Source organism: Acipenser ruthenus, chromosome 17 (genome assembly GCF_902713425.1).
Source record: "Acipenser ruthenus chromosome 17, fAciRut3.2 maternal haplotype, whole genome shotgun sequence".
NCBI lineage: Eukaryota > Metazoa > Chordata > Actinopteri > Acipenseriformes > Acipenseridae > Acipenser > Acipenser ruthenus.
Genome location: NC_081205.1, coordinates 17,946,797 through 18,090,975, shown reverse-complemented (window position 1 = coordinate 18,090,975; position 144,179 = coordinate 17,946,797). Strand labels below are relative to the sequence as shown.

The 144,179-nt window shown below is 39.6% G+C and overlaps 2 protein-coding genes across 4 annotated transcripts; one reads left to right on the top strand and one right to left on the bottom strand.

The window, feature by feature from the left end:
* Positions 1 to 59,186: 59,186 nt before the first annotated feature.
* On the top strand, positions 59,187 to 90,730 carry dzip1l (DAZ interacting zinc finger protein 1-like). 2 transcript variants are annotated; one of them, XM_034039886.3, is made up of 16 exons: positions 59,187 to 59,476; positions 68,588 to 69,163; positions 71,829 to 71,913; positions 72,475 to 72,599; positions 72,990 to 73,151; positions 74,203 to 74,325; positions 75,689 to 75,751; positions 76,939 to 77,079; positions 77,812 to 77,842; positions 78,672 to 78,728; positions 78,833 to 78,966; positions 83,293 to 83,467; positions 83,843 to 84,002; positions 85,154 to 85,356; positions 87,447 to 87,586; positions 89,958 to 90,730. In XM_034039886.3, exons 2-16 carry the CDS (start codon positions 68,654 to 68,656, stop codon positions 90,111 to 90,113), a joined length of 2,265 nt encoding a protein of 754 aa, XP_033895777.1. In that variant the 5' UTR covers positions 59,187 to 59,476; positions 68,588 to 68,653; the 3' UTR covers positions 90,114 to 90,730. The 2 variants fall into 2 exon arrangements, with proteins under 2 accessions (XP_033895777.1, XP_033895776.1); XM_034039885.3 differs by having other exon boundaries at positions 59,187 to 59,480.
* A 9,590-nt stretch (positions 90,731 to 100,320) lies between these two features.
* LOC117422980 (claudin-18-like) lies at positions 100,321 to 115,372 on the bottom strand. 2 transcript variants are annotated; one of them, XM_058990041.1, is made up of 5 exons: positions 115,052 to 115,372; positions 104,031 to 104,195; positions 103,282 to 103,384; positions 102,451 to 102,561; positions 100,321 to 101,823 (listed from the first exon to the last, which is right to left on the bottom strand). In XM_058990041.1, exons 1-5 carry the CDS (start codon positions 115,269 to 115,271, stop codon positions 101,667 to 101,669), a joined length of 756 nt encoding a protein of 251 aa, XP_058846024.1. In that variant the 5' UTR covers positions 115,272 to 115,372; the 3' UTR covers positions 100,321 to 101,666. The 2 variants fall into 2 exon arrangements, with proteins under 2 accessions (XP_058846024.1, XP_033894144.1); XM_034038253.2 differs by lacking the exon at positions 115,052 to 115,372 and adding an exon at positions 110,115 to 110,422.
* Positions 115,373 to 144,179: the final 28,807 nt, after the last annotated feature.

Genomic DNA, 144,179 nt, shown 5'->3' with positions numbered 1-144,179 from the left:
AGAATAATGTATTTATTTTGAGCCGGAATATTCATTGAAATGATATTAAAATCTGTTCATAGTACAACAGGCTGCAGAGGTTTTTGCTAGTTAATGCTATAACTTTGAATTCATTGTAAGCAGTTGAAATCCTGTCTGACTGCTTGTGGTGGAGGCAGACCTTTCAAAGTTGAGAAAGTATTTAATATCTCTCTGACCTTGTCATAATTGCTGGGTTTCATTTGGATCGTGGATGTATTATTTTCAACAGGGAATATTGCACCCTAATGCAGCTCTTCAAATCCAGTGCATTTCTTTTGTGGGGGGGAATCAACGCTGAATGTGAATGTGAAAGGGAGGCTTCAGTTTCTAAACCTGCAATGAAAGCAGGTCTCTCAACAGCTTCTCCTCTCAGGGGGAGTCACTGGAGATGAGGAATGAATCAGAAAACCAATTAGCCTTTAATATAAAAAAAGAGAAAGAAGTATATTACCTCTTTTTAAAAGGCCTCTTATTGTTCCGTGAAATAGAAACCTGTTTGAACTGAATATGAAAGAGGACACAGTTAAATTGTCAATGTCCAACATACAGTACCCAGTTATACGCTGTTATCTGCATTACTATCACACACAGCAAATGAAGCAGCCCTTTGTGCAGTACGTTATCCTTTTAAATATTCCAGTGCCTACTTAGTGTTCTGAATTTTAAAAATGGGGGGAAAAAACAACAAAATAAACACATTTAAAGAGCAAGTCAAATTATATCTACATGTTATCTTACCTCCAATGGTATTTGCAGTCACTCTTAGTTGTTCTGAGTGCTGTGATTGAAATATTTATTGATTTGTTTTCTCTATCCCTTATACACAGTACATTTGCACAGTAAATTTGCAGTTTCCCATGGTTTTACTATGCATGTACCATTGTTTCCAATGGTTTGCCATGTTTTTAAAAATGCTTTACCATACTTTCTGAGCATTACAATGCTTAGCTTCCACTAGGCTTTATTACACTAGGCTGTGCTTTTACTATTATTATTATTTGTTTATTTAGCTGACGCCTTTATCCAAGGCGACTTACAGAGACTAGGGTGTGTGAACTATGCATCAGCTGCAGAGTCACTTACAATTACGTCTCACCCAAAAGACGGAGCACAAGGAGGTTAAGTGACTTGCTCAGGGTCACACAATGAGTCAGTGGCTGAGGTGGGATTTGAACCGGGGACCTCCAGGTTACAAGCCCTTTTCTTTAACCACTGGACCACACAGCCTCCTTTCCTATGATCAACAGTTACAACATATATGCTTTGAACAGTTTTTAAAAAGCCAGAAACCTATTTGAAATTGAAAAAAACGTGTTGTTTGTCTAATAAAGCAAAAAACCAAGCTTTCAGAAAAATAAAGCAGTCAAAATGTTTATTTGTGTACTGCAGTTTGAATGCAGTGTTGTTTTAGTAAAGGACACACTGTTATATGAAGCTGCTGTTTGAGTTCACCATTTCCCTATTACAGTAATTGGACTGTGCAGCTTGTATTGTTGTTGTTTTTACTGTTTTAATTGTGTTTACTGTGTTTGTTTATCAATGAGAATGCAATCTCTGGGATGTCTGTTTGATTGATCTCCATTTCAGTGGCTGAAGAGTTTGATTGAGTGGAAATCCAAACTAGATGAAATGTATCATTCTTGAATCCTCCTCTCCTACATCACTACACTATAAAAAAAAGGACAACCCAATATTGCCTGATGGTTTCCAATCATCTGGTGCGCTAGTGAAGGTATCCTGTGGACCTGTATGTTGCTAGTGGAGGAATCCTTTGGACCTGTATTTTGCTAGTGGAGGTATCTTGTGGACCTGTATTTTGCTAGTGGAGGTATCCTGTGGACCTGTTTGTTGCTAGTGGAGGTATCCTGTGGACCTGTATTTTGCTAGTGGAGGTATCTTGTGGACCTGTTTGTTGCTAGTGGAGGTATCCTGTGGACCTGTATTTTGCTAGTGGAGGTATCCTGTGGACCTTTATGTTGCTAGATTGCTCTCCTCTGAGTCTGCAACTACTGTCTCGACCTGTAGCTGTGAATCACTTGATAGATACACTTTGTTTCAGGTGGAAGGTTCACTGCTTCATTCAAGCATTAAAGAAACGTGAACGCTGTTAGTGTAGAGATACCCTTTCTACTGGGGCTGGACAACAAAATAGAAAATGAAATGTGGGCCACAATTTTGCTGCAGTAAATGCCCCAAGTCGATGCGAGATAGACTGCACAAGCTGCCTGAAGGTGCCCTGCAGCTGGGCATTGACGTTGGATAAGGTTTGCAGCCGCGAGGGCAATGTTCAAGCTCATCTCACAGATACTCGCTAGGATAGTGATACAGGCGGACCACAAGAGCATGGTGGAATTTCCATCATGAAGCGCCTGGTCCGTCAGGATAGACGTTCAGCAATGTGGGATGAATCACCAATAACATTGAGGTGCATTCCATGTGTGCCTTTTCACTAGCCTATCATGGCTTTGGTGGACTCGGCCCTTTCTAAGTCTGCTATTGAATTTGCCACAATTATCTGTCTACTGCTATGAAGCTAGCACTCTCATGCTTTATATGTCACCAGGATACCTGGATAGAATTAAGCCTTATTATCAAGAACTGAACTTACATTATTCTTTCTTCTTATTCTTGTTATTTTTTTTTTTTTGTAATTAAGTTTTTATTGAGAAATTATCCCCCACCCCACCCCCTCATTACATGGGTTGACAAGAAATAAATGAGCAGTGCATACTGGTTACAACAATAGTAACTTTGCCGAGTCTCTCCACATCAGCAGTGTGGAAGCTTTGGCTCCATTGACTCTGGCTGAGGACATCTCCAAAAAAATAATGTCTAAAAACACCTGTAGTCAGTGCCGCAAGGAGAGTTGGTGAGGAGGGAGCCAGCGCTGCACAATCATTTTCTTTACAGCAGTCATACTTGCCAGCCACAGTCTACGCTCATCCTCAGAGAGAGGAAATTTAGAAACATCACCCAGGAGAAAAAGGGCAGGGTCCAGTGGGAAGCGCCTCCCAATAATGGCAGAAATAGAATCGACTACCTGCCCCCAAAAAAGTTGAACATCTGGGCAATCCCATAGTATATGCATCAGTGTGCCTGGTACTCCTAGGTTGCACAAAGTACAACGAGGATGAGGGGCTAGCCCCATAAGATGTCTTTTATGAGGGGTCAGATAAGTTCTGTGGCATATTTTAAAGTGGATAAATTGGTGATTTGGATTCTTAGATGCTCCAAAAACACTACCCCACACCGCTTCCCAATCTATAGTCCCTCCCCACTGCGCTATATCCTTCTCCCATAGCTTTGAACAAGAGAGAGGAGCAGGGGAGTGTGCAGTGAGATGCTTATATATATGGGAGACTAAGCCCTTAGGTGCTGCCCCCAGGACCCAATCCACTACTGGGTGACGGATTAAGTTGGAGCCCCAGGGAACCCCATATGTTTTTAAAGCAGATCTCAGTCTAAAATAAAAAAACAAAGAGGTGCTAGGGATACTATAGCGAGAAACTAATATATATATATATATATACATACAGTGCCTATAGGAAGTCTACACCCCCTTGAACTTTTTTCACATTTTGTTGTGTCAGTGCCTCAGAGTTTTATGCATTTAAATGAGGATTTTTTTCCACTTATCTACACACCATACTCCACACTGTTAAGGGGAACAAGTTTTTACTGAGAAAAAATATATATATTAAAATTATAAAACTGAAAGATCATAATTGGATAAGTCTCCACCCCACCTGAGTTAATACGTGGAGGAAGCACCTTTGGCAGCAATTATAGCTGTGAGTCTGTTGGGATAGGTCTCTATCAAATTTGCACACCTAAATTTGGCAAAATTTGACCATTCTTCTTTACAAAACTGTTCAAACTCTGTCAAGTTCCTTGGGGAGCATTGATGGACATCAATCTTCAAATCATGCCACAAATTTTCGATTGGATTTAGGTTGGGGCTTTGACTGGGCCGCTCAAGGACATTTACCTTTTTGTTCCTTAGCCACTCCAGTGTAGCTTTGGCTGTGTGCTTTGGGTCGTTGTCATGCTGAAAGGTAAACTTCCATCCCAGTTTCAGCTTTCTTGCAGAGGGCAGCAGGTTTTCCTCAAGGACTTCTCTGTACTTTGCTCCATTCATTTTCCCTTCTATCCTGACAAGTGCCCCAGTCCCTGCCGATGAGAAACAGTAGGGATGGTGTTCTTTGGGTGATGCGCTGTGTTGGGTTTGCGCCAAACATAACGCTTTGCATTTACGCCAAAAAGTTCAATTTTAGTCAGACCACAAAACTTCAAACAGGATTCAAGGTGGACTTTCTTGAGTAATGGCTTCCTTCTTGCCACCCTACCTTACAGGCCAGATTTGTGGAGTGCTTGGGATATTGTTGTCACATGCACACTTTGACCAGTCTTGGCCATAAAAGCCTGTAGCTCTTTCAAAGTTGCCATTGCCTCTTGGTAGCCCCTCTGATCAGTCTCCTTCTTGCTCGGTCATCCAGTTTGGAGGGACGGCCTGTTCTAGGCAGGGTCTTGGTGGTGCCATACACCTTCCGTTTCTTAATAATCGTCTTGACCGTGCTTCAAGGGATATTCAAGGCCTTTGATATTTTTTTATACCCATCCCCTGATCTGTGCCTTTCAACAACTTTGTCCCGGAGTTCTTTTGAAAACGCCTTGGTGTTCATGGTTGAGTCTTTGCTTTGAAATGCATCTGACTAAAATACAAAATAAAATAACTCCCTCTCTATAATGCACATATAGTGAAGCAAAAATGTAACTTTCCGTGAATTAACCATGCATAAAGCACCATGTAATCAAAGCTATATTTTTTACAAAAAAAAGTAACATTCCCACTCGTGGATCATTTTAATTAGCAGTTTTTAAACTATAAATAGCCTGGATAAACAGTGATCAGGAGTTCGAAGTGACAGACAAGTAGGCGAGAAGGAGAGTGGGTTGGGCGAGGGGAAGAGGGAACGGGCTCACCACAGGTTCGGCTGCCGGAGCGGGGCTGAAGTGAAGCTGAAGCGTCTCATCTCCCGGAGAAAGCTGCAGCTCCTCTAACAGCAAAAAAGTAAATACATTAGGAAAGAACCATGTAATAGGCCTAATATTTATTGAATTATAAAAAATAATGCTGAATAAGATGTCTGTGTTACAAAGTGCCAATGCAGCTTTTCTTCAGTTCAGATACTGTATCAAAAGGGAGAGATCAAATCAACAGTACAAAGGGCACTCTTGAAATCAGGACTTAAAGGATGTGTTGCAGAAAGAATACCTCTGTTAAGAAAGGAGAACAAGACTAAAAGGCTAAAATACGCACAAGAACACATAAATTGGACTATGGAACAATGGTCAAAGGTGCTTTGGACTGTTGATGGATGGACAACAACACCTGTGCCTTCTGCCAGTTCTGTTGTCAATTCATCACTTGTCTTCTTTCTATTCCTTAAGGATATTATCTTCAAGTATTGCTCGTCCTTGTGAGACAGCTTTTTGGGTCTTCCAGTCCTGGGTTTGTCAATTACAGATGTTTCTCTATACTTGTTGATTATGCTTCGGATACCACACCTTTAAAATCAAGTGATGCGAGCTATTTTACTCAATGTTTTTCCTTCTTTATACAAGTCAAGGTTGCTACAATAGTAGAAAACACTAGTGGAGGCTTTGAGTAAATTGTTGATGCTCATAATACATCAAAGTAGAAAAATGCAACATATATATAACATATATATAAAAAATATATAACAAAGGAAGATGCTCCAAAGGAGGTGATAGCACATTTTAATAAAGATACCATGAATGAGTGTCACTAAAAAAGTCTATTAGTTTAAAATAAAAAGTTCCAAGCATTTTTATTTTCTACTGATGTTAAAAACAATGCCTATTGCTATCAAATCAATTGAAATTGAATGAAATACTTATTTACTAATGTAATGTGGGGGGGGGGGGGGGGGGGTCAGACAAATAAGGGGACTAAGCACAGCGACAGTAGGAGAAACAATGCTAAAACACCGCCGCTACGCCGTGCAGTAATCTGACTACACCAGGTCTATAAAAGAGCAACTCAAATATAATGTTTCCCAATATTGCCTTAGTTTAACAGCACAGGTTCTTCTATTGGGAAAGAGCAATACATGAACCACCAGAAAAGTAGAGGACAAGCAAAAATGGAGTTCAATGTTTTTATTTATCAAATAAAATATTCTTTTTGCATTTACAAACAGAGATGAAATCCAATTTCTCATTTTCCAGGGCTTCATAAAAACAGAGGCATATTAGTTAAAACCAGCTACACAAATTACAGACAGCGTTGTTCACAAGTCATTATCACAGGTTGTAAAGCACTGAAGGGCACCTAAAACTTCACATATACAAAGTAGCAGTTTCCAGAACCCTTACTTCCCAGCCCGGCATCCCTGCTCTCACGAGCTGCTCGTTATGTCCTCCCAGCTCTCCCTCTCGTTCTTAATGAAGCTTTATAAAGTATCCTGCTGCACACAATTGGGCTAATTGATTATTATTATTATTATTATTATTTATTTCTTAGCAGACGCCCTTATCCAGGGCGACTTACAATCGTAAGCAAAAACATTTCAAGCGTTACAATACAAGTAATACAATAAGATTAATTACATAAATTCACATGTGCTTTCAAAATATACTAATATAAAATAATCAAAGTGCAATAAAAAACTAAACATCTGAAATCATTTTAAATACAAAATAAAGTGCAAAGAAAGCTTAACCCTGTTACACTAGTAACAGTACAGCTAATTGATTGAGTGTTGACTGTGTGTCAATACTACAGCAGCACTGTAGTGCCAAGCATTTTGCAGAACGTTACAGAAATAACATTTAGGCTTTCAGCAGGTTTTCTTCTTGGATGTTAAATGTAATTTTAAAGCCAAAATACATTTCAGCTATTAGCTAGAAACATCAATATTTGTATGTGTGAACATTTTAGAATCTGTTCAGGAAGAAACAGACTGCCATCTTCTGCTATGTACTGGGATAAGTTTTTTTTTTTATATACTAACAGTATTTAGCTTTTGGCAGTTCACAATGTGTTGGTTGCAAATACAAACAGTTAAGCAACTAAACAGGCGCTATGCTACGTGACAGTTTGGTCAGAAGCACATTGCATATGCAAATAAGTTCAGATGTCGCATAACTCAACTGTTCCATTCTCATTGTGAAACTCCATTGGGTTAGGCCCAATTCAAACCGAAGAAATGCAATGTTTTAATCATTTTTACCCCTGTTGCGTCACTGCTACAACCCACATATCAAGGACTAGAGATAAACCAGTAACCTTCCCTCCGTCTGTCAAGCTGAAGAACAGTATATTAAGAACATAAGACCTCAAACGTTTGTGAACAAGACAAGGCCATTTTGCCCATCAAGGCTTGTCTCTTGTCAGCACATCATTCTCCCCTACTGGGCGGGTGTCTAATTTAAAAGCACAGAATCTTGTCTTTCTTTCAATGCTTCCAGTGTTTTGGGTCCTACTACTTCACCTGGTAGGCTATTCCATGCATGCATAACTTTCTGTGTAAAAAACTGCTTCCTACCTTCTATTCTAAACTTCCTTTTACTCAGTTTGAATGTATGCCTCTTGTTCTACTCTCTGTGCTAAATTTGTAGTAGTGTCTTAGGTTAACTTTATCTAAATCATTTATGATTTTATAGACTTCAGTCAAGTCCCCACTTTCCCTTCTTTCTTCTAGGTTGAAGAGAGTTAATTATTCTAACCTTTCCACATAGCCGTAGTCTAGTTGCCCTTCTCTGTACCTTCTTGAGTGCAATTTTGTATTTTCTTATAGTGAGGTGACCAAAACGGCACACAGTATTCTAGGTGGGGTCTAACTAGAGCATTGTATAATCTTAGCATAACCTCTCTAGACTCATATTCAATGCTTTTTGCAATATAGCCTAAAATTATATTTTCCTTTTTAATTGCCTCACCACATTAGCAATATACTTTTAATGATGAATCCACTATAACCCTGCAATCCTTTTCAAAGTCCTCATTTTCAAGCTTACCTCTTAATATTGTCTCAATCATTTTGCATGTTACGGAAGTTAAACTAATAGGTCTATAATTACCTAGATCTGTCTTATCATGCTTTTTAAATAATGGCACAACATTTGCAAGCTTTAGGGACCTCGTCTGGTTTTATAGAACTATTCATCATAGTAGCCAGTGGTCCACCCATGTTTCCTTACGCACCCCTGGATAAATCTCATCTGAGCCTAGTGATTTTTTTTTTTTTTAAGCTCCTGGTGGCTTTTTTAATACCTCTACTTCACTGATGCTGAAATCGTTAAGACCTGTGTGTGCACAAACTGGGATTCCTGACGGCATATTATTTGTATCCTCTCTGGAGAAAACATAACAAAAAATATTTGTTTAATACATCCAATATTCTGCAGTGCTCATAAACTTCGTTATCATATTAATCTCTTAATATCTTAACCTCCTCTTTCACAGTTCTTTTGCTTTTATAATATTGGAAGATTTTATTTAAGATAATGTTTTGCATCCCTGGCAGTATTTCTTTCTAGATCTGTTTTGGCTTTCCTAACATCCATTTGTACCTCTGTAAGCATACTCCTGTATTCTTCCCAATTGTTTGCTCTGCCTTTGTTTATTTTTTATTGGTCTGTTAAACAGTTTAGTGACTGATTGTTAAACCTATTTTAGGTATAGACTTGTCCTGCATGTCTTGCATTATAACTTTAAATCTGTTCCATTGAACTTCAACTGTCCTATCCTCCAATTTCCCTGCGTAGTCTGTTTCTCAGTTCCTGTCTCATCCCTTCAAATAATTTAACCATGTTCTGATCACTTGACCCTAGTGGTTCTTCAACTTCTATATTACACAGCATATCCTGGTTGTTTGTGAACACCAGATCTAAAATTGCTCTGTCCCTTGTTGTGTTTTTGACACACTGGGTCAGGAAGCAATCATTTGCTGCATCAATCAGTTCAGTTTCTACATTACATCCCACTGGATTTTCAGTTTATATTGGAAACACTGAAATCACCCATGATTACAGTATTATTGCCCCTACATGCATTTATAATTGCTTCTTATAATAATTTTCTATAAGTTCTAACATCTGACATGAAAATAGATTGAGTTCTTTTCCCTGATCATTTTCATGTCAGATGTCAGTAATGTCAAGTAACTTTGACTTCTTTCAGTTTGGTATACTGACTGCAGTGAACTTGACACTTGCTAAAGGAAACTGGGTATACAAATGTTTTAAAACTTTGTAACTGGGGCTCCCGAGTGGCGCATCCAGTAAAGGCACTCCGTGTGGAGTGCAGGATGCCCCTATAGCCTGGAGATCGCAGGCTCGAATCTCATTATCAACCGTGACCGGGAGTTCCCAGGGGGCGGCGCACAATTGGCCGACCACCTCCCAGGTAGGGAGGGCTTAGGTCGGCAGGGCAATCCACGGTTCACCTTGCACCAGCAACCCCTGTGGCAGATAGGGTGCCTGTGGGTGTGCAGTGGAGCCATTCAGATCTGTGTTGTCCTCCGGCACTATAGGTCTGGTGGCTTCACTGTGGATCCGCAGTGCGAAAAAAGACGACTTGGCAGGGACATGTTTCGGAGGACGCGTGTGTCAACCGCCGTTCCCCGAGTCGCCGGGGGGGTGCAGCGGTGAACCGGGATTAATAATAACACAATTGGCAATTCTAAATTGGGGAGACAAATGGGGTAAAATCATTTGCAAAGACTAAATTTTAAAAAAAACAACAAAAAAAAAACAACTTTGTAACATCAGCAGATCAATCCTTCATCTTGACCTAGGGTTAATACACCCAATCAACTAATTAACACTTGAATCGATTCACTAAAAATAACCTCCATTTAATTAGTTATCAAGGTTTCCGCTGCAACATTACAGACAAATTTGCCTTTGTTAGGATTGCTGCAGTGAGGGGCTTAAATATTGAGGCAACTAAACTAAAATAAAAAAAAAGAGTATCAGATAATACAAATTAAAAGTGATTCATACCGAGGAGTATGCATATAATAATCATCCATAACACGCATAATAGGCTTTAAACAGAAAATAAATGAAATAGTAGGAAAATTATACCTCTTTAATAGGGATTATTGACCTGACAGTGTTCCTTGACCACAGTGTAAAATAAGTTAAGTTAATGAGCAAATGTAGATTGAAAGTCTGGGATCAATAGGTATTACATATTGATGTTGTTAATGGTTGCTATTAAATACACACACGACAGAACATATTGAAGTTTCTCTTTCCCTATTGCAGTCCTGCTACTATTCATTCGGTTTTCATTTTGTAGGTAAACTTCGCCTGTCACTTCTGCAAGCGACAAATAACCACACAGGGAATTTAGAGTGTACTGCAGCAGAGTCAGTGTAGCACTAGAACTGCTGTTTCCATGTTAGATAGTACTGCAGCAGATTCAGTGTAACACTAGAACTGCTGTTTCCATGTTAGATAGTACTGCAGCAGATTCAGTGTAACACTAGAACTGCTGTTTCCATGTTAGATAGTACTGCAGCAGATTCAGTGTAGCACTAGAACTGCTGTTTCCATGTTAGATAGTACTGTAGCAGATTCACTATAGCATTAGAACTGCTGTTTTTCCATTTTGCTGTATGACAATTGCAGATTTTTTATGACAATATTATAGTGGTAGGAATTATATGCCCTATGTATGCCTTATATTATCTTGCTTTTTAATATGAAAGATTTCTCAAAGCATATCTTATATATATATATATATATATATATATATATATATATATATATATATATATATATATATATATATATATATATATTGTGAGCCAGCTCACAAGTTTACCACCAGGAGTCGTTCATGGCAGGCTTGGTATGAGCCCACAGAGGTTGCCAGTAATGATCAGATGGACCTGTGGGCAGCATACATGCCTGCCATAACGTCAAGGAGTTAACGGGCCAACAGGCTGCAGGTGTGGTTAGGTAGGCAATTAGGGTTTGACTATTGTTAGACTATCATTGGCCTTAATTGGCCCACACCTGTAGCCTGTAACAGCCAAATACCTGGCTGGTAAAAGGGAGCATGTGCCGGCAGTCTGGTGGGTTGTTTGTTTTGTTTTCCTGCCTGAGAACCTCTGGGGTTTATCTACAATAAGACTGGAATAGAATAACAGGAACCAGTGTCGGATAACGTTGTGGTCCTTTGCATCTGCAATTCCCTGTTCTCTACAGGGGCTACGAGGAACGGCCTGTCCGCTGCTGGGATCCATAAAAGACTGGACTGCAGAGTAAGGGTAGGAGAAGCCAAGCAAGCTGGAAAAAACCCAAACCCCAGGTGGAATTACCTATTCACCAACTGGACGTGGTTATTGGTCCAGTTGGTTTACATCAGCATTTTTGTTTTGGTGGTTTGTTTTTGTTTGAAATCTTGTTAGAACTGTTTACTTTCTTTATGGACATGGCTCAATAACGCAGCTGACATTGCAGAGCAAGCCTTATGGAATACTGGAATAAAAACTTGCTTTGTTTTGGAAACTACTGTCTGTTTTCTCTGTGTGCACCCACCCGCTCACAATATATATATATATATATATATATATATATATATATATAATATATATATTGTGACCTTGAGGCTTTGTTCAGGATGGTGACTGGTGCGAGAGACCATGCAGGAGGCAAGTGCAGTTTTTATTTACAGTGAACAAAAAATAAAACTGTGAAAAAGAAAATAAAAACCTAGCGCACTCATTGGGCCCTAGTCTTGACTTCTTCCAAGCCCTTGTCTTAATAGTTTGGGCTGGGCTAGCCCCAGACCAAACTAGAGTGAAAACACACTCTTGGGTGTGCTTTCGGTTCTTTTACTTCCAGGTTCACCTTGACTGTACTTCCACCACTGACCACTAGGAGGACTCCCAGGTAAATGTCTCTTTCCTAGTCTTAGTGGTTGTAGTCTTCCTGGTGACAGTTTAAACAGTGTACCGTCCTTGTTGCCCTTGTTGCAAACCAGGTCAATAAAGGCTACTCTTTGTCCTGGTCTTTAAAACCACAGTTTCTGGTGCCAGAGTTACTTTTAAAATGGTGCTTGTCCTGAACCAACCACTCCACGTTCAGCCTTCCTTGTGCGCTTTGTTTTAAAAGGTAAACAATGGTCTTGCAAACCCTACAGTGCGTGATTAAGCTGAAATCTTTTAAAGAAAACGTCTCTGTGGCTGAACTCTACACTCCCGTTCAGCCTTCTCGGGTTGTTTTAAAAGTCAACCAAAAAACTCTCGTACTCCACAGTAATATAACGAGCATGAATAAAAACAGTCTTTGGTTGCTGTCTTCACACACACACACACACAGCTCCCCATCCAAACAACTAAACACATTTCCCTTCTAAAATCCCAAACACACTCCCGTTTAGCATTCTTAGAAGGTTTCAATTACCTTTCTGCGTCGTAGTTTTCTTCTTGTTGTTTGCTTCGCTGAGTTTTCCAAAGTAATCCCGTTTGTTTATTCTCCCGTTCTTCCTTGCTGGTAGGCCACACTCACGGTCACGTCGCTTGGGAAAGTTACTGTCCGCATCGAGTACATAGTCTTCTCTCATAAACATAGACACAAGCACTGTTTGCTGCTGCTGGTAACCTACACTGTCATTACCGCACGCTCCATGGTGCACACACTCTCAATCCCCTGGCTCTGTTCATAAACACAGACACAAGCACTGTTTGCTGCTGCTGGTAACCTACACTGTCATTACCGCACGCTCCATGGTGCACACACTCTCAATCCCCTGGCTCTGTTAACACATGCTACTCTTCTCTTTCTCTTTCTCTTTCTCTTGTTCTTGTTCTCAAGCACAATAGAAAGAAAGCAACGTTGAAGTACGGGTAAGTAAGCTGGGTTGAGTTGAGTGGGGGATGGAGGTGGGTGATGCTGGGGTGCCAGAATCACCGTCGAGCCCTCTTGAGGATGGAAGGTGCCCACTCGAAGACCCCAGAGAAGTACCCTACTTAGCTCAATCCAGACGGTTGTCATGCTGATGCGCTGGGGAGACCGCACTGTGGTTGATCCCCCTGGAGCCAGCATTGCAGTAATTGTGTGTGCTGATGTTCTGGAGAGGCAAAATAAGCTGATCCCTGGAGCCAGCATTACACTTCAGCCATCAACACCAGGCAGAAGGATATCTACATCATCAGATGGAAGGAAACGCAAATGGATGGAGATGCAGATGGATCACATTAGTTTGCTATAAAGCTACATCTTAGTTGGTGCTTATCTTGGCGAGAGCCAAGTTCAAATCAGTATGAAGTTTTAACATCTACTCTCATGTAATGGAAATCTTGTTCATGTTCTTGGTCTTTCTCTTGTTCTGGCTGGGCATAGCCTTCACGGACCTCTCAGTGCGCAGAAGCTGCATCTTAAATGCCTGTCCAATTTAGGTTCAAGCAGTCTTCTAAATTCGTCCACCATTTCTTAAAGCTGTATGCTCTATTTACATTTACTGTGCTTCGTGTATTTTTGTTTTAAACCAACTATACATCAATCATCCAATGATTTTCTTAATAAAACCACTATTTTAGGATGTTCAGAAGCAATATATCTCACAAGATAGACAGATAGATAGATAGATAGATAGATAGATAGATAGATAGACGTAATAGGACAATAATTCCATCTAGGGTTTACGTGATGTCATAAACTACGAGACCATTAGGTCGAGTAACAGAAACCCAAGATGGAATTATTTTCCTTTAAGTCACTGAAACCCATCTATTATTTTTTATAATACATGGATATTAGTATCTGTAATAAAAAAAGACAATAAACGGGTGTTAAGATTCAAATTGCAAGTGAATTTAATGAATAATAATAACAAATTAAGTCAATATTAAAGAATCTTAAATATAATTTTATTTTTGATAATTCAGGAACGGTGAATTAAACTGGGTAGATAATGAACTGCAAAAAATAGCATATTTTTAAGGAAAAGGTGTTTCAATGGGGTATATTTGTTATGTTATTTAAGATCATTTGTCTCGTTCGCTTGATTGGTGCTGCCATTGGTGGAGGATTATTGCAAATCTTCACAGAGACAGATTTGTTAAAAGTGCCTAAAAACCACGAATTGTGGGTGTTGTCGAGTGATTTGAAATTAGACATTTTGTTTGAAAGTGGTCGGGGTGCACAGGAGTCAAATATGGGTCAAAGGTCAAGTATCTTCTAGATGAATATGCCATTTTGACGTCACTACTGCAGTATTCTGCCTTTTTTTTCGAATGGCTCAGGATGCAAATATAGCCTTCATATATATATATATATATATATATATATATATATATATATATATATATGCACATGCTTGCTTTCAGTAGTATTTGAAGTCCACACATTTGTTCTGCTTCTTGCTGTTGAAAAATGTTCTCAGTTCATCGATTTGTTGATTTAATTACGTGCCTGATGTTTGCTTATTAAATTGATTGCTGCTTGCACCTCTGCTGTTTTTCATGTGTTCCACTCATATAACAGCCTAGCACTTGCCTCTTCAGGTTGTAATTCCTTGTCTAGGTCATACAGTGTCTTGTTCTTCCCATATGCCTCCCTGTTTAGTCTGCTTTTGAAAGCTTCACCACCAGTGTTTGCCTGTTCCTTAGTTTTGAAAATAGTACCATTTTGGGCAATGACATCAGTGATGTTATTGTCTGATACCTGTATGGTTTTGTGTGCTGGTATCCTCTGGTAGACATAAATGCTTGGATGTGATTGGTTAATTTTGAAACAGTATGATAGTAATTACTGTAAGAGATCAAACATTCTAGGGAAGGAGACCAAGACACGTTTGTTGTTACCTGCTTTGTCTGTTTGTAAGTATTGGATATTTGCTAACATTGCAATCTTCATTAAATCCAATAGGTGTGACAATGTCTTCTGGAAGTTCCTGGGAGCAGAGTAGTCTATAGAGGGTCTGTGGAAAACTACAGTTCAGTATAGATTCTAAGCAAGAGTGTAAGATCATATAGGACAGCAGGATCCAAGGAAGAGCCCCATCACTCTGGGAAGGACTATTTTGTTTTGTAGTTAGTAAAGACATATTTATTTTATTTTAATTCAAAGTCTGTGATCTGATTGCTCATTGAAAATCACTTCCAATCCATACAAATCCATCCACATAGCAACATGTATTAGATTTTTTGGCATCTGAGAAACTTTGTCTCCTCTATAAAGGCCATTTCTGTTAGCTGCTTCATAGAAAGGCTTATTTTTTCAAATGGGAAGGGGGAACAGTTAAGCCATTTAAAAGCCATAACTTGACCTATACTATCTTTTCAGGGACCAAGCATAGACTGACTTTTTTTTTTTAAATGACCTTTAAGATGCCTTGAAATAAGAGTGCCTGAGGGAGATGGTTAATATCAGCCTGTGTCAGGGAGAGAATTGCAACCCACTGGGTGCCAGCATGCATTGTGTAATGGCACAGAGGGGATAGTTTCCATACCCTCTGGTGGGGAGCTCTTACATGATTTTTTCATTGTAGGCCGAGACCATGACAGAGCAGAAATAACCACCTGTTATATTTGGTTAAGTACAGTGTTCAGCCCAGAGCTTTTCACTAGAGTCATTTCTGCCCCCAAAGGTGTGTTGAGTGTGACTGTAGTCTATCAGGCACTATATGTGGCACAGTGATCTAATTCACTAGTCTTTCAGGCCTTTCACCTCTGGAGGCCTGGGTATAAATTTAGCTGCTCAGATCACAAGTTTGGTGGACTTGCATACCTAGCTCTCAGTGGATATTCATTGCAAAACAAACACATTTTGGTACAATTGACAGCTTGAAGCAGACAGGCAGGTGATGTTCAGGTCAGAACCGAGGTGTCGCCATTGTCACTCAACTTGCATGAGCATTAAATGAAAAAACATGGCATAAAAGTGAACTGGAAAAAAAGATTACAGCCACACAGTAAATGTGTCTGTGATGGGGTGCCCCACTCCTGTGCGTATTTTTGTGTTTTATGTTGCGTTTGGTGTGTTAATGTTGGTGTATATGTATTGGTGCACGGGATATAATGTGGGGCTATGTAGCACAAATGTTTTTATTCATTTGTGTAGGTACAATTAGTTCACGTGCAGATGTACCGAGATTCCAATTGAATGATTGATTAGCAATCGAGTCTCGATATGGCTGCATAAAAGATGCAGTGTTTCACTCACTCGGGGTTGTGTGTTCAGTGTGGAGAGAACCGGAGAGAGTGTGAGGAGAAACCAAGAATTAGAGAATAACAATTGCTACTCGTGCTGGAAGCACCAGCACGGTACTTGTTGTTTGTTAGTGTTTTGTTTGTCTATTTGTTTTGGCCAGTGTTTTGTGTTTTGTTCAAACTGTTTATTTTGTTTGTTTATTAAACCATACAAGCAGCACATTCATTACCCCAATCTGCTGTGGATTTCCCTTCATTTCACTCGCAGTGCTGTGTGTTTCTTCCAGGTCACCGCTCAAGCCAGCCTGCCACAGTGTCCCTAAATAAATATTACCATTTAGTAAATGTTGTGAGTTCAGTTTCAACCTTGCTCTTTATCACCTTGTTGTACATTCCTCAGGGTGCATACTCTCACTTCTCTGAAAGTGTTAAGAGCAGCTAAACCCCATCAGACATGTTCTAAACATGTAGCACACCGAGTTGTTAAAAGCCAGCCTGGTCTTTTTGGGGTGCAGTTTTAAAGAGCAAGTACTGTCGCTTTAAATGTCTTCCTATTTGTTTTCACCTTTCCCTTGGCCTTTTATTATGTTTGCAACCATGCTGAGCGCTTCTGGGTTCTGTTGATACAGGGTGCGTTAAGTAAGTGAGCGGCTCAGAGCGGCTCAGTAAAAGAATCAACTTAACGACTTGCTCAGTTTCGCTCCTGCTGAGCCGCTCAGAGCGCTCCTGAGCATTTATCAGAGTGAGCGGACGGAATGGCCACCTGCAGGAAACAAGTGGAGATGACAGGCAGGATTGACAAATACGTATATCAAGAACGATGAACTGGTTTCTACTTATGAAGTTATGTATTAATTGGCTAAATAAGATGGTAAAAATTGTTGTTTTCGAATTTGTATCATTTGATTTCATTTTTCTTTTTAAATGTAGAGCTGTTTTATAATTATTAATGTATTATTATTAGGCTTGTAGTATTAATATTATTCATAATTTTCATTATTAATGTCGGTATTGTCGGTATTAAACACAGCCAGATATGAGGTTCAGTCCAAACAGAGCGCCGAACCCAGCGAGGTACAGCAGGGGACAGTAACTTCACACGGGGCCATTTCATCTACCATCGCCTCAGAAACAAACAAGCAAATAATTATTATTCGCCATTTTTAAAAGTCGCTCAGCGCTCTCGTGGAGAAGAGCGTTAAGTCATTTAAATCTGCTCAGTGTGCTTTCTGAGCGTCCTCACTCTGAGCGGCTCACTTACTTAACGCGCCCACAGTGTTGAGTTATCAGTATTTTATATCTCTCTGTGAGTTTGTCTGGGAAATGCTAACTCCCTAGGATTGAATATACTTCATCCCATTCAAATTGTGTGTCAAAATGGCCCTTTTCGTCTGGTCACACCTACTCGCCCGCTCTGTATTTGTAGAGTAGGTTTGGCCAAAAGAGTTGAAAAGTCACATGGTTTGAATGGAATGAGGGAGTCTGTTCAGTGCTAGGCTTCTAGGATTCTCCAGACAAGCTTAAAGCACATTCAAAGCCAGGTAAAGGCAGATTTAGAGAAAAATAATGATGATCTGATTCTTGCAGCATCAGAACCCAGAACCACTCTAAATGATTTAAAACATCATAAAAAGACAAGGGAAAGGTAGAACAAATAAATAAAATGATATTTGAAGCTATGAGCTCTTTAAGAAAATGACCTTTAGCTATTGCAGCTTCCTTTGTTAATCTCTCTTTGGAAATTGGTATGGAAATAGTGATGTTAAGAAAAATAAATGGGCAACTTAAAAACTAGAGTAAAATACAACATTTTACTAGAGTAAAATAAGACACTTTTATTTATGATTGTGTTTTAAGTTATGGATACATTACAAACTGAACACCCAGTCGACACAAGAAGAGAACAATGTAGTTTCTAAATACCGTATCTCACATGCAGCTTTGCTATCAAACTGCATATTCATAAACAGCACCATCTATACCCAATGAACATGAAGGTGTCAAATGTACTTCCCTTGCAGCCGCACTAGATGGCAGCATTGGATATCGTGGTTCCCTCCCCCTGTATAAATTGCCAGGCCTAACAAGCTACAGTACAGTACGGAGGGTCGTGGGTTCAATCCCAGGTGGTGGACACTGCTGTTGTACCCTTGAGCAAGGTACTTTACCTAGATTGCTCCAGTAAAAACCCAACTGTATAAATGGGTAATTGTATGTAAAAATAATGTGTAAAAAATAATGTAATTGTATGTCAAAATAATGTGATATCTTGTAACAATTGTAAGTCGCCCTGGATAAGGGCGTCTGCTAAGAAATTAATAATAATAATAATAATAATAATACACCCTCGCTATAACGGCCTTCATTATAACAAACCATTGGCTATAACGAACCTGGCCGTTGGACCCCAAATAAAACAAATATAAAAAAGTTAATATAAACACACACTGTCAACATCCCGGTCTGTATACACGGGACGTCACCTCTACAGTGAAGTCAACTCTTTTGTCTTAATAAAAAAGCACGCTGTGTAACTACGCCTCCAAAACGAAATTCATTTTATGTTGCAACAAAGCTGGAATCTATCTCGATCGTTTGAAATAAAGTAGTGACGCAGGCAGATCTCTGTTTCTTTGTTTTTTCTGTTGTGAATGTTCAGCAATCAAGCGGCAAAGCAAAGCTGATTAAAGAAAAAACAACAACAAAAACTTGAGGCTCTGATGAACTTTTTATATCAAACTTTTCATGTCGGGTTGATTTGGAATAAAAGCTTAGTTTGGGATTCTTGCATGTTGGATTAAGATTTGCTGCACTTTGAAACGATTCATGGCAGATTGATTTTGAATAAAAGTTCAGCTTCAATTCAGGATTTTTGCTTTTAATTCTTTAAAGAATAGGATAAAGCAAAGGCAGAATACTGCATACATGAGATGAACAGGTACATGTAATTCTACTTTTACTCACAATCTCATCTCATTAACTTACTCCAACAGTTTATCGTTCATTTTCATTCTCCTTTCGCTATAACAAATCCCTCAATATAACGAACAAAAGGCTTGGACCCCAACAGGTTCGTTATAGCGAGAGTGTATTGTATTATAAATCTAACTGCTTTTATAAAACAGAAATAATTAGACACTGTATTCACACAAGTTACATGTTTCAAAACCCAATATTCAATGATAAAAAATAATGCTAATAAAATACAAATGTAAGGGATACTTAACTTTATGCCGTATATTTTTTTCTGAAAATGTATTTCCTCACTTGTTTAATATTCTGTGATTTTTGGTTTGTATAATTCTCTGTTGCTGTTTCTGCATAGACCATTTGCTTAGACCAAAAGGCACTAACTGCTGGCACTTTCCAACCATGGTGGCTGCTTCTGAAAAGACTCCTAAACGCTGCATTATGTAGCGGTTTTAGAAATAAAAACTGAAGACAATGAGCCAATTCTTGAAAAGCCTTTAGTTTGCGATGCTAACAGCCCTGAGAACCACAGATTCATTGAATTATGCCTAAATCCCTCCCCAAATGCCACAAACTGTATATGAAGGTAGCACTCATCAATGGAAATTAAATATTTAAATATTAAAATGTTGCCCCTGAATTGAAAGCTCCTACACCCCTGTAGTATATTATATTCCTCTTATTGATCCTTTGAAGAGCAATGAAGATTGCAGAGTTGTGAAAAGGGCAAGAGAGCCGCAGGGCGCGCTTCTCTCAGCAGCATGAGTGTGTCATGTCTGCAGAAAGTCTGGTGAGGGAGGCGACACAAAAAGTGCAATTCTATGTCCGAGAGGAGCCTCTGAATCCCCCAGACACCTCATCCTGTCACTGTTGCTCTTTTCAAGATGTGCGATGCAGCAAAACTTACATTTCAGCCCAAATGTAAGGGTATTGATCTGGTCTTCAGGGAAAGGAGGCACCTCAGGATCTCAGCTTAGACCTTTAATGTACTGACCTGAAGGTCACATCTCAGGAAGACAGATTTAGGTCTGGCTGCCAACAAGGTAGCCCCTAAACCAAAGAGGAGGTAAGTTGGCTTTTGTTTTCAGTGCTTTGGGCAATCGGTATTGTGTATTATACAGTATAGAATTTTATGTTTTTCGGGGCCAGGGAAGGGTATTTCAGACCTGCCAAGTCTCCCATGGAGGTGAGGAACACATTCATCACTGATCTCCTCAAGGAGAAAAATCTCCTGCCCAGTTTCACTGTTCCCAGTTTTGAATAAAATACCTACACATCATGCAATAGGGACTGAATAGTCTGCTTCTAAGCCATTGCTATATATATATATATATATATATATATATATATATATATATATATATATAAGAACATAAGAAAGTTTACAAATGAGAGGAGGCCATTCAGCCCATCTTGCTCGTTTGGTTGTTAGTAGCTTATTGATCCCAGAATCTCATCAAGCAGCTTCTTGAAGGATCCCAGGGTGTCAGCTTCAACAACATTACTGGGGAGTTGGTTCCAGACCCTCACAATTCTCTGTGTAAAAAAGTGCCTCCTATTTTCTGTTCTGAATGCCCCTTTATCTAATCTCCATTTGTGACCCCTGGTCCTTGTTTCTTTTTTCAGGTCAAAGAAGTCCCCTGGGTTGACATTGTCTATACCTTTTAGGATTTTGGATGTTTGAATCAGATCGCCGTGTAGTCTTCTTTGTTCAAGACTGAATAGATTCAATTCTTTTAGCCTGTCTGCATACGACATGCCTTTTAAACCCGGGATAATTCTGGTTGCTCTTCTTTGCACTTTTTCTAGCGCAGCAATATCCTTTTTGTAACGAGGTAACCAGAACTGAACACAATATTCTAGGTGAGGTCTTACTAATGCATTGTAAAGTTTTAACATTACTTCCCTTGATTTAAATTCAGCACTTCTCACAATATATCCGAGCATCTTGTTGGCCTTTTTTATAGCTTCCCCACATTGTCTAGATGAAGACATTTCTGAGTCAACATAAACTCCTAGGTCTTTTTCATAGTTCCCTTCTTCAATTTCAGTATCTCCCATATGATATTTATAATGCACATTTTTATTTCCTGCATGCAAAACTTTACACTTTTCTCTATTAAATTTCATTTGCCATGTGCCTGCCCAGTTCTGAATGCTGTCTAGATCATTTTGAATGACCTTTGCTGCTGCAACAGTGTTTGCCACTCCTCCTATTTTTGTGTCGTCTGCAAATTTAACGAGTTTGCTTACTATACCAGAAACTAAATCATTAGTGTAGATTAGGAATAGCAGAGGACCTAATATTGATCCCTGTGGTACACCACTGGTTACCTCGCTCCATTTGAGGTTTCTCCTCTAATCAGTACTTTCTGTTTTCTACCTGTTAACCACTCCCTAATCCATGCGCGTGCATTTCCTTGAATCCCTACTGCGTTCAGTTTGAGAATTAATCTTTTATGCGGGACTTTGTCAAAAGCTTTCTGGAAATCTAAATAAACCATGTCGTATGCTTTGCAATTATCCATTTTCAATGTTGCACCCTCAAAAAAGTCAAGCAGGTTAGTTAGACATGATCTCCCTTTCCTAAAACCATGCTGACTGTCTCCCAGGATATTGTTACCATATAGGTAATTTTCCATTTTGAATCTTATTATAGTTTCCATAAGTTTACATATAATAGAAGTCAGGCTTATTGGTCTGTAGTTACCTGTTTCGGTTTTGTCTCCCTTTTTGTGGATCGGTATTACGTTTGCTATTTTCCAGTCTGTCGGTACAATCCCTGTCTCAAGAGACTGTTGCATTATCTTGGTTAGCGGTTTGTAAATAACTTCTTTCATTTCTTTGAGTACTATTGGGAGGATCTCATCCGGCCCAGGGGATTTGTTTATTTTAAGAGCTCCTAGTCCCTTTAACACTTTTGCCTCTATTATGCTAAAGTTATTTAAAACTGGATAGGAACAGGTCGACATGTGGGGCATGTTGTCTGTGTCCTCCATATATATATATATATATATATATATATATATAGATATATATAGATATATATATAGATATATAGATATACAGTGCCGTGAAAAAGTATTTCCCCATCTGATTTTCTGCATTTTTGCATATTTTTCAACCAAAACCTAATATTAGATAAAAGGGAACCTGAGTGAACAAATAACACAAAAAAGGTTACATATTTCATTTATTTATTAAAGAAAGTTATGCAACACCCAATGCCCCCGTGTGAAAAAGTAATCGCCCCCTTAGACTCAATAACTGGTTACGCCACTTTTAGCAGCAATAACTGCAACCAAACACTTCCTGTAGTTTTTGATTAGTCTCTCACAGCGCCGTGGAGGAATTTTGGCCCACTCCTCCATGCAGAACTGCTTCAACCCAGTGACATTTGTGGGTTTTCGAGCATGAACTGCTCGTTTCAGGTCCTGCCACAACATCTCAATGGGGTTTAGGTCTGGACTTCGACTAGGCCATTCCAAAACTTTAAATTTCTTGTTCTTCAACCATTCTGATGTAGACTTGCTTGTGTGTTTCTTGCTGCATGAGCCAGCTGCGCTTCAGCTTCAGCTCATGGACGGATGGCCTGACATTCTCCTGTAGAATTCTCTGATACAGAGCAGAATTCATGGTTCCTTCAATGATGGCAAGACATCCAGGTCCTGATGCAGCAAAGCATCCCCAAACCATGACACTACCACCACCATGCTTGACAATTGGTATGAGGTTCTTACTGTGGAATGCAGTGTTTGGTTTTCGCTAGACATAACGGGGCCCATGTCGGCCAAAAAGTTCCACTTTTGACTCATCTGTCCATAGAACATTGTTCCAGAACTCTTGAGGATCATCCAGGTGCTTTTTGGCAAACTTGAGACGAGCATTCATGTTCTTCTTAGTGAGCAATGGTTTCCGCCTTGCTACTCTGCCATGAATCCCATTTTTGCCCAGTGTCTTTCTGATGGTGGAGTCACAAACACTGACCTTAGCCGAGGCGAGAGAGGCCTGCAGATCCCTGGATGCTGTTCTAGGGTTCTTTGTGACTTCCTGGATGATTTTACGCCTTGCTCTTGGAGAGATTTTGGCAGGACGGCCACTCCTGGGAAGATGGCTTTGTAACCCTTTCCAGACTGATAGGCATCAACAACTTTTTTCCGGAGGTCTTCAGGAATTTTTTTTGTTTGTGGCATGATGTGCCTCAGAACCTGTGTGCTGACAACTAGGTAAGGGCCAAAGTTAGTCAGATTTATATTGGGCAGGGCTGGCTCAAATCAGGCCTGGTTGTTAACCAAAGTACTCAAACAGCTGACCCTAATTATCCCTTTAATTGGGTTGACTTAACTAGGGGGGGTAATAACTTTTTCACACCTGAAGATTGCATGTTTGATTACCTTGCACACCAAACAAATGAAAGAAACACCAAACTTTGGTGTCATTTTTTCTCTCAGACTCCCTCTAAATACTACTACAACCCACAAAAAAAATCTGACCAAATACAATGTGAAAAATGTGCAAAAATGCAGAAAATCAGACAGGGGGCAAATACTTTTTCACGGCACTGTATATATATATATATATATATATATATATATATATATATATATATATATATATATATATATATATATATATATATATATAATGTGCAAGACCCATGGAAAAATATGTTTGGTATGCCTTTTGTTTTCTAGCATGATTTTGCCATGCATGTAGAAGGAAACATTTACTGTTTATTTATCTTGAAATAATGCATTTACAGTTATGCTCCATATGGGGGCAATAAAATAAAAAAAACAGCAACACATATAAGTAACTGTATGCTGACTAATGCTGCATTTCCATCTGCACCATGGAAACAGATTTTTACATTTTTATTATTTCATACTGAGGTGTTGGCAAGGAATTACATTTAGGCCTGAAATTGCATTATCAAGTGGTGAACTTGCAAACAATTTTTGAGCTCTTCTGAGTTACCGAACTATTTATTGTGCATAGTAATTCCTACATCTAATGGATGTGGTTCCCTTTGTACCAGCTGTTTGCCTGCTGATTACCATTGGAAAAAATGCCTAAGAAATGACTAAAACAAAATAACTGGGAATAGACCAATAAAATAAGAGCCCAAATAAAAGCTCTTCACTGACACTGACACGTTGTTATACAGGGGGCATGCTCTCTGCGATATACAGTATTGTATCCATAACTTCAAACACTCAACTCATAAAATCTGAAATAAAACTGAACATACAGTGTTATGCAGAAGGTTTTCCTTGACATATAAAATCTGCATCTCCCTGATTGAAGCCATTTTCAGGCACCATAGACTGAAAGCTGATATTGGGTGCTCTATTGGCAGTGTCTTCGGTATCCAATTGTAATTGAACTCCAGAGTGGTGGCTGTTAAAGGAATTGTACCTAACACAAGAATCCCATACATTTCCCACTGCATGTACCTCCATTTACTTTAAGGGTGAATTTTTAACATTTAAAAACAGAAGAATTCTCGATTTGCAGGTCTTGCTTTTGATAGTCTTGCACTTTCATGGTCACTTGGAGTGAAATTATCCCCACCCTTTCAGGGCCTTCTTCCTGTCTTTAACCAACTAGCTGCTTCCCCTAATGACTGACATGCTTTGCAGCCAGGAAAAGGCTTGACCCTGAAGACACTGCTGAGGAAATCCAAGGCAAACAAACTTTCTTTAATCTAGTGTGGTACCAGATTCAAAAAGCAAAATTAAATTTATTAACTATCATAATTATAACTGCATATTGGAGGCGTATACTGGCAATGAAAGTGCATACCAGGTAAGATTGATACAATGTGTAATTTTGTGGAACAGATTTTGATGCAGATTTCAACCTCTATCTAATCTATGGAATGAAAGCCAGTAAGCAATGAAGAACGGTGTCCTTACACCCTATTGACAGTGTTATGGCATGTGTTTCTAAAATGCTGTCCTGTCATTTTAATTTATGTGTGTCTTAAAAACTAAAACTTCCTTAAATCGAAAGGTGGTTCTGGACTAGTTAAACAGCAAGACATTTCGAAGAAGGTAACATTATGGAAACCTTAAAAAAAGAAGAAAAAACGGCTACTCACCAGCTAATATATTCATAATCCCTTTAAAGTAGAAAAATACAAGCATTCCTTTGAAGACCTGGCCTGGCGGAGAAAGATTGGAGACTTCTAAGGACATTTTTAAATAATTCTTTAATAGGTTCTAGAAAATGAAAGCGTAAAACCCTTGGGAGAATTAAATAACCCAGTGAGGGGACAGAACACGTGTGTGTGTGTGTGTGTGTGTGTGTGTGTGTGTGTGTTTGTGTATCTATCTATATCTATCTATCTATCTATATATATATATATACAGTACTGTGCAAAAGTTTTAGGCTGGTGTGAAAAAATGCTGTAAAGTAAGAATGCTTTCAAAAATAGACATGTTAATAGATTATATTTATCAATTAACTAAATGCAAAGTGAGTGAACAGAAGAAAAATCTAAATCAAATCCATATTTGGTGTGACCACCCTTTGCCTTCAAAACAGCATCAATTCTTCTAGGTACACTTGCACAAAGTCAGGGATTTGTAGGCATATAGTCAGGTGTATGATTAAACAATTATACCAAACAGGTGCTAATGATCATCAATTCAATATGTAGGTTGAAACACAATCATTAACTGAAACAGAAACAGCTGTGTAGGAGGAATAAAACTGGGTGAGGAACAGCCAAACTCAGCTAACAAGGTGAGGTTGCTGAAGACAGTTTACTGTCAAAAGTCATACACCATGGCAAGACTGAGCACAGCAACAAGACACAAGGTAGTTATACTGCATCAGCAAGGTCTCTCCCAGGCAGAAATTTCAAGGCAGACAGGGGTTTCCAGATGTGCTGTCCAAGCTCTTTTGAAGAAGCACAAAGAAACGGGCAACGTTGAGGACCGTAGACGCAGTGGTCGGACAAGGAAACTTACTGCAGCAGATGAAAGACACATCATGCTTACTTCCCTTCACAATCGGAAGATGTCCAGCAGTGCCATCAGCTCAGAATTGGCAGAAAACAGTGGGACCCTGGTACACCCATCTACTGTCCGGAGAACTGGTCAGAAGTGGCCTTCATGGAAGACTTGCGGCCAAAAAGCCATACCTCCGACGTGGAAACAAGGCCAAGCGACTCAACTATGCACGAAAACACAGGAATTGGGATGCAGAAAAATGGTAGCAGGCGCTCTGGACTGATGAATCAAAATTTGAAATATTTGGCTGTAGCAGAAGGCAGTTTGTTCGCCGAAGGGCTGGAGAGCGGTACACGAATGAGTGTCTGCAGGCAACAGTGAAGCATGGTGGAGGTTCCTTGCAAGTTTGGGGCTGCATTTCTGCAAATGGAGTTGGGGATTTGGTCAGAATTAATGGTCTCCTCAATGCTGAGAAGTACAGGCAGATACTTATCCATCATGCAATACCATCAGGGAGAGAAGCAACTGAGGCTGCCTAAATCCACAGAAGAACTGTGGTTAGTTCCCCAAGATGTTTGGGCCAACCTACCTGCCGAGTTCCTTCAAAAACTGTGTGCAAGTGTACCTAGAAGAATTGATGCTGTTTTGAAGGCAAAGGGTGGTCACACCAAATATTGATTTGATGTAGATTTTTCTTCTGTTCACTCACTTTGCATTTTGTTAATTGATAAATATAAACTATTAACATGTCTATTTTTGAAAGCATTCTTACTTTACAGCATTTTTTCACACCAGCCTAAAACTTTTGCACAGTACTGTATATATAATTACGGTTCCACCATGAACTTCCCAATCAACATTATGTATTGATTGACACTCTAAACTTCAATAACTTCCAAAGGCTTTATTCCTTTTGATTTAGCATTCCAGCTAAAAAGCTCTGAGCCAGGGAATTTAAAAGAAAACAGCCACTGGTGGATTACAACCTACACACAAGATTTTCACACTTCCTTTTGTGTTAAAAAGAAATGAGACTCCAAATGTGGGAGAGCAGTTCCCCTCCCCCTAGCTGTCTATCTCTCACTTTCGAACCTGACCAAAGCTGTGCTCAACCCTCTGAACTTCAAGAAGAGAAATTAAAATGGATTAACGCAGTACACACAGAGAATTACGCAGGAGATGAAACATATCAGCTTTTCATCAAAAGAGTCCTTGTATGACTTCTTAACCTTTCTCAGATCTTTGTGCTAAATCTTGATTTTTTTTTTCAAAGTGATTTTGTATAGCTTAATCTTGTGTCCTTCCTAAGAGAAAGTAGTCTGCTTCTCCACAGAATGGCCATAAAGAACTATTAAGACTCCTGCAGTTTAAACAGGGTGGGTTAAAGTGCCTTGACCAGAGTTCAGGAGCTGCTTTTCAGTTCTAGTTGCCTTTCCTAGGCTGTCTAATCCAGCATTACCAGAAAATGATGCCACAACATACAGTGTGCTGGTTTACAGAGGTACTGTAATACCTAAAAAATAAAGGGACATTGTGACAGAGAGCGAATGAATCCTAGTCGACAATCTCCCTCCCAACCTGTGAGGGCGCTGTATAACAGGAACAGTGTGCCCCGGACTAGATGGTTTGGCAGTTCATTCCAGGATCAGTTGGATGTCGGCCATCCAGAAAGGGGGCGGAGTCACAATACCAGAAGTCATCGCCTTAATCTGGTAGGTGATGCATCAGTCATGGATTGGAGGATACGTCATTGCACTCGCTACCGAAGGGGGCGTGACTGAGGGTATATCGGGATGTGGCAAAGCAATCTGTTCCTTTGTTATAGTTACGGAAAGACCTGTAAAGGATGTACAAACGAAAAAGTACCATGAGTGCTTAGTGTTGTCTTATCTGTCTGTTTAACTGTTGTTTTTTGTTATTCTAGACGGCTAAATATCCGGGAGCTGTCACGTTAAGCCAGCATCAAACATAGACTACACTGCACTACTGTTGTCACCGATTATTGTGTTAAATCACCACTTGCCCTAGGAGCACTCACTATTGGACTTGTGATCGTGTGTGTATAAAGTTTGTGTCGTTATTAGTATTATTATTTCAGGACTGACCACCGTGGTTCACCTGCGCTGTACACATTGTTGTGTAGAGCCAGGTATTGCCAAACAAGCAACCCAGCACAAATAAAGAGCTGTTTTTCACAGTGAACTGTTGTGTTTGTCATTACTGAGCACCGCATCACCTCTACACCTGCGCACTGCAAACCACTTTGCCACAGACATGTACATATTTGATTATCAATTTAGAAAAGAACAATCACATGACTTGGTGGCAGACTGCAGTCAGATTTACATTTATTTTATGCAGGCAAGACTTACAAATCATGCCAGATTCCAGAATCAAACCGTTCATTTCAATAGGGATTAGGGACCCACAAGTTATACCAAATTATACAGAATTTGTAGAAGGGCTGGATTAGACAGGTTTTACTGTACTAGTATACGCCAGGACTCACCAGTGCACAGCTGTGTATTGCTAGCTAAACTAAAAGAAACATCATCCAAAGATCACTAGATGGCGCAGGCTCTTACTTTTGTAAAGACTTTTTGGATGAACTAGCCTGTTGACAGCTCGTCACCCAGAGTGCTTAATCTAGGGGATGGAGAGTAGAGCAAGGTCAGAGGGAAGTGAGTATATGGGGTGATCAGCGTGTTTAGATACACAGGGATGGAGAGTAGAGCAAGGTCAGAGAGAAGTGAGTGTATGGGGTGATTAGTGTGTTTAGATATACAGAGTCAAGGACATGTACTGGCAGACAGTGCAAGGGTGCAAAGACAGGTGTTATGTGTTCAGTTGTTTTATTCCTAGTGGCAGAATTCATTACATTTTGAAGAGGGATATGGCCGGTGCTGAAACACCTGCAAGAAAGATATTAATTGATCTTAGCAAACACAAGCGTATGAACCCTGTATTTCTGTATTACTCCATATGCGTGCCACATTTGGATCTCCAGTCACACAAGATAAATCACCACTGCTAAGCCTTGCATAATCAGTCATAATGATGCCATAATACCAGATGTATGTAGATGTGATGCATGACACCATTCCATATCATTCTGCACTTCAATAAAGCATAGTGATATATCGGCAGTATGTCTGGTTTGGCACTTTACAATTAGTTGGCTGAGAGCAGTATAAAACACAACTGTATAGTTTTTTGCTCTAGAAAGTAAAACATTGTAATATTTAAACTGGTTGCCATTTCCCAGCTTAAATTTTAAAGGAGTGCTAACCAAGGTCATACCTCTTACGCTAGCAACATTATCTCTGGTCCATACCTCTTACTTGCGCTACTTTGAGATATGCAGACATGTCAAATACAATGGCTGTTTAAAGTTGCTGTAGCTTCTACATTCCTAAAGAAAGGCTGGGTTGACTCGGAGAGGCAAGAAGAATGCAGCACAATTTTACTTTCGGTAAAGCAAATAACTGGCCAGTGGCAGCAGTGCTTCAGTTTCAAAGCAGCAGCAGCAGCAGCAGAGTAGCAATTTAAGAGCAGGCTCTGGAAGCAGGGGAGTGGAGGTGGGGTACAGCTAATCTACCAGTGGTGGAGGAGCGGAGGGGGCGAGAGGGTGTGTAGTCTGGAGATAGGAGGGAGCAGAAAGGTCGAGACAGCGATAGGCGAGTACATGAGTTTTTAATTGGATGCAAGCAGCGATAGGGAACCAGTGGAGGGAGCGAAACAGCGGTGTAGTGTGGGAGAAACGAGAAAGGGAAAAGACAAAGCAAGCAGCGGAGTTTTGGATGAGCAGGAGCAGACGGATAGTAGAGGCAGAGAGGCTGGCCAGGAGGGAGTTGCAGTAGTCAAGACGGGACAGTACCAAGGCCTGAACTAGGAGCTGCTTGGAGTAGGCAGTGAATTCTGCGTATGGTGCTGCGGAAGAAGTGACAGGCGCGTGCTAAGAGCAGGAGAGGGAGGGGTCGAGGGTGACACCGAGGTTCTTGGTGGATGATGAGGAATACAAGGTGGTGGATTCAAGAGGAATAGAGATAGAGAGGATAGCGGTGGGGGAGGAAGAGGGGAGAGAAAAGGAGGTTTGACTTGGAGAGGTTGAGTTTGAGATGATGCGAGTGCATCCAGGAGGAGATGGCTGAGAGGCAGGTAGAGATACGGAGGAAATGTCAGTCAGATGGGGGGAAGAGGGGGGGAAGGAAGATCTGGGCATCATCAGCACAGAAGTGATACGAGAAGCCATGGGAGGAGATGAGATGACCCAGGTGAGCGGGTGTAGAGAGAAAACAGGAGGGGTCCCAGAATTGAGCCTTGGGGAATAACTGTCGAAAGAGAGCAAGAGGCAGAGGGTGAGCCACGACAGGTCACCCTGTACGTGCGATCGGAGAGGTAGGAGGAGAAACCAGGAAAGAGCAGTGCTAGAGAGTCCCAGGTCAGTGAGGGAGGACAGGAGAATAGAGTGGTTGACTGTGTCAAGAGGTCGAGGAGAATTAGGACAGAGGAGAGAGAGGCAATACAATACTTCTATAGTATTATTTTTTAAATCCCGCCTCTCAAGCCAGAATTTTTCAGTACATTATCAGGTTGATTTTCAATTGTTTTAAAATCACAAAATTGCCCACCTTTCTTTGAAGTATTAAAATCCTTTTGAAATGAAATCAAGAGGGTCTATGAAAAGGAATTTGAAAGCAGGACATAGTTCATTAAATCTCTAAGAGTAGTGACAATTCCCAGCTCTGAAAAGCCTCTCAAATATGCATTTTGATTTCTCCTTTTCCTTTCTTTAGCTTTTAATGATAGAAGGTAGATGGTTCGGTATCCAGATTTATGGTAGTGACTTCAGCCAAGTTAGAATAAAAAAAAAACGTGTTTTGAGTAGAGATACACTGGCCTACCTACACATTAAAAAACTCATGGTGCTTTGGGCATTGTAACCCACACAGACCACTTAATTATGTATTTCTTTGTATCACTGAAAAGTTAATCATCCCCTCTTCCAATATAGGCAAATTGTTTTAATGAGTGAGAGGACTTAAAACGTAATGCTGCTGCAGACAGGACTGTTACCCTGAAGCCTTGTTTCCACTGCATTGAACCCTGTGTTGAACCTCATTCTGGATGAGCTAGCCTTAACCACAATGCTACCCTTAAATAGGCTATTCCCAGTGGGAGATGGAAACAAGGCATGAATGGAATGCACTGGAATGCAAAATGACAACTCTATGAGCTTCCACAAAACCAGCCACCATCCTGGCCTGAAGAAACACACACATCTGTGACTCTGGTGCTTTATGATGTGGTCTACTCTCCGCTGAGGGCAGACTTGAGGACAGACCCTGGTTTGGAGATGCGTTTGTTGGACTGTGCCCTGAGAATCAGATTATGAGTCCTGGTACTCATCCTGTGTTGATAAATAATTCAGTTTCCAGACACATTACCAATTAATTTGCAGTGTTTAATGGATTGGAAGATGTGTTCCCAGATATTTATGTTTGGCTTCACACCCCAAAGGAAAGAAAAGTGAGCCGTTGTTCTGCTTGTTTACACTATACAAAAATAATCTTCAAGCTGTTTGAGCAGAAACAGCAGCTGGAATACTGCTTTTGTTAAAGTGTGCGTTAGCACCTTGGGCCCTATGCAAAGGGAAAGGAACACAACAATTAGAAGCACTTCAAATAATAGTTTGCCTGTAGTTTATACCAATACAAATATTTTACTCCTTACCATGATTTGCACACAAGCGCACACAATATAAAAGTAAGGATTATGCTTGTTTTCTGAAGTCCCCAAGTAGCTCACCTGGCCGTATGCTATGCAGAGTCATACAGTCAGGGAAAGCAAGGAAAAGTGGCAATTTCCCATTGATTTCTTTAAACCGAACAAAATGACCAGAAGCATTTAAAGTTTCAATTCTGATGTGAACAGCCTGTGATGGTTTATGAGCCAGTAGAGATTCAGCATGCTGTCAGTTGGTACATAAACAGATAGTCTTTGTATTTTTCAGTTGCCATGACTACTAGCAAGCCATCTTCATAGACTTTATTTCAGCCTCTAACCAATAAACCCCATTTGTCTCCCTGTCCCCTGGGGTTGACAGATGGATCTTTAAATAATATTTTGAGCTGCAGCCATGACCAAACTGAAACAAAAATCTCTGTAAAATGTAAACTGAGCTTGACAAATAATTATTTGTAAATGTTACTGTAACTAGTTACATTTATTCTTAACAACTTCACGCCTATTTATATAATTGCGACCTAAAATCCTATCAAGTAGTAATATCTTGGTACAATATAATGTATTATGTCAAAATTGCATCTATGACTGTGTCTCATTATTTGTTGGTTAGTTTCTCATTTTCAGGTGCACGCTACAGTTAAAATAATAGGTTACTAACCATTTTCAAAAAACAAGGAACTGTATAACAGGTAATAGGCTAGTTGTTATAAGCATTGTAGTGAACAAAATAATTCCAAACATTTTCATACAAACTATATAGCTCTGAAGTGTGCAGTTCAGAAAGAAACACATGTTTTAGCAAACATGTATTTAATTTCAAACCATGATATTCAGTACTACAATAGGTTAAAAATAAATCTGTTTGCAAGTCTTGCTTTGAGATTGCACTTGCTGTCAATGACCAATCAGCTGCTTCCCCTAATGAGTGACATGCTTTGCAGCCAGTAAGATGATCTGACTCAGAAGACAATGCTGGGGTGTATTAGCCTAGGAAGTAAAGCAGTAACAAGCCAAGCGAACTTTCTTTAACCTTGTGTACAGCCAGACGTCAGGTTTTAAAATGAAAACAAATGTTTGCTATAACATTTCAAAACCCAAATATGATATCTATATCATGACAGAAAGTACACACATGGTAAGATAATAAATAACAACAATTCTAATTGAAACAAAGTGTGTCCATACATTACAAAGATACGAGATTTTCATGTGGGGATTGTCATGAACCATGAAGAGAAGTACCCACAGCAGTATTGATACACTGCATTTATATGTAATGGGAACACGTCCCTCATATGCTGTTTTCATTAAGCAGTGGAAGGCAAGGTGTTTGAACTGGTACACGGGGAGCTTAAGGAGCTTTACAAGAACAGTCACAGTGAAGTCTGGCACTGTGAGCAATTGTTTTTGATGTCTTTTCTTTTCCTTCCGCTGAGGCAATGACACAAACACTAACCTGGCGTTTGCACCCACGGAGCCTTGCTGGATGAATATTGAATAGCCAGGGCTTGTGTCAACAGTAAAGATGCAAAAAATGAAAAAAACAAGGCCATTCAAAAGAGTAGTGTGGAGCTGTGATAAATGGTGTAACCTCTCTCTGGTTTTGTGTTTGTGATGTGTTATTTGCCTGCAGGAATTTGATGCATTATTTTAAGTCAGTAACATACAAACCACAGGCAGCTTGTGTCTGTGCTGGGAATGAGTTGTTATTTTTTAGTGTAGTAACTGCAAGTTCATCAGGTTCATTAGCATAGTGAAAAGAGTAATACAGAATAGTGAAAACATGCTAAACCATAGATGAGAATTGTAAAGCCTATTAAAAACATTGCAAACCATGGTAAACTATAGTAAATGCAGAGCATAACCATGGGAAATACAGTGTTGAGGAAGTTACATTTCAGTTACAAGACACTTGGACATGTAAGGTTTGACTTGCCTGCTGAAGCAATTTCTGATGTTATGCGTGCCTTTTTTTAAATTGAACTAAAAGTAAATGTTATTTTTTCACTAAAATGTAATGTGTTACCCCATTTTGTTACCCGTCTATAAAGGGAACCCTTACAGTTAGTTAATTGTATTGTTTTCTAGCAATGAACAACATGTACGGATGAAGAGGTCTTTTGAGTCATTGAAAACAGCGATTGGTTACTGAGAAATCCTGCACATTGACTCCCAGAGGTTAATCACTGCATCTTAAATGACTCACATGTTTTTGTGTTCTTTGATGTGATCACGCAGCACATAGACTACAGAGCAAGCCAACACACCCAGGAGAGAGAGAGGCGCCGCTGACAGGGGGAAGAGATAAAACACACACAATCACGTTCGCAGTAATACACCCCCGGCACCCACAAAACCGTACACAAACAACTATTTACATAATTTCTCCTTCTTGTCCACACTCTCCCACAGTCCCAACAGTCCATAAAGCTGTTGCAGGAGGGGCTTATCCTGGAACTGGGGTTGGGGCAGGGATTGTGACTGACCCTGGGGCTGTTGCTCGCATCACTGCCAGTGTAGATATTCATCTTACAAGGTGATCTTTATAAGACCAAGTACATTGGACCTCCCCCTTGTAGTGACATGGATTGCATCCAAGCTCTGAATTTACCACTGCTTAAAGGCGGCAGTTGCTCTTGGTAAAATATTTTTATTTTTTAAATGGTTTTAGGTTTTCTTGTATCTTGTTGAAAATGTTACTGGCAGAAAGTTAAGACTACTCGTTTTAACAATGAAAGGGAAGCTTTGTAATTGCTGAAGAAATACAAGGAAGGTTGCATATTACTGTGTTGCATTTATTATTTCACTAATTATGTTATTAGACACTCTTTATTGTTATTATCTGATATATTACGGATTTCACCCTTGTATTCATTTGTTTGAGCACTTTTGCACTGACTTGATTTCTTTATTTCAGCACTAATTATGATGTTGTTTTATTCAGAAGCAACCACTGCCCTTTTCTCCTACATGTCATGTAGCTGCCTAGAGGAAATTGGAACTAGCCAGTAAGCAGTACAAAAACACTTTTACTGGAACACTGCGATGTCTTATTTGACAACATATACTTCACTTTAGTTGCAGAGAGAGAGAGGTTGGCAGAGTCAGAGAGAGAGAGACAGACAGAGTTTACTTTTTAAATCAGGTTTGTGAAAACCGCTGAAACAAACAATTACCTTAATAGCACGCAATGCACTATGCAGTATTTAGCAACAGCAATTAAACTGGCTCTGAGATATTACTTTCGATCAGCGCTTTTACAAACTGCAATCAAGTGGTGTTCTCCGCTGAGCCCTCCAAAGCTTCAGAATATCGACAAAAGCCGAGTTACAACAAGCAGGTCCAGTCTAGACACTGTTTTTTTCATCAGTCAGTTTCCCTGGATCATAGTGACACCAAGTGGGAGAGACTAGTTTTGTATTTGTTTTGTTGGGGTCTGAAAAAAAAAAATGTCATAACACTGTCAATAGGGTCAAGTCTACAAGGTTTTTAAATCCGTCATTACTGAGTTTCCACAGAGTAGAATTTCTTTAGGGAACCCCACATAACATATTTCCCTTATGGAAAAGCACATGATGGCTTGGTTTACATGCAGTTTAGAAACTAAAACTCTCTCTCCATTGTTGAGAGGATGTGACATAGCACGCACATACCACGCACATTCCTCACGTTAGAAGAAGTACACCACCAAAGCATAGTGCGGCTTAAAAGAGCAGGAAAATCACCTTCTCAAGCAAAAAATCAGCTCAGTTTGACCAAAAACTTTTTTTGCATGGTAACAAGTTTAAAAGCCATGCCATGTTCATGAGACTTCAGCAGTGAAGATCCTGTTTGTGATGCAACTTTCTGCTATAACTAAAGGCCATACCAAGCAATTCTTTATTAACAACTGAGATCTGCTGAACGTAATCCTGGCAAGCTTCTTAGACCAAATAGATCAAATTCAGCATACAGTAGCAGAGGTTTAGAGACCTCTTCATTCACTATTTTTTTTATGTGACAACATTTATTTAATATTTCAAATTATTGCCATTTGCAGGTGACTTCTAAAATGATAGTGCTTTAGCAAGGTTATAAAACAAATATGAAGCTACTACAAAGTAAAAAAATATATAAAAAACACACATCCCTTTGCAATAAATAAATAAGGAAGCTCTTATTTGTGTGTGTGTGTGTGTGTGTGTGTGTGTGTGTGTATATATATATATATATATACAGTACTGTGCAAAAGTTTTAGGCAGGTGTGAAAAAATGCTGTAAAGTAAGAATGCTTTCAAAAATAGACATGTTAATAGTTTATATTTATCAATTAACAAAATGCAAAGTGAGTGAACAGAAGAAAAATCTACATCAAATCAATATTTGGTGTGACCACCGTTTGTCTTCAAAACAGCATCAATTCTTCTAGGTACACTTGCACACAGTTTTTGAAGGAACTCGGCAGGTAGGTTGGCCCAAACATCTTGGAGAACTAACCACAGTTCTTCTGTGGATTTAGGCAGCCTCAGTTGCTTCTCTCTCTTCATGTAATCCCAGACAGACTCGATGATGTTGAGATCAGGGCTCTGTGGGGGCCATACCATCACTTCCAGGACTCCTTGTTCTTCTTTACGCTGAAGATAGTTCTTAATGACTTTCGCTGTATGTTTGGGGTCGTTGTCATGCTGCAGAATAAATTTGGGGCCAATCAGATGCCTCCCTGATGGTATTGCATGATGGATAAGTATCTGCCTGTACTTCTCAGCATTGAGGAGACCATTAATTCTGACCAAATCCCCAACTCCATTGGCAGAAATGCAGCCCCAAACTTGCAAGGAACCTCCACCATGCTTCACTGTTGCCTGCAGACACTCATTCGTGTACCGCTCTCCAGCCCTTCGGCGAACAAACTGCCTTCTGCTACAGCCAAATATTTCAAATTTTGACTCATCAGTCCAGAGCGCCTGCTACCATTTTTCTGCACCCAATTCCTGTGTTTTCGTGCATAGTTGAGTCGCTTGGCCTTGTTTCCACGTCGGAGGTATGGCTTTTTGGCCGCAAGTCTTCCATGAAGGCCACTTCTGACCAGACTTCTCCGGACAGTAGATGGGTGTACCAGGGTCCCACTGTTTTCTGCCAATTCTGAGCTGATGGCACTGCTGGACATCTTCCGATTGCGAAGGGAACTAAGCATGATGTGTCTTTCATCTGCTGCAGTAAGTTTCCTTGTCCGACCACTGCGTCTACGGTCTTCAACGTTGCCCGTTTCTTTGTGCTTCTTCAAAAGAGCTTGGACAGCACATCTGGAAACCCCTGTCTGCCTTGAAATTTCTGCCTGGGAGAGACCTTGCTGATGCAGTATAACTACCTTGTGTCTTGTTGCTGTGCTCAGTCTTGCCATGGTGTATGACTTTTGACAGTAAACTGTCTTCAGCAACCTCACCTTGTTAGCTGAGTTTGGCTGTTCCTCACCCAGTTTTATTCCTCCTACACAGCTGTTTCTGTTTCAGTTATTGATTGTGTTTCAACCTACATATTTAATTGATGATCATTAGCACCTGTTTGGTATAATTGTTTAATCATACACCTGACTATATGCCTACAAAATCCCTGACTTTGTGCAAGTGTACCTAGAAGAATTGATGCTGTTTTGAAGGCAAAGGGTGGTCACACCAAATATGGATTTGATTTAGATTTTTCTTCTGTTCACTCACTTTGCATTTAGTTAATTGATAAATATAATCTATTAACATGTCTATTTTTGAAAGCATTCTTACTTTACAGCATTTTTTCACACCTGCCCAAAACTTTTGCACAGTACTGTATATATATATAGATATATATATAAACACACACACACATATATATATATATATATATATATATATATATATATATATATATATATATATATATATATATATATACATACACTTTACACTTTTGTATTAATAGTATAGCTGGGAATTCCTGACAGTGGTGTATGTTATTGCTGAGGGCTACCAGGCTTTAGAGACAGAGCGGATCCTGACGTTGGTTCATCCGCTGATTGAGCAGGAGGGCGTGCCCGGGGAGCCTACTGCCTGTTCAAAAAGCCACTGTGCCACAGATCTTACACGGACGGGCGCTACGCTGACGCTCCCGTATTGCACAGATCTTACACGGACGTGCTCTACGCTGATGCTCCCGTATTGCACAGATCTTACACGGATGTGCGTTACGCTGACGCTCCCGTACTGCACAGATTTTACACGGACGTGCGTTACGCTGAGGCTCCCGTACTGCACAGATCTTACACGGACGTGCTCTACGCTGACGCTCCCATATTGCACAGATTTTACACGGACGTGCTCTACTCTGAGGCTCCCGTACTGCACAGATCTTACACGGTCGTGCGCTACGCTGACCCTCCCGTACTGCACAGATTTTACACGGACGTGCGTTACGCTGAGGCTCCCGTACTGCACAGATTTTACACGGACGTGCGCTACGCTGACCCTCCCGTACTGCACAGATTTTACACGGACAGCGTAGAGCACGTCCGTGTAAGATCTGTGCAATACGGGAGCGTCAGCGTAGCGCACGTCCGTGTAAAATCTGTGCAGTACGGGAGCGTCAGTGTAACGCACAGATTTTACACGGACGTGCGCTACGCTGACGCTCCCGTATTGCACAGATCTTACACGGACGTGCTCTACGCTGACGCTCCCGTATTGCACAGATTTTACACGGACGTGCGCTACGCTGACGCTCCCGTATTGCACAGATCTTACACGGACGTGCGCTACGCTGACGCTCCCGTATTGCACAGATCTTACACGGACGTGCTCTACGCTGACGCTCCCGTATTGCACAGATCTTACACGGACGTGCTCTACGCTGACGCTCCCGTATTGCACCGATCTTACACGGATGTGCGCTACGCTGATGCTACCATATTACGGCACTTGTGTTTATTAAATCTGCACGCCTGTGCGGCGTGTCAAACCCCAATGCTCTGTGTCTGGCTCTGATTATCAGTGCAACCCACGCAAGTAACATCTCCCCCTGTTACAGACTATGTATAGAGTTGCAGTAAAATCTCTTAAACCAAATTCATAGAGCAAGGTTTATTTCATAAGATAAATGTTGGCAAGTATGGTAGCCAATTGTAGATTTAATACCAGAACCGCACTTTAATACCTAAAGTGCGGTTCTTCAACACAACCTAAAACCATCTTGTAAACCCAGTTTATAAAAGCTACATGATATAAGCTGTCACGCAAGGCCAAATTGGAACACTGACAGAAATACTGAAATATACCCTCCCATATTTTAATATTAATTAGGTCAACTGAATTTTGAAGGAGAATTTCTCTCCCTAAAATAAAACCACATGTAAATCCAAATTGCCCAAAAGGTAATACCAAAATAGTGTGACAAAAAGCTTTATGTTATGCTTTATTAATATATATATATATATATATATATATATATATATATATATATATATATATATATATATATATGTTTCCTAGTTTGGTTTGCCAATACTTAACAAAGGTTTTACATTTCTATATAGAAAGAAGTCATATTGGATGAATCATTATATTATTTTATTCATAGTACTATAGTTAAACATATAGGGCCATATTTCCATTGTCTTAATTAACTCTTACTTTCTGAAAGGAGAAAAAAAAATTCCAAACTTACTATCAAACATCTAGATAATGCGAATGAAGGTCAATCATACCTGATGCTTTCCTATTGACTTTGGTTACTAGTATTTGTGCTCCACTCAATCACTGCAAAATGACCTTGTAAACACCATTGTGTTACCTAATGTATTGTAATTACAAGGTGTGACAGGGTAGCGTCGTGGGCCCAGATGTTATTGGCAGGCAAAAGAGACTCAGAGGCAAGGAAACTGTAGTTAACGCGCTTCTGCGCTGTTTAATCAACAAAAGGAAATTCAAAAAGTCAAACAAAACACTGCTCACAGAGCAAAAATAAAACAGTTAAACAAAACAGAACTTTCACAGTAAAACAAATCATAAAATAACTGGCGCAAGGGCCAAAACAAAAGGTTTAAACAAAATACAAAAAGGTAGGCTGGGCATTAGCCTTCACTACACTTCTTTTTCAAAAATATACACAGGGCACAAACAAACAAAGGATTTTCCCCTTTTTTATAGCATGTGGCTGGAGCCTAATTATCAACGATTCAATTAGCTCCAGCCACATTCTCACATGTATTTTGGCAGGGATAGGAAATTAACCCCATCCCTGCCAACCACCACCAAATCACCCCACAACAATATTATTTACAGGCAGGGCCCTGCCCTGCTAGACAAGGTAACTCCATTGTCCTGGCCACTTCCATCTAATAACACACCTATTCCACTAGCAGTTACCATTTAAGAGCAGGAACGATTGCTAGTTATACAGTTATTTCTGCCCAGTATTAAGATTAAAAGCTTACAGAAGGTAGAAATTCAAACGTAAAACCAACTCAATACGTTTAAAGTTAGCATAGTGAGAACTGGAGTAGGGTTAGTACTTTTACAAAGGCTGGTACCCAAGATTTCACTATACTGTATACGTTAGAAAACTTGACAAGTAACTTACAAGTTAGACCTTAAAAATGACAACCTTGACATGTTCCTGAAAACAACCAGCATTTGTGAAAGGAGTCCCTTTGCTAATTCATATTTTTATATAAGCAGCATGTAGTCGAATCATTAAAGCCTGCTTTTAATTTACAACTGTACTCAAACAATAACGACCTGAACGGAACTGTCTCTTACTAAGATGCTTGCCAAAATCTACAGTATTTCTACACCAACTGCCCTGTATCTGAATTATCTGCATTTCCAGGTTCATTTTTCACAGATGTGTTTTGTACTTTTTACTCTCAGAAAATTCTGCAAAATTCCATTGAACTCCATCAGCATCAGAGATTATGGATGTGTAGTACGACAACACAGGGTTCATACTTGCAGGGCAGAAAGGGGTTAGCTAAACCCTGAACTTTGTTTTGTTGTTGAGCCAAACCAATACTGTTCCACAAACCTTAAAGTCCTAACATTAAGAGCATTTCCATAGGTCTCCATGCAAATGAAGAAGTGGAAATTCATGTAGATTTTAATAGAAAAAAGTGATCAACCTGGTCAAGGTGATATGGCTATATGGTACTGGCTATAGTTGTTGCACAGTGCCAGCAGATGGGTTCCCCTCACAGCATTACAAGTGAGAGGGCACACCTCAATCCTGACCTGAACACCCCCTGCCTGCCATGCAGCTTTGGGCCTTACTCAATATGTTATATACCCAAAAATACATGATTGTTTTTTTGATGTGGACTTATGTCCACATTGAGACAACTAAACTTATTTCACTTGTGTTTGAAACTTCCACATTTTTATATGGTGGTATTGCAATGGTATAAACTGACACAAACTGGTACCAGTATCAGCACCATACCATGTCTCTGTGCAATATGTGTTCCCAATCCATTGTGTTGCCATTGTAGGTAATGCTGTGATCTGCTAATGGTTTGTCCCTTTAAGATAACGCACTGGGATTACAATGGGATCCCTGCAGAATTTCCAGTCAGGGCAATTACAAGGACAATCTGAGAGGTGCCATCCTTCAAGTTAATCTCAAACTGCAGATCTCTTCAAAGCCTTTGTTGAGATCTAAACCTCCATTCCTTTCCTCTCCAAAAAACAAAAGAAAGAATAAAGGCAACATTGGGTTGCTTTGATCATCTTTTCTTTTAACAAGACGTACAGAAGTGCTGTGTTCTTGACTTCACAAGTCAGGAATAATCAATTCCAAGTCTCCTTTCTTTCTCAGCTCAGACGAGGTAATCTACCCTGAACAGTGGGAGCTGACAGTACAGCAGAGTCCTGGCAGTCTTGAAGGTTATGGGGCCTGGGCTGGGCACTACAGGTAGGCACTGTGTAACAAGCATGGCATACACCGTGTGGAACAGGCAGAGTCCAGGGCTGCATGCTTTGAGTTCCAAATGGCAGCTTTTTATAACAAAAGAACAAACTGCATTTTTTTAGAGATCTGAGAAACTCTTTGGATGAAATCTACAGTCTTGGGTATTTTTATGTTGTTTATTTCAATTTTTCTGACAGGAAAAAAATAGTGCTAATGAGTACTAACAAATACTTTTTTGCATTTATTATTAATGCTTCTAGACCCAATCTCACTGCACATTTACTAATTGCTAAGACATTATGGTCATGTCAATAGGGAGGCACCCTATTCATTAGCTCTTGCTAATATTTATTTAATTTTCAAAACTTTTTCTTCTATTCCATGTTAGAATTCTACCTACAGTGTGTTGCTAGGCAGATTTCAGCTGCTGATCAAAATATATATATTATTTTGTTGCCAGTTGCCAATTGTATAATAAGGCTGCAGTCAGTTCTGTGAGAGGGAGGAGGAAGGCAAGTATTTCTGTGGTCCTTTTAAAGTAACTGTAGCTAACAAAACAATTTCATAAAGCTTTTCACGTCCATTAGCTACACAAGTCTCAATGTGCAGCTTTAAAAGAAACACATGGTATCGCAAACAGGTATTTTCAATTAAAAAAATGATATCTGGTACTGCTTTAGTTTAAAGAAAGTTCTCAGTTGATCTGCTCAAGATATCTGTTACACTTGCACATCCCGGGTCATTTCCCTTCAACAGTGTCTTCTGGGTCAAAGCATGTTGCTGGAAATTCATGAAAGCATGTCAGTCAACAGGGGAAGCAGCTGGACAGGAAAGAAGCAAGTAAAGGGGTGGGGACAAATTCACCCTCCGGGTGAAATGACCAAGCAAGTGCAAAACAAATTGAAAACATGGCTTGCAACCTGAGAAAAAGCGTGTAACTATAAACACTATGTGATTCCTACCAGTCGTAGACCCTGTCACAAACCCCCTCAAGTAAGGGATGAAGATGTTAAAACTCCTAACTTCTCCTTAAAGTGAGATTCAAGGTCTGGTTTGGTTCTTACAGGGTATAGGGACCAAGGGGACAGTATTTTCTTACTTTCTCTAGTACGATCGGTCTTTCCATTGAATCTCCAGTGATGGATTGTGTCAATGTTTTCAAGTTTATGAAGAGTCTAATGGTAAATGTTTATATGATCCTACACTTTCTTTTTTTAACAGGGTCTATTTTCTGATTTATCCTGAACAGACTCTGAAGTCCCTAATGTATTATGCTTCCTTGCGTAGAGCAAATTCACAAAGACAAGGCTGCTTCCTTTTGAAAATCTCAGGAGCTCAGTTGCTTTCATCTTGTACGCCTCTCGCACTGCAGGCATTATAGAGAAAAAAGGGCAGATTACTACATTTCTAACAAGGCAGCCGAAACTTTGCTTCTTTTGAAGAGTGGGAAAAGGAATACGAGGTTTAGTATTTGTGGACAATTTCCATTTCCTGCTGCAGAGCTCCTCAAGCAACAACCAAAAAAGCTGGATATTTTAAGATGGTCCTTAACCACTTCAACTCCAGATGTAAAAATGAAACCCCATTTTGAAAATAATAATAATAATGTTTTCAACCCTGTAATTGCTATAAAATGTTAACATATGATGAATAAAACACAAATAAATGATGCTACTTTGTGCAGGCATTGTGATGGATATGGCTGCCACAGACGCCTGCTTCATTGCCTTGTACCCAGTACTGTGTTTTGATAGTATTTCGTCACAGCATTGCCATTTGCAGCTGGCTTACCTGTAAAGTAGCTGCATGCTCTTTTGTTTGTAAAGTCACAAAGGTAAGTGATTAGCTTTTCAGGAACAAAAGCCAAAAAGCACTCCAATGGAGAACGCAAACTCTCAAGTTCAACGACGGGGTGCACATCTGTGTAAACAGGTGCAAAATCAAATGATGGAGGATTGGCATAATGGTAGGGATCAGTAATAAACACCCAGTCCCCTGCTGTTCTTGGCTCCACATCCTCTTCATCATCATCGCTGAGTGATAAGTCAGCATCACTGTCGCTGGTAGCGAAATCCTCCAAACCAACTTCGAAATCTTCATCACTCCCGTTGTCACTCTCCACGTACATTGCCATGTTTAGCTTTCGTTAAACTATATAAACTACAACTAAACAAGTAAAACTAATAATAAAATAAAAAATAATAATATAAAACACTATATATATATATACTTGTAAAAGTTAAATGACTTCCCGCAATATATCTGTCTTATAAACGCCCACAGGTAGATTGGAATCTCTACACGACACGCAACTGGATACAAATGTCACCTGACCCTCCCCCGACTTTCATTGCACATTCCACAGTACTAGCACTGCCTTAGGGAATGAAACCTGAAACGCTAGACTGAGAAACCGATCATAGAATAGAATGGGAAACTTGACGTACGCACGTATGGCATGGTACTGTAAGTGGGTTTTCATTAGACGTACGTGCGTACATCATGGTGTTGAAGTGGTTAAAAAGTGTATTTGCTCAGATGTTAAGAACCCTTCCTTATCTTTATTTTGTTTTAGTACTATTGTGCCTCCCTTTCTCCTACTCGGCTCCACCAGCACAGAGAGAGGCTGTTCAGAGAGTAGAAGAGCCTCACTTTGTCTTTCTCTGTTTCACCAGCACAGAGGGAGGTTGTTAGAGCCTCTTTTTCTTTTTCTCTTCAGCTCAGTCTAGAGAGGATGCAGAATAATTGCTTACCTGTGGGTCTAATGGTGTCGCTTCCATAAGCCGTGCTATGGCATCTAATCAGATTGCAGGACATTCAAAAGGTTTCATATTATCAAGTGGTATTCAATTAAAATACAAATTACTCTGAGTCTGGGATGTAACTGAACATCAACCTTGCCAGACATCCGCAGTGCATGAAAATTGTATTTTAATTTCCTATTCATTTTGATGTAATTGAAAAACAAAGCAATGCACAAGTCACGTTTGTATAATCCTTTTAGCCTTCACTAAGCACAGGCCTGGTCTACAGCAACAAGCACAGGAAAAGTCGCTTAAGGTCCTCAACAAAGAAAATAGTCAGCTTAGCATGCATCACAGCATTTTGACTTGCTTCGTTTTGCCTCATCTTTTTCAGGCACTGAGAGATAGGCAAGCATGAAAATGTAGAGGCTGTGGGGTAGGAGGTAAACTCAAAGCATGGCACAGACTGTAAAAAGGGTTAAGCCAATCTGACTTGAATACTGTTGGTACAGTAGCTGCCGCTGATTGAAGGATGACATGAATGTGTTCACTCCTTAGCCCAATGTCTGCACCACGGGTGTCTGTAATGGTGACTGGCTACTGTAGCTGGTGACACATTGTAGTCTTGGCTGCCTGTCCCAATTGAGTCATGCTTACATAGCATCTTTACATGACTACCACTTTGGCCCCTCCCATCTTTTTTATGGCTGGTTCCTTTCCACTAACATGGACATTTTTGCATATGCAAAATGTTTTAGACAGGTATCATTTCTTTTTTTTCTTTAAAACAATTACTTAAAAATCCACAGTGCATTTCAAGCAGAGCACCAGCATTGTTACAGGAGGGAACATGAAATGGATACACTGTAATGTTGAGACTAGTTGATTCACATATAGGGGGTGATGTAAGTATAGGCGCAGTGCAAATAACTGCGGATGCAAAATTCTAATTGCATTGTGGCCAGGCAACTATTTTGCACTGCGCCCTATATAAGTTAAAGAGCAATGCAAATTACTCAAAACGCACAAATAATGCTCTGCAATTATGATACGGAGGGTCTTAATGAGCGCATCGGTCTATTTAGCGGCCGCACTTGCAGAGTTAGGAGTACAGAGAGCAGGAGTCACTATGACATTTGTGGAGCATGAAAATACAAAGCAAAAAATATGGCTGAGAAAGGGCAGCAAAGTCCTCTTGGCGCACAGCAAAAAAAGGAGCTGAGAGTCCTTACGGCTGAGGTCACTCAGCATGAAACAGAGTTGTTTGGAAAAGCCTCAGCCAACATCAGTTATGCTAGTATCCTTAGGAAATGATATGTATTGGCCTGCCCTTTTCAGAATGACATCCAGAAATTTGCCGAGCACTCTGGAAAAGGTGGATTGGGCAATGCATCCAGACATTCCAACTGTGGTCTGAAAGGAACCAGAGGCTAAGCAGTGCAGAGAACACAGCTCTTTCACATGTGCAGGGATAGCGGTCCCTAGATTGATGCTGGGGTCTAGCTTAGGGATGTAAATATCATTTTTAAAAAATACAATTTAAACTATTCAAATTATAACGTTAAAACGTTTAACCGTTAAGGAGTTAATCTGGAGGGCGATACCAAAATTTTGCCCCACGATGCTGATACCAATTTTAGTATTGTGATACTCAATACTAACGATACCACCAGATGAGTCACATAAAACGTTAACCACTTAACTAATAAAAAGTCACTGGAAAATTAATTTGTATAGTTATAGGATTTAAATAAAGGCAAATATGGTTAAGCGGTACCGTGTGTCACGGTAGTATTGTGAGCCCCAGAAAATACTGACATGTTCCTCTCAGCTGTATATATAGTTTAGATTATACTCACCAAAGATGAAAATACAATGGGTAAATCTGCAGCAACAACTAACTGTACAACTGTAGCAACTTTTTACATAATATCCCAGACGTCCAAAAACACAAAAAAGTCAGATTTAGAACAAAAAAAAAAAAAAAAAATGGTTTTAGAGTCCAGTTCACTTAAATCAAATTTTAGACTCCTGCATTTAAATTCTACTGCTGATTTTTGTTCAGAAAAATTAACATGTTTACATGCTCTGGTGTTTTTCAAGCCTTGGAAAACGCTGTGCATTGACCTTCCACCACTCCAATGGGCTGCATGCCAATGAAGGACAAGGCTCCCTGAAGTAATTATGCAGTTCGTTTTCTACTGTATTATCCTCATTCTCGCAAGTTGCATAAGCCTTGATTTAGCAGCTATCTGGACAGCAGGCGAAAGAAACCGCATGTGTTTATGGCATGGATCTAACAAAGAGGCAATAAGTGCATGTTGTGCCTTAATGCAAGATCGTTGGGTTTCATGCGATGCTCCAGAGAGCGACGAACCGCACCCTTGAAATCACAGACTTTTCCATTTTCGACTGGTGCTTTGTCGCTGAGGTGAGTTTGGAAAAGACTGTTGCAAATGGGATAAATATTTGAAATTGAAACTGACTGTTCAGCAGACATGGCAGTTGTAGCGCATTTTAAAGTGGAAAGTAGTGGTAAGATATCCTATTAATTCCCAGTGCTCATCTTGCAGCTGAAGCATTCGGGCATCAGATTGTTTTGTAACAGAGTTATCTGAAAGCACAGCTGTGCTCACTGAGTCTTTCGAACATGTCATATTCCGAATTCCAGTGAGTTTTACACGACTGGATGAGGCGGTGTTGCGCCACCTGAAGTTGCGTTTGTTTTCTTTCGAGCGCTTTTGCAGCCACGGTGCTGTGGTGGAAGTGTGCAACTAGTCTACTTACAGCTGCAGCAACACAATCCACACCACTTGAAAAAAAAACATAATTTATGGCTAACTGCAAAGTATGGGCAAAACAACTGACAGATTCCCATGTAACATACCTCGGTGTGTTGGCGAGCACAATGTTGCTTGAATTATCATGTACGCGCACCAAGACACGGCCTGCCAGACCCCATCTTTCCACAGTTGTGTTTAATTTTTCAGCAAAGTTTGCTGCTGTATGTCGTTCTGGCATACCTTCAGTTTGTAGAACTGTGGATCGAAGCTCCCAATTTTCAATATAATGGCAGGTGACAGTCATGTAGCTTTCTGTAGTTAATGCTGCCCAGCAGTCTGTGGTGAAAGCTACATTAACGGCGGTTTCCAATTTTTCATGGAGTGACTGCACAAGGTCTTCATAACACTTTTCTAGTCGCGAGGTTACAGTCTGTCTCACAGGAACACGGTATTCAGGTTCTATAAAACTCATCAATGCACGAAAACCTGTACCCTCAACGAAACTTATAGGCAACATATCTGTAGTGATCATGGAACACAGCAACTCAGTTAGTTTTTCGGCACGTGTACTGCATTTCTTGCACTGCCAGAAACAAACGCTGTCAGTGTTTGATTTTTGTCTTCTTCACATGAAACAGAGGGATGTTTCAGCTTCAAATGGTTCAGCATTGCTCCAGTGCTGCTTGTATACCTCAGCTCTGTATTACACAGTTTACATTTAACTGTTACAGGTGTTATTTTTGTGAAATGATTCCAGGCACTACTTCTTTTCAATCGCTCCATCTTCAAACTATGGGCAGCCGTACTGCTCTGGAAAAGTATTTAGCAAATATCGCGATAACGAGAGGGGTCGTAGTTTTTTTTTTTTTTATATAACTATATAATTTAATGGATTAATGATGGCAAAGTGTAAATGTGATAGCGGGTGCAGAACACCAGGTGAAAAGCATTTTTTACATACACTGCATTTTTGCATTATGGGGGTTTTGCACCCGCAAATTACTTTGCGTGTATCCAGGGATACAGCAAAGGTAAAGTACTGTGTTTCTTGTAAACACTGGATGGGGTTTTATAATACTTAAACTGCACAATAACAGCATTGTTGTCATTAGATTTTCAATTTCTGTAAATTCTCAAATTAATAATTCATAACGGGGTAGTAAAAACCCTGACGGGTACCAACTTGAATTAGGTAGTCACTGTCATTTTTGGGGTGACTACTGTGACTTCCAATATATGCTCTAAATTATTTTACATAGTGCTACATACTGTATTAAATGTAGCCACGTCCATTGTTAAGGTACCCAAACCACAAGGCTGTCTTTCTTATACCTGAAAATCTATCAACGATCAAGAGCCTGAGGCCATTTATGCAGAAGTGTCATCTTCTGGATTCAATTCCTGCTGCAGTGCTTGTTATTATGAGTTTTTATTATTTTCAAAACCATGAAAATCTACATCTGCAGGAGAATGAAATGCATATTTTAATAAAATGAAACCCTGACACTTTGTATTATCCTTAAGAAACTTGAGGATGTGGACAGGTTTACAGCGGGCCAATTAAACAGAAACTTGATATGGACAAGAAATATAAGTGGAACTAATGTGGTTTTGTTGTTGTTTAGATTCACTTTCCTTTTAAAGGTTTAAGCACTCCTGTGGCCCAAATAAAGCTCTCAGAATCACATCTAACCTGCAAGTACATCTGATAGACCAGAATGTAGCCACTTTCCCCAGTGGGTGTAAGCAATACATTAGTAAGAATGCAGTGTGTGCTATTTCTCACATCCACTAGGGGCAGAGTGTCGTGGGGGGGAGAGGTTAATGATTTGATGGTCAGGTAAAAGACCAAGCAAGTGCAACACTAACCGAAAGGATGTGTTGCAAAGAGATGTATTATCCCACAGCGGGTTGGTTGTACGTATGTATGCCACACTTCACACACTGTGGCACATATCTGAAGAACCTCTTATACAATGTCATAAGACTTGGTAGTAAGATTATTAATTATTGAGAATTCTCTGGGGATATAGGGAGTGCCTGTATGTCTGTTCATCCATCCACCTGTATCTCACTCTTCATCTGGAGAATTGCTTATCAAATTCTTTACACTACACTATTCTGTAATACTGTTGCTATACATCATGGTCCTCAACTTTTTTCATCATACCGAGAGCTCTGATTTTGAATTTACAGCCAGGATGTATGTTGTCATGTTTTAAAATGTTTATTAGAAAGTGTTTTTTCAAAACTGAACATTTGAGACTTATAAAATGAATAGAAGTGTACAACAGATATGATTTATGGAATTATTTTGTAAGCTACAATCACTTTAAAGAGTCAATATCACATTCACTATATACCGGTAATTTCTAACAAAACCTGTAAGGTGTATTGGACCTTGCTGTGCTGTTTTTTCCTGGATCACTTGAAATAACTTTCAGTACTTTTTAGGCATAATGAACTGCTTTGGGCAACTCTGGGCTGTCACAAAGCTTTGTGTCATGTTTATACTTTAGGCTGCAGTGTATACTGAGGTAGCAAGAAATAAAACAAAACAGCATTTCACTTTTTTTTGTTTGTTTTATAAATACGTATTGCTAATATTATTACTAAGGTGTGTGTGCAGATTAGGCATGATCTTTTATATTTTATTTTGTCTATATGTATCATTTTTATTCTCAACTGTGGTCAGGACCATGGATCATGAAAACATCATGGATCATAAAACACATTTGCTAATATCATAAATAATTAGCAAATGTTTAGAAAACAGCTAACCTGTGGGTTGTTCTCCTCCACTGACAAGGTGGCAGTTTATGAATGGCAGGTCACTTCTATTGCACAGAGCAGGTACATCTTGATTCCTGCAGTCTTTTGAAAGGTGTTATTTCAAGTAGCACTTTTCCAGCTGGAATTTGTTTTCCCGGGATCTGAATCTAACCCAGTAGGAGGCATGTTTCTCCAAAATGGGAAAACAGGAGAACAGAAAAACACAGCAACTTTTTCAGGTAAGGTAAAACAGTTTAGAATTGTAATGTGCAGTGTTATGAAGGTTAAATTATGATAACTGGATCTTTAAGATAACTCTGGTATTTCTTACCCAAACAAAGTTACTCTTTGAAATCACATGTAACATTCCAAATCAACATCCCCTTTTCTAAGAAGATTTCAAATGTATATTTAAAAAGTGCTTGAGCTGCATTTTCTCTGTGAGTCCCAGTGGAGGAGCAAGACAGCCTTTTACTAATTAGACATCAACACTACGAGCTGAAACTCATTTGTATTCACAACCCCATGTTATGCTGCTGACAGCCCCGTACATTAAGCACCAGTCTCTTTTCTATTACACAGCTATAGCTCACAAGGCAATTCTTGCCAGAGGATAACCTGGGAACTCTCTATGAAAAGGTGTTCAATAAAGATGTGTGACATTACCTGCAGAGACATATTTTTTAAATGAGCAACAATAACAGACAACTTAGGCACGCTTCAGTTATGTCTCCTGTCCTAATAATTACAGGACACTTTAAACTTAAACTACAATTATTATTATTATTATTATTATTATTATTATTATTATTATTATTATTATTATTATTATTATAATTGCGTGAACTGCCTCTCTAAATTAATAAAATTGTTTTACTTCCTAGTTACCAAAACCACATACCTGCCCAGGGGCGGGATTACTTCCTGCGAGGATCGTTTCCATCAATCAGACCCGTACAGCTTTCCGATTTGCTTTGTTTGTCTGATTGGGCGGGAATGTGTGAAGCAGGAAGAAAAAAATAGAAACTGGACCTCAATGTCAAATTATCTGGATGGTTTACCATTGTTGGTGGTCATCACGGCATTACAGAAGAACTAACCAGCCCCGAGTGACATCATTGCTGGTGGCTCAGTAGCGGCGCATATTGCACCCCCCTGCAACTGAAACTGCACCTACCTAGTGTTCCGCATTTCTACTTTATTCCTAATTTTACTGGACGTCAGTCATTATTCAATATTTTCCCGTTACTATGTTCTAGGAATTTGATTAAATTGCTGTTTTACTTTGACTCCGACATTGTAATAAGCAACCCAACACTATATCCTAGGATACAGCAAACGTTTAAATGTCAGGATCAAATAACGTTCAAACGTGGTTCTTCGTCAAGTCACAAACACATTATCACCTGATTATGCTGGCCAATCAAAGTTTGATTATTGTAGCAATTGCTGGGCGTACTACTAGTTTGATCAAAAACTAAAATGAAATAATTACACAAAAATATAATATTTTTTTTTACTGGATAAGGAATATTATGAATATTCAAAAGAAACAAATGTCTGGAAATGTACAAAAAGCAAACAGCAGAAGTGGGTCAAATGAGGCAGAGGATGCATAGCGCTGCAAACACTGCTGCATTGAGGTACATGTTCACACTGACAATACAAGAACATACTGGAAAACAAGCGAAACATTAAACTAAAACAAGAACTTGAACTGAGAGACAAGCAATCCATTTATGCTGCTTTTACACACGCTTTAATAAAAGAGAGAGCAGAATGACTGTGTTAATGAGTTTGTCAGAGTGCTGTGCTTTGCTGGACAGCCACTGTTTATTGCAGAAAGGTATGTATTGGTGACTTTGTGCGACAGTACTGTCTGTCCATCAGCTAAAACACTGCCTAACACCGACAGTCTTAATGGTGATGCTTTAGTTGGTAAACTTATGGAACTCATTGATGGAAATGTCCAGTGTGATTTTTGACGCGTCTCCCGATGGCTTGCACCACCCAGTTCTGTCAATTTCATTTCTTTTTATATTTCAGGGTTAATAAACCTGGCCTGTTTTCTGCTGATGTCATGTTCATACCTTCTGTAGATACTATTTCCATCAGCACAGCAATTGCCCAAACGTTCGCAAAATACCAGCTAACTTAGAACAACGTTGCTTCGACTTGCACAGATTCTCATCATACATGCCAGATACATTATTAATCAGAAACCAGAACTGCTACGCATCATATTCCACATGTAAAGTGTGTATACTGAGATTTTACCGATGCTTCAATTAAAAACTAATTTTTACCTATTTTATCCCTATTGTAATATATGTAAAATAAACTACGGAATTTTTTTTTACGAAAATGCGGAACAACACCGTATTCTCATAAAGAATAAAACCTCGGAGTCTGTGCCAGAGACTGAAACTGTGATCCCTCTGTCTCATTTGCACTCTGTACTGGTGGATTCTGACAGTGATTTACAAGGTCCTTTTCACAAAGCTTTAATGATTTCAATAATACTTTTTCAGTCTGTATTTAGAAAGAAAAAAAAAAAACGTTGCCACCTACTAATCCCTGCTCTTGCATCACACATATTCACTGCAGCAACCCTAGCAATGACCTCAGCCTTAGATGATGACATACAGTGCCTGACCATTGGATTTGGCATTGCCCTCAATTAGAGATGCAAAATAGGTCGATCATGTGATGTGACATGTGACCCCTGCAGCACTATAAAATTGTAGAAGCAGCACAATTACAAACCGTCTTCCAGAACAGGAGAAAGGGAAATATACAATATCTGAATGACACATGATGGTGGTTATATAGACATAGAGCAGGTGCCACAGCATCTTGGTAGGCTGCTCCATGGAAAGGGAAAATAGTCACCAAGAGAGACAGCTGTGGTAAAAAGATAGCAATGGACAAGGGAAGACAGTTAGAGAGGTTTGTCAATACATTAATCACTGAATGGATTGACAACTGTCAAGACACCTTGTGGAGTCTAGTCCATGTCATGTCAAGCCGCAATCCCATAATAGATACAGGTCCTAATAAAGTGGCCAGGCAGGGAATAGCTTTCTTTATCTTTTTTTATATAGCACCTTTCATAGTGGACCACCATCACAAAGCGCTTTACAGAGGTGTGAACTGCGCATTATATGCAGAGTCACTTACAATAGGACCTTGATTTACCATCTCAACCGCAGGATGGAACACAAGGAGGTTAAGTGACTTGCTCAGGGTCACACAGAGAGTCAGTCGGTGATAGAGATGGGATTTGAACCAGTGATCTTCTGGTTACAAGCCCTGGACCTTAACCACTGGACAGTGGCACTGGAACAATTTTTAAAGTGGGGGTGCTGAAAGCCATTGAACAAAACTGTAGCCACTGTATATGATGGAAGCCATGCAAAGCCAGGGGGTGTGTTAGCACCCCCAACACCTCTAGTTCCAGCACCCCTGCCACTGGACCACACTGCCTCCTATAAACCATAATGCCTCCAAAAATGTGGAAAACAAGTGGCAACAAATAATATCAAATGTATTTTATTTCAAATGTAACCAGTAAAAAAAAAAAAAGTATATTGATGTTGATAAGATAGCTAACAGGCACATACATGTTACAATTTTAAAGATACAGTTGCAGGTAGTACCACTTTAAATAACCCATTAGCTTTATGCAAATGTTACATGTAATGAGGAAAAATATGATCAACAAAACACGTAACATTTTCATGGTAGTGGAAATTAAGTTTAATACATTGTCGGTGAAATTTAATGCTGCATAGAAATTTTGAATTCAACCACATGGTATTACTGCTTTCAATTACAGCAATAAGTTGTACTCTATTTTCATGCTTTAAATTCACAGCAGCTTAATTAGTTCTTATTTGCAAGACTTGCATGAAGAAAGCTGACCCTTTATCATGGCCCTGTGGAATCTGCAATGAAGGCTTTGCATACTGTTTTATACTCCAAGATGCTGCAATGATCTTCTGCTGAACCTCAAGGAGTGCACATTAGCTCTTCAACCAGATTCTATTCTGAAAACATGTTACTATTACTGTTTTTAAATTATTAGCATTTCAAATGTTTACAATTGCCCTTATAAAAGTTTCCCACAGTAATGTTGCAGTTTTTCCCTGCTTCTCCCATGGTTATACCATGCATTTACCATGGTTTGCCATGCTTTTTAATATGCTTTACCATACTTTCACTGTGCTTTATTACACATTGCTATGCTGATATGGTAAACTCAAGGGTTTTTATTTCTTGTTTTTAGCTCGATTCCATTTCTTTTGCCTTGGCAAGTACCATCTTGGTATTTTGTGGTTGTTGCATTGGCTCTGGCACTCCCATAGCACCGGTCCAATTAAACCATTAGAGAATTAAGAACATGGATGGTACAGATACCTGGTCTGGAAGAGCAAGAGTTGCCCACCCCTGCTGTATGGAGTAGTTTAAATGCGTCTTGAATTTATTTTGTTTTTCCAGCTGTAAACACAGCTCAAATGTGCCATCCTAGTGGTAGTTTTGAAAAACACGCCTTCAAACTTTCGGTCAATGAGACTATGAATATTAAAGACGACCGCCTTTATTTCAAATAAAAATATAGTTTAAATTATGAATAAATTAATGTTTGGATCTCACAATACAAAGTTAAAAGAAGTTAAATTGCAACAATATCATAATTAAATACTGGGGGTGTCCTACGCACAGTTACCATAGCCGTACAGATACTCGGAAGTGGACAGGGTAAAAGCCTGGGCTGTAAAAAAAAGTGCATTGCTGTCACTTGAGAAAAGTAATATGATTAGTAAACTTTATACTCGTGAATTAGAAATAATATTAGAAAAGCGTAATTAAATGAAAAAAGCAAATGAAAACCATTTTGATTAAAAGTTTCTTAATGTTTTCAATGCGGAAGTTTGTTTTGGTTCATATTTTTATATCATCGCGGGATGTGGACACCACCCCCGTGTGATAAAGTGTGAAGGATCTTTTTATGGTCCCATAAGGAGAAATATGCTGATTTGGCACGTATCAGACATTAACCTTACAATACTAAAATAAACGTAATAAATTAAATGACAAACGTTTTATACTATAAGCTTTTCTCAGACATAGTATTGACACCGTTTTTCAAAATTAAACACGATTATAGGTAATAAATATATAGGTAATAAAGTAGAAGCTAGAGTAAATAGACATGTAAGAAAAATAAGAATACAGGCTGTCTAGCAGCTCTGTTTGGTAGCGTATAGAACTGTATTAAAGTAAAATCTGCCACTGTTTAGATCAATAAAATAGACCCTATTGTGTTTGCCCAAAATACCCAGTAATAACACTGTTACCCTGACTACCCAGTGCCCATTGAACCAAAACATGAACGACAGTGCTTTGCAAAATAGCATCTCTGACATCTATTTTGTAGCATAGATATTATAGAATGCTGACAGTAGGCACTCGGTACGCAGGTGCTTCTGTTTCCATGACAACACACATTCTTTCTGGAAAACAAAGTTAGCTAAATGTACAGGTGTGGATTTGTCCAGATCAACATAATATAAGCTATGTTCATACAATAACATAATTTAGCTCGAAGCATTAGGTTGCAATGAAAACAAGTTTTTTTGCCCACCTGTGTTCTACACACATTGAAATGCCAGTGTGCCAGAAACACGTGGCTTTGGTTCCATCTAGTGGTAAAAAAGGGTTCTGCATGTATTTCAGGGCTTATGAAACAATACATTAGATTTGAACATGAGAATATCTACGAACAAGAAGAGGCCATTCGGCCCATCAGTGCTCATCCAGCAGATAGCTGATCTCAAAACGTTGTCAAGTCGGGTTTAAGGACCCATGTGATTCAGCATCAACAACGTTGCTAAGTAGCATAGTTTTCTGTTGATCCCAGTGGCCTATCTCTGTTTCAGTCACGATGGGACAACAAGACAGCAGGTATGACAGACTTTGATAGATTGATAGGTTATCGGTTGCTAGGCTCTTCCATATCAAAGACTGTATAAATTAAAGATATTTCCAGGCAATCCTGGAGAACAGATTCTGCAGTAGATTCCCACCCCCATTACTTTTATGAAGGAACTATAGGTGTTGATCATTGAGGATTGGCCATGTATCCCTACAGAGCAATTTAAACACCCAATCCCTTCATATTTAATGAATGTGTCACACAGATACATTACAACCTGAAATATAATATAACTCAATAAATTAGATGGATGTATTTTTTAATATTCTCTCATGTTTTCTTGCCAGAGATATCAAATTGTGCTTTCTCATAAAAAATGCAATGCGATGTATACAGTATACACTCCCCGCTGTTCCAGTCCAGGGTTTTAATAGAATTGTTCATCTTGGCAAGACTTTATAAACTGCAACCTGCTGGGCCATGAGTTGCTTTTGAAATGTAGATTCCCAGAAAAATGTTTCCTCCAGCATTTTATCAGAAAAGGAAAATCATATTCTTAAAGGAGTATGAATAAAATACAATAAAACTGTTAGCAAGTAGCAAACACCTAGGCACACTTTTGAGTCCTTAAATTAATAACCCACGTTGTTATTTGGTGTAATTGGGTATGTTAAGGTGATAGGTGCGGCCGGTTAACAATGCTCGCTTGATCATTCCCTCCTCTCACGTGACACTGGCACATCAACAATGCCGTTCATCCCATCTGTTTAATGGGCTGAAGTCGGGCTGTACTCGCTCAGAAATGGGACCAATCCGCCGTGCACATGCGCAGTAGCAGCCTGCCGTCAGCCAGGACTGGCGATGATTGGCTTAAAAATGTCTGGCTGGAGCGCAGCCGGTTAGCGAATACTGTGATCAGGCGATCAGCGCGTATTTGCCGAGACAACAAAGGCTATAAATAAGAACAGTAGGACTTCGTCTCTTCTTAGTCTTGCGTGGTGTGTTACTCTGTGGGAAAATAGAAAACTTTTAAGCTGTTTAAATATTAAAATAAAATTCACAAGTCTAATGATCTAACTTCGTCTAACTTTAAATTAATGTTTATGAATACTTTTATTTGTTCAACTGTTCTTTTCACAGTTATAATCTGCCTTTATTTTGCACCGTCTGTCCTTTTTCTCCGAGGCTGCTGCTCTTCAGCAGTGCTTTCACTTAAGCTCAGTAATATCCTGCTGTGTTCGGCAAGTTACTAAATATAGCGTACAGTATAGATGTATTATTTTTATATTATTTATATAATATTTTTTCTTGTTGATAGCCGCGACAGGCTTTTTTTTTCCTGGGTGTTTTTAAATTGCTATTTTTTTCTGTTTGTTTGTAGCTGATCAGTCTTAGGTCTATATAAATCAGCTGCTAGTTCCTGAAAATAAAAGAAAAAAATTCTTCTTCATTGTTAATTACAATGTGTTTGTTTGTTTGTTTGTTTGTTTTTTGGCCTTAATTGTGACTTCCATTTAAGGTCTCTCTGTTTCTTGTTCTCGGTCTTTGAACCTGAGATTGATTTAGATTCAGGGACAACTTAAATTGAAATAAACACACATTTAAATTTCTGAGTACATTCTGTGTGTTTAAAATATTTGTCTTATTTCAACATCTCGCTTCCAACAAGAAACAGATCCACTGGACAGTGTTTCTGCCACTGAGGTTGGCCCCCTGGACCCCAGCCTCCACTGTACGGTGAAAACATTTTTATTAATGAACAAACTGCAGGTGACCCAGTGTTTTAGTTAGTCAGTCAGAAAAGATTAAAAATTAATCCCACAAGTCACCATTATACTTCTAATGCTGATAAAAAAAAGTTGTTTTTTTCCAGAGCTATACAACAGAAGCTCTGTGCATGGAGGGGTGGTAAAGGATTTTTGTAAGAGGATGACATCACATTGTAGGATTAGTTTTCATGGAAAGCAAGTGCTTGGCCTCTTTTTAAAACAATGCTAACTGTAGCTGTGTTCTACACACTATCATTCATGTAAGAGCAAAATAAAGTATACGGTAACTTATAAGTAAGAGCAGTTAGTGCCACATGGTCGAGAGTTGTAGTGTTTACAGATGCTGTCTGAACCTGAACAGGTGTGTCTTGAGGAGGCGCCGGAAGGTGAGTAGTCCTGATATCCGTCGGTAGGTCGTTCCACCACTGAGGGGCAGGGGTGGAGAAGGAGCGGGCTCTGGAGGTGGGGGAGCGGAGGGGGGGTACAGCTAGTCTGACGGAGGTGCAGGAGCAGAGAGGGCGAGAGGGGATGTAGGGAGAAATGATAGTCTGGAGATAGGAGGGAGCAGAAAGGTCAACACAGTGATAGGCAAGTACAAGAGCTTTGAATTGGATGCGAGCAGTGATAGGGAGCCAGTGCAGAGAGCAGAGCAGCGGTGTAGTGTGGAAGAAACAGGGAAGTGAGAAGACAAGGCAAGCAGCAGTTTGGATGGGTGAGTTGGAGGAGGGAGTTGCAGTAGTCAAGGTGGGACAGTTCCAGGGCCTGAACTAGGAGCTGTGTGGAGTATTCGGTGAGGAAGGGGCAAATTCTGCGTGTCGTGCAGAGGAAGAAGCGACAGGAGCGTGCCAGAGTAGAGACGTGCTGAGAGTAGGAGAGGGAGGGGTGAAGGGTGACACCAAAGTTTTTGGTGGATGAGGAGGGAGAGAAGGTGGTGGATTCAAGCAGAATAGAGATAGAGAGATCAGCAGTGGGGGAGGAAGAGGGGATGAATACTTTTAAAGGTATTGTAGCTAACAATAGGCTTCCATAAATCTTACCTCTTGTGCACATCTCTTCATTGTATAGGTTTCAAATGTGTAGTGGTAGTTATATGTTCTGTATCTGCGTATTACCGTTAAGCGTGGAGCATTTATGGGAATTATGCTGTATAGTTATTCCGTATGTAAATGCATATGTGCATAAACTAATGTACATAATTGCAACACCCATGGCCACGGACCATTCAAATGAATGTATGTCAGTTACTGTGACCAGCTATAATCAGATTTCATTTCACATACGGAGCAAGCCAGGGCGGTGCATGCTATAAATACGATGCTATAAAACAGCGTTTACGTTGCCTGGGTAACACACTTGCTTGGCTTGTGGCTGCTTGCTTAACTAGGGTGGAAGCAGGGTTTGTTTCCCAACAGCACTCAGTACAGTCTGCGTTACAGAATTGCATTAAGCATTATGCATGATGTGATGTGCACTCGTCTCGACCTGCAAGTTTTTCCTTGAGTGGGGTTTAATTTCCCCGGCTGGAAGTTCGGGTGTAGAGTTACACTGAATATTTCAGTCTGCTCATTGAAGCGGCAAGCAACTACAGACTTCTCTACCACCACACAATAAAAGTTTTTTTTTTTCACGCCAAGCGTCAGATGGGCGAGCTTTCTGCGTTTATATAAGTAGGTAGGTTATACTTTCCAATGTACTGTCTATTATACGCTGAAATGTTTAATTGTATATATATTTTTAAAAGTTTTGTTAACATTTTTTTCATTAAAAAAAGTTTGCAGTTCGCCTTTCTGCTTGAGTGAACACGTTTTATTTTATAGCAAAAGTAATGCTGGATTTACGGAAGCCCATTGCTGACAACTGTGATCCTTATATCGTATTTACGTGTTAATTAAAAAAAAAAAAAAAAACACACTTGGCAACAATGCGCTTCTGTATGGATTACTTTTCAAACGCTTGTCGAGTTTATCGTTTAAAATTCGATTCGCTCACTGCATACCTTTTTGAAGCATTACAAGTATAGCTTTTAGGGTTCAGATATAAAGAAAATGATTCAACGTAGTGGAGAGTTGTTATTGGGCATGGTGCCAACCGAGATGAAGGAAGTGCATTTTTGTATAGCTGCCAATTTGTAACAGGAAGTTTGTTTTGATTTTGGATCTATTTGGGTCTATGTGGGGTATTGACGAGACAATTCTCAAAGATAGGGCACAATGTTAATTTATTCTTATGATTGGATTTAACTACCCTTTGCCAGAATCCACACAATTGGACAACTGTCCCTAAGTAAATGTTTGTAATATAACATAGACCTTACTAATTCGTTTAAAAAATATCAGTGACTGTAGTATCAGACAGAGATTAGTATCAGAAAAATCCTTATCTAAAGAGTTGGTAGCGGCATCTTTTGATATAAGCATTATTTTGAAAACAGTTATCCATTGTCATTTTATGTAGCGCAATAACTTAGCAGTGATATTATTATTATTATTATTATTATTATTATTATTATTATTATTATTATTATTATTATCATTATCAAATACCTAATTCACCCATATATAAAATATCATTATACAGACACAAACCACTATAGTTTCCTATATATCAAATCAGGTGCTGCCGTATACTACAGAAAACTATAGTATTTTTTGAAAGCATTATGGTATTTTTTTAAATGGGGAAAATACTTTACTGAGAATGCGTTTTTTTATTTTTTTATTTCGATCTGTGTTGCAGATCCTTAGCGTGCACTTTATCAGAAGTCTAAAATGGTACAGTAAATTACCCACTGTTACATTTTTCTAAACAATTCCAGTTCAGTTGTTTAAAGCGGCGGACAGTGTCCCAACTCATTTTTAATTATACACAGTTGGTTCCTGTGTGCATGTTACTTGTATAGTTTTCTGTGCACTCTGCTACATCAGAAACTGGACATTGTTGGCATAGCAGTTTGTTTACATAACCTAAGGTAGCAGGAAGCTGTCTGTCCACTCTCTGATGGGGCTACCTCTACCAGTACCACAGGCGAGCTTTCCTGCAAGCAAAACAAAACTATAAACCAAGGAATGTAAAGCTATACGAAGTTTCAGTCAGGAAGCACTGAAAATATGATCGCTTGATTGACAGGAAAATTCTTGCAACCATCCCACAATCTTGTCAGCTTGCAAGCCAGGTAAACCTACCTCTCTGCTTTGAGTTTACCACTGCCTCTCTCGAACGCCTCTCTCTGGTGTTTTATGTTAATGTTTTAGAATAACAAACTATAAATCTAATATTGTAACACTCTAATCATGTAACAGCAATCCTAATTATGTCAATAAAACAGCATGTGGCAGAGCACTGTTTCAGATACCTTCTAGTTTCTGAGCACTGAACTTTGGGTGGTGAGTGGTGGCATTAGGCCCTGAGCTCTGTCACTCATCTTCCTTCGCTATGGGGAAGCCGGTTGACATGCCCTTCGAGAGTAACTTGGGCACTGCTTCCTATTGTTGTAGAGCTCCTGAAAGATGAGCAAGCACTGACAGGCAGACTAGCAGAGCCTGTCTTTGCAGTTGCTCTCTCGAATGATCAAGATGCAACTGAAATGTATTCTGGTATCTGTTGCCATTACCTTACACAGACAATGGAGTCATACAGAGCACCTGTGCCTGGCAGAAGATGGCGGGCATGACTTCTGTTTAACAGAATTTTGTACCTCTGCAGCTGTATAAAGGATCATCAGTTCTGTTCCTTGATCATCTTGATAATTTGTTTGGTCTTGATTATTTATTGTATTAAAAAATATTATTGATAATCATATTATCAGTGAATATTGTGTTTTTGACAGTCAAAAAGCTAATAAGAATCAGTCTCACTGTTACCAAGATGTTCAAGTTGCTGTGTGTGTGTTTAGTGCAGCATAATTGGCTAGATAGAGTATGTTTAATTCCTTTTGGTAATTTAATGGAGGTTAAAAAAAAAAAACAAAAAAAAACAGGCAGCATTTGTACATCAGTTAGGAATTTGCACATATTAATCATGTGAGGGGCAGCTCATTTACACACACAAAACAGCTGTCTTAATGTGTCGAAATTGTTTAAGAGTCTTGGGTTCCCACAGCGGTAGGGTCAGCTTTTGTTTTCAAGCAAGCACAGTTTATTTTGCGCATGGATAAGCTGAGACCACCAAATTCACTTGTGACCAAACCTGAGGTGAAAGACAAGTACATCAATCTTCTCATTTCACCTTGTGATAAAGCACTCTGTATGTTTGACTGCTTACTGTAATTCAAGGTAGACATAACAGGAAGAACAGCTGTTAAACATTGTTGTAGCTGCAGTTGTCATAGCGACAGGTGCTCTGGAACAGGTGGCAGGGACTTGACTGTACAAAGTGACAGAGTGCTCTAACCTGCATTCTCCTCACGTCGGTTAAACAGTAACCCAGCTAAAACTACGATATGGTAAAGAGGTTTAAGTCAGAATGCTATGGGTAAAAGAAACATGTTTTTGTGAACACATATCCATTCTGCAGCAAGCAACTTTGCAAACCCTACTCTAAATAATAAAATAGTTTGTGTCTTATTTAGAAAACGTCAAATATTTAAACAAACATTACATCTGGCCTTACCCAGTACTGGACCTGGTTAACTGTTTTTATAGACTGCTAAAAGTCAGCTATTTTGAGTTGAGTTATTTTCCTTAGGCCTCCTTTACTGTTATAATATTAACTAGTGTGTTTATGTACACAGCACTTTTGTGTGGAAAAATAAGCGTTATACTGAATAAAGTGTACAATGTACAAATATTACAGAACAGCTTTTAATATTTTTAGGGTTACTACTAGGGCAGCAGTGTGGAGTAGTGGTTAGGGCTCGTGGAGGGTCGTGGGTTCAATCCCCGGTGGGGACACTGCTGCTGTACCCTTGAGCAAGGTACTTTACCTAGATTGCTCCAGTAAAAACCCAACTGTATAAATGGGTAATTGTATGTAAAATAATGTGATATCTTGTAACAATTGTAAGTCGCCCTGGATAAGGGCGTCAGCTAAGAAATAAATAATAATAATAATAATACTTCACCATACTCAACCAGGTTTACATTTTAATATACTGCATTAATAAACTAGTTAAAAAGTTTCAGACATGATACTGTAAAAGCACATGCAAGAAAGATAATTTGATTGACAGGAAAATCTTGGACGCCCTCATTCATGTCAACCTTCAATCAGTGGCAGTTGCCAATCGTAACCTACCTCTTCTTGCATATTGATTGACACTCGGAAGGCAAGGAGGATGAAAGTCAAAACCCAGCAAGGCACAATGCTTTGATACATGCTTATTTTTTTATTCTCTGATTTAAATACTGTTTTTAAATCACATAAGTGGGGCTACCGATTTTTGGGGGATGGCAGAATTGTGGACGCGATTACAGGATTAGGCATTGAGAAGTTGGCCCGACTGTAATAACAGTTCTTGTTTTTACAAAAAAGATAATTGTTTAAGAAAGCTAACAGATACGCATATTCATAGCAGCATTAACTACATTATTAAAAAGTTAAACAAAATTGGAAGTATTTAATTCTGGTAATGCTAAACATCATTGATACCCATAGTTGTTTTATTGTTTTGCTTGTGTTTATTTTGTGGCTAATGAAGTAGAGATTGAGTGTAGATTGTTGCTATACCTTCCCAAACACACTTGGCATTGCATGCATAGTTAACAGTCCTTTAATAGCCTCACTCGGGAACATTGCTCTAGCCTGACATTTCAACACAAAGGTCTGTACACAGGAGGAGGTGGTAACAAGTGAGTAAACAGACATTCCGTTTTGTTTGAGCTTCCAGAGGCTTGAGGGGGTTAGTCAGAGAGTGAGAGCGTGGCTTGGGAACTGATTTAATGGCAACGCTGTTTGACGTGGAATAGAGCCATGCATTTATAAACTAACACGATGCTCTACCACTTGTTTAGATTATATCACTGTTACTGGCATTCACAGTAATAGAGGAGATTGTTATGGGTGGAATATACATTTTGCTGTAGTAATATCGTAGGTCCTGGGTTTTCTTCTGGGAATTAATGACCAGCTGGGAGAATTAACGCCACATGGTTATTAATTTACTTTCAAATGCCCCGGGCCCAGATCATTCTTTCTTTTATAAGCTGTTTGAACTGTTTGGTGCATTTTGTCTAGTATACTAGGCAATCAATTTAGTTCTCCCTCCAGGCGGAGATTTATAGTGTTAACAGTAAGATTTCTTTTTTTCAAAAAATATTCATTTAAAAAAAAAAGGGGGAATGACCTGGAAAGGATTTATTTGAGGTTTGACCAATTTTGATCAGGTTTGCGTTTTTTGTTTATAAAGTGTGCAACAAAGGGTTAATTAAAACATTTTATTACTTGTGGTTCATGAGCTAACATTCATTTGTTAATGAATCCAGGGGTCAAAAATGAATAAACAAATAAATGTAAATTAAAAAAAATAAATAAAGGCAGACAAAAATAAACACATGGAGAAAAATATAAATAATGATATATCACAGTTACACATGATTCTATCAACACCCTAGACTACTGCTCTCTCAGTGTGAACTCATCAGCAAATAGTTTAGTAATTACAGGTAGCTGTACTTGCATTTACTGAGAGGTACACAACACTGCAGTACCAAAATAATGGTGCTTGCTTGAAAACAATAGCAATCGCCTTGGGAACCCAAGACTTTAATGAGGTGTCCATTGGGACAACGCTGCTAGGTTACCTGCAGTGCAGCACTCATTACAATCTTATTACTTCAGACTGAGACACCGTGTCTCCTGTCTCTGCTTCAATGAACTACTACAAGGTAAGAAGGTGCTTGCATTTGATAGGGCGATGCTTAGGGTGTTTTTCAGTAGCCCACACTGTTTAAAAATAACTGCAATTTGACATGCTGTATTTTGACTGCAGTTTACTGAATCCTCTTCCATATAGACAGAGGTAATAGAGTTGCAGTCAGCACAGGTATATCGGACAGGTAACAATCCTTGACAATGGATGCATTGATAACACTTTATTATTTAAAAGCAAGAAGCGGAAAAAATGTGTAGGCACTTCACAAAAACCAATGGAAATGAGTACCCCACAGTAGGGGAAAATGGTGTGCGAACAAGGGATGAGCCTTGATGGGCCGAATGGCCTTTTCTCGTTCTCAAACTTCTCTTATGTTCTTTTCTTATGAAACTAATAAACGTTATTATTAAAAAGCAAGAAGCATGAATCCTGTAGACGCTTCACGAGAGCCTTCAGATACAACTGAAAGCAAGCCTGTGCTGGTAATGTAATACATGAGAGCTCCAAATAGAGCACCAGGGCCATTAATCCATCAAGGAATGTTTAATTGAGGCTCACAAAATAATGGCAATCAATAATGAATTCATTGTGTCATCTCTAGGAAAAAGTCTGTACTAAATTGTAGCACTAGGGTAGCTATAATGGTATGAGGCTGCTAGTGGTAGAATTGTCCCACAGTGGGGGAGTTTTTATATTTTGGCATATGGTTGAACACACACTGCTAATCCATTGCAGTGCAATGCTACCATACATATAGTGCAGGCACGGAGCCCCTGTATCAGGTCCACTGTGCTATTCCAAATCCATTGTGTTGCTATTACATATGGTGTGTTAATTGTTCTGACAGTAACACTGGTATTATAACATTTTCCAGTTAATCTTACCCAGTATTTTTATTGCCATCATTTTGTGGGTCTCTTCCTTTCCAATATAAAACATGCGCACATTGAATTTGATTTGTTAATGGTATTTTGTTCCAAAGGTATAACGTACATGTTTACCACACATCTTTTATATAGGGAAATGTAAGATCTACACAGTGATGGTAATACATATATAAATAATGGAATCATTTAGTTAGTGATTCAGCTCACACAATTTGATTTAGGACAAAGTATTTTAGATATGGAAATTGATTGTGTAACATGTCTATGGCAGGCAACTAGAAAAAGACGGCAGAAAGAAACTTGAAGCTACTTAAGTTAAAAAGGTCAAAGTTGGATTTAAATACGAGCAAAATAAAGTCTACAAAGTAAGTTTCAGTTTCTTAACTTCTGCTATATTTTATTAACAGCAAGTTTTTAATAACTGAAAAATAAAGTCTGCAACAGGTTATCAGTATCTGTGCTGAAAACACTTCCAGTATTCATTTATTGGGTTGTATTTAAGCAGTAGAGTCCGAGGAAGAGGGTTTTACTGCCTGGTACGGCCTGCCTTGTGCCACTAAATAACATAATGAGAAGGGCCTTACCAGACAGTAAAGTCCTTCTATGAGGATTATATTGCTAATAGAAAAATGGCTGTGTTTAAAAAAACAAACAAACAAAAACATATAACGTGATTTTATGCAGCACTAGTTTTTGTTGCTACTGAATACAAAGATTTTGCTCAGAATTCCATATGTGGTCTGGTAGCCTTCAGGCTTTAGTAGCTTTGTGTGTATTTCCAATAGCGTAAAAAAATAACTCAATACAAAAAAAGATGTTGCTTGTTCACGTATTTTAGTCATTAAATATATCTAATAGCCTACATATTTTAATGTTGGTCCTGCTGTTTGTTCAGTAGCTTGTTCACAATGTGCTTAAGTTTATTCAAAGCCTCCTAGCTTTATTAGAGAGCACCGTGCTTGTGTTGTTATATGCTGAAATAAAGTTGCTGAAAGTAATCGGTCTGCATCCAGTTGTTTGATTTCTACAACTTGTCATTCAAACCGGAGACTAGTTGCTGTTGCTGTTGTGGTTACTGTGTTGCCGCTGACAGCAAACACTATTCTCTACATTGACAGACAACATGCAGAGGGTGTGTACTAGAACTGAGATTTTCTTTCAAGCAGAGAAAGGTAAAATACATAAATGAAAAATGCATTTACGTATGTACAGCGGATTGATTGGGAACCGAGATTAAATCTATAGTTTGAAAGACAACATTCAAGGTCCCTTACCAGAGATTAGGGACCTCACATTGACCAATCAGGTTAAAGGAAATCTCCAATTCATTTTCTAATACCTGTTTACATTAGACGATCAGCATTTGATTGGCTTCCTGTTAGGTAGGGCATTGATGACATTTTAAGGCCTGTACTTGTATCTAGGCACCAAGCAGCAACTCAACAAAAACATCCCTCTGTGAGACTCAACCCAATGGCTGCAAACAATAATTTCAGTTCCAGCAGTGTTAATGCACTTCTGAGCACTGGATTTTATTTTTTAGAATAAACAGGTTCTCTGAAACACGTCCAATGGAATTTTCATGAAGCTTAAGAACTGGTGGCAAAAAAGAATGCGGGTTGTGAACCAGGAATATTTTAATTTAAACAGGACAGCACCAACGGAGCCATAGAGTATGTGGAGAAGGAGTTAATCTTAAAATGGAAAAATAGGACATTTGTAAGTCATCTTTATCTAGGGGCTGGTTGGTGGAATGCTAATTGACTAACATTGGTGGAGATTAAATGTATAGCACAGCAGGAAATATATTATGAGCTGGTTACTTGATACTGGGGATTGCCATCATTAGGGGGACACCTTCTTTATGATCTGATAGTTGGACTGCAGGTTGAAATGTTTTAAGCCTGTAAAACAAGAGTGACGCTGGACCAAGCAGCGAAGAAACTTTGCGGATATTTGACTGTTGCAAACTGAGAGGCAATGTCTTTGTTATTGTAATACAATTCAATTCATTCATACTGCTAAAAATGACTTGCTGCTGGGAGGCAGTGATTTTGCTGGCCTGTTAACTCTTCTTAGAGCCAGTACAGAGTTCTGGGAAAGACAGAATCCCACTGTCCATTGCATACATAAAATCCAGTTTGAATAACAGAATGAAGATACTGTTGTAGTGTCATGTGGTATGTACCCTGATGTGAAGACATTTTAGACTTTGAGAAAAAGTCTGAAAACATGATATATATATTTTTTATAAATCTACGCTGAAAAAAACTTCCTGCATAGCCATCTGTGGACCATTCCATCACACCTGATTTAAAAAAAGGCTCAACAAGTAAAATGGTAGGTTAATGATATGAAAAGAAAATGAACCCTGTTATAGGCGTTAACAATGCACCATGGCTGCTATATGATATTTTTCATGGTACTCACAGTACAGTAGATGTAATGACACTGACGGCTTACTTTGTGTGATGTGAAATAGGATAGAGTGATCAATAATGAGGCAGTGTTTTATAAAAAGGGCTTGAGATTGAGCTAGTACAAATTCATACCAACTGTAAATAGCAGTTGGTTTCTTCGTGAGCACCTGTTCCCACGTAGTTGAAATTGCTTCACAACTTAACAACTTTTTCGAACTCTGACACAAGTGACCATAAAGAGCAGTTTATTTTTATAGACACCACCCTTTATTTTGAAGGTTATACACTGTTGCAACTTTGTAACAATATATTTATAAGGAGCAGTCAAAGGCACTGAGATGGTTAAAAGGGTAATTACCAGGTTTAAAAAAACATGTTACTATCTCTCATCAATAACTCTTAAGCCTGTAGATTCACTGCCTTTGCTGCATGTAGGACTTTAAGTGGTGTGAGACAGGGGATACTAATACCTGCTGCACAGGAAGCAATGCACATCTAGATGCTGTTCTTACAAATTAAAGAGAAAAAGAGTCAAAACAAAACAGAAAGTGAGATGGGAATAAAAGTTTTACATGAGTGAAAGACAATGTAAAGTTGTGGTTATTCTCCCTTTATGCTGTATGTAGTTGTCCCACATAGTAACCCTGTACTGTTTTTCTTTAGCCTTTCTTCGGAAGCCTGTTCTACCCTCTCCAGTTGGGTTTCTCTGGCCGGCCCCTTAGTCACACGATGCCTGGACAGATAGCCCCCAGAAGCCCTCACTCTTCCCTCAGCCTGGCCCAACAATGGGGTCCAGGAGGTCTCCCGCCATTCCACTTCCAAACGCGGCGGGAGGTCATGGACTGGCGACGCTTCAGTGCGCTAGACGTGGACCGTGTGGCCAGAGAACTGGACGTGTCCACCCTACAGGAGCACATTGGCAGCGTGACTTTCTGCGACCTGGACTCTGAGCGGTGCCCGCACTGTCGGAACCCAGTGGACCCGGTGCTGCTTAAGGTTCTGCGCATGTCTCAGCTTAGCACAGAGTACCTGCTCCACTCCCAGGACTACCTGAGCACCCAGGTTGCCTTGCTGGAGGAGCGTCTGCAGGGGGTGATAGAGGAACGAGACCAGGAGCAGAAGGAGAAAGCCAGGCTAGCGGGAGAGCTACAGACCACTCAGCAGGAGAGCCGCCGCAGGAAGAAGATGCTTGCCACCCAGCAGATGCTACTGCAAGCCAGTACCAACAACTACCACAAGGTAACAGAAACGTCCGAGTGGGTTACAGTCCTCTCTTCAGTTATCAAGTACAGCACTGCTTTATGACTTGTTATTGCCATGTTCTATGGCACAATTTAATCAAACTTCCAGTCATAGGTAACCAACCAATACTCTACTGCATGATCAAGAGTCCAAAACTTGTCTTTAAATTTCAGAAGCCTGTAATTTGAAACACATATAATATATACAGATCCATTAGGAAGTTTGATTCAATGCCGGCATATAATAGGGAAGTAACACGGAAGTTTATTTTTTGAATCTCCTCTATTTTTTTACTGTCAGCAGTACAGAACAAAATGAACCAAATTTGGGACGTTCCAGGATTGTGTTTTTTATAGGACTTGAATTGTCTATATTTTGGATTTGGTTCTAAAGGGGATTTATTTTGGGTGTAGGGGAGGTAGGCCATAGGGGTTGGGAGTTTCAAGACCTATTTAAAAATGACATTTGTTTTTTGGGGTGATCTGCAAATGTAATGGGTTTTTGACATTTTAAAGTCACTCCTCAAAAAGTTCCCTAAACACAAGTAAACTGCTGTACTGCTACATGCTTTCAGAACCATTATTTGTCCTGCAGGTATATATGAATGCCTCCTACACAGATCACAAACTATGGGTATCCAATGCTAGTATGATCTCAACAGAATGCTGAGAAACCAGTTCTACCTTGGCAGGTTTTGTTTAATGAATTATCAAGGTGTCTAGTTGTGGTTCATATACACCAACCCCTGTCATTAAAAAGGGGAATAACTAGTTTAGCATAACAATGCATTCTTATAGTACTGCTATATGTATTAAAATATTTTGTGGGCCATTATTTTTTGTCACTCATGATGATTGAAGCACCTGCACCTTAGGAATCCTGAGGCAAATGTATCTCAAAAGACCGATTGTACGGTATGCATACCGCCACTGTCTTAAAACACCATTTATGTAACCTTTTCGCTGCCTCTGTAAGTGTTCTCCCTCTGGTGTTCCGTTGTATGAACTGCGACATTACGTTGTTCCATTAAAACAGCTTTACATTTCATTTTCTTCATTGTTTTAGCCTCCTTACCTTTTGTATAACGTTTGCAATTATTCTGAGTGGCTCTAATTGCAGTCACTCAGATACTGAGTTTCTGTTGTAATGTTTGATAATCCTATGTTGAGCTGCTCTTTAGTTCTCTTCAAGTCCTAACTGTACATAACTGAGACTAGATCAGCCAAAGTGTATTTTATAGAAGCAAGAGCCAGTGCCATCTAGTGATCTGACACTTTGCAAAGGAGTTTCCCCTCGCACTACATGGGGCTGGGTACATAGAGACACTTTATCTAATTTATCTTACACTACATATGCCTAGGGCAGGCAACTAGAACTGACAGGCTCCTCAACTCATAGTCGTAACATATTAACATAAACTTATCCAAAAAAAGTTTAATGTTTAAGTAATTGCAATAATTACCACAATGAATGATTGCAAATGTCATACAAATTTAAGCTTTTTACAAACAAACTATATAAAAAATAATGAGAAAATCTGGAGAAAAAAAACTGATTAAGGCTGGGAACAAATCAAAACTTTGACAACCCGTTAATCGCACTTAACAAAACTGTATTTAATAGCGTTTAAATACAGTTTTGTTAAGTGCGATTTAGCGGGTTGTCAAAGTTTTGATTTGGTCCCAGCCTAAGTGAGAAAATAGATTCCAGACAGTATTTTAGAAACTGCAGCTTGTGGAGAGTTTTTTTTTTTTTAATATATATAGCTGTGCTCTTCAGTTTCAGAAACAGCGCTGTGCAAACGAATATGACAGATTACATTCATTTCTAAAATGTGTTTGATGCATTTAAAATTACAGTCTTTAGTTCTTTAAAAAAGGCAAGTGGAGGACTCCACATTGATACACTGACACTGCAGAGGGTCCACGGCTGCCACGGCATCCTCTGAAAAGGTTGAAGAGGTATTAGAATGTGTAGTCCCTTCAGTGACCGGTGTGACGGGGTGCCCGCTTCCCCCTATATATTTGTATTATGATTTACTGTTATTGATTGTATTTTGTATATTCTTCTGTTTTGAAAAACGGCTGTGTATTGGTTCAAATGCAGTTGTAATAGTGTTTGGCTAGGATGGGGTTAATTCCCATCCAGGGATGATTGTTCAGGTACAGGTGGTCAGGAGTTTAATTGTGCAATTAACTCCTAACCACCTGCTATATAAGCCCAGCTCCAGGCTCATTGTTTGGTTGGAGTTAGGAGAAGGAACAGATACAGATACAGATACAGATACAGATACAGATACAGATACAGATACAGATACAGATACAGAAGGAGATAGACAGCAGTGAGAGAAAACGACTGCTGCCTTTGTTTTGTTCAGGTCTTCATTCTGTTTATTTCCGGTATTGTGGCTTTCTTGTGTTTGGCTGTTGTGCCCTTTTATTTGTGTTTTGAAAAGTTTATTTTGTTTAATAAAAAAACTGCGCAGCCACGCAGTGTTTTGCCCCGCATTCTGCCTTTGGTGTACTGCTTTCCTGGAACCTGACGTCACACACATCACCACATCAGCCATCCTGCCACACCGGTTTACTAAGGATTCACTGTATTCCATTGATTTACAGCCTGTTTGCTGTATTTTAACCATGTCTTTCCCTTCCTTCCCTAGTGCCAGTTATGTGACAAGTCTTTCATGAACTACTCGTATCTTCAAGGGCATTTGCAGCGCAGGCATCCTGAGATCACTGATGCAGGTGAGAAGGGCACTGCTACTACTATACTACTGAAGCCAGCTGTAATGATCAAAGATTAGCCTTACAAAGCTACTAAGCCTTATTTAAACGTTTCCCATGTTATATTTGCCTGAAGTTTACCTGCTTTTCCCATTCTTATTCTAGGGATGTTGGATTGTGTTTCATTTCCTAAGCATTTACACTTTAACATATTAGGAGTTTTTGTAATCAATTAAAAAAGCCATCATGAGAAACCCACCATTAGAGTGCTGATGCTTTTTGAGTTACACTTTGAGTAACTTTTGCACCTTACATATCCTACTGTATAAAGATTACAGGTGACATGCAATTGGACAACGTTACACTCTAAACTATTAACATATCTGGCTTATATACTGTGCATATATAATAGTACAATTGAGAAAATGAATGGTACAGCTCCCACGCCCCCCCACCCCCACCCCACCCACACTGTTCTCATGCCACATGAAGAGCGTTGATTACTTCAAAGTTGCAGATGGATGGAGTGCTCTTAGTTCTAGACTGTGACTCTTTGTGACTCGTTGTCCGTGCTGTCTCCAGAGCGACAGAAGAAGAAGCAGGTGGAGCAGATGGAGGATGGGATTGAAGATCTGAGAGAGAGGCTGAAGAGGACTCAGTCTAAGCTGGAGGCAGAGCAGGAAGCAGATGCTCAGAGGAGACTTCAGGTACAGATGCACTGTACAAGAAATGATGTCAGAGAGGTGGCCTGAGCTCAGGGACTGGGAGGCAGTGTGGCCCAGTTGTTAAAGCTGAGGGACTGGGTAAAGGGAAGTGTTGCCTAGTGGCAAGAGATGAGGTACTGGGAAGTAGGCGGAGTGGTGCAGTTGTTAGAGCTGAGGGACTGGGAGGGAGGCGGTGTGACCTAGTGGTAAGAACTGATGGACTGGGAGGCAAGATTGCCTAGTGGTTAGAGCTAAAGGACTGGGAGGCAGTGTGGCCAGGTGGTTAGAATTGAGAGACTGGGAAGCAATGTGGACTGGTTCTTAGTGTAACAGAATGAGGAGACCTTCACCGTGAAATCTTTTAGCATTTTTGTGTTCCCCTCGACCCTACAGGAGCAGAAAGAGCAGAGTCAGAGGGAAGCAGAAGAGAAGATGCAGTTTGAGAAATGGAAGGAGGAGGAGAGGAAGAAGTTCTACCTTGAGATAGGGGACCTGCGGCAGCTCTTCCTCCAGGAATTCAAGGCCGTCTCCAGCAAGAGCACCGCATTGGAAATGGTGAGCGGAGCTATGTGAGGGGCCATTGAGGACCTCTGTTGCAGAGGGAAACACTGCAGCCACTGCTCAGTGTGATAAGTGACTGTTATGTGTAGGGGGTCGCTATAAGAGATGTCATCTTGTGCAGTTACGGCAAGAGGACTGAAGCAAAGCAATCTAGACATGACATAGTCACATAAATTGCAAATTTATGTATATTAATAAATGTTGTTTTATGTTGTTATGATGTTCTATTAGTAGGTTGTATATAATACAGCTACATTTATTCAATACTTTTAAATAGGTTGTAATAGTTTTTTTTTATATTGTTGGTAATATTGTTAATATTCTTTTGCTGTAACATTCTGCAGCTAGATGGCGCCATAGTGTAAGTATAGACGGATGTGTGTTCTTCCTACAGTACTACAGTAGCGGTAGCTCAGGTGCTGTTAATGTCTATTGCATGATTGCAGTAGAATCCTTGGGCTCATTAGAGCTAGTTTAGATTATTTTCGATAACCGTATTATCAGCAATTATTGTGTTACTGTGATTTGCCCCTCTTCTACCACGATGTTTTGTTCCTCTCTCTTCCTGTAGACAACCAATTGGTCCATAAAACTGGGCATCAAAATGACTTTAATTCAGTACCCCCTTTTGGTGGGACAGTGGTATGACTATTTTAAAATTGCAAGAAATGAAAAACAGACAAACACAAAAGAAAAAGAATGTGTGAGAGAGTCACAATTATTAAAACATGATTTAAGGTAATTGTGATTATCGTGATCATTTTTAGCTGATAATGGATCATTGAAAATGTCATTCTCGTCTTACCCTACAATAGAATAGACTGTAACACTGGGAAGGCTGGTTCAATGTCAGTCCTGGCCAGAAGGCAGTATAGAGTCCAACACGGATTGTGGGTACAATCACACAGCACATTTGTTTTAGTAGTCAAATGCTTCAGAGCATACATAGCCTAGCTCCCCAGTTCCATGCTATAACATACATGTCACAGAGTTAGTAAAGGATCATTACAAGAACTCAAGGAGAAGCCTATTTGGGTTTGAACAGAAACTCCAGGAGCTGCAGACAAGTGGGCTGCCATCGTCTAACCTGGGAGCACTGCGAGACGACGATGACCAAGAGGACAGGGAGGCCAAGGAGATGGAGCTGAGGGAAAAGATGAAAAGACAGGTGAGGAAGGACTGCAGGGCAACAGTTTAAAACCAAAATGGAGCTCTAACCTTCAAACAGCACTGCTGTACAATGTCTGCATGTTTGTCCTCTACCAGCAAATTGAGGCTAGGCCGGTAGACTGTCAATACACAACTGCCATCTAAAGTCCTGGCCACTACTAGAATGTTTTTGAAATTTCAGAATGCAAACTTCCGTTAATGAACTGTTCATGGATGATTTAAATTAAAGGGGATGTGTCTGTAGATCGCATTTATCTTACCTGAATTCTGCTCTGTAATTAGCTTGGCACTTGGTACACCCCTTGCGTGTTCATTTTGTGTAAACGTATGAACTGCCCCTTGCGCTCTGCCATGAGTAAGAGACACTTGCTTCTCCTTCCCAGAATACTACTGCACTGAGAGCGGGTTATTAAACTAAGCGAGTCTGAACTATGTTTCAGAGCCCCTGCAGTTGTGAGATGTGAAAAGAGCATCTTGACCTATTGGGTTTAATAGCCTATGGAAAAGCATTGTATTCCAATTTGGTGCTTGACACTGATTAAATTCATGAGAAGGGAGATTAGATGAAACAAGCTGGTTTGGTCACAGTTCAAGCATCCACCCAGGTACAATATGAACACGTGGATAGGTATAATGAGTAAAGGCAAGCATACATTTATGATGTTTTATTTGAGATTGCTGTATATGGTGTACTATAATTGATGTTAAAGAGTAAGTAGCAGGGTTCCGAAAAGTATAGCGTTACCTGTCCCCACCTGTTACTACAACTGTTTAAATAACGTACCTGTAGTTTTTCTTTTCATTAACATCCTGACAACTTTTTACACTTATTATTTTAGTCTGTTTCAAAGCTCTTTTCAAAATGTCCACTCTAGTGCACTCATAGTGTAAGGATTATTGCCCACATTGTCAAACACGTAACACAGCAATAACGAGCCATGATGTGGTACGGAACAGAAAAGCCAGATAATTGTTATGTGATTTAGAGGACAGATTTAAAACCCCAGTACACTAGAGTGGACATTTTGAAAAGAGCTTTGAACAGACTTTAAAGCTGTAAGTGTAAAAATTGGTCAGGATGTTAACAACGAAAAGAAAAATTGCAGGTACATTATTTAAACAGTTGTAACAACACATGGGGACATATAACACTAAATTATATATATATACACATATTATTCACAGTATTGACATTACAAAACCCCATAAAATGTTAATGTTTAATTTTCACATGTGTTTGGAAACTATACAAAACATCTTTGAAAACTACACTATGTAAAACATTATGAAAAATGACTAAGAAAGTTATTGTTGTGAACTCTTCTGACTTGAATGTTTTTTACTTTTGAAATTGTTTTTAGAAGCATGAATGGAAGAAGAGGATGCGAGAGCTGCAGGGTGCACACCTTCAGGAAAAAGAAGAGGTAACCAAATTGGATTTTGTCTTCAAGATAGTTATTTATTTGGACTGTTACCTTTAAAATAATGCAGATTAAAATTACTTATAAATTGTAAAGGGGTTGGCCAAAAATATAGAAACAGCAGCAATGCTGCCTTTATATTGTTTATGATTAAGCATTTAACCGTTGTTAAACATATGCATCTCCCATTTAGAGTTGGGGCCCTTTTTTAAGACAATTTCTGAGAGGAATAAAATAACTGGACCAGCATAAGTCAAGAAACAACTCAATTGCAGAGAGAAGCAACTTGTGGGTATTCTGAATAGTTTCGTTTGGTTAACATTATTTTATTTCTTACTGACAATCTTTGTATCCACTTCACAGGAGGTCTTTGTTTATACAGAACTACAGCACATGTACACTTTGAGGCAATTTTTTTTATATTAAAATGTTCTTCAATAGTATTTTCCATATACACACAGAGGGCTATATTCTCAGTTTTTTTTTTTTTACTCCAAATCGATGCAGAAAGAAAAAAATATTCAATAATGATCAGTCAACATTCTGAGGTAAAACTTTTCTACTGACTTAGTTTCTATAAGTTATTATTATTATTATTATTTATTTCTTAGCAGACGCCCTTATCCAGGGTGACTTACAATTGTTACAAGATATCACATTATTTTTACATACAATTACCCATTTATACAGTTGGGTTTTTACTGGAGCAATTTAGGTAAAGTACCTTGCTCAAGGGTACAGCAGCAGTGTCCCAGGGATTGAACCCACAACCCTCCGGTCAAGAGTCCAGAGCCCTAACCACTACGCCACACTGCTGCCATAAGTGTAGTCATAGAAAGGAAGAATCCCTCTCCATAAAATACACACCCTGTAAACACACACACACACACGGCAGACAGCTACTCCGTCACAAACATTAATAGCTACCTAATAAAATATGAATCTTAAAACAATAATTCTGTGAATATAGTAATTGTCACAGCTGTGTATAATGGCATTTAAAACAGGATTCATTCATCCGACTTTTTACACATCCGCCCTTACTCTGGTCCCACCGCAGTCGGATATGCAACGGATTACTGTACATATTTTTAGAATTTCTAACAACAATGTGTAGCTAAAGCTTTGCCCAGCATGTCAGGCTTTGCTTTTGAGCGTCTCATTTAAAAGGTACCATGTTCTTCCCTCAGCTGCAGAGTGAGAACGAGAGGCTGAGGATGTCCCTGTCTGCAGACCAGAAATCCACAGTGCAGCGCTTCCAACAGCAAATCAGCTTGCTCGGCTCCAAGATCAAACAGAAGGAGAAGGTCATCAAGACCCAGGAGGAAACGGTACGGACTCACCACAGCAACATTCATTACCATCCTCTGTGCACTTGGTATTGGTACCAATAGTCCCTATGGCCCAACTGTTCATGGAGTGTAGGTTGGGGTCCTGGCTTTGTGAAGAGTGCAGGGTCGCGTTCTGGCTGTGTGAAGTCACCAGTCTTCCATTGGGAGGCAAACTCCTGGGTGCAATTGGCAAGAAAATTGGACATTCTAAATTGAGGAGTTTTGTTGGCCCACATGTTAACATTACAATATAGTACAATAAAATTAGAGTGAAATAAGTTCTGCGAGAAGTCTGGTTCATACATTTTAGGCTGCTGGTGTTAATGTCTGCCACTGTTTATATCATTAATAAGACCCCAAGGTGCGAGTGTTTTAACTAGTGGAGTTGCACTGCTTGTCTTATGAAGGTATGCTCAGTCAAGGAAAGGGGCAAATCAATGGAGGAGTTTTTAGTGAGTTATGATAAAAATAAAGAACAACATCTTTGAACATTGTGCAAAAAAATGCCACAGGAAAAAAACATTGACAAAAACCACCTGGTTATCAGTCTGTGATTTGCACATTTCAAGGCTGTAGAGCACCCATACAGTTTGGTTTTCCAGAAAACTACAATAGCAGAATTGTTGCGTGCATGTAGACACGCTGTATAGTATGTTCAAACTGTAATTCTGTTAATCAGATTTAGAAAGTTGACTGTTTTTTTATTAATTATGATCTTTTTTTTCCCTTCAGATTAATAAACTGTCATCAAGAACTGTTACAGGTAATTACTCTCAATTAAAAAACAAAAAACAATTTCCCAATGGAAATTATAATTTTATCCAAGGTTAGAATTTTCTGCACTGAACATCGCTGCACTGGGCATGCCCATTACTGGTTTGAAAACAGGTCACACCTTGAATTTAAATCAAGGGAAGTAATGTTAAAACTTTACAATGCATTAGTAAGACCTCCTCTAGAATATTGTGTTCAGTTCTGGTCACCTCGCTACAAAAGGATATTGCTGCTCTAGAAAGAGTGCAAAGAAGAGCGACCAGAATTATTCCGGGTTTAAAAGGCATGTCATATGCAGACAGGCTCAAAGAATTGAATCTATTCAGTCTTGAACAAAGAAGACTACATCGTGATCTGATTCTAAAAAATTCTAAAATGTCGACCCAAGGGACTTTTTCGACCTGAAAAAAGAAACAAGGACCAGGGGTCACAAATGGAGATTAGGTAAAGGGGTATTCAGAACAGAAAATAGCAGGCACTTTTTTTACACAGAGTCTGGAACCAACTCCCCAGTAATATTGTTGAAGCTGACACCCTGGGATCCTCCAAGAAGCTACTTGATGAGATTCTGGGATCAATAAGCTACTAACAACCAAACGAGCAAGATGGGCCGAATGGGGCCTCCTCTCGTTTGTAAACTTTCTTATGTTCTGATGTATGATTGAAAATCTGAATTTAGCATACCAAATGTTTACCAAACGTTTCAGAATTAGACAGCGTACCACACATCAACTATATGTTCCGGGGCTCTAGAAGAAAGAAAGAAATAAATAAATAAAAAAAAACACAGTTCATTAAAAAGTGTGTTTTACTTGCAGTCACTCCAGTGAAACAACAAGATAAGGAATCGTCATCAGAAGAGGAAGAGGAAGAAGGTATACATGAATTACAGAAATTTTAAACTAGTGTCAGGAATCTGCACTGAGACCCAGCCACTGTGATTATGGCTCACTGATGGCTCTTTGTTCCTTCTGTGTAGAGCTGCTGGACACTCTAGATGGAAAGCAGAGGCTGCTGGAGGCCCTGAAGAGGAACCCCAACCTGGTCAAGGAATTCAGACCCATCCTGCAGGAGACACTGGAGGAGAAACTGGAGAGCATGGGGCTCCGCAAGGTGAGCTTCTACTGGAAGGATTAATTCCAACACCTCGTCTAAACTCACTGTGAAAAGGGGAAAGGGGTGCTGGTATGAAACCCTAGTGTCACCCCACTGCCACTGCAAAATGACTTGCTTACATCTCTGGGAGGTACTTTAAACAGTGCAGGTATAATACACACCCTTTGGTGTATGGGTGCACTTGTCCTAATCGAAATGTATTGATTATCATCATTGTAAAGAACATTGAGTATTTTCTTAACTTTTTTGTTTGTAAAGGTTAGTGTAAAGGTTAATGTTCTATAAAACAGTGGTGGTTTATGTAGTAATACTAAAATAAACTACTGTAGAACCTGTCATATCCCATGTAATTGGTTCCATTGGATATGTGAAAATGTATTATTCTTATTATTTATTTCTTAGCAGACACCCTTATCCAGGGCAACATACAAGTGTTACAAAATATCACAGTTCAAAGTATCACATTACAGAATATCACATTACAGATAAGAGCAGTTATAAGGTACAGTAGAATTGGATGCGAGCAGCAATAGGGAGCCAGTGAAGGGAGCAGAGCAGCGGTGTAGCTTATCTCAGAGGGAGTTGTTATACTGTATTGCAAAACAAAGCACTGTAATACAGTATTTGGCAATTTACAAAACAACATTCCATAAACTGTTCTTACCGTGCTTTTTATTTTATTCAACATGGTTAAACTGAGCAGTTTGCTTTACATGAAGTGACAGCATCCAAAAAGTGAAACCGAATTCAGAAACACACTGTCTTTCTTTTTTACCTGCAACTTAAATCCATTCTGTCCTGCTAACAGCTGAATGTACTGTTTTAGACCCATAGTAAAATGTGCATTGATTAGTTCACATCTGTACTGTTCAGTTGGTAGAAGCCTGTGTAAATGACACATTCCAGAGGTTAATCGAAGATCTCGGGCAGGATTTTCAAAAGTTTGTAAATGATAACTCCAGTGTTAATCAACAAATCGTTGTGTAGCATTGATTTCACTATGTAACACAATTTTTGTTCCTGGGTAGTAAGTGTTATTTCCTAATTGCTTATGCCTCAAAAGTATAGAAAATGGCTATTATTCCCCACAAACTTTACTTTTGTGACCAGGACAGTGATATTTTGAAATTTACCTATTTCCAATGAGAAAACGGGCGAATTTGTGTCTTTTCATTCACATAAAGTCAGAAAAAAACAACATATGAATCCAAATTAACATGTATTTATACTAAAGTAATACAAAAATGACTACAGAAGATTTAGAAGTGAGTAGTTTTTCGAGATTTACGATTATACTGTAAATCACTTTCACGAATCAGCCCCCAAATGTAGTCTCCCATCATGTTCTCGTTATACTGTCCTTGGTAGCGGCGTTCAAAGTCCAGTATATCCTGGTGGAAGCGCTCGCCTTGCTCCTCCGAGTACGCTCCCATGTTCTCCTTGAATTTATCAAGATGAGCATCAAGGATATGGACTTTGAGGGACATCATACAGCCCATTGTGCCGTAGTTCTTCACCAGAGTCTCAACCAGCTCCACATAGTTTTCAGCCTTGTGATTGCCCAGGAAGCCCCGAACCACTGCGACAAAGCTGTTCCAAGCCGCTTTCTCCTTACTAGTGAGCTTCTTGGGGAATTCATTGCACTCCAGGATCTTCTTTATCTGTGGTCCGACGAAGACACCGGCTTTGACCTTTGCCTCAGACAGCTTAGGGAAGAAGTCTTGAAGGTACTTGAAGGCTGCCGACTCCTTATCTAGAGCTCTGACAAATTGTTTCATAAGGCCCAATTTGATGTGCAGTGGTGGCATCAGCACCTTCCGGGGGTCCACCAGTGGCTCCCACTTGACGTTGTTCCTCCCCACAGAGAACTCAGTCCGCTGTGGCCAGTCCCGCCTGTGGTAGTGCGCCTTGGTGTCCCTGCTGTCCCAAAGGCAAAGATAGCAGGGAAACTTGGTAAAACCGCCTTGGAGACCCATCAGGAATGCCACCATTTTGAAGTCTCCTATGACCTTGATGCCATCTCAGAAAAATGCAGATATGTATCCACTTAGGCAGCTGGAACTAAACTGAACTGGTGGGCTTAAGGCCCCTGTATTTATACTACTATTTATATTACTGGAAAGTTCTAGAAGTTACTCCAAGTTTACTCAGCACTGAATCTATCTGGAATGTTCTGGAAAATAGGTACATTTCAAAATATCACTGTCCTGGTCACAAAAGCAAAGTTTGTGGGGAATAATAGCCATGTTCTATACTTTTGAGGCATAAGCAATTAGGAAATAACATGTACTACCCAGGAACCAAAAAAAAAAGAAATTGTTACACAGTGTTTTCAAAAGGTTGTTATGCCTATCTCGTTATTAAATAATCATGCTAACGTGATTTCCGAAATTATGTTGATTGACAAAATAATGTTAATATCTTAACGAACAGTGCTTCTTGCTAACATTTCTTTTGTTTGCACTTGGAAAAGGAGGGTTTTAATTAACAAAAGACTATAACTCACCTTGAAACAGAAATTTAACAGACCACGGCTGTTACGCCGACGATACAGAGACTACCTGGATTATTCAATATTTGTAGTTATGAAAATATTTTAGACTTTTATATACTTGTGGTTATGAATGAGATTTGTTCACTTGTTTTAACAATTTGTAACCTGAAGCCCGGAAAACACACTGCCTGATGACATCACAGGAAGGGATGCATGGATGCATAAAGTACAGTGGCAATGGAGCGAATCAATAGGTGAAAAGATAAGGCTATGGCAGTAATAAATATCTACAATTTTAGCTAGAACTTAATGCGACATGATCGTAAAAACCACATATGACTGGAGACATGCATGTGTTCTCTCTCTTTCTAGTGAACACACAGACATACATACATACATACATACATACATACATACATACATACATACATACATACATACATACATACACACACACACAGTATTGCGTTGGTTTGTATATGATGTCTGTGCCAATATTTTTTTTTAAAACAAGATCCGACCCACATTGTACTTTCTAACTATTAGACTAAATGTTTACAGAATACTTAAGAACTGCTGTTATAATCACGATTAATTTATTATTAATAGCATTAACATTACCAAATCATGTTTTTTATTTACAATGAAGGTGTATACTATACTGTGTGGCACCAAATGCTTATAAAGTCAGCAAAAACATGTTTTCCCTTCGTTGTAAATAAAAAGGTGATTTGGTTTAATTGTAACGCTATTAATAATAAACAAATCACGCAGCATGGTCCTAATAGCAGTTGTTAGTATTCTGTAAACATTTCGTCTAATGGTTAAAATGTGCAATATGGGGCTTGCTTTCAAAAGATATTGCCACGGACATGAATGATATACCTAATGTGATTGACATGGATTTTGACAACGTATTTGTAATGTAATGAGAAAATGCATGATAAGAGGAACTCGCTGAACAATTAACTATAAACAATGTGTGTATTGGATTGGGGAGATCTATTGCAATTTTAAAAGCTTAATAAATGTATAATGAAGTGTTACATACATGGTATACATGTATAATAACTAACAACTACAAACACAAATGACACTTCATACATACTTATTTATAGCCTACAATCATACATGCTAAAATACAAACAAAAGTAGAAGTTAACATAAGAAAATAAATTCCAACCAATATAGATAGATGGCTTACCCCTGCCCCATCCAAAAAATAAATAGAATTATTTTTTTAAAATCTGTGCCATCCGATTTTTTACCCACACGCCAGATAATCGTAAATCAGCATTTTATATGTGAAGTTATCTAAATAAATGTACATTCTGGATGACAAAATGCACAATTTGAAATGAAGTTATACACAAAATAGATATTCCCATTATTTTTTTATTTCCATTTGGCTGCTGCTCGCTGGTGGGAGAGCCGCCTCCCTGTACGCTAGTAGTTTCCATAACAGCAAATTCTGCTTCCATTCATTTTTCTTATTCTCGTTAACATGCATTTTGATTAACGGTTCCCCTTATTTTGTGGTTGAGACAGGAAGTGATGTTCGGATTGATTTAATAAACACATTTTGTTTGAAAATCACTTGTGACTAAAGTTCTCGTTACTATGCCACGAGTTCAATTCAATAACACTGTTTTTTGAAAATCCTGCCCATCCTATCTTACAGGACCGGATATGATAGGCGAGGGAACATAATTGGACAATCTAAAATTGGACACATTAAAAAAGTATGTGTGGCTGTATTTTGTCTGCTGCAGGCCCTGATTCATTTACAATGTGCAGCCTGAGCCTAACAGAGTGTGTTTGTTTACTAGGGAGCTACAGGAATCCCCAAACAGACCTTCAATAGCCTGAGCTCCACGGTGTCCACCCAGCGGCAGCAGAAAGCCAAGCGCTACCAGGAGCTGCTGAGCCTGAGAGAGAGTCTGTCCCGCGAGGTCACCAGGAAGCTGCACAAGGGCAGCTCCGCACCAACACCCGCAGCCCGCAGTAAGGAGGCCTCGCCACTCTAATAATACACAGGGGTGGAGTGGAGTTGAAAGAAAAGAATTCACTTTAGTAATGCTTAACTCTTTAAGTAACTTTGCAATAATAATAAAAAAAAACTACTGTAACTATGAAATAGTGTCAGTGTGTTTTATGAAAATAAAGTCAAACAAAAATGATATACTGTAGGGGCAGTTCACTGCTTTAGTAATATATTTTTAAACCTAATCCAGATGTTAAAAATATTTTTATTAAGACGTCATGGGTCATAAATCAGCCTTGATTGGTAGAAGAAATAACACTTCTCTTATGAGATGGCGGGGGATATGTGTGTAGCTAACATACTTGTTTGTAAGATGGCTCCTCTGTTCCTGGCAGGGAAAGCCCAGAGCAGCCAGCCCCGGCAGAGCTCATCGAAACCCAGGGCAGCCCAGGTCACACAGCCCCGCCTGGTCCAATCAAACACTCCCCAGCCTGCCCCGCGAACCACTGTCACCAGCCCAGCAAGCAGGGCTCCAGCCACCAAGACCAACAACAGGCAAGAGAAATAATCTGTTAATTGCACGCTATTACACTAGCTATCTAGTTAATTATAATAAAGATGCATAGTGTGTTCATTAATAGAATATGATACAATACATTAGGTTTTGTTTATTATGTGTCCATGATACATATGTTTAGACAAAACATGAAAGTACTTCTAAGCTTTTATTGTGGGCTAATACTTCTGTTCACTACTAGGTGGCTCTTTCTTTCTCTCTGTTTTAACATGTAACACTCAATTAATGAAACCAAGATTTTTATATGTGCTTATATGCAAATTACAGTGAGAAAAATACATATAATAAATTGTATTAGGTAAAAAGATTACTAATGCCTGTATAATTACATTGTAAGTTTTATCATTATCATATATTAGTGCTGAGACAAATATCTGAATATTCAAACACATATTTTTTGACATGTATTCGCCTTACCAGAATTTGCACGACAGTTTAAAAAATAGCAACAAAAGAGCTCAGTGTGAAATGTGAGATTTAATATATATATATATATATAAAACACAGGATCAACACAGCAGCTCTTGGCCTCTATTTAAAAGTTTTAGACAGCAAAAAGTAAACAAACCAGATTATGCACGTGCACGCATAGTGATCTCTATGGAAAGCCATCTGGGACAAAAATGCATTGTGCTGCTTAAGAGCCAACTTCCCAACGTTTCGGCATGTTTAACATACCTTTGTCAAGGGAAAGTGTGTTTGAAAACAAACATTGGAGGTATTTATAGGCTTTTGATACCATGTTAACCACACATTTATTTCTCTATAAATCTAATGTCTTTGTGGTGTCATTTACTATATAGCTAATGAAGTAACAATCTATATAATATTATCATTTTAAAAACACATTTATATCACTAATTACTGATATCAGCATGTTCACATATCTATAACTGCACCTGTATTTGCAAACCCTTTACCTATGTTATTTCTGTGTTAATGTTATTTTTTGTTATTTGTATAATATATAGAAATAATTTGAATAGAATTAAAATAATGCATATTATTATTTTAAAACTAATATACAAATAGAACAAAAGCTACTGACGTCCATACTGAAATCCTTTTTATAACTCATTGTGATTGAAATGCCATAGAAAACAGCAGAATAACCTTGTTATTCCCACAGCACCCCTCCCTTCAGCTCAGAAGAAGAGTCTGTTGGAGACAGTGCTTATGTGACCAGCCCAGCCGCCAAGGACCCTCCTGTGGTGAGAGTGGTCAAACCCGGTCCTCTGCAGCCCCAGGCTGCGGTCAGCGATGATGACTGGTCCGATACTGACCTCTCCGAGGGGCCAGTAAGCCCTGCTGCTGGGCTCCGAGGGTCACAAGGTACTGAGAGAGGGACGCTGAGGGTAGCAGGAGGGGAGGGTTAGCTTTCTAGTCTCACACAGGGTTACCAAGCCCAGACAGTGGCACCAAAATATTAATTTACCATTAGTTTTAGAGATCTCTCATAGATGGCTTATGAATAAAAAATAACATCTGTTCTTATCAGGAATTATTATTATTAGATGTACCAAATAGCCATTTCTTAGACTTCTATACAGTGATAACGTATTTTACATTGATAGTGAATTTACACTATTCACTAAACTGATACTTAGATGTATGGTGTTCATAGAAAGAAAAAAAGTGTACTAAATCTGAATTGCAAGGCTCCAAATTGGATTGTATTACATTTATAAATATGTAGTTCCATTTCATACACTACTAAAATCAAAAGCACCTGAGAAAGGCTGTGCCGGTGTATACATAGAGGATACTGCATGAGCGACAGGGTTGTAGTAATTCCACCAATGAAGATGAGGCTCATGTTTAATCTTTAACAGCTGGACTGAGAATTTGCTTAGATCAAGCTCAGCATCTGCTTATCAACACGACATAGTCAGGAACAGTATGATTCGCCTGCTCGGTCATTTGAATGAATGCTACCCTTATAAAGGTTTACCATGGTAAATCTGCACAGTAATATTGAAGTGCTTTACCATACCCCTATTGGGCTTTACAGTACTTCCTTATGTTTTGCCATACTTTCACTATGCTTTTACTATAGGAAACTTTTATAAGGGTAGGTTGTTTCCAAAATGGACATATTCACTCAAAAAGCACTGATACGTAAAAGTTGTTCACTGTTAGATCTCTCACAACTTGTTCTGTAATTTAGAATATACAGCAGAACCTGTAATACACAATTTAATTAGTTCCAGGGGTCCATCGGATATGTGAAAATATCACATCTCAGGTAGTTTATTAATGTCGGGACATTATAAATTAACACGGTAAGCAGGCGCAGCAGTGCGTGTAAAACACCACAGTACAGTACTGCACATACTATACAAAGAAAGTAAGTGAAAATTGTTGCAAAGCACTGTAATACAGTGCAGTCCGTTTATAAGACTCATTGATATAAGAATCAACTGCATATAGTGATCAAAACCACTGGGACCAAATCATTCCTATACCAACCACTGTAAACCAATGTAAAGTAAACATAATCGTGATCATATAACAAGTTGCTTACTTAATTGTTTTGATGTATTGTCCTCAGTGATTGAGCATCACTGACATTGACCAATGTCCCGCCTCCCTAACTTGTATTTATCATTGATTAGTTCTGAATACTTTAAACCCGCCCCAACTACTGAGTGACAGCACATTCCTACATTTCTATTGGAGACTCCGCTTGCAAGATTTAAAACGAGATTACAATCAGGACGGAGGCTGGTTAGCGGGAATTAAAGCTGTATTACAGTTAAGACACAGAGGATTTAAAACAGAATTGTGGTGAAATGTACAAAAATGTCTACACACAAAAACCCCAGAAGAATGTACCTGTGACCATAGGGATTTCGTTGTGAAAGACAGCAAAGGAAAGAAGGTACAACTTAAGTGTGCAAGTACTGTCGAGTTACTACTATATATTTTGACGCACACACACACAAAAAACAAAAACACTCAAGCATTTTGGAAAGTAACCGAAAACACTAATTTCATACTGTATATCAAAAACGAAAGCCCCGAAAAAAACGATTTACATAAAACTCGAAAATAGCTAAAAATAAGTACCGAAAAATACAATTAATAAAACCCGAAAAACAGAAGCCCTAATTATAATATATTAATCCCTTGCTTTTATTGAACATGGTTTAACTGGTCAGTTTGTTTTACATGAATGAAACTAAATTTTCAAATGCACCATCTTTACCATTTTTATCTGCGAATAAATCCATTCTGTCCTGATAAGAGCTGAATTTACTGTTTTGCTGCAAAATGTGTAAACCAAAGTTTGTTTTAACTATTTAACTATTTATTCTTTTTGCAATTTCTCAAAACAAAGTGGAAACTCTGCTTTTATCATTTCCATTCTGTGAATATAGTTTGGGGTAGGTAAAATGTTTCCCTTCTGTTTCTTTGTGTAGGATCTGTGGTCCAGTCACTGACAAGGAGCCTGGAGAGACAGCTGAGTACTCCAATGAAGAAGCCTGTGGGTGGAGTTAAAGTGATTCCACCGTATGTCAGCACCTCCCCAAAATCCAGTGCCATTGTGAAGCAGCTGCAGGTGGGTTGTGCTATGTACTGTGTACTAGGCTTAGCCAAACACCATTCAAGTTAAACACAGGTGACCAGAAAATGGGTAGTTATCAATGATGTCAGTGGTTTAGAGATGTGAATATATGTGTCTCCTTAGTGTTAAGATGTTGATACTGTTGGTTTTCAATCCACATAAGACAGCACTTACAAACAGACTCTTAAGACTTTAAACAGTGTGCAGCTACATTATTTCTCCTAGAGTGTGTTTATCAACAGCAAAAAGTGGTTGGGATCATTACGGGTACTTTAAACACTGCAGTAGGAAGTTCCAAAAAGACTGAACCACCCGGTCATAAGATTCAAGTTTCTAAACAGATTTACAGCACCATAGATACAGAAATGAAACTGATGCTTCCTGGTAGGGCGTAAGACCTGGGATATTATTCCTAATGCTAATAAAAGATAATACAGTTGTTTTAAAGACCTTGTTTAGAACGTCATTAAAGGGTTCTGGGATAATGCTGCTAGTGCTTATTAAAAGCCCTGGTATCACTGTGATAATGTTGCTAGTGCTGGTACAAAGTAAGAACATTAATAAATTCAGTGACAAACATTTCGACTAGAAGTCTTTGGAGACATTGAGAAAGACCTCTAGTCAAAACATTTGTGATTTAATTAATGAAGTTTCTTTTAGTATGGTGCACTCCATTTATAAGAATCACATCCGGCCCAGATGATTTGATTCTTATAAGAGGTTGATTCTTAAAAGCGGACCGATATGATTACTGTGGTGAAGTGCTGCAGAATCAGTATGTTTGAGAATGAAAGCTTTGTTCCCTGTAGTGCAATGTGTTGACCACTAGATGTCATGAGTTCCCGCATGTATGCACACCTCTGGAAAATCCCATAGCTGTTTCCTTAACGAATTAAGGATAATGGTCAATTGGTTAACTGCTTGTTAAAGTTAATGACGCCTCGAGAAAGAAGAAATCTTTAAAGAAGTAAGAGAAAGAAATCAAAACCAAAGAGCGAGTAAAAGATCTGTTTGTTCCAGGACTATACTGTGCAAAGGTAAACTAGTCACAGTATATGTGTAGTTCCGGGGGGGGGAGGTATGAATTGCTTTGATTTGTATTTGTTTAGTTGGGTAAATGGCTTATCCACCCTGATGTCAGACGGGGACCACAAAAAGTATTGTTTAGTTAGTGCTCCAACTGAGAGCTAGCTTTATTTTGTTTGTTTGTTTTATTAACGGTTGTAAGAAATTGTACTACCCACCACACTGTAAGAAAAATAAAACCAACACTGGTTTTAAACTGTAAATCAAGACTTCAGCCTGATCATTTCCACTACCCGTCACATTACAATCGGCAAAAGCGCCTCCGCGCATTAGCAGTTTAAATACAGTATACAAATGTCAATGGTGCTCAAATCACTGAGGACAATACATCAAAACAAGTCCTCGTGGGTAAGCAGCTTGTTATATGATCACAATTATGTTTACTCAAGACTGCAGAATCCTATTTTACTACAGTATACTTGAGAAGCGATCGTCTCGTGAGGGTGCCTAGTTTAACTGCGTGGGGTGTTACGTGTAATGGACATTACAGTACAGTATTTAACTGTCAGGACTACCACTGCATTTAAGCATCTGTGGCTTACTTATTTTCTGTTGCGATGCAAATCTCACAGTTTTTCATTAAGTGGAGATGCAAAGCTCCGCAAGCCCCCCCCCCCTTCTCCACTTCACCGCGCCGCAATCCCACTCCCTCTACATGCATATCACACAATAACACTGCTGTACTCTGTGTGTATTCAATGAATGTGTATTCACTTTATTGAAACTAATTTTCACACTCAAAGAACACAAAAAACATACCTGCACAATGCAGTGGCGCAGTCACTGTCTGATTACAAACAATGCAGTGTTTCCTGCATCACTGCACGATCCACGCTGTGTACATGCCTGATCACGCAAGATGTGATCAAATTCAAATGGAAAAAGCGCTTTATTGGCTGTACACGTCCTTGCACTTGATACAGTACCGTATTACATGTAGTCAGTTTGCCCCAAAATTATTCTTATAAGCAGATTGCTTGATTCTTACCAGCGGATTATTTGACATTGGTTAGTATAGGAATGATTTTGTCCCAATGGTTTTGATCACTATATGAGGTTGATTCTTATATCAGTGATTTCTATAAATGGAGTGCACAGTGTTTCTAAATGTAGTACTATTGAGTGTTTAATAGCTGTAAGAATCTGGATTTTAAAGCACCCCATAGAGATGGACAATAGTTTTTATGGGGTGGCTTCAGTGGATTTGATCAAATTGAAGGCAACTAATTGAAATGAGTTAATGGAGACATTTTTAATGTCTGTCTGTCTGTGCTCTCAGCTGTCAGATGAGGAGAGTGACCTAGACCTGTCATCCATTGAGGAGCTAACCACGGTGACCTCCCACCACAAGGAGGCAGCAGTGCGGGGCAGTGCTGATTCAGCAGGCAGCAGCAGCGTGTGGAGTTCTGCAGCCAGCAGGGGAGGAGGTTGGTGAGGCTTATGAGCAGCACAAGGGGACCGGCTTCTTCACTAACCCTGCATGAGGAGACTGAGCCTGGGGCAACCAACCAACTTCACTGTCTGCATGGCAAACAGGCATGCACTCAAAGGACATGGTTCTGGTCTGAACACAGGGAATGGACAAGTTTGGTACAAATAAGCATATGCATAAAAATCCCTGCTAGAAATACCAACAATGTACTGTTTTCTTAGCAGATACCCAGCAGGTATACAAGCCCCAGCACAGGTTTACTGCAGTTAGATGCATTTAGACGACAATCACTAGACTAAGTTTACAGTGCTATACCAGAACACCATTGAAACCAGTTTGACCAGTTGAAAAACCAAGATAAAACAGTGCTTGTCATAGCTGGCATAAGGAATGGTACATGTGTCGTTTAAGCTTTTCATGAGACACATTCTCTACTGAGACAGAAGCACTTAAAAGTGATTGGCTTGAAAGGTGTAGTGGCTGGCTGTGTGTGCTGATTTCCATATCTGATGGCCAATCCTTGAAAACTTAGTTGTATTTTTGAAAGGAGTAAACGTCCCTTAATCAAATACTTAATCATCAAACTATATATATATATATATATATATATATATATATATATATATATATATATATATATATATATATATATATATATACAGACGTGCTCAAATTTGTTGGTACCCTTACAGCTCATTGAAATAATGCTTCATTCCTCCTGAAAAGTGATGAAATTAAAAGCTATTTTATCATGTATACTTACATGCCTTTGGTATGTCATAGAATAAATCAAAGAAGCTGTGAAAAGACATGAATTATTGCTTATTCTACAAAGATATTCTAAAATGGCCTGGCACATTTGTTGGTACCCCTTAGAAAAGATAATACATAATTGGATTATAGTGATATTTCAAACTAATTAGTTTCTTTAATTAGTATCACACATGTCTCCAATCTTGTAATCAGTCATTCAGCCTATTTAAATGGAGAAAAGTAGTCACTGTGCTGTTTGGTATCATTGTGTGCACCACACTGAACATGGACCAGAGAAAGCAAAGGAGAGAGTTGTCGGAGGAAATCAGAAAGAAAATAATAGACAAGCATGGTAAAGGTAAAGGCTACAAGACCATCTCCAAGCGGCTTGATGTTCCTGTGACAACAGTTGCAAATATTATTAAAAAGTTTAAGGTCCATGGAACTGTAGCCAACCTCCCTGGGTGCGGCTGCAAGAGGAAAATCGACCCCAGAGTGAACAGAAGGATAGTGCCAATGGTAGAAAAAGAACCAAGGATAACTGCCAAAGAGATACAAGCTGAACTCCAAGGTGAAGGTACGTCAGTTTCTGATCGCACCATCCGTCGCTTTTTGAGCGAAAGTGGGCTCCATGGAAGAAGACCCAGGAGGACTCCACTTTTGAAAGAAAAACATAAAAAAGCCAGACTGGAATTTGCTAAAATGCATATTGACAAGACACAATCCTTCTGGGAGAATGTCCTTTGGACAGATGAGTCAAAACTGGAGCTGTTTGGCAAGTCACATCAGCTCTATTTTCACAGACGAAAAAATGAAACTTTCAAAGAAAAGAACACCATACCTACAGTGAAACATGGAGGAGGCTCGGTTATGTTTTGGGGCTGCTTTGCTGCGCCTGGCACAGGGTGCCTTGAATCTGTGCAGGGCACAATGAAATCTCAAGACTATCGAGGCATTCTGGAGCGAAACGCACTGCCCAGTGTCAGAAAGCTCTGTCTCAGTCGCAGGTCATGGGTCCTCCGACAGGATAATGACCCAAAACACACAGCTAAAAGCACCCAAGAATGGATAAGGACAAAACATTGGACTATTCTGAAGTGGCCTTCTATGAGTCCTGATCTGAATCTTATCGAACATCTATGGAAAGAGCTGAAACTTGCAGTCTGGAGAAGGCACCCATCAAACCTGAGACAGCTGGAGCAGTTTGCTCAGGAAGAGTGGGCCAAACTATCTGTTAACAGGTGCAGAAGTCTCATTGAGAGCTACAGAAAACGTTTGATTTCAGTGATTGCCTCTAAAGGTTGTGCAACAAAATATTAGGTTAGCGGTCCCATCATTTTTGTCCATGCCATGCTCATTTGTTTTATTATTTACAATATTATGTTGAATAAAAAATCAAAAGCAAAGTCTGATTTCTATTAAATATGGAATAAACAATGGTGGATGCCAATTACTTTTGTCAGTTTCAAGTTATTTCAGAGAAAATTGTGCATTCTTTGTTTTTTGTGGAGGGGTACCAACAAATTTGAGCACGTCTGTATATAAGTTGGTATGTGTGTCTGTGTGTCTATATATATATATATATATATATAATATATAATATATATATATACACACACACACACACATATATATGGTTTGATGATTTAAGTTGGTATGTGTGTGTTGGTGGGTGTGTGTGTGTGTGTGTGTGTATATATATATATATATATATATAATATATATATATATATATATATATATACATACACACACACACACACACATACCAACCCATCTACAGCCCTTATCGTTCGTTCGGTTGTTTGACCCTCCTCCTCCCCTGCCTCCACCTTGCAGCATGTCTTGTCTAAGGGGAAGGTCAAGTGCCACTTGTCCTGCCCGCTGGCATTAGACATTCATCTAATTCATATACTTCATTCATCATAGTTTGCCAGCATAAGGGCGGTTAATGAGTTCCAGTGGGCAAGGCTTTGTAATCATGTAATCATCATGGGCATATTTATCTGTCAATTCAATAAATTGTTCATTTCATTGGCGGTGTCTCCTTTCTGAAATCTCAGTTCACTAGCATACCGGTTGGCTTCTGTTTTTAAACATTTACCAATATTAAGGGTGGAATTTCCGTTTTAAGATATTGTGAAGTCATATATGTTTAATGATTGTTTGATATTTTTGTGCAGCTGAGATTAATAATGGACAATTAATGGAGCCAAGGGCTTCTGCAAATCAAATGTTGTTTTTTTACAATTATTATTAGTATTAAGAATATTATTATAATTATTGTTGTTTTAAAATGTATTTATTATTTTTATATGCTATTTGTCAGTTTGAGCAATCATGCAATAAAATCAACAATACATGGATTATACTGAATTGTTTCTTGAAGTAATTCATTAGGACAATGCATTTGCACTATAACACAGAGGATGGCTTTGTATCACTGTATGTGGCACCAGCTTCACTTCCAGTACTCTGAACCAAACAGATTGTCGCCATGGCTTTCATCCATTTTGGTAATGAATTTTGGTTTGGAATATTAAATGCAGTAAACAGGGGGACTTTTTAAAATACATTTGGTTTTGGTATCTACTCCTATAATGGTGGATTGGGTCCGTTATAAAAATCACTGCTGATTAACTACAAACTACCTTTGAAATTAGCAGCTCAGATTGACACAGGATCATGTACAGTAAATTACATCATGGCATGGGCCACATAACATTTGTCTAATTAAGAAATTTAGAGCACAGTTGGAACAAAAGCCAGGAGGGACATCAGCCCTCCAGGACCGGAATTGCCCACCCCTGGTCTAAATCATATGACATTGTTCAGAGTGTAGGCTAAACCACGTTTCAGTGTGCTAGTTTCATAGCTGATTTTGAAAATGATTAAATTATAGTGAAAACTCTTATTAAGGTCAGTCAAGTGACCAACAAAATGAGGCCTTAATAGGGGGCAGCCTTACTATTGATGGGACAGAGTATTTATTGTAACAAATGTTATTTGTTTTAAAAGGTCTTGGTTTAAACAGTGTATTAACTAGTGGACACTTTATTGATTTTAATTATTATCGATGGAATTTATTCATTTACTCTTAATGTGTTTTGTGTTTTTTGTTTTTTATCATGTTACATCCAAGTTTTCAGATGGTTAGTTTTCTTTAAAAAGATTGGTCTAATTGGAGAGGTAACTCAATGCTTAATACTGAATACAGTGGAGGCCTTAATATTCAAGGTGGCTTGATATTGCCATCAATAGGAGCAAATCTGGACAGTGAAAAAGTGTCCCAATTGCATGGTGGCCCTTATACTGAGGTGGCTTTCAGCGTTCTCTGTTTTATTGAACTTCTTGGCACAGTTGATTCTGGTACTGATTGAACCTAAAATAAAGATGGTAATGTATTAATAATACAGGAGTAATTTACGGGGCAGAACTAAAGTTGGAATTTCCATGAATCATGCATGCTCACTTCGACTAAAACATTTTTCTAACACAGATTTTGTTTTGTTAAGATCAATAAATGTGCAGACTTAACAAAAAACTAACGTCAATGAAAACAAATCAAAATAAAGGCAGTTATCGTGTTCATCCAGTATAGTGTGACAGACGGACAGGCGGACAGATGGACATGATTAGGATTTCAAAATTAAATTGCTGTAAACAATAAAACAAGGTGTCTATCCAAGTCCTTTTTGTGTATCTGGAAAGTTTTCTAGCTTTTTTCCTTTACATTTGTCGGTACAAAGCAAGTGTTTTTTCCTTGCTCTTAAAAACATTTCCCTTCATTCTTTTGTTACTGGTCTGAACCTCGTTGTTTGAGTTCTCGTCATTGATTGATTGTCCATGTCTATTTTAAATGTATTTTTCTACTGTACTGGAAAGATAAAAAACTGTTTGTTTTCAACTCCACATCAATGCAAAACGCTATCGGTACACATAGTTTTGAAAGATGTAGCGCTTCATTTAATTTAGTAAGTCAATGGTCTTCGCAAAACTAGGTGTGTGCTCATGACGTGGGGTCAATAATTATTAAGGACTGGAACATGCCCTCAGAATAGTGCCAGAATTTGAATTTGAGCCACCTCAAGACTTGGCTTGAGGTTCCTTTGAGCCCAGTCAGTAATGGCTTTATGTTTTACAAAGTGACCGAAACTCCCTATCAGCTATGGGGTTTCTCACAGCATTGTTTTCCACTAGCTTTCCTTATCTCTGCTGCTTCCATGGTGTATCGGTCCCACCCATTCCCAGAACTAGGGCTTGTTTGCTATCGGGAAGCAATATCCTTTTGTTCTGCCTGGAACACGTGATGTGTATGAGCTGAGGCTTGTACATTGACGGGTAAGCGTTCTATGTTCAAATTCAAGAACTAACAGAACTGTTTTTATAATTCTGTGTCAAGGTGCTTTAACAAAGAGTTCAGGAGCTGCTGTTCAGTTCCAGTTATGCAGTAGACTTGTGTAATGTTGGCTTGATCAGCGAAAGGGTCTTATATTAGCTAGTTTCAGCTCCATCAAGATCATTGCTGTGTAGTGCCAGCAAAACTAACGGAAAATGACAGATCCCCTAGATGGTACTGTCTCTCCCTTCTATAAAGGCACTTTGGCTGATCTTGTCACATATATCTGTGGCAGGCAACTAGAACAGAAGGCAGCTCCAGAACTCAGGGAAAGCAGCTTTATCAAATATTTATCAGATTCTTTTGGTTATTAAAAATAAAAGCACCAGGATTTTTAATATCTGCTTCTAAAGTTACAAAGTTCTCCTTGTTTGTGGTTGATCAACCAGTGCAGGTACCACTCAGATTTTACATTTCCTTGGTGCCAGTGACTGTGATGAGGAGAGAAGGAATCTGAGCTGCAAGTCTACCTCCCGACCAGAGATGGACCAACTTGATGGTAGGAGGGAACCGGAAGTCGGCCATCTTGGAGAAAGGGCATGGTTGCAAGACTGCTAAACAAATCTATTGTGATCAGCTGTGGGGCACACAACAATTGGATAGACCGTGGTGCCGGGTTGATCATAGGGAGGTGTTTGGTAGTACAAAGGGGATGCAGTTAAGAACGTAAGAAAGTTTACAAATGAGAGGAGGCTATTCGGCCCATCTTGCTCGTTTGGTTGTTAGTAGCTTATTGATCTCAGAATCTTATCTTGAAGGATCCCAGGGTGTCGGCTTCAAAAACATTACTGGGGAGTTGGTTCCAGACCCTCTCAATTCTCTATGTAAAAAAGTGCCTGCTATTTTCTGTTCTGAATGCCTCTTTATCTAATCTCCATTTGTGACCCCTGGTCCTTGTTTCTTTCTTCAGGTCAAAAAAGTCCCCTGGGTCGACATTGTCAATACCTTTTAGAATTTTGAATGCTTGAATCAGATCACTGCATAGTCTTCTTTGTTCAAGACTGAACAGATTCAATTCTTTGAGTCTGTCTGTATACGACATGCCTTTTAAACCCGGGATAATTCTGGTCGCTCTTCTTTGCACTCTTTCTAGAGCAGCAATATCCTTTTTGTAACGAGGTGACCAGAACTGAACACAATATTCTAGATGAGGTCTTACTAATGCATTGTAAAATTTTAACATTACTTTCCTTGATTTAAATTCAACACTTTTCACAATATATCTTGTTGGCCTTTTTATAGCTTCCCCACATTGCTAGATGAAGACATTTCTGAGTCAACATAAACTTAGAAGTCTTTTTCATAAATTCCTTCTTCAATTTCAGTATCTCCCATATGATATTTATAATGCACATTTTTATTGCCTGCGTGCAGTACTTTACACTTTCCTTTATTAAATGTCATTTGCCATGTGTCTGCCCAGTTCTGAATGCTGTCTAGATAATTTTGAATGACCTTTGCTGCTGCAACAGTGTTTGCCACTCCTCCTATTTTTGTGTCGTCTGCAAATTTAACAAGTTTGCTTACTATACCAGAATCTAAATCATTAATGTAATTAGGAATAGCAGAGGACCTAATACTGATCCCTGTGGTACACCACTGGTTACCTTGCTCCATAGGCGGCTGTGTGGTCCAGTGATTAAAGAAAAGGGCTTGTAACCAGGAGGTCCCTCAGCCACTGACTCATTGTGTGACCCTGAGCAAGTCACTTAACCTCCTTGTGCTCCGTCTTTCGGGTGAGACGTAATTATAAGTGACTCATGCGGCTGATGCATAGTTCACACACCCTAGTCTCTGTAAGTCGCCTTGGATAAAGGCATCTGCTAAATAAACAAATAATACTAATTTTGAGGTTTCTCCTCTAATTAGTACTTTCTGTTTTCTACATGTTAACCACTCCCTAATCCATGTGCATGCATTTCCTTGAATCCATACTGCGTTCAGTTTGAGAATTAATCTTTTATGGGGGTGTAGCAGGCGATTGCCCTGCACGTGTGTATATAGTGTGGATATAAGTTGTATGGGGAAATGGGTTTGTTGTATGTTGTTTTGGAGTTGATTTGTTTAATGACATTTATTGTTTACAGACGGGCGCTCGATTGAGACTTGCTGCCTGCTAGGTTTGGTTGAGGGGAAGGGCAGCAAGTGATTGGCTGTGCTGTACCTCAATCAGCAGGTGGTTCGGGGCAACTGTAACGCCATGCCAGAGGGGAACGGCGTATACTCGGGAGGAGAGGGTCCGTTCTGCAGGAACGACAGCTACGCAACCCTGAGACTGCAAGCGGTGCTTGTGAAGGCAATGCCCAGCCAAGGCCGTATGAAGCAGCACGAGTCGTTGTATGAATACCGGCTCATGAGTAGGTTAGTTAGGGGATTGTGATCCCATGTGATGTATAGCGAGGGTTACGTAGTGTAGCCGTTTCCTGGAGCGGGATGCCTGGTTTATAAGGCTAGCGCTCGCCCTCTGGGGCACCTTTTACAGTATTTGTAGTTTTTATACTGTGTTTTATTTTGCCTTTTGTACAGCTTGCTGTATGTGTCCTCTGTGCGTTACCATGGCTGGTAACGTCACATGACCACCTTTACTTTCATTTCTGTTTGTATTAATAAATCCTGCGCGCCTGTGCCGGCTTTTCAACTCCACCCCCAGTTGTCTCTCTGTACTTGGTAAACAGCGGCTATCCACGCACGTGACGTAAGACCCTGTCACAGGGGGACTTTGTCAAAAGCTTTCTGGAAATCTAAATAAACCATGTCATATGCTTTGCAATTATCCATTGTCGATGTTGCATCCTCAAAAAAATCAAGCAGGTTAGTTAGATCTCCCTTTCCTAAAACCAATGCTGACTGTCTCCCAGGATACTGTTACCATATAGGTAATTTCCCATTTTGTAAAAGTACGGACCCTTACGCTGAAAATACTAACATGCCAGAGTGCTTTTTGGTTTGTTGTTATTGTTTTGTAGACGAGTAGAAGCTAGAGAGCTGCAGCCATGGAGCCAGCACAAACCCCAGAGCACCACTACCTCTGCACAGCACAGCACTGAACAACACCACTCCCAGAGCACCACTGCCTCTGCACAGCACAGCACAGCACAGCACTGAACACAACCACTCCCAGAGCACCACTGCCTCTGCACAGCACAGCACCACAACAACACCACTCCCAGAGCACCACTACCTCTGCACAGCACAGCACTGAACAACACCACTCCCAGAGCACCACTGCCTCTGCACAGCACAGCACAGCACAGCACAGCACAGCACTGAACACAACCACTCCCAGAGCACCACTGCCTCTGCACAGCACAGCACCACAACAACACCACTCCCAGAGCACCACTACCTCTGCACAGCACAGGACTGAACAATACCACTTCCAGAGCACCACTGCCTCTGCACAGCACAGCACTGAACAACACCACTCCCAGAGCACCACTGCCTCTGCACAGCACACCACCACTCCCAGAGCACCACTGCCTCTGCACAGCACAGCACTGAACAACACCACTCCCAGAGCACCACTGCCAGCACAGCACTGAACAACACCACTGCCTCTGCAAAGCACAGCACAGCACCACTCCCAGAGCACCACTGCCTCTGCACAGCCCAGCACCACTCCCAGAGCACCACTGCCTCTGCACAGCACAGTGCCACAACAACACCACTCCCAGAGCACCACTGCCTCTGCACAGCACAGCCATGAACAACAGCAATTAACTATAAACAAATTGTGTACTGGATTGGGGAGTTCTATCGTAATTTTAAAAGCTTAATAAATGTATAATGAAGTGTTACATACATGGTATACATGTATAATAACTAACAACTACAAACACAAATGACACTTCAAATTTATTTATTTATAGCCTACAATCATACATACTTTTTTAAAAATCTGTGCCATCCGATTTTTACCCACACACCAGATAATCGTAAATCAGCATTTTATATGTTAAGTGTTCTAAATAAATGTACATTCTGCATGATAAATGCACAATTTTAAATGAAGTTAACAAATTATACAAAACATATAGATACCCCCATTATTTTTTATTTCCATTTGGCTGCTGCTCGCTGCTGTATGCTAGTAGTTTCCATAACAGTGAATTCTGCCTCCATTCATTTTTCTTGATCTCATTAACATGCATTTTGATTAACAAGTTCCTCTTATTTAGTAGTTGAGACAGGAAGTGATGTACGTGACCTGCGACAATTAAGCTTTTTAACGAGAAATGCGTTCGTTAACGACCTCATCGACTCAATTTCAAAGCATTAACAGATTGATTTAATTAACACATTTCGTTTGAAGATCACTTGCTACTAAAGCTCTCATTACTATACTATGAGTTCAATACAATAACACTGTTTTTTGAAAATCCTGCCCTATATATCTTATTGAACCTAACTTTCTTTCTTTCTCAGACTGTTGGTCCGCATCCACATTTTGCTTTATCATCGGGACCAAGGGTAGAGTATCTTGTTATTTTGTTGTATGGATAAAATTTTATGAAATAAAACAATCCTGATTTTAGATTTCTTAGGCAAATGTTTGATTCTCTATGATTATTTTTTCAGTGTTGTTTACTTAAAGTTTCACAAGACAAGCAGCTTATTTAACAAAAAAAAAAAAACTAAAATATTTATTTGAAATATGCTGTTATGTAAAGTAGTTATTTCAAAGCCCGGTGTACTGACCCTTTTTTAATACAGGTCAACATAGATGCCCTACTAGCCAGACAAACCCAAACAGTTTTACCTTATTGTTTTTCAGGGTCTTGATGAAAGTGCTGTAGATGGTAGTGTTTGCACTGTGATCAAGATATTATTATTATTATTATTATTATTATTATTATTATTATTATTATTGCTTATAACAATTAATTTATTCATGGTCTATTTGGTTTACCAGAATTGATGATCTGTATTTTGTGTTGTGCACTTAAGTTAAATCGGACAGTTTCAATGGCTTGTTTTATATCTAAAAGCACGCATTTATGTAAAAAAAAAAAAAGAAACAAGAATATACAAAATGTAGAAAAGTTATTATTTTAAGCTTTGAAAACTTTAATGATTTTTTTTTTTTCTGAAGTCACACAAATATGAACAAAAGACAGACAGATGATTACAGCCATAATGAAGCACTAATTAATTACAGTACTTGTTAGCTCTGTTGGTATGACTTCTATTCTTTGCTTCTTAGTACAGTCTAACAGTGAAGATATATGACATTGTACACATGATACTTCTCAGCTATAATAATCATCCAGTCCTTACTAATAACTAGGACCATTTAGAGCAGCTTAGACCCTAGTTTACCTAAATCTACATTTTACTGAAGTTTATTTAAACCTACATTTCTAGAAGCTTTTCAGCATAAAACAAAATGGAGTTTCTATTAATCTGATTATGTGTTGAATGCATAAAACAGTCACGGCTTTGTTATTAACTAAAAACAGAAACAAATATTTTCTAGTCTGTAAAAAAGTATAGAATGGTTGTATTCATGAATATCAAATTGTTTAATCAAAACAGACGTTTGATGTAACTCATGGGGCCTGGTATTTCACAGGCCATACACAAGCCTGGGGTGTTATTTGGGGTGAAGGGGGGAAATTTGAAAAATTGATAAAAAGCACAGTATGGGTCAAAAAAACATAGAACCCAAAAATATATAATTTTGTTTTTGTTATACAAAGCACACCATAATTCTGTGGGTATATTTAAGTATGTTTAAGTATGTTTATAAGTATAAAAAACAAGAAATAACAATTAGTAAAATAATAAAATACAAGCGCAGCACTGTAAATCAGAACTGGGGATAGGGAATATATTCACATGTTCCACTTTCCTATTAAGGTTAAATTTGTTACTTTTAAGTCAACTGGGATTTTATCATTTAAAGCTGCATTAAAAACAATAAGTAGACAACATCAGCTAATGCCTTTAACAGTATTATGATTTTTAATTTAAAAAAATTAAAGGGACCTGCTAATTATGCACCGAGACTCGGTGCATTCAATACATAATGTGGTACTATACAATCTGCTAGTTATTCTCAAAGGTAATTTATTACACCATAAAGGGGAGTAGAAAATTAGAGCCAGTGGGGCAATCCTTAATCAAAGCATAATGTTTGCGAACAGGCTCACAAATATTAAATGAATACATTTAATAATAAGGATTACCAATGTCCTGAGAATTCACATTAATATGCATTTTACTATAATTTATTACATTTATGACCTGGACGTAATCATATGATTTTGGTCAAATTCCTAATCTGTTATAACCTGGCTAAACTGCTTGTCAGTGAAAGATGCATACACCCATCTTTGATCCCCTGTTCTGAGCCAGTTTGCGGTTTGTATTTCAGCGATATCCTCCCTAGTTGCAGACCAGTGTTACACGTAGTCAAATTTGGAAGGCTGTGTTTGCCTGCCATCGTCGCTGCGAGTTGTGCTTTTCTTGTAGTCATCGTCAAACCCCCGTCTGGACCGCTCATCTCCGGACTTGTAGATGGTGTTGGGCTTAGACGCTTTGTAGGCTACTGCGTTGTAGCTAAAAACACAGAGAAAACATTTTAAATTCAGGCTACATGACACACAGTTCATCAACTCATCCACTTAAAAGGGCTCCAGGAGTATCTACACACAATCTGAGCACTTCTATCCTGATAAGAATTGACCATAGTATTTTTGCACAGTCATTTTGCAATGTTCCCATGCTTTTCCCATTAATATACATTACTAATATTCCCAACTATCTGTTTCCCTTTCTCTGAACTTAATGCCTGATGTTAGCCAATGAAACCCTAGCTTAACATTTTGTGCGACAAACTAATCTTTTACCGCTTCAAAAACATTAACAAAAAAATACTACAATCCCAACCCAGACCCTGTTCTACAATACCCTAAAAAATCCATGACTGTTGCAAAGTAACATTGAATACCATTTAGTTTGTTGCTGGAATGTGTCAGTAAAATATAGTGCTTGTATAATTTCATGTAAAAATGGCCTAACCATGAATGAACCCAATTGGTGATTTATCGTATTATGAAATATCAAGAAAGAATTGTGTACAGGCTACATATGTAGAACTCAAAAGTGAGGTTTGGAATACTACTTGTATCCTTTGAGGGCTGTTATTCAGGACAGTAAGTTACAGTGGTTGCCGTAGAAACTTACTGAGTCTTCTCAGGTGCCATTCCTTTGCAGGCCACACACATCATGATCCCACCCACTACCAGCACTGCTCCTCCCACCCAGCCCACGAAGAGGGCGGGGCCAAAGGTGTACCTGGAACACACAGAAAAGCATATTTCAGAAAAAGCGAGAATACACGCTACCAAATAAGTTTTACAAGTCATCAACTCCTATAACAGGTTATTTTGTTGAAACTGTGGCAACCAAAATGATCGCAATATTATCACTGGTTGCCCTTTCATTGTGCTGAATATCTTCCAGCTGTGTTTATTTATTTTTTACTTTATTCTTTCATTGCCTCAGGTCTCATCATTTTACCGTGTCTTCTAACGTACTGCTGATGTCCCATCATAAAACATAGTGTTAAACATAAAGGTAGCAACGGTGTGCAACTGTGGTCTCTGTAAAAACACCCCCTCCTTAAGACAATGCCTAAAACAGTAATCGCTGTAAATGTATAAAGCACACATTATATACATGTGTAAGCCATTAGGCTTTGAAACAGCTGATTCTGAAACTGATAACAAACGCAGTCATAAACTCACCAGTTGCGACAGATTTCTGATTTCCTGTCCAGGTTTACTGTATATGTAATCAATATAATGTTTTCTCTTAGATTATATTAACCATTTGGTATGGTGAGTTTGTAAAACATTGTAACAAAGAAACAATGTGAAAGTGTCATTTTTATGGTGATCTTCTTTTGGTGGCAGTCGAAAGATTAATTTGGGATATGCAATTTCTTTGGTGTTGTGTTTGATATTGCTGTGTATAGCGGCCCTGGAATTTGTGTTGTGTTACACTTTCAGTTACCTTGGCTGGAGAGACCCTTGCATGGTGGCAGTTGTGGTGGTGAACATGAAGTTGGTCACAATCAGGTTTGCGAAGATGGACACGCCAGCAATGCCACATACACCTGTGTTTAAAAAGAAGTGATAGGTGGTACATCTGCTAGTATGGATGGAATAAAGGTGTACCATAACATTAAAAAAAGAGCTGAGCGGGTTGTATTTCTAACATTAATCAGGGTATTTGTGCGCCCGAGGAGGGCATTTTGTATTTGTGTTTTTAGAGTGTTCAAACTTTCTCTTAAATTAAACAGTTAGCTGATGCTGCAACATTATAATAGTGATCCAGTAAGTGTGGGTTCTTCACTTTATCACCCACAGAAACGTTGTTGTGCACGGGCTCTGCAGAAGCTTAATGAAAAAGAATTGTGTGTTGTTGTTTGACTATAGAAATCCTGGGGTCTTGATGGCTTACACAACCCAATAAGTGGTGTGGAGGTGAGACGAGCATGATTTATAGAGTGTAGTCTCTCGTCTTGACATGTGCAATGTACATTCGGTATGTTTAAGATTCAGGTTCTGAATTCATACACACCTTTAATATGCATGCATGATGAGCTCCATATTGTTGCAAAGCAGTTTTGTAATTACACATGTGTCAAACCTCACTGAAGTGTTTAAAAGTAATCCATTAATGACGCCGAGACAAATTCACCTTCTTAAAGCAAGAATTATTGTATACAGTGGGATAAATCGGCAGCAGATAAACCTTACCTCCCACAACGAACAGGATCCCTGATGTCAGGGTCATGTTAGCCTTCATTGCGTCCTCCATGTTGCCCATTCGGATACACTTGAGTGCAAATATGGAGATCAGTGCTCCAATAACCCCCAGCACAATCCCCACGATCATCAGGGCTCTCACTGCCTGGAAGCTGCCTAAAGAGAGAGAATATCCACCCCACAAACTTTAGTATCTTTCATTTACCATCTGGGGCAGTCACTTTGCAACACCAAGAAGTATTCAGCAGCAGTTTTCAAACTGGACCCCTCCTAGTAACTTCAGCACATGTGTTTCCTATGTTAGGCTGTTTGAAAATGTAGTAATTTCCGCATAATGCAATTCTTTGCTGCAAAATTTACAAGGTGTTTATAGTGTTCAGCAGCATTTATTATAGCTGTTATAGTGATTAAGCATTGTACAGCAAGTGCTGCTATTTCTAGTAGAAATTTGTTGTAAAAGGTCAAGTATTGTTGATATTAGTTGCAGTCAGTAACAAAGGTTACAGACTGTAAAATAATGTAATTCTCTATAACGACCTACTTATTCAGAACGCAGATGTTGTAGATTTACATCCCCCTACGGTAATTTCAGCTGCAGAGACTCGTGCTACCTCCACACTTAAAGGGTATATAAGGACCTTTTTATTTTATTGTGTTACATGTTCCCATGTGCTGCTACAACTGTTTACATAAGGTGTGTGTATTGTTTACATTTTTTTTTTTTTTTACATTTTGACCACTTTTATAAACTTGTAAATTGCATTCCCTGTCTCAAGATGGCTTCACATGTACCCACATGGACCTCTCTGAACTACATTTCCCATCATCCTCCTGCTCACATATGTAACTGAGATGGATTTACCAGTGAGCAGCAGGATGATAGGAAATGTAGTTCTGGTACATGTGAAGCCATCTTGAGACAAGGAATGCAATTAAAAAATTTTAAAAAGTGGTCAAAATGTAAAAAAAATAATAATTAAAACAATACACACACCTTACTTAAACAGTTGTCGCAACACATGTGAACATGTAACACAATAAAATAAAAAGGTCCTTATATACCCTTTAAAACAACACTCAGTGACCCAAATATATATGACATGCTACCACGTGCTACAGTAGAGGGTCATAAATGGCCTATTACTTAAGTCTAGGAAGCAAAACAGAATAAAAAAAAATCCATCTCAAATTGTATCGTTATACTGATATAATATTACTGGAAAACAATACAGAACTGATGTTTGGAATATGGTTTGACAACTTTCTTAAATGTTGCTTGTAAAATAAAATTGGAAAACCATACAGCACAATATACTTTTAAAAGCTTTATCACAGTAAACTAAATACTGCTGCTATACTATAAACTACCAATGTATTGCAGCAGCAAGTTCACAAATAATATACAGTATAACTGGTGACAAATTGACCCGTAGTGTTAACAACGTACCCGGTAGTCCTAGAACGGTAAAATATGGACGGCATTCAACGAGACCAGAAGTCTCACCCACACAACTGTACCAAAGTCCTTCATAGATGTAAATTGAAGTTACAAGTTTATAATACCGGTCTTCAATTTTCCATTGGTCCATTGCTGTTGCTGCAATGACCCCGACTAGCCCAAGTACTGACACAATGAACCCGATTATCTGGAACATAGTGGCCGCCATTTCCTGCTCTCGCTGCTGTTTACCAGACTCTGCTGAAAGACTCCAGTGTCTAGTATTAACAGAGTGCTCCAACCCTTTTAGTTCCTTATCAGTGTGCTCAAAAGAGCCCGAAACTTATATGAAGCCTATGTTTGCTCAAAATTTGACAACATCAACAGTGGAGTTTCAACCACTGGTTTTTCGTATGGTAATTTTATTTATTTCCTGTTCGCAAGACAATATGGGATGGGAGTCTAGTTTTGTTGACAGTTGGAACATAATGAGTCAGTATTTGTAAATTCGTGGTACCAGGTTTGCTACATTCATTGATGTCTTCCATTACCTACAAGGTCTTTCAACACACTTCATGAAGCATACAGCAGTGTCTTTACAGCTGATAAACATATACGTGCATGTACAAAATTGGCAGAAATAACAGGGGGTCCCCATATATTCATCGTTTGTAATGGAACACCCTACATACCAGCAGCTCTGAGAGTTTGATCAAGGGAAATGCCTGGTTTTATATTCCTGATTCATAAACGTTTTAGATTATTAAAATCCAAGACTTTCAAGTAATTTCTCACTTGGGCATTTCCAAGATCTTCTTCAAGGTCAAGGTTAGCTAGTGGTTTAAACATGACTAAAGATCACCATGAAGAATTATAATTAGTTTAGTGAATGTTCGATTTGAGCAACTACCATCTGTAGTTGACAATATTGGCTTCAGTTAGAAATACTACAATGACAAACACTTCAACTAGAAGTCTTTCTCAACCTGGAAACAGACAATTACTCACCTGTAGTAAACAGGTATGATTTTGATATCAGTGGTACACAAAAAGTGTCCTAAAATCAGGTTTACACTTTGCATAGACATTGAATACATTGAGAAAGACTTTTAGTCTAAACATTTTTAAATTAATTTATTAAGTTTCTTTTAGTATTTATAAATTGAGCACCATTGAGTGTTTAGTAGTTATGGATGATAAGAATAGGGAATCCAATTTGTTTGATCGACTACTGGGGAGTAGATACCATACCTAATTTAAACACATGATCCTTCTATGTACATTTTGAGAAGTTACTGGGAAGTTGTGCGAAGTTAAGTTAATCAACTTGGAGGGAAGTTCAGTTTGGGGGAAGTTTGCTAACTTTCCCCTAAAAACATACTTCCCTGCAGAAAAGTGAATGATCAAGATTCCCCCTTAGTTACTAAACAGAACAGGACTGACCCTCAGTGTCAAGACAAGTTCTTCGCGAGTTTCTGTTTGCTGTCTGCTGCATGATGATTCGTTCTTCCATGTGTGTTTTATGCTGAAGCACATTGAGTTACAGTTACTAAAGTTACTATGATAATGTCAAATGCTCAGTATCTAAAATCTCATATTTCCCTGCCTATATGATGACTTATTTTCAACATCAGAGGCAGTTATGTATTGATTGCAATTGCATCTCCAGTTGGTTTAACGCAAGAGGCATAGTGTATTCTAATGGTGAGGCTTATTTCTGTCAGGCTTGAGCGATTATCAGCTTTACAAGAACAATAATGACGACCTGAGAGCATAAAAGTGCTGACCTGTGTAGATAACACGCATCCAGTTAGCTGTGAAAGGACTCGAATACCCGACGTGGTGTACCGCTGTCAAGGGGCTGGCCAGCATGGCCTCTGTCTTATCAGAATGTAACTGCATTGACGCTTTGAATTCTGTGTCACATTTGGACATTGCAGAAATACAGGCTACACCATCAGGTTTTAATGATAGATACAAATGAGAACTGTCAGCATTTAAATAATCCAGCTCAATATGCCTAATATTATGTCTCAGGGACTGTACATGGAAAGTAAACAGCAAGGGGTATAGCTGTACCGTACTACATGTTTGTTAAAGTATTTAGTGCCCATATAGATTTTCTAGGTTCTATGGCCACATGTATATTATTCGAAACCCTTTTTTCCCCTCTACAATACCCTCTGAATTGTGAATTGTCATTGTAATTGTATCCTGAAAGGTTAACAGCTAAGGTTTTCTTTACTCCAGTGTGTGTAACAGCATTGCTTTGCTATTGAGCACATTTTAGAGCCCTGATTAGAGGCCCTACAGTCTGGTAGTTGATGTGTGGGGAAGATAAGAACTACCATACAGATAAGGTGATACTGCTTGTGATTAGACTTGTAAATAGTGCTTTCATTCTTATTTTAAACATGTTATTTACCTGCCACTGCTTCTCGCTTTTGTAAAGCTAGGTGTTCTGTCTTAAAGTTCTGCAGTCATCTATCGTGTGGAACTGACCTGCAATGGACTTCCTGATTGGTGGTTTCTAATTTCAAGCCCAAGCCAACAGTAAGCATTCACTTCCTGTGTTACAGATAATAGGATCCCTAGGTAGAAATTTGAAATTTGGCTCGGTCCATTCAAACTGACTACCATAGGTGGGGCCAGCAGTTTTCTTATAAAAAGATAAAAGTATACACCATCTTTTTTGACTAATGTCTTTTTTTTCACAAAGGCCTAAGGAATGTAATGTCATTTTCTGTTTTCCATTGAGAAAAATCTTAGTTTGAAAAAAGGTCTATACCTGTAACTGCTTTGAAATGGACATGCGCAAAGGTGGATTGTGGGTCAACTTATGTTTGACAGTCTATGGTAAGATAAATGGGCTTTACTATGGAAAACAAAAACATCAGCAGCAAAACAACACGGGACGTATGAATCATATTCTGCTTTAAAGCACCTTGAGGCTTAAAAAGTTTCTACTGTTTGTCGAACCAAAGAACTGATAAGAACCATTTCACAGGCTGATATTGTAGTCCCCATGTTAGGCACAGTACAAACAAAATCATTACAGTACGTTCCCCTAGTGAAGGGAGCCTGTGCCAGGGCTGGGCCCATCCCAAAACACTCAACCTTTGAGAGGCTTTGCATTGTACTCTACTCAAACCAGTGAGTATTTAATAGACATTATTATTATTTTTTATTTGTTTATTTAGCAGACGCCTTTATCCAAGGCGACTTACAAAGACTAGGGTGTGTGAACTATGCATCAGCTGCAGAGTCATTTACAAACCTGAAAGACAGAGCACAAGGAGGTTAAGTGACTTGCTCAGGGTCACACAATGAGTCAGTGGCTGAGGTGGGATTTGAACCGGGGACCTCCTGGTTACAAGCCCTTTTCTTTAACCACTGGACAACACAGCCTCCTAATTATATTCAACTACTTGATTATTGGCTAATTTTGTATAAGGAAGATGTGTTATTCAACAGGAACTCATGGAAACCGTCTTCTGGTCTACTGTTGCTTCCTGCATTCATTGATCTATACCAATAGTTTCCAATTCAAGATAGCCCTAAAGATCCATTCAAGTACAGATTTGTCCAAAGCAGATCCTAAATTAGCTGATTGGAATGGCTTAGGGTAAATAAATTTAGGACCTGATTGGAACAAAGTCCTACACAGGAATGGACTTTGAGGGCCAGAGTTAGGATCCACTGTTCTATATTACTGAATATCTAAGACCTGTCTGTAAATTTGTAAAGTGACATTTCTATGATATTTTAAATATAAAATCCAACTAGAATGTGGTACAGTACTTCCAGTTTCACCAGTCACTAGTTAATGCAAAAATAAATTCACAAAATAATAAAGTACAATTTCACTTTATAGAACCATTTTTAATGGAGCGTGTCAAGGTTTTGTAGAAATAATTTGTTACTGGTTTGTTGAAGATAGCTATAAATATCTTGGTAACCCTTACACACAATATTTCCAAATATTGTAACCATGAAATAGGTGGTACCGTAACTGTAATTCTGCAGAAGCTTGTGAGTTATTAAAATATAATTTTGATAAACTAGATAAAGATATTTATAAAAGTGTTCTAGACTATTACTGCTTCCATTCCAGGCAAGATGCTATCTTATTTTGCCAGATAATTACAAAAAATAATTCACTTTTTGACAACTACCAAAAGACTGCACAGTGTTATTGCCAATATAAAATGTAGTTGCCATGACACTTACTGTATATAACATGTTATATCCCTATAGTTGCATTACAAATCTCCAAATCTAACAAACTGACATCAACACTAGCCCCCACTACTCATGTTATTAAAATGTACTGCACAGTTTCCCAATACTATCCCAATAGTGGAGAACTGTCACCAAAAACACTGGCAGTAATAGACTTCAAGCACTTTTTTAAAGTAAGTGGAAAAATACATATTCTAAGAAAAATAAAACAAACAGCATAAAACTATTCAGAACAATAATGCTACTATCATTCTAGTTTTATTCCCTTGCAAAAATATACATTTGCGCTTGCTTCAAAATGGTGTCCCGAATCTGTTTTAGAGAAGTAGTGCCAACCATTCTTCCTCCATGAGGCATCAATTGTATGGTTCCCCAGTCCCAAACAGTGGACCTACCTGGCAGTCCGAGAATGGTAAAGTAAGGCCGGCACTCTGTAAAGCCAGAGCTCTGACGGACGCAGGACCGCCAGAGCCCCCTGTAGTTATAGACAGATGTCACTGGGTTATCGTACAGGTCCTGGGTGCTCCACTGGTCCATCACTGTGGAAGCAATGACACCCGCAATCCCCAGTAGGCCCAGGACGAGCCCCATCACTTGACACATGGTGGCCGCCATTATACGTTTGCAGTACTGTATGCAACAGCAAATACAAGTGAGCAAAGCTGAGCTTTGAGCCAAATGGTATAAAATGGCACCCACTCTCTGTCTTATTTGATTACCAAAGCGATGCGGTCTTATCGCTAAACACTGGTTCACTTGTTTGACTTTCTGCTTGACTCAGATATGTTTGTAATCGGTTCCCTGTACGCCTCTGCACCTGTTTTTGAAATTGTTCTATTTGTTCTTGTCCTGTGAAAAGGAGAGCCGCGGAAAGGGGGTGGGGTGGGGGTGGGGGGTGTTATAGAAATATGTTTTTGTATTTTTTCAAGGGGGTTTTGGGCAGTTTTCATGTTCCTCTGATAAATATAGCCTTCATTGACCTTGCTCTAAATGAAACCCACAATTCTTAGGACTGTTTTTTTAACAGTGTTTCTGAACAATCTGTTCTGTTAAACAGTCCTTAACAAAACATTCCTGAAAACATATTTTGTGAGTTCTGAATACGGTAGAGTTTCAGTGGTTTAATCTAATCCAATATATATATTTTCTTTATTTGACATTAATGTTACAAGAGTACTTCAATATGTGCGGCTCTACCAGAATTTGGTTTCAGTTTGTAAAGTCATTTTTCTCCTTTAAAAGGTCTGGAATACATTCAAAGCTTTCAGACTCTAGGTCAATTGATGAAGACAATTTATTTACAGATGTTTTTTGAAAAGCTTGTTTTAGGTAAATTAATTAGTTTTACAATATCTGTTCTCTGTAGCGTTTTATTTCCTATAGCAGGGGATGGCTCTTTAACCATTTGAGCTTCCCAATAGGACTCTTTTACCCATTTAAGGCTCTTAATCAGTTTGAAAACGCCAATCGGTAACCTTCAGTAGAAGTCCAGTCAAACTGCATCCAAATTGTAACCTTTAAGTGTGGTTCAGGGGGCAGGAGCTAGGGCTCTTCCCCCCCATCTCTATCATGCCAAAATACCTGCCAATCTCGCTATTTAAACCTAGGTCACCAGTGTTCCAAATACCACCTGTTCAATGGCCACCGTAAAAATACATTGGTTGCTGAAATTTGCAGCAAGATAATCCACCCACACCGCTTTATAGAATTACAAACTAAGACATTTCTTTAGAGGTGAGGTGTTTATACACAAATAGTCCAAAGTCGTTTGTCTCAATGTTATCAACAACAAGGAATGGGTTAGTTACCAGTTGACAATGAAGTGGTCTCAAAAGCATAGATTAATTTAGCTCAAAGCAGCATCCTGCCCTTTGCTGTAGCAACAACTAAAAAAAAAGTATTTGCTGCTCTTCCAGGTAAAAAGCTGTTATCTGAAAAACCTCTCTAATGCAAAGCTTTTAGCATATTGTTCGCTCCCTGTTTGTTCAGGCTGTGATACCAACACGTATCTGATGTGTATTTGACATTGCTGTATCACGGGGTACCAGTCTCCCTCTGCTTGGTAAACACGGGAGAATCGGCAGTGAAACTTGCTCCACAGTTTCGGTCCGTTTTTTGTAACACCAAGGCAATATTCCCCTCAGCAGGGAGCATAGAGAATTTTAAATGGGCTGTAGTGAATTACAAGGTTATCATTTGCATGGAGGCGTTGGTCACATTATACAGAGTTAAGCTCAAGTGCTTTATGATTAAGTCATGTTCCCATTTGTAGTTTTTAATAATGTAGTAGAGTGTGAGGACGGGTACCGCCTATCAAATGTACAGTTACAGTTTCTTTGCTGTTTTATTAATATTTGCTTGCCGGTGAATGATTCTGAACTGGAAAAGCACCATGTTTAAAACTTTTCTTGGGGCCATCAAGTTCCTTTCTGATAAAATGTGTTTAGCAATAAAACATAAAAGTGTGTATCATGGACGATAATTTGAAAGGCAAATGGTATACAGTATCACTTATTATTAAATTAAAAAGGCAGACAATTGTGTTGTTATTTATTATACTGTATTTCCCCAGTATGCAAATACATACAGAATTCGTTCAAATAAATACAGTAATATTATGTCTAAAGATCTGTTTGAGATACTGTACAAATAACCTCTCCAAAAAGTTGATGAAACAGTACCTTACCATACAAAAAAGTGGCTGTAAACTAAAAAAATAAACACGAGTAGATTGGAAAATTCTAACAATCACGAAATACTATTCAGTATCATTGCGTAGTTCCACTGCCAACTAGCCTTCTCCACCACTCTACCACCCCCCCCCCCCCCACCACCAAAACAATACTATATTTTAGGAATAATGCCCTTAAACTTGAAGTCAATGTTCCAATAAAAAGAAGCAACAATGTAATGAGACTAATGAAACTAATTTCATGTCTCCAATACATGGATAGTAAATTAAACGACCTTGCTCAATAAAAATAAACTGAGCTACTCATAGAATAATCTTATTTACTTCCAGATATTTGTACCAAGTCTCCAGGTGTCCCTAACATCCCGTTGAATCCAGGTGCTTATTTGACTTATTTTGGAGCCGGGTAGTAAAGCACGGTCTGCCTCAAATTATTATCAAGTTCACTTCTGCTTTGGACCTCACCTAACATTTTATTTTCTTCCGATACTTTTGCACCATTTGTTTTATTTGTATCTATAAATACAGCACACATTTAAAACACAGTATTAACAGGCACAATAGACTTAAATCACTCAGAAACTTCCAGCTTCAGCTTTTCACTTCATATGATGCATTTTTTTTAACAAAGTTTTAGGGTATTCGCATTACTTGAATGTCTATGTGTTTGTGCACTGTATAGGAAACCATTTTATTTTGAAAATCGAGGGCAAACTTTTCTTTTGTAACCTTTTTTATAGGGAGCCAGGGGTCTTGAAAAGAATGCGCTGCATACGCTTGCTGTATTTGATGATCATTTTGGATGATGATAATGAAACATCTGAGATGTGAGTGGCATAGTCAGACAGCTTTTGACATAATAAATACACAACTACGATCTTAAATCTGGGCATTCATATATCTTTCACTTAATCAGGACAATCCCCACAACACTGATTTTCCATTTTTTTATGTATTTATTTTTGATGATTCTGAACCCAAGTTTTTAAAATGTAAGACTGGTTCTTAATGTTCTGAGCTTTGCATCAATACAAAGTCATACAAAGTATTATCAGGTGTTCCTAATGAGCATTGATGAGATGAGCAATCAGTTTAGCCTGCCTATTTGAATACAAGTTTCAGCAAAATAACAGACTATAAGGTTAACAAAAAGTCTATTATATTTTCAATAACAGAAATAGATGACTTGTTAGTGTACAAGATACCATCCCCAGCATTTTAAAGCTACTCAGAAAAGACTAAGTGGTAGAATAGGAGATCTGTGTGTTAAAGAAGGAAGCGACTTTGCATTAAACTCAAAATACTTTGGTTGGTAAGATCCCAATCCCTTCAATTGTTTAAAGAATGAATAAGTTTCAATTCAATATGATGATCATATACCTGTAGCTGCCAAATAAATAATGCAAATGCGTACGTCCAAACATCCTTCATTAACAGTGGTAAAAGTGGTTCTAGACTGTTTTAATAATAAAAAGCATCTAAAACAATTTCATAAATATCTAGCTGTATTTTATTAATAAAAACATCATCTGAAAAAACATCCTTAAATGGCTGTAGGCCCTAAAAGGAAATCCATTTTTTTTGTAGTCAATGACAGATTTCTATAGAAAACCATACAATAGTAATATATTCCTATAACACCTTCAAATCTATGTATGACAAGGTACAACAGACAAAACTTATTTCTATGGGGAATGTGACTACACCTCCACCCTTAATAGCAGATACTGCTACATTGATAATGTGTAGATCACTGGTAATAAATACAAGTATCGTATACAATTGTGATAACCGCATATGCCATGTTAGTTGAAATATTTCTCCTTCACTTTCAAAGACAACATTCCTAGGCTAAGCCATGGCTACCATTAGCTTCTGGGGTTGCAGTTGGTGGAGTATTTTAGGACAGGGCGAAAACTTAGGAAGAACAGAGTTTGGTGGAAAAAAGGAATATTTCAATGAAATGTCTGAACACTCTTCTACCAGGTTTGGGGTCTGGGGATTGATTGGTTAGTCAGTTCTAAAGCAAGCCAACCCACTTTACTGTTAACTATCAGAGCAAACCAAGTATTAAAAGCTGGAGAAAATATTTTTATTTAAAATGGGAACAGTGGCAGCATCCTCCATATCACTGGACAGAGAGTTCCATAGGAAAGGCGGAGCATGGCTGAGTAGAGCTCCCCCTAGATACTGAGGAGGTCAACGCACCAGCATCTAAAGACCTGGGGTGTCACATGGGGACAGCAGGAATCAAAAGTTCTGCAGTTTAGCTCAGAGCAAAATAGGGAGGGCTTGGTAAGTGAGAAACAGCAATTTGAAGTAGATATACAGAACCGGCAATCAGTGAAGCTTGGCCAAGATTGTGATGTTTGCATGGACTCTTATTTCAAACGAGATCATCTGGACTTGGTCTTGGGCTTGAAATAATTCACTTGCATCTGCCTACAAATTCATCTAATCTCAAGAACCTCCGGAAGTAGCCCAAACAGACCTACAGTTTCACCTTCCTTGACTCCAAAAACAAAATCATAAAATGTGATATTAAATTCAGGTAGGCAAGTGTTTCGGCTCATGCATTCATCAGTGTTGGTTCTTAGCTTTCCCACCCCCAAGTTAGCAATGCATAACTTTAGTTCTTACCTGGAAGCCCCAGAATGGAAAAGTATGGTCTGCATTCGGTAAACCCAGAGCTGCCTGTTTCACAGGTTCTCCAAAGCCCCTTGGTGTTATACACCGATGTCACTACGTCTCCTTCCAAGTCCTGGGTACTCCACGCGTTCATGAGAGTAGCAGAAATGACCCCTGCCAAGCCCAAGACAGACAACAAGTAGCCTGCTACCTGACACAGTGTTGTAGCCATATTCTTTCCTCAGATGCCGAGTGATTAAGTTGTGTCAGTGTAGTTCTTGAAAGGCAGCGATGAAATTGTACCAGTCTATAGCAGGGACAGGGTGTTAACGTGGTTTTTGTAGTGCCCTCCCACACTGTTGTGTGACTAAGGAAATGCCCCTTTGACGCACCATTTGCTTGCTTCTGTTTTCGTTAGATAAATCTGTTTTATTCAACCAGGAAATTTGTCCCGCCAGGTACCTTTCAGCAGGCGAGATAGTGGTGCGTGCACACACACACACACACACACACACACACACACACACACATACACGCACACACACGCACACACACAACCAGCAGCTGTGATAACAGCTTGTTCAAACTTTACACATTGACTTCCCTTGAAAAGTATTTTCACAGTGTTATAGTAGACAGTAGAGAACACCTTTGTTTGAAAAATATATGAGGGATATGAGAGACCAATGTTTGGATCAATTAATAATGCTGAAGGTCTGGGGGTAGGGTATTTGTTGCACAGTATCTTTAAATCATTATATGACAGGGCAATCATTTGCTGCCCCGTACAATAGCACAATGGAATTTCAAAACTGCCCCAAAGCACAAGCTATGCAATATGAATGACGATAATGGCAACAGCATTAGGAACAAAATACAATAGAATGTAATGTTTAGTGCTGTGAGAATGTGAAGTTGTGCTTCTCTTGAGTGTTTAGTGCTTCTATTTAAAATCAGATCTAGCAACATTCACCCAGCTCCTAGTGGCTATGTATATCCGCTTGCTGTGTGCATGCAATTCCAAGAAAGGCAGAAATGTATAACTTTATGTAATGTATTAGGAAAAGGCGTGGTTTTTGTATGCTTAACATTCTGGTTCTTAAAGAAATGTACATGCACTAAGGCTGGTCCCAAAGAAAATTATTCCTGATCACCCCTGATCTGCATCAGATATATTATCACGTACAGGGCTGGTTGCTTCAGAAATCTAGCTGTAATGTTTTTAAAGGAAAACAAATTCTCTATCAATACTGCATATCAAGTATTTTTTATAAGTCATGCGCCAACCACTAGCCAACTAGAGCCACGAACATTTCTTACAAAATTAAGACACCTACACTGTACAGCAAAGTTTGAGGTAGATATCAAATTGATTTGAGAACGACTATAGAAGAAATATCTCAACACCGTAAACTGGTCTTGTTTCCACTTGTTTTATGAAAAATGTATGCATCTTATTTTGCAAAGGACACAATCCTCTAAGAGGTGTAAAGTGGATGCTAAAGGTGTTCACAAAATGATTTACCTGCTGTATGTGATTCTGTGGCCTCCACAAGGCCTCTGTTCCCTTCAGAATTCAGGGAGTGGCCTCCTTAACATATAAACTTGAGTGGAAGGGTATTGCCCAGCATTCCATGTGTTTCATCTTTAGACTTGATCAGATCGAGACTAAAGAGGTGTGCTAAATAACTGCTGTCATTAAAAAAAAAGTTGAATAATTCAATACATTTTTAAAATATATTAGAAATAACCATTCATAATTTGCCTGATACGCCCTCTTTTTTAATGTCACCTTTGTTGTAACCCACAGTTAATGACATATACAGTAGGGTGTGCCGATACTCGTATATTTTCTGAGTAATTTGTCTGCAGGTATTAAGTAAATCCATTCATTAATGTTTTGGTTTCAAAACGCTTTCCTTCCCTCACCTTTAAAATTGAATTATTATTATTATTTATTTCTTAGCAGACGCCCTTATCCAGGGCGACTTACAATCGTAAGCAAAAACATTTCAAGCGTTACAATTGAATACCAATCAATGACAATTAAATGATGCATGGAGTGTTTTAAAAGCTGATTGGAAGCACATGTTTCTGTCTTCCTGGGTGCTAACATTTCTACTGCTAGACTGCTGTACCAAGGCTGTAAACTGACAATGACAATGTATGTTGCAAAATTTTCCAAGTAATATACGGATATATATATACAGATGAGATTTGAGAAAAAGGAAAACTGCTGTGTACCAAAATGATCAATAAGAAAAAAAAAAAAAAGAAAAGGATATTTCAGGTACTTAAAAAGGTAGAATAATTGATTACAAATCAATTATCAGGACGTTTCGGACTACAAGTCCTTCATCGGCTGAATACAAAAAAACAGTGCTTTAAGAAGTTGATAAAAAACAAACAAGTAGTCTTTTAAACAAAATTCCAGAATGTTGATGATGATGATGATGATGATGACCTCAGAATAGAATGTTCATTCCAAATGGCTCCAGTGCCTAGTTTGAAAATAAATTCACATTCCTTTTGTTTCCTGACAGCATTAGTTCTATAGCATTGAACCATCCCACAAATTGTGTCTTCTACAGTGTGGTCATTTCTGTTAAAATGTCTGGCGACAGGAAAGGTAGAGGTGTTAATTCGTATACTTCTCAGATGTTCCACGAAGCGATCAGTCAAGCGTCGTTTTGTTTCACCAATATATAGCTTGTTACATTTGATGCAGCCAATGCAATATACTATTCCTTTACTAATGCAAGTAAAAGTATCATGGATAGTAAATGAGGATTTTGCTCCCTTAACTACTGTGTTGCTGTGAATGTATTTATAAGTTGCACAACGTGACCTATTGCATGGAAACGTACCCTTAAGTCCAGATTGGGTCGAATGTTACTGTGGACAAGATACTCTCTTAGATTTTTGTCTCTTCTGTATGACATTAGAGGAGGGTTATTGAAAATAGGAGCTGCAGAAGGATCATCTTGAAGAATGCTAAAATTTCTTTGTATGATGTGTTGTACTTTTTATATACAGATGAGATTGCTTGGTTCATCATTGTTCTAGAATGCTTTCATTTAAAATAAATATGAATATGAATGAATACGGTGCTGGGTTACATTTGTAGCAGACGCAACAATATGCAAACAAATCCATATATAGTAATAGTAGCCAACTGTGAATACATAGCCTTGCCTAAACGTAAAACAACTTGATTCATAAGTGCTGCTTGGCAGTGCTGCAGCACCCTTACTCTATATGGCTCTGACTTCTCATATCTAAATCTTATCACCTGGAGAGGGTGTGTTGGTTCCAAGGCGAGGTCGTTCGGTTTGAAAACTCTTGAAATTCAGGCCAACAAGTCAGTGAGGTCCATGCGCTTTGTTTTCAAGATTTTACTGAAAAACTCCTGTTTGTCATTTCATTTTCTATTGCCTCTTCTTTGGGCCCAATGAAACATATAAGAAAATAATTTATAGGTGTACCTAAACAAGAAATGTGTTTTCATTTTACACTATAACCTAAAATGCCTATTAGTTTTGGTATTATCTAAATTGTAGTTATCGTTAATAATAGCAAAATAAAATAATCAAATATGCCAGCTTCTAGTTCTTTAAGAACAGATTGCTCTTTTTCTCTGTCCATCCAAAATATCCCTGTGACGGGGTACGCCCGTCCCTATGTTTATTTTTTATGAGTAGCTTTATTATTGTTATTATTTTAATGTATTTTGTATTATTAGTGCAGGTGTGTGGCAGCATGGCAGGGTGTGTGTTGTGTGGGGAGTATTGGGTGTCAGGGAGGGAGTTAAAATCCTCCCTGCAAAAACACACGTGGGAATGTGGCTGGAGCCATCAGTTGAATAAATGTATAAATGATTATTTAAGGGTCCAGCTGCAGGGCTATAAAATAGGTATTAGTGAGAATTAGTGATGGTGAGAATTCATGTTGGTGAAGGTAAGGGTTTTGTGTGCTGTGGTGTAAATAGTATAATATAAATAGTTATCGTTGGGGTGCAGGGAGTTTGTGAAGGTGTGCGGTATATTCTTTTTATTAACCAGTTGGTTTTGTTCCAGTATTTTGTTTGTTGTTTTGTTATTTGTGTTATAATTAAAAGTGTGCATTTGCATTTAAACCTGTAGTTTTCTTGTGTCCGAGTCCCCTTCCTGGTAGACACACCTTGCCAGTGACGTCATTCTGTTCACAATCCCCCATGATATTGTTAGGTTTAAAAAGTTAATAGCGTATAAAAGGTTAATGTTAAAAATCAACACTAGAGTAAAAATACGTGGTAGAATATTGTGAGGTCCGCAGCAAAACTAGCATACTTGCTATATAAACACTTCTTCCGTCTTTTAATGATTAGTATGCCAGCTTATCGGTTAACTTTGTGATATGAAAAGGGGTTGACAGTATGAAGTTTCATTACACTTGAGATATTTTTTTTATAAAAATGATGTGAATGGCAGTTGAAGACATTGTTAACCTGGTCCATAAATATGCCCCTGTGTTTTCGGGTCTTGTTGGTTAAACAGGCCTTGCATTACACAGGGTTTGTTTTTACTCATATCCTGAAGTCACACTCATCGGCGGAGGAGGTGAAACTCCCTCCTAGCTGTGCACTAGTCCTATAGAGAGGTGAATACCAGATTACAGGACCAGCACTCTGTCTGCTGATTCCTTTCATCATGGGGCAAGGACTGCACACACAGTCACAGTAATATGAGACATGCCAGTATACTGACCTCAACTGCTCTGTTCAAATTTTTTCACAAAGACCCAAATAAATAAAACAGAACTTGTAATATCAATTCTCTGTGTTCTTATGCTGTACAGGCATTACCTTTAGGCTGAACCAATTTAAAAGCGGGGAGTTTTTCGTCCTACAAAAAGAATTGTTGAAGACAATTGAAGATATTAATCAAGGTTACAGTGATAATGGATCTGAAGAATTGATGCTGTTTATTAGATTGCCCTTGATATATAATCACCAGCTTCCAGGACCTCAAAGTCTGTTCTTCAGGTGTAAGTGGAAATTCAAAGAAACAGGTGATCTATAAATGTAAATAATAACATCTGTTTCTGTAAATGTCCACTTACACATGAAGAAGAGGTCTTGAAACCTTGTGATTTTACATCATAGATATTACAATGTTTGAAAAAAAAAACTGTGCGAAAGACATAGTGGACGAAATAGCTATGAGAGTGTGCCCTGTTTTTTATTAATGGAGACATGCCTTTCGTTAACACTTTGTATATCCGTACCATGCATAGTGATGTGGACGGATACTAAAACTTTTTTTTTAATTCTCTTTTTTTATATTTTTCAGTACATTTAGGTGCCTAAATATTTTACCCCTGATTTTCTCCCCAATTTGGAATGTCCAATAATTTTTTCTAACCCACAGTAACTTCAGAGCCAGTGCAGAGCACCCTGTGGAATCTCCAGTGAATATTTGAAACTTGGCACAGACAGGACACAGACCAGGACACAGGACACATGACTCACCCTGCACACTAAGCAGGCATGCTTTCATTGTGCCACTTGGGGACCCCAAAAAGTAGCAGATGTTTAACATTTATATCAACCTTGCCTGGCCGCCACTATATATAACTACACTGGCTATTCCAGAAAAAAAGGTCTCTGATTAAATTGCTTTCTGTGCTGAGTCAACACTGTCTGCTCATGGTCTCATGAAACACTGGTCTTTTTGCCAACCACAGAACAGTGTAGTAATGCCTAATGTTTTTACTTAGAAACCAAAACTGTGTCTATGCCACTCTGCCTCACAGAAACGTAATCACAAGAGCCAGGGAGAGGTAGTTCAAGGCGTATATTTACAGGACCTTATCTTTCTGTCAACAAAACCAGGCTCAGGTGAGGTAGCTATACAGTTCTTATCTGTTTCTATTCAAGCCATGACAACCTGAAACAGTGAATAATATGTTATTTCGGTTTGTGACCCATGTCAATGTTTGTCTTCTGTGTTGAAATCAGATCTTTTATATTATTTTTGAAAAAGCTTTTCAGATATTGCTTTTGTGAAATTGGACGAATTGGATGGCCCAAGCTTATCTCCCAGGACATACAGTATGAAAGCATAATGTTATCTGAGTTCAAACTTTCTTAAATTATTACCTGGGTGGATCTTTAGTAAGTTAGTCAGGTTCAGTTCTTCACATTGGTTGTGTATATGGACATAGTAAAACACAAGGGCATATTTTTCAAAGTATTTACTCTGGTCTTTAAATAATCCCTCTTAATGTTACAAAAGGTAAAACAAAAAAACATGTCTGTGTATGAGAAGTTATTAAATATTAACTTGTTCTTGTAAATTAATGGGTACGTTTTCCTTTCAAAAGTGGGCAACAGAGCAGCATTTTCTGAACTTTATGAAGACAAAACACATTTCATATTGCCTTTGCAATGACACAGTGATATTTATTCATGCATAGTACAAAATGTTTTTTTAGACCGTGGCCTATGTTAAGGCCCTTTGAATATTTATTTATTTTATTTATTTATTTAAATATTATTATTTTTTATGGTTAAATAGCAGGGCGAGAGTTGAGCTGCATTTAATCATAACTAATAACTATCTGAGTGAGTGACCATGTGGAGCAGGTTCTTTAAAAAAAGGAGTGAATTATTCAATTAATTAAAATAATACAATACAAAGGGCCTTGACCATAGGCCAAAGTTTTTATTCAATTCAAATGTTAGGTTTGGCAGCATTAGATTCATTTAGAACTGTAAGTTTGTGCTTTTCAGATGGACAGTAGAACTATGAAACTTGAATTATTCTCAATGATTTAATGCACGTGAAGCATTTGTATGTGCTGCTCATAATTTGGTTTCCCTGTAATTTGAACCAAAATGTGTACGGAATGGTTACTCAGTTGCTTCAAAACGTTTTGGGGTTAAGGCATGAATCGTAATGGCTAGGGGTTTGGCGCTTGTATCCTGTTCACTGCAAACAGTATGGAGGATAATTTGTGCCAAAATTAAAAAATAAATAAATAAATAAATAAATAAATAAATAAATAAATAAATAAAATTCGAAATAAATAAATAAATAAATAACGAAATACATACAAATATAAATAAATAAATAAATAAATAAATAAATAAATAAATAAAGATAAAACTAAATAAATACATAAATAAGTAGAAACTGAAATATATTTAATAATTTATCTATTTATTTCATTTTTTATTTCGCTTTTTATTTCGTTTTTTATTTCTTTATTTTTTTCATCTTTTCATTTTGACACAATCTTTTCGAGCTACCGTCAATCATGCTTGATGGGCGGGACAATAAGTGAATCGGTGATCTACTAACTTTGCCTGGTAGTAGTGCGGACAGGTGTGCAGTCAGGGCTATAACGTCGTTGTTGTACAGTTTCAATGTTGTGAATATTCCATACGTTACAAATGTGTGCAATATGACTTATAGGAGTCTTATCCTAGAAAAGATTTGGGAGCTTTTAATTCAAGTTGAATGTGGGTCGGAAAATGACGACTTTATTTTGTGTCGAGTAGATTGGCTGTTGGAAAGAATAGGGCAGATATTGGCATGTACTGATAAACATATTGATGAAAGTGCCAGAACTAACTTGCAGATAATTCGCCATCAAATTCTACACAGTACCAGTGACAACAGTATAGCAGAAGAGTCCGCAGCGGTAGGCCAAACTGTGACGGGAAAATCAGGACGTCCCAATATATTTTTACGAAGGGAGTCCTCTCCGCACTAGTGATGTGTAGTTCGCGAACGAATCGTTCTTTTTGAACGACTCACTAAGATGAACGATGGGAATCGGATCAGAGTCCCCATTGAATCGGTTCTTTTGATTCACCCTATGAACAAGCTGCGTGGCGCACAGGAGTCGAGTTACCAGCCTATCAAAACTCATGAAGTGATTCTTTACCTGTCGAGTCTGGCTGATTTGTTTGTTGTAACAAGAAAACCGGGCAGTGTTGCCAATTTAGCGAATTTGTCGCTAGATTTGGCGACTTTTTAGACATGACGCCGATATTATTAATGTGAATGCGACAGAGAGCTAATTTAGCTACTTTAAATAAAATCTGGTGATAATCTAGCGACTTTCTGTTTCAAACAGAATATACTTATCTAAAACATAATACTTGAATAAAGATAACGCCATACAACTTCCTTCTGTTTCTATAGGTTATAGCAACTGTCAATTTGCAGCTAATGACCTAGATCCCGCCTATCCCCCAAGTCCCTGCTGTTCCTATAGGTTATAGTGACTGTCATTTAGTATTTTGATGCATAGACTTTACCAACCCCCTCCCCTTACCCCCGAGTTCAACAAATCAAAGCTAGTTATCTTAACGATTGACAATATACGTAACAGCTCGTGCCGTGCTTGCTCTACCTCGGCGGTTATTTGTTTTCGAGGCGAGTTCAGTTGTCAGAAATGGCGGATAAATTGTCTAAAAAATATGAACAACATTTCCGAGAGACATGGTTAAAGGAGGATGATTTCAAACTTTGGCTGAAGTCTGTTCCTGGGATGGCAAACAAAGCTTACTGTAAGCTTTGTAAAACTACACTGAATGCAAAAAAGTCGGACCTGATTAAACACGCAAATACTGCAAAGCACATTGAATGCACAAAACCCTTCACGGATACCAGGCAGGTTCGTATGGATTCATTTGCTTCATCTTCGCCGAGGAATGTAGTTGCAGAAACAGAAGCATTTTTGGCTCTATATATTGCAGAACATAGCGCAGTGCAAAGTGTCGACCATTTAACCGAGTTGTGCAGATTCTCATGCACCTGCACTGAAGCTGCACAGGTCTAAGTGTACGGCTATCATTAATAATGTATTAGGGCCTCATTTTGTTAGTGAGCTAGTGGCAGACGTTGGTGAGGGCCCATTCAGTTTGCTCATAGATGAATCCAACGACATTTCTGTGATCAAGGTGCTTGGCATTGTCATAAGATACTTCAGTGCGAAACGAAAGCAAATTGTTTCACGATTTCTCAGTGCTGTGGAACTTTAAGATTTCACGGCAGACGGAATAGTTTCCGCTCTGAAGAATTGCATTGCAACGCTGGGGCTAGACCTCAAAAAACTCACTGGAATTGGTACAGACAATGCATCGGTAATGATAGGGAGAAACAATGGTGTATATGCAAAACTAAAATCTGAAATTCCTCACCTTGTTCTTGTGCATTGTGTGTGTCACAATTCTGGCATTGTCGCGAGCTTATGAACAATCCCTCCCTAAGTTTTTGGATTTCACAGCGAAGGAAACTTACAACTGGTTCTCTCAAAGTGCAGGAAGGCAAATAACCTACAAGAAACTATTCGCTGCAATTAATGACGGAGAAGAGCCACAGAAGATATTGCGGGCGTGCGCCACCAGGTGGATCTCTGTAGAGCCAGCAGTAAGGCAAATCCTTCAACAGTGGCTTGAACTGAAAACTCTGTTTGCCGTTGCACGAGAGAATGAGCGCTGTTACATGGCAGACCAACTCTACCGCCTGTACTGTGATCCACAAAGTCGTGCATTCTTGATATTTGTGAAAAATGTGCTATTGCAGGTGCAGGCTGTCAACAAAACATTCCAGGGAAACAACGTTGATCCAACAAAGTTAATTGACGGACTAATCAGGCTTGTAACATCACTTGGGTGCAGTGTAACACTTCCAACTGCACAGGTTGATTACCTCAAAGGTGAGATCCGCCAACACCTGGATCCTCGTCCCCAACTTGGATACGAGGCCGAGAAGGCTATCAGGGAAGATGCTGTGCCAGAAGCAGCGAAAGCGGGGATACGAGGGCGCTGTGTTGATTTCACAGTGAAACTGCTGGAGGAGATCCGGAATCATCTGCCCGACAATATAGAAATATTGCGGCAGATGTCTGCACTATCTGTAGGTGAAGCACTTCGCCATACAAAGAAACCCATAACAGAGCTGGCAGAAATGTTCATGACATCCCCTGAAGAAATCAACCAAATTGAGATTCAGTGACGTAACATACATCATATCCAGTGGGAACATGTGGATAACACTGAGAAATTCTGGTGTGAAGTAGAATCCTACAGAGATGCTACAGGTGACAAACCATTCAAAGAACTTTGTAATCTGGCACTGACTATCCTTACTCTGCCACACAGCAACGCACAAGTGGAGCGTGTGTTCAGTCAATTAAATGTAGTTAAAACTAAATTAAGAAATCGTCTGTCGCTCCTAACTGTGAACTCAATTTTGCACATCCGATACGGACTTCAAACTGCAGGCAAGAAATGCTACCAGTACTCCCTGCCTTCCAGCATGCTCAGAATAATTGGCTCAATGGAATCCTACTCCTCAGAAAGCAAGCAGGCAAATCCTGAAGAAGAAGAGCCCCCCTTAGACAAGGATGTCATCCAGGCTCTATTGTAAGGTAGGATGATGTTATATTTTACATATTTAAAAAATGTATGCTGTGTGCTGCCCTGCGTTTTGTAGAGGGATATATAATTTTATTATTATTTATTTTGGTGTTTTGAAGTTGTTTCCAGCACTCAGGTGCTGTGTGGATTGTTACACCGTCTATTGTTGATGTGGTGTATTAGGGTTGGAATTAAATACTCACTCAACGCGCCCCTCTCCCCCCCCCCCAACATTTTAGCGACTTTTTAAGGCGCGTCTAGTGACTTTCACCCAATAGGAATTGGCAACACTGAAACCGGGTTGTCTCTCAACTCGTTGAATGTTATGAAACTGAAGACAGTATGTGCCATGTTGGATCCAAATTCCCGCTTACTTAGTGCATGATAAGAACTCCGTGTGAGCCAAAATGGCGTCAGTTACATCCTCCACACCATAGCTATATATCTATGATCCAGACGGTGTGTACTTTCGAGTGCTGCTTCACGCTGTCAGAAACTCAGATTAGAAATTTGTGCACCATAATTTCTTACAGTTCTTCTTAGTTTACTATGTACGTAACCTTGTGTAAGTCTGCCAAACAAATAAATAATAAAATGAACCACTACTAGTTGTAGCCTATGTGTGTTTGTTATTTTTTTATACACATACAAAATTAATCATATCTATAGTTAACTATTTTGCACAAATTATGATTAATACTTCTAAGTCATCTTGAGTAAAGTCAGCCAAATTACTCATTTAAACTTTGTTTATATAAAATGTAGATGTTGCGGTTATGGGTGTGCTTCAACGGGCGATTGATCACATGACTAATCCCTAAAGGTTTACTGGATAGAAGAGGAATTGGGCAAACAGCGTTTTGCTATGTGCTGAATAAATACCACGGATTAGTTCCATAAATACCACCTCGTTCGAGCCTCTCTTTTTTGTTGTTGTAAAAAAACAATGAGTGACTCCAAATGTATAGAAAAAAACACGTAAGAAATGCAATTGCCTTTTTTTTTTTTTAAAGATGAAATTAAATTAGATTGATACTGATGGCTAAACAATGCTAATGGTTCAAACTGTTATGTTATCTCTAGGATTGTAAATTTATATTATTATTTTTTTGTCAAACTATATTTAATGTTTATGAACCCAGTCAACCAAATATAGATTCTCCCTAGCTTTTGTGATGTGCAGTTCGTGAACAACTCGTTCTTTCCGGTTCAAATAAACCTACGTAAACAATCTTAATGCGGTCTACATTGATTGGTTTTGTGTCATTGAATCAGTGAATCAATTGAACGAAATGAATCGATTCACCAAATTGAACTGAATCAAATGAATCGAGAACTGGCCATCACTGCTCTAATTTGAGGAAATCTCCATAAGTCCTCGGCTCTCAACAGCCCCCTTCTTCAGGGCATTCTAAAAATATATATAAAAAAATATTTGCACAGGATCAAGTAAAACACTGAAGATCAGATCCACGATGTCCTAAAAAACAAAACACTGTGAGAACTGGAAAAAACTAAGCACTTGAAATATTAATTTTGAGGTATGGAACACAGAGGAACATAACTTTTGATTAATTTTAAATTTATTTATACAGGAATAATTCCTTGGAGGGCTAACTCATATATTAAAAGTTCCCTCATTTTATTGCAACACAGTGCAGTGTGATTACCACCAAATAGCAATGTTTTTGCAAACAAACATACATATACTCCACAACTACTACTGTCAGACTGCTTTTGAAAACAGGAACACCTATGACAAAATTCTAAAGAAAATGTTATGTTAGGAACAACACCATATAGTGCCAAGTATTGCATGGTGACGTATCTTTGTAATGAGGGAAGTATATTTTGAAATTCCTTTTCATACGTCTTTAATGAGTCCATTATATATATTTTTAATGCTGTACATTTCGCCTTGTTTGCATCATGCTTCATATCGATTGCAATAAGTATCCAGTGGGATGACTTTATATTAACAGGAACAAGAACAGTTTTGAAGCACCACCAATTCCTTCATTTTCGGAGGGTTTTGGCAGTACTTCAATGTCATCACAATAGACACTATTCAAAGTTTGACTGACAAATGTGGAAGGAATAGTTAACACACTTTTGTCTGTGACATTACTACTTAAAAGGCACAGGTATGCATCTGTAATATTGTCGTTTAACCAATTTCCATTACGTATTATTTCTATATCCTCATTTGTCAAATTAAATGGTAAGTTTTTAATTTCAAGGTGAATAGGTTGGTTTAATTCAAATCATACAATTTTCTTGCATTGAATAGAACAATAACGCATAACTTCTGTTGTGCAATACTTTTGTATTTCTTCAGATGACATGAAATCATATGCAACTATTAGAAATGTGGATTTTGAAATCATTTCTTTCACTATTTCAAAAGAATAGGAAACATTATCAATATTATTACAGTACCATTCCTGTTTCTGGTCTGTTTTAAATATCGTAACAAATGGATATTTATCAGAGCATGACATAATAGTTGAAATATAATATGTTTGTTTTTTGAAAATAGAAGACAAAGAAATATTTGCAGGTAGTCTAGAAGTGATTGTATTAAGAGTTATTATTAATGTTTTTGGGAGATTCAATACATGGAATGTTTCAAGATCAACATTTACATTCCCACATTTTTGGCAGGCACCATGTTTCTGTACAGATACATGGGATAATATATATTTTTTAATCCCGTCTTCGGATATTTCTTTTGGTTGTATTAAAAGTAAAGATTTTGTATTTAACGTGCACAATGGGCTGCCCTTTACATTTCTTGCAATTATACACAAGCAAAATGTTTAAGTGAAGCAAGTCACTAGCTAAAAAGTTAGACAAAAGGGTGTTATTTACAAAACATTCTATGAAATCTACTATTTTATCAAAGGGGATATGGTTCAAGGATGATTTTGAAAAATGTTGAGCATTAATTTTTTCTAATTTAGAAATTGCATCTTTGAAATGACGATGCAAATGTTTTGTTTGCGATTATTAATCGGTGATAAGATTCTTTAAATGCTGTTGTGGAATTAAGACACTTTAACAGAGTTTCATCTTCTCTAATGTTATGCATGCCCGGTAATTCAGCGTCAACATAGGCTACTTTATTAACACCTCCATTACCAGAAACATTGTGTTCTATATTACCTGTAGTGGTTTGTTTACAAAATTTTAATTTATCAAAAAAATAAATAAACGTGCAGTTTTCCTCTTGCTTACTATTTGGAGAGTCATATGATATATTTAAATCATTCGCACTGATTTTTAATTTATTGTCCGTCATCAGCAAAGCCCAGTAGTGCCCACCTGCTCCGGAACCTCCTGTGTGACTGTGGCAATGTGGTTTGTAGTGCTCCGGTGTACAGGTGATTGCAGGTGCTCCAACAAAGGACAAACACAAAGTTCACAGGTCAGGTTTCTTTAATGTTCCTTGACGAGGATTCAAATAATAAAGCTGGCTCTACCCAGCAATGGGTATTGCCAGCGAAAACTGGACTCAAATAATAAAGCTGGCTCTACCCAGCAATGGGTATTGCCAGCGACAAAACAAAAGGGGGGTTGCAGTCCCGAAATAATAATTCCAACACACAAAACAAGAAATACAGTCACAACCACACGTCTCCAGACTGTGTGCTCTGGTGCAGGTGCGGTGCTCTGAGTGCTAGTGCTGGTGCTCGTGTGCGTTCAGGTCCGGGCTGGCTTCTCCCTACAGCTCCGGCTACGAATCAGCCGTCTGGCAAAACAAACACAACAGTTATCAATGGAACCACACTTCATTCAAAGTTCCGTCCTTGTCTCCTCCCATTAACCACAACAAAAGGGGCCGATTACGGCGTCACGTCCCCCTAAAGTACCCTAAGCCCCGCCCCCTCCGATAGCTAGTTCAATCACGTCTCCTCCAATTCATGACTGAAACTTCGCTCACCGTACTAGGGCGATGACTCCAGGTACCGTAACGCCGCCTTCTTCCTGAATGGCCGGCTTCCGACTGTCCCCGGAATGAACTGCCCAACCATTCAGTACGAAGCCCGCAGTTCCTGTTGTACAGTGCCCTCACCGGTCGAGAGGGAGATTGTTGCTTCGGATTCATTCGCTCTCTGTCACATATCCCACCGCTCAGAGTGGAGCCGAAGGAACACTCGGCTGAATCTACCTTACCCATTACACCCCCCTCCCGGGAAAAGTAATCCGCATTTTGATGATCTTTCCCTGCACGGTGTGTCATGAAATACATGAAGGGTTGCAGCGCCAGATACCACCGAGTTATCCGGGCGTTGCTATCCTTCATCGTGCTTAACCATCTGAGTGGGGCGTGGTCAGTGACGAGATTGAATGAATGCCCCAAGAGGTAATAGCGTAAGGTCTGAGTGGCCCATTTAATGGCCAGACATTCCTTTTCTATGACGGAGTAGTTGCGCTCCCGAGGGAGCATTTTCTTGCTTATGTAGAGGATGGGGTGTTCTACTCCGTCGACCTGCTGGGACAAGACCGCCCCCAGACCAACATCCGAAGCGTCGGTGTGGAGGAGGAATTCCTTATCAAAATCTGGTGTGATCAGGGCGGGGGCTCGGCAGAGTCGTTGCTTAATGGTATCAAAGGCCCCCTGACATTCCCCTGTCCATTTAATTAAATTTGGTGCACTCTTTTTAGTGAGGTTCACGAGAGGGTTTACCACTGTGGCGTACTCGGGGATGAATCGACGGTAATAACCGGCCAACCCCAAGAGAGACCTCACCTGGGACTTGGTTTTCGGGATTGCCGCGTCCATCAAAGCCTGGACTTTGGTGGCGACGGGTTTCACCTGCCCATGTCCCATAATAAATCCCAAATATTGTGTTTCTTCTTTGGCAAATGCACATTTACCCAAGTTAGCTGTCAGCCGGGCTACCCTCAGAGACTGCAAGACGGCTGCGACCCTAGCCAAATGCTCCCGCCAGGTGGAGCTGTAAATCACCACATCATCAATATACGCTGCTGCATATTCATGATGTGGGCGTAAAACCTGGTCCATTAGTCTCTGAAAGGCAGCGGGCGCACCATGTAACCCAAACGGCATGGTTGTGAAATGAAACAGACCATCAGGGGTAGAAAATGCAGTTTTCTCACGTGATCTGTGGGTTAATGGGATCTGCCAGTATCCCTTCGTCAGGTCCAAAGTCGAAATGAACCTCGCCGTTCCCAGTCTGTCTAGAAGCTCGTCGACCCGAGGCATGGGATATGCATCGAACTTGGCAATAGCGTTGACCTTGCGGAAATCAACGCAGAAGCGGTTGGTGCCGTCCTTTTTGGCGACTATCACAATCGGACTGCACCACTCGCTCCTGGAAGGCTCAATCACCCCAAGTTCGAGCATCGCCCGCACCTCTTTGCGAACGCCACTTCGTCGACTTTCTGGGATCCGGTAAGGTCTCTCCCGAACTGTGACACCTGGGGGAGAGATAATGTCATATTCAACGAGATTAGTTCTGCCGGGCACATCAGAAAAAACATCCCTGAACTCCTCAATTAACCTGCGCAGATCTCTCTGCTGATCTGGGAGTAACTGTTCCCCCATCGGAATGTTCTGTATGCTAGGAGCCTCTATACAGGGTCCAAAATCATCCTCTACCTCGCCTGGGGCTATAAATAAGGCCTCCCTTGCCTGCCAGGGCTTTAATAAATTGATATGATAAATTTCACGTTCATTACGGCGATCGGGCTGCCGAATTTCATAATTAACTTTCCCTATAGCCCGAATCACCTCATATGGCCCCTGCCATTTAGCATATAGCTTGGATTCCGACGTGGGAAGAAGCAGCATTACCTTGTCTCCTGGCCGAAAGGTCCGAATCCGTGCATTTTTGTTGTAATGCTGCTGTTGCCGGTGCTGAGCTGATTTTAGATTGTCCTGGGCCAAACGACCGACCAAATCCAGGCGATCACGGAGTAGGAGCACATGCTGCACTACGTTTTTGGACGAGCCTTTATGCTCTTCCCACCCCTCTCTCAACAGATCGAGGATACCGCGAGGTTGTCGGCCGTACAAGAGCTCAAAGGGGGAGAACCCTGTTGAACTCTGCGGCACCTCTCTCACTGCAAAAAGGAGGTAGGGGAGAAGCGATGCCCAATGTTTTTGCTCTTGATTCACAAATCGTCTCAGCATCTGCTTTAATGTTTGATTAAAACGTTCCACCAAACCGTCCGACTGTGGATGATAAACAGATGTCCGGATGGGACGTATTTTTAACATTTTATACACCTGCTGTAGCGTTCGAGACAGAAAGTTAGTTCCATGATCAGTCAGTATCTCTTTGGGGATCCCTACTCTCGACATAATCTGCACTAGTTCTTTGGCTATTGCAGCGGCACTAGTGGACCTCAATGGAACTGCCTCCGGGTATCGCGTTGCATAATCCACCACTACTAATATGTGCGTATACCCGGAGTCAGAAGGTAGCAAAGGGCCGACTATGTCCATTGCAATGCGCTCAAAGGGAGTGGAAATAATTGGCAGTGGGACCAAAGGAGCGGGGCGCACTCGACCCGGCGCTACTCGCTGGCAGTCTGGGCATGTGGCTACATATTTCGACACTTCATTATGAAGCCCTACCCAATAAAATCGAGCCAATATGCGTTCCCTCGTCTTGTCGGCTCCCAAGTGTCCTGCAAAGGGGATGTCATGCGCCAGCCTCATGACCTCGGGCCGACACGACGGGGGAACCATCAATTGCGTTACAGGCTGTCCTGTGCCCGTGGCAGGGTTTACCCTATACAGTAATTGCCCCTTGATAATGAAGTGCGGATATACCAGCGCCCCAGCGCCTTCAACATCCTTACCTTCAATAGACCGGACCTGTCCCCAAGCGTGCACCAGCGTGGGGTCGTTTTTCTGGTCCCACGCTAGGTCCGCGCTTGAGCCCCACATGTCCGGTACATTGAGAGGGGCTGGAGTAGCATCTGCTCTGGATGGCCCAGTAACCTCGCCCTCTCGGTCACACTGCGTACCGACTCCCCTTGAGTGGCGGTTGATACCATCTGCGCTCTCTCCCACCAGTCCCCAGCCTCGTTTCAGAGATGCACCTTCCCATTTTTCGATCCGTCTCTCTTTCTTTGTTTTCCTAGGACGAAAAAGAGAATTAAACAGGTCGGCTTGCAGGGGAAAAATATCACCAATCGTTTCCCCTGCTCTGTCTGCCACGTTTACGTGTGTGGTCGGGACTGCCTTTTGGAGCAATTGCCGATACTGTGGCCAGTCCCGGCCCAGAATTACGGGGTGCGGCAGCCTTTCCACCACCCCCACTGTGAGGTGGCGTTGTGTCGGACCTATCGACACGTATGCTTTTAGGGTGGGATATGTCGCCGTGTCTCCATGGATACAGGAGATCGCCACCTTGCCTTGTGGCTGCCACGACATACCGCCTAAGAGAGACGTTTGAATTAAGGTCTGTGCACACCCTGAGTCCACTAAAGCATGGGTACTCACATTACCAACCACTACATCAATAATACAAGGCCCCTCCCGACCATTTCCCCGTTCCTTACCTGCTTCAGATGCCAGATAACATGTCGCCACGTTGCACTCCATTGCCGCGGGGCACAAGCGGGCGATGTGTCCAGGCTCATGGCACCTAAAACAAACAATCGGGGCAGAAGGCACTGGGGTTAGCTGTCTGTCCCGCTGCTGATACTGCAGCGGGTCGGGGGCAGTAAATCTACCCCAGCTGGGGGCCAACCGCTGTCTCCATGGTAAGGAGGTGGGCCGGCCCATTGAGGTTGGTGATCTGGGAGGTCTGGTTCCCAACTGGAGAGATGAGGGCACTGATCCGCGGGTGATTGGCGCGACGAGAGGGGTCAGTAGTCCTGTCTTTACGGAGACCAGGGAGTCCTCATAATCCTCTGCAAGTCTGACAGCGGCCTCCAAGGTGGTCGGATTGTGGCGCCGTATCCATCCCTGGGTCTCGGCGCCGACCACATGGCAGAACTGCTCCAGGACGATGGCTTCTCCCATTTGCTGACCCGTCTTTTCTGCCGGGTTGAGCCAGTGCACCATGTGGTCACAAAGTTTTTGCGCGACCACCCTGGGGCGGGTCTCCCGTGGCCTCCGATACTCCCGGAACCGCACCCGGTGTGTCTCCCCCGTGATATTCAGGCGTCGGAGGACGGCCTGTTTGACAAGGTCGTACTGGCTAGCCTCCTCGTTGGTCATAGCCTGATACGCTGCCTGGGCTTCCCCTATCAGACAGGGACCCAGTTGGCTGGCCCAGTACTCCTTTGGCCATAACGCAGTGGTGGCCAACCGCTCGAAGGCAACCAAGTACGCCTCCGGGTCATCCTCCGCAGTCATCTTTTGCGCCCGCGCTTTAGGAGGCGCCATCACGGGTATTGCTGGTGTTTGGGGTGCGTTTCCGAGACCGACCCTCTCGATCAGCGCCGTGTATCTCTCCTCCCTCTGTCTATCCTCCGTCTCCCGTCTGTGCTCCAGTGCCTGTAGCAGCGTGGTTAGTGCAGCTATGTCCATGATCCCGATTCTGACACCACTTGTGGCAATGTGGTTTGTAGTGCAGGTGTACAGGTGATTGCAGGTGCTCCAACAAAGGACAAACACAAAGTTCACAGGTCAGGTTTCTTTAATGTTCCTTGACGAGGATTCAAATAATAAAGCTGGCTCTACCCAGCAATGGGTATTGCCAGCGAAAACTGGACTCAAATAATAAAGCTGGCTCTACCCAGCAATGGGTATTGCCAGCGACAAAACAAAAGGGGGGTTGCAGTCCCGAAATAATAATTCCAACACACAAAACAAGAAATACAGTCACAACCACACGTCTCCAGACTGTGTGCTCTGGTGCAGGTGCGGTGCTCTGAGTGCTAGTGCTGGTGCTCGTGTGCGTTCAGGTCCGGGCTGGCTTCTCCCTACAGCTCCGGCTACGAATCAGCCGTCTGGCAAAACAAACACAACAGTTATCAATGGAACCACACTTCATTCAAAGTTCCGTCCTTGTCTCCTCCCATTAACCACAACAAAAGGGGCCGATTACGGCGTCACGTCCCCCTAAAGTACCCTAAGCCCCGCCCCCTCCGATAGCTAGTTCAATCACGTCTCCTCCAATTCATGACTGAAACTTCGCTCACCGTACTAGGGCGATGACTCCAGGTACCGTAACGCCGCCTTCTTCCTGAATGGCCGGCTTCCGACTGTCCCCGGAATGAACTGCCCAACCATTCAGTACGAAGCCCGCAGTTCCTGTTGTACAGTGCCCTCACCGGTCGAGAGGGAGATTGTTGCTTCGGATTCATTCGCTCTCTGTCACAGTGACACACTATTGAATTGAGATTATAATGTTCTCTCTTTCCATCACTTAAAACTATATGAATAATACCAGAAGCTAGAACTTGGGTGCGTATCAGTGTCAATGCGATCATAGTCGGTTGATTCCTGTGTTGCTGTACTGTTTTTAAAACTTGGTACAGCTATAAAAGAGTTTAACTCAACAACATCAAATGCCCCGGAAAGCGATTTTTCTATTTTATCTTCTACCTCTGTTTGTACACCTCTACTTATTTTTGAAGAGCTTAATTCTTTAACTAGATTGTGACTATGTTTAATTTGATTGCAATCATGAATATTACTTTTCTTATGTGCTGTCAGTTTTAAAGGGTACTCTTTTTGTACCTGCATTTATGTGCATCTTTTTGTGCTGCATTTACTTGTAACTGACATGTCTCTAAACTACAGACAAAACCAAATGAGTCCGAGCTGCTATCTGTGTTTAAGGGAATACCTAAGCAATCAAAATGGTACCACTGGTTACAAATGTCACAAGCTAGCATTGGCCTTTTACTTTTATTGGGTGATTTACAAACACAAAATATATATTTTTTTTTTAACACTTATTCTGTGACCCACTTATCACTACCAAAGTCTTTTTTATAATTTTTTCTTTTACCTTTTTGGTTTCTTTGACATTTCTCTTCAGTTTCTTAATAAAATAGCACATTTGTATCAATTTCAACATGTACTAGTGTACTAACATTGTCTACATTATTTTCTGATTTTAAAATATTCACCTCCTCTACAAGTGTGTGTATGTTGTTTCTATTTCTTCCCATATTCTAGACAGCAGTACCTGACTCCAGGGACGGACTGGCAACAAAAAGCAGCCCGGAAATTTGCTGTCAAGCGGACCCAATTTGATACACCAAATTCGAACTGACACAACATGTTTCTCGATCAATGAATCATTAATTAAAAAAAAACAAAAACACAATCTGTTCATTTGTATTTTTTGTGTTAAGCTAATATGTAAAACGATGAAACTCATTTTTCTAAAGGTTTTCCTCCCCATGTTTGTGTGTACAGAAAGCAAAAATTCAAAGTTGAATTAATGTAATGGTCACCTGACACCTAATTTGACTTAATAGCCTGCTTTTATTATCAGAATTATTTAAAATATTGCAAAACAGTCAACAGTGTTTAAACACAGAACTAAATTAGAACCAGCAGACTCTATCCACAGGAGCACACTATATTCACACTACATATTCACACAAAGCACACTATATTTACAGCAAACTAAATTCACATAAAGAACACTATATTTACACAATATCACACAAAGCATATTATATTCACACTATATCACACAAAGCACACTATTCACAATGGTTTTTGTTTGTGATTTCCTTTCTGAAGAGTAGAGTGTAAAATGTTGGGGTTTCATACATATGTCTGAGATCCTACCATGAATGGTGAGAACATAACAGGCCAGAAAAGATACTTGAAAGGTCCACGCAGATCTCTCTGGCGTTTGGCTCAGGTAGCTGATTGGTTACTCATCATGGGTGATGGACTCTTGCTGTACATTTGGTTGCCCTGGTTTTGGTCACAAACAAACACACCCACACACAAACAATGTTTTCATACTTGTCAGACCTATACATACCCATCTTCTGAAGACAGAAAAAAATCAATTGTTAAACAGTAAAACATAATCTGCTTGTTTACCTACACTGTTTTTTTAATTTTTTTACATAAAATGGGAGTTCCTGATTTTATATTCACAAAATTCAGAAATGACAAATATTAGGATTTGGAGTGTGCTACTGTTTTATGCTACAAACATATGCATACAGATACTGACTTTCTAATGCAAAGGAGGACTGAGGAAAACCTACCTTAAGTTGTCAGGAGGCGGCTCAGCAATGCACTCCATTCTGCTATCTGGTCTGTCACAGCATCACTGTCCAGGCCCATCAAGATTTTCCTCTCAGTTGTCATCAGCATAAAGGCCTCCAGATGGTCCTGAGACATGGTGCTTCGCAGTCTATTCTTGATGAAGTTCATTGTCGAAAAGCTCCTCTCACAGGCCACTTGAGTGACTGACAGAGTGAGGAGAAATTTGTATGCCAGACCAAGGACACTGTATGCATCTGTCAACAAGTTGTATCGGTTTAGAATACGAAAACAACAGATTGCACAGTTTTTGCAGGAAGCACATGTTTTGATCCCTGGTTCCTCATCATGTGGTTCTCCATCTTCATCAGGTTCCTCATCTCTGAGATCATAGCCTTGTAAAGGTGGCATCTTCAGTGTTTCCCAGTGTTCTGCCAGGCTTCTTAATTCAGCTTCAAGTGTCTCAGCTGTGGCTCTGTCATCAAACTTGATTAAATACCTGCTGAGACTTTCCAAGGCTGTTTTCTGGATGCCCTTCTCCCTTATGTCAGCAAAGTACCTTGGATCCAGGTATGCAAAATCTGTGCAGACTGTTTCATTTGATTCAAACCGAGACCTGATGCCTTCTGCCTCTGTCCAGAATTACGTTGTGGACTTTTACCTCGTACTCAGAGACAGGGTCTGATGGGCTCTCATCCAATGCCAATTCACCTGCCATAGCTTTCTTCTTTCTCACCCTTTTTTTCTGGCAGGCCACCCTGGACCTCAACCTCACAGTCAGTGTGGCTCTGCAGCTTCTCATTTGCCCACACTACAAACTGGTCTGCTGCCTTCTGAACACCTTTGAAGTCCTTGGTACACTTCCTTAGGTTTTCTTGAGTCCCCTTAACCAGCCGTTGAACTGTGAGAATGTCCATGCCCTTTGTTTGCATGTATTTGGAAAGGGGTGACATGTGCTCAAATATCCTGAGAAACACCTGGGCAGTGAGGATGGTCTCATATTTGAGGAGTGACTCTCTGAAGGCTTCAGCTTTGACTCGAGCTGTGGGCTTGAGAGTGGCATCTTCTCCCATGCCTGATAATGTGACAATCAGGTCAACAAATAGCCCACTCTGTGGATTGCCAAATGCACCGAACACCTTTCTGAGGGCATCGTCTTTGGCCCACCATCGCGTTTCCCCTATTGGAGATAGTCGCCGATGGTGTGGGTCTTTACTAAATTTCTCCCAGGTGCTCATCCGCTTGTATGATTCCTGTATGAACACTGCAATATCATTCAACACAGAAAAAAGTGTTGCACTTTGCATGACGACCTGTGTAGAGTCTGCCAACACCAGATTAAGGATGTGTGCATAACACCAGATGTGCACCTGATTTGACTTCTCTGATAACAATGAGGAGAAGCCCTGGTATTTGCCCTGCATGTTTGCGGCTCCGTCAGTGGCATTGGCAATACATTTAGTCATGTCTATTTTGACATCTTCCAGAACCTGTGCCAGTAACTTCACAAATGCCTCCCTTGTTGTTTTATCACAATCAACGACAGCAATGAGCCTCTCATGGACAACATCAGTGACATACCTGAGGATTACTGAGCATTGCTCCTTGGAAGTGAGGTCTTGTGTTGTGTCAAACTGTACCGAAAACATCCCAGCTTCCCTGACTTCCTTTGCAATACTCTCCTTGATCATTTGACTGATGGTTTCAATAACTGCATGGACTGTAGTTTTTGACAGCAAGGTAACAAGGGACCCTCTTCCTCCTCTACCCCCAGAGTCATGTAGCCTCTGGCTTTTTTTCATGCAGTCACTCACGTGTTCTTGCAGACACACATCATACCTGCTAAGAAGTAATATAAGTTCCAAGAAGTTACCATGATCAGTGGTCTCATTATCCAACTCAAATGCTGTCTCAGACCGGTGAGCCCGATAGCTAAGACCCTGCTTACCAATGACTTTAATAACGTTGATCACACGCTCTAGCACCTGACGCCTTTTTCGGACTTGCTCTTGGTGTGCTGACATTTGCTTAGAGCTCAGTAAGCTTTCAATATCTGCTTTACTGGCTCCTAAGAAATATGCATTAGCACTTTCTCTGTGTGTGGCACTTCGTTCATGTTCCTCAATTCTCAGATACATGTGAGACCAGGTATTCATGCCATCCTTAACAAACGCACTGGTGTATGAGGATTTAGAAAATGCCAAACATACAGAACAGTACAATGAGTGGGACTCTTTACAGTAGGTCAACCACTTGCGATTTGACCCGTCCTTGCAGTGAAATGTTTTGATCGATTTTGGCACATCTTGTTTTGGATGGAAATTAAAAAAAAAGTCCAGCTCTTTTGAATGAGGTCGTGTGAAAAATTTATAATCTGTCTTCTCATCATTGCCTTCTGAGGCCTTGTCTCCCTCTCTTCTCTCTCCCACAACTGTTTTCTTGGCCTCTGTGTCAAACCTCTCCCTTTCTGACTCTGCATCTGAATTTTCCAGATGACTAGTAATTAGTTGTATTCAATCAGTCAGACCACATAAGAGCGCAAAACATATCTATGCTTCAATTACTTTTAAACTCTATTATTCAGTGGCACTGGCTGGTCGTCACACACACACCTGTCTCCATAGAGGTCCCTGCAAAGACTTCCTCAAAACTTTCCCTGTCTGTCTCAGGTTCACCCGTTTGTTAAAAATGCATAAAACAGACATCATTTGGACTGTCTGACATGAGCATCAAATATTGTTGTATTCATTAAATTCATGAAGAATAGTCCAACCTTGACATAGGCAAATACATATGTGGTGTATTATGCAACATACTTGCCATTCATTCTATTTCTTGTAATGCAACAATAAATAACTTGAATGAAGTAGTCCAACCTGATCATATGAATGATCACAGTCACACAATAACATTCAATAGTACACCTCTAATTGGATATGTGCTGGTTCCTGCTCCCTCCTCCTCCTCCATCCTTTCCCTTTCTTGTTCAGAGCCATGTTCACCTGTTTGTTTAGATTGTAGAGTAAGTATTTAACAAATCATTTTTAATTGCTGGGCTGGCTATCAAATATTATATGCTTTATAGGCTATAATGCGAAAAAGAATTGATGAGTAGTCTAGAAGAAAATGATCAAATTTACATGTTTATTTTACCCATTTACAGTCGAAGTTGATGACCATTTTTTTTAACACAGATTTAGCATAAACTTCTCTAAACGTTTGTGCACTGAGTCTGACTAGTTAAAGCTTGGAAATGGTCAAACCTGCAGCGCTGCGGGACTCTAACATAAGCATTGAAACCCCAAGGTTAACAAAAACATTTTGGTCTTTAGTTAGTTCATTTAGCTAGTTCACAGCAAATAGCATGTAAGCATGACAAAGCACCTGCTCCCTGCTCACTCCACTTTGATGTTTCTGCCTCTTCGCCACTGTCCTCATCACCACCTGCAGACTGCTTAAATAAATCCGTTATTTTAGCACACTTTGCGGCGTCAGCCAGCAAAGCCTTTTTCTTTTTTTGGTGCACCTTCTCTGCACCGCCGGCCGCGGGTTTTCTCTTTCTATCCATGTTTCGGCAACGAGTGCTAGATACTTTCAACGAGTGCTAGATACTTTCAACGAGTGCTAGATACTTTCAACGAGTGCTAGATACTTTCAACGAGTGCTAGATACTTTCAACGAGTGCTAGATACTTTCAACGAGTGCTAGATACTTTCAACGAGTGCTAGATACTTTCAACGAGTGCTAGATACTAACTGCCCGAGTGCTAGATACTTTCAACGAGTGCTAGATACTTTCAACGAGTGCTAGATACTAACTGCCCGAGTGCTAGATACTTTCAACGAGTGCTAGATACTTTCAACGAGTGCTAGATACTAACTGCCCGAGTGCTAGATACTTTCAACGAGTGCTAGATACTTTCAACGAGTGCTAGATACTAACTGCCCGAGTGCTAGATACTTTCAACGAGTGCTAGATACTTTCAACGAGTGCTAGATACTAACTGCCCGAGTGCTAGATACTTTCAACGAGTGCTAGATACTTTCAACGAGTGCTAGATACTAACTGCCCGAGTGCTAGATACTTTCAACGAGTGCTAGATACTAACTGCCCGAGTGCTAGATACTTTCAGTTGTGATGACAACTGCTACCTGCTATTACGGATTGCAACAGCCGTGTCGCTGCAGCTAAGATGACCTATTGAATATCTGTATATAGGCTATATAATGCCGGGGTTGGGAAAAAAAGACCGGCCCTCACAAGACCGGCCCACCGGGAAAATTCCCGAACTTCCCAATGGCCAGTCCGCGCCTGCCTGACTCCTTCTGCAAGCTGCAGGTCGTGTGTGTGGCCAATTCATTGATTTTGCTACTAATTGCCAAAATTCCTTGTTATTTATGCCTATATCAGTAGTTTCCTTTATGTAATGTATTGCATTTGCTATTTGTTTGTAATCCAAATTACTTTTCTTCCCTTTACATTTCTTATGTTTAATACCACTGCCTCCTTTTAGTTTCAGACAAAGTCTAGAACAAAAATTATTAATAGAATTATAATTAATAGAATTATAGTTTGTTTTATCATCTCCACATCTTGCATGACCTCTGCATCCTGCCTCACCTCTCCTTCCTACCTCACTTCCTCTCCATCCTGCCTCACCACTCCGTCCTGCCTCATCTCCTCTCTGTCCTTCCTCACCTTCTATGCCTCCTGCCACACCTCCTCTCTGTCCTGTCTCACCTCTGCATCCTGCCTCACCTCTCCTTCCTACCTCACTTCCTCTCCATCCTGCCTCACCTTCTCTGTCTCCTGCCTCATCTCCTCTCTGTCCTGCCTCACCTCCTCTCTGTCCTGTCTCACCTCTCCGTCCTGCCTCACCTCTGCATCCTGCCTCACCTCTCCTTCCTACCTCACTTCCTCTCCATCCTGCCTCACCTTCTCTGCCTCCTGCCTCACCTCTCCTTGCCATCTTACCTGCTACTATCCCTTCACACTACTCTCCCCTCTCTTCTGCTCTGGCACCTCTCTTGGATGGTGTTTTTCAAGAGGTTGTTCCCTGGTGCAATAAGGCACACCAGGTCCGGCTCTTCAGGTAGGGTTTCATTCAGCACCTCTTTACGGAGTGCAGCTGCACAAGTGCCTGGAGTGCTGCTGTATCCTAAGCGCAGGTCACCCTTGGGCATCTGAACGTAACCATCTACCAGGGTCCTCAGATGCGAGTCGCCAAAAACCAAAACAAACTAAAAAAAAAGAACACAAAATGGCCAGATCATTTTATTTAAAAACAATTTCTAAATAGAAAATGAATTAATAGATTATGCTCGTTCTTTCCAAACCTTTGAGTTCTTTCCTGCATTCTCAGGGAAAGCTGTCTTGTGGTAGTGGCTGGTGACTGCTGATCTTGGCCACATGTTGGTCTTGTGCCGTTTACCACTACCGCTGATGAATATCCATAGCTAATAAAGTACAGAAAAACTTAGTTCTTTATTAGTAGCATTAATTATACAATGCAAAAATGGGTGGATAAAAACAAAATAAATAATAAAATAAATTTGACGTACACAAAGTTTAATTTATGTATTTAAATTATATTTATTGTACTGCGTTTTTTTATTGCAATGAAAATAACATTATATATATATATAAAATAAAAGGTCGTTTTAAAATATGTAATTACCGTGAACAGATTACATACAATTAATACAATTTAAAGTAGATATTTAACGTAGATTACAATATAACAATGAAAATACTGTAATTACCTACGTATATTTATTGTAGACCTTCCACGTAGATTGAAATATTGCTATTTCTGTGCTGTTTTTGTGCACTTCTGTTTGCTGCTTCTTTCTCCTCCAACCGTTAGCTGAGATTGACAGGAGTTAGAGACAACCATTATTTCACGGGGCGGAGCTATGCCACCTGATAGTGTTTATTGACAGAGTTAGTAAACATATACACATGGAGAGAGGGGCTCCGCCTCTTCCAGGCCAAACATTTACTTGATCGATAGACACGATAAACAGGAGGGGGGCCACCGTCTTTGAGGTGACCCGACATACGAGATGGGCACCATCTCTGAGGTTACCCGACATACGAAGAGGCTCGCGAACCGGAAAGAAAACATGAATTAGTATTGATAACACAAAAGAGGTTCCGGCTCTTCCTGACCTGACATATACAGTAGGGGGGTTCCGTCGCTGAGGAGACCCAACAAACAGGAGGGGGGCCACTGTCTTTGAGGTGACCCGACATACCAAGAGAGGCACCGTCTCTGAGGTTACCCGACATACGAAGAGGCTTGCGAACCGGAAAGAAAACATAAAGTTAGTATTTGTTAAAACATATAATGCGTGGTGTTCCACCTCTTTGAAGCCCAACATAATAGAAGGGGGGTTCCGTCGTTGAGGAGACCCGACAAACAGGAGAGGGGCCACCATCTTTGAGGAGACCCGACAAACACGAGGGATACCACCGCTTGGGGACCCTCACATAGAGGCATCAGACCTGAAAGAAGAATCCCAAAAGAAACATACATGCAGATGGAAGGGTTTGGCCGGGGGTCCCCTCTGACTCATGGAGAACCCTCCTCTATGAGGTAAATGAAGCGGAGCTTAACAAAGGGTTGGAGAAAGTGGAATCACTAACCCCCCAAAAGATGGACCCCCGGCTCCCCGCTGATGCAACGTGAAGAAGAAAAAAGAGAGAACCGCCAATGCATAAGAAAGAAGAAAAGAGAAAACATTTAGACGAAAGAAAACAAACACTTAACGTGACAAAGGGGTTAGTAGACTGTACCCTAATGACTATGTGAAGACCCTCTGCACAGTGGAAAGAAAAAAAACCCTTTCTTTAATTTTATTTCTTAGGGGGAAATCTTTGGTGGCTCAGGCAGAAAGGTCGTCCCCACTCCGGACAAACTAGCAATGGACTGATGTGCGGAGGATATTTCAGATGATGAAGAACGAACATAACTTTCAAATGCTGATGAAGTCTAGCGCCCCATATTTTTAATTAAATGCTGGGTAATGTTGGCTTTTGCGGCTGAAGTAGCTGCCCCTATTCTAAATGAATGAGGAGTGTAGAATTGCGAAGGAAGACCTGCTCTGGATACCACGGTGGAAAGGTGTGTTGAAAACCAATTCCTTGATACAATGGACCGGCTTGAATTGATAAACAAAGGGTCGGAGGATGAAATGGCTTTGCGTTCTGCAATGTACTTCAACATGGAAGTGAAGGGACACAGAGGAGAGTTGATCTTAGAAAGCTGAATACATTGTCCTTGCTGCAGTTGATCTGTTTTTGAAATGCGAAGAAATAAGATGAAATGAGAATCTGGGATGAGCTTGAGGTCACTGCAGCGGATACCTAGGGTAGGAAAGCTGGCAATAGAAGGAACTGTATATTCAGAAAATCTCAAAAATCCAAAAAATGCAGATAGACATATGACTTCCATAGTTAAAAACAGCCGTGGCGGAGAATTGAAATCAATTTACTGAGAATGTCTATAGAAATAGACAGGCGAGCAGAAGAAGGAGCCGGAGAGCACTTGGAAA

Bases quoted from the DNA above. Each gene is read 5' to 3' on its own strand.
- dzip1l (XM_034039886.3), top strand. From the start codon at position 68,654: ATGCCTGGACAGATAGCCCCCAGAAGCCCTCACTCTTCCCTCAGCCTG. The intron at 73,152-74,202 runs GTGAGCGGAGCT...GGGTTTGAACAG, and splicing joins AGAGCACCGCATTGGAAATG to AAACTCCAGGAGCTGCAGAC. The intron at 77,843-78,671 runs GTAATTACTCTC...TTTTACTTGCAG, and splicing joins GTCATCAAGAACTGTTACAG to TCACTCCAGTGAAACAACAA.
- LOC117422980 (XM_058990041.1), bottom strand. From the start codon at position 115,271: ATGGCTACAACACTGTGTCAGGTAGCAGGCTACTTGTTGTCTGTCTTG. The intron at 103,385-104,030 runs GTAAGGTTTATC...TTTTAAACACAG, and splicing joins GATCCTGTTCGTTGTGGGAG to GTGTATGTGGCATTGCTGGC. The intron at 102,562-103,281 runs GTAACTGAAAGT...TGTGTGTTCCAG, and splicing joins CAAGGGTCTCTCCAGCCAAG to GTACACCTTTGGCCCCGCCC.